Source organism: Cinclus cinclus, chromosome Z (genome assembly GCF_963662255.1).
Source record: "Cinclus cinclus chromosome Z, bCinCin1.1, whole genome shotgun sequence".
NCBI classification, from domain to species: Eukaryota; Metazoa; Chordata; class Aves; order Passeriformes; family Cinclidae; genus Cinclus; species Cinclus cinclus.
Window position 1 is genome coordinate 62,866,448 of NC_085084.1, and position 144,179 is coordinate 63,010,626.

At 39.8% G+C, this 144,179-nt stretch overlaps 2 protein-coding genes across 6 annotated transcripts; both read left to right on the forward strand.

Moving 5' to 3' along the window:
- Positions 1–8,987: 8,987 nt before the first annotated feature.
- On the forward strand, positions 8,988–60,275 carry TENT2 (terminal nucleotidyltransferase 2). 3 transcript variants are annotated; one of them, XM_062513017.1, is made up of 15 exons: positions 8,988–9,116; positions 10,675–10,866; positions 11,482–11,619; positions 12,871–13,126; positions 14,152–14,266; positions 14,388–14,479; positions 14,819–14,885; positions 20,462–20,531; positions 30,393–30,469; positions 33,721–33,849; positions 36,022–36,065; positions 42,090–42,226; positions 49,775–49,866; positions 54,947–55,026; positions 56,907–60,275. In XM_062513017.1, the coding sequence occupies exons 2-15, from the start codon at positions 10,712–10,714 to the stop codon at positions 56,979–56,981; spliced, it is 1,527 nt and encodes a 508-aa protein (XP_062369001.1). In that variant the 5' UTR covers positions 8,988–9,116; positions 10,675–10,711; the 3' UTR covers positions 56,982–60,275. The 3 variants fall into 3 exon arrangements, with proteins under 3 accessions (XP_062369001.1, XP_062369002.1, XP_062369003.1); XM_062513018.1 differs by lacking the exon at positions 33,721–33,849; XM_062513019.1 differs by lacking the exons at positions 49,775–49,866; positions 54,947–55,026; positions 56,907–60,275 and adding an exon at positions 44,750–44,884.
- Positions 60,276–61,767: 1,492 nt separating this feature from the next.
- On the forward strand, positions 61,768–107,388 carry CMYA5 (cardiomyopathy associated 5). Of its 3 annotated transcripts, XM_062513016.1 has the most exons (13): positions 61,768–61,922; positions 69,586–79,732; positions 82,427–82,522; positions 83,177–83,410; positions 85,187–85,209; positions 87,194–87,315; positions 91,160–91,309; positions 92,279–92,425; positions 95,769–95,913; positions 103,531–103,664; positions 104,454–104,553; positions 105,490–105,666; positions 106,527–107,388. In XM_062513016.1, the coding sequence occupies exons 1-13, from the start codon at positions 61,768–61,770 to the stop codon at positions 106,765–106,767; spliced, it is 11,871 nt and encodes a 3,956-aa protein (XP_062369000.1). In that variant the 3' UTR covers positions 106,768–107,388. The 3 variants fall into 3 exon arrangements, 1 of the variants encoding a protein (XP_062369000.1); XR_009934142.1 differs by lacking the exons at positions 85,187–85,209; positions 87,194–87,315; positions 95,769–95,913; ... (2 more) ...; positions 105,490–105,666; positions 106,527–107,388 and having other exon boundaries at positions 92,279–92,406; XR_009934143.1 differs by lacking the exons at positions 85,187–85,209; positions 92,279–92,425; positions 95,769–95,913; ... (2 more) ...; positions 105,490–105,666; positions 106,527–107,388 and having other exon boundaries at positions 91,160–91,296.
- The last annotated feature ends 36,791 nt before the right edge of the window (positions 107,389–144,179 follow it).

Below are 144,179 nucleotides of genomic sequence, written 5' to 3' on the forward strand. Positions count from 1 at the left end.
AAGTAAAATCCAATATGACATATTATTGTGCTGTCCAAATATTTAGGGTGAGGTTAATACAAGCAAGGGAGCAAAAAGAGCTACTAAATGGCAAAAGAATTAACAAGTGTAAACCTTTTATAAATTTTTTTTCTGGTACTCCAAAGGTTGTTGCTCTTCAAGAAGCTCATACCTTCAGGAGTAGCCTTCCTAAACAAGGACTGGGTGCAAATGAAGCAATGACTGAAAAGTAATCACAGATGGCAGCCATCTCTGATTCCATCTGGGAGTAGGTAGAGGTAACTAAAGACATAGACATCCTTGCTACAGCAGCTCACAGCTGCAGATGCTGCAGGAGCTCACTTCCTCCATGGCTCTGGGAGGGGGCACTACGGCTCCTCCCTTACACCAGCTATTTTGCTCTGTTTGTTTGTACTGCTTGTTCAATACCAGGTGAGTTTAAACTCTACAATCCCTAAAGAAATCAAGCATGTATATTCCCACTGAAGGAGGGGGAGTCAGCACCTCACACTTGCCTCAGTTCTCATCCATTACTGCTATTTAGTGTCTCCTTCCTTCTCCTACTCTTTTATATCTTCTTCTTGCCCTCTTTTCTCCTGTCTAATCACAAATTTCCCTCCCCACACACATGATTTTTTCAGTGAGTGGGATCACTTCTCCATCATTTTCCCTTGCAGGATCTGCATTTAATATATAAGTGGAGAAAAGAGAGGATGAGAGTAAATGTCATCCTCTTCCCTGAGCCCAAGGGTTTTTGTCTACATTTTCTTCAGTCTAGAATAAACTTCACTGTTATATCAGGTGGGCCTGGAGGGATTTCGGACCAGTTTTATAACCACTGTTTTTTCTCCTGGAATAGATGAAGAAATGTGTTGCCTTATATTCTAGTAAATGTGGTACTCTCAAACTAAGACAAGATTTGATTTTGAAAGTAACTGTATGACATAATTCCCTGAGATGCCTTATGGTCCAATATTTCTAACTCTGTGCTGTTGCCAGTGAATGCTAATTTTCCAGCACCCACTTCCAACATTTCATTGTCTTGCCACCAGAAATGCATTGCACATCTCCTACACAGCTCTATGGCAGTACACCCCTACTGGAGTTTTTTTAAGATACTGATCCCTGACTAATGCTTTTATTTCTTACTTAGGTTTATCAGTGGCTGTTATTTCTTCCAGTGTGTTTTATGACCATACAGAAAGCACAGCTTATGCCACTAGACTTTTTAGGTCAACTTACCATTTCTGTCTTACTACACCAAGTTCACCTAGAGACATCGCTCAGTTTTATTTTTGCAATTTCAGCTGAAGATTATAAAGATATTGTAAAATAATCACTGTGGTTTTTACATGTAAGTATGAGAGAGTATGTATGAAAAGGAGGGAGGAGTGGGGGGAGAGTGTATTTTAAGTATTGAGGTTCCTAATGTTCAGCATCTGTGCATTCCTTGTGTATCATTTGAGAACAGCCAATTAAAAGAAGACACAACCTCACATAAACCTGCTTCTCTATCTGGCAGATGCAGGAATTTGGAATTGAGCAAGAGAATATTCAGGTTTGTAGCCTAATGCAAACTTTGCAGATGCTTGATACTGCTCACCAAGTTGTTGGGAAGGAAACTGGAGGAGAAGGAAAAAGAGCTATGTTCCTGTGACATACAATGTGAACTGCTGGAGGGAAGAAGACACATTTGCAAATGACAAAGTTTTTTGGTTTATTTTCACACCTTATTGAAGAAATGTACCAACCATTATACCGGTAAAATTGAAGTGTATGGAGTTACTGTTTTCAGTTTCCCTCTTGTAGATACTTGTGTCTAAGATTTTGCTCTTCATTTGATGATACTTTGAAATGTGATGGCCATACTCTGCAGTTCTGACTCAGAACACATGTATTTTAATTCCGTGGCCAAAAGTTACCCATAATGTTAGTTTTTAGATACACATCATACAGTCACTTGAATATAACAGTGCCAGATAGACTAAGCCACAGTTAACATCTGATTTCTGATGTTTGCTGAGTAGCCAGTGCCATTCATATGTATTCTAAATAGCACTCAATATAATTAGAATTCACATAAAAAGGGACACCTTAATAGAGCTGGATTAAGGGAAACTAATTAAAACCATAGCATACTACCTACATAAAGGTTTAGAGTTAAGGCTTCCACAGTAACCTGAACTCTGCATTTCCTGCCTTTAGTGATTTCAAAAGCCCAGCATCACTCTTCCTTTAATACAGTATTTCACACTGAATACTTTTGCCAATAGAAAGGTTATTCTGAAACCTGACAATTCTAAGACTCCTAATACTAACTCAGGTTATGCAGCAACAACTATAAATTATTCAGAAGAAACTGTACTAATACATAGTGCACAACAAAGACTGAACTTGCCTTTAGCTGGTGTAATGTATTATGGATATGTGGTAGCCTCTTCACAGATAAGGTGCAGGCAGCTTCCCTTTGGATCTCTGTTTCATTGCCTCCGTGACACTGGCTGAAGAACTATCTGGCCTGAAAAACACCATATTAAAACTGAAGATGAGAAGGAACATGCCTGCAAATATAACACTGGGGAAATGATTTTCTTTTAATTAAAACTCATGAAAAAAACATTAGAAAGTACAACTGGAAAATTGGTGGTGGTGGTAGTGAATATAAGTAACACTGTGGATTACTTTTTAAATTGTTCCAATTATGAACTTCTAACTTTTGCTTAGATTTCTGTAACTTGTTTCAGGAAGTGTCTATGGGCACAGATATATGTGTCCGTCTCTTGGCTACTTGCATTTTAACATGTGCCAACTTTTATGGCTTACTGGTAACATAAATGCTATTGACTTGAGAGAGAGGCACTTGGTTTTCAGAGCCAAACTACATAGAACCAGCTCTTGATAGGATGCTTTACTTAAATGGTTACCAAAAACTGTATCTTCAATTATTCCTATTGTAGGGCTTCATAGAAAAGTTTTGAAGAAAATTTCTGTATACATATTGCAAAGTTTAAAGTAATCCTTATCCTTGTTAACAAAAATGTTCTGATTTCTTGAGCAAAACTCCTAAACACTAGTACATTTCATTTCAAAGCTCTCATGGTACAGGAAAATGTTATTAATTTGTCTATGTCTTTAAGTATCTGAGTGAAGGATGTTAAGATAACAGATTGATGGATTCAGGCTTTTCTCAGTGGTGCTGAGCAACAGAACAAAAGGCAACGGGCAGACACTGATGGCCAGGAAGTTCCACCTGGACATGAGGAAGAACTTTATTACTGTGCAGGTGACCACACACAGGAACAGACTGCCCAGAGAGGGTGTGGAGTCTCCCTCACTGGGGATACTCCAGCACATTCTGGACACAATACTGTGAAATGTGCTCTGGGACAACCCTGCTGGAGCAGGGAAGTTGGACCACATGAGTCCCTCCCAGCCTGACCCATTCTGTGATTCTGCCGAATGTATTTGAAATTTGTCAAATTTTAGAACAGCTTTTGTGTCAGTAGACATGCAATACTCAGAACATTAATATCATTAACAATCTGCTCCATGGGGGTAAGATTAAAACTAAGGAATTTCTTCATTGATAGGTAAGTATCTTTGACAACAAAGCCATTATATAAGTTTTTTTTCCATAAAATACTGTCATCATTTGCATCCAAATGATGAAATTTAGTTCTTAAAACGTGAACAAGCTCAAGAATCAAATAAAATTGGGCATTCAGATGCATTTTCCACAAACAAGTAAGTGACCAAAACCAGAAAGACATGGTAAAGAAATATAATACAAAAGAATTTATGTTGACCATCAACAGATAGCTCTTTCACCCTACTCATTCTCTGGAAGTACACACAGAAGTTAGGAAAACAGAACACAAGTAGGAAGTTTTATTTTATTTTCTAATCCACAGCAGGACCTTCCCAGTTTGTTCAAGTCCCAGTGTGCTCATTGAGAACTCATGAATTCTAAGTGCATGCTCAAATGTATCAATTTTAAATCAAATATAAAATAGAGACAATAGTGACTTTATTAAATGTTTAATTCAGGAGAGAAAAAAGATTGTCTCTGTCTGTCAGTTTGGGGATGTTACTATACGTGTGAAGATAAGTTAATGGATTTTGTCTCGAACTCCATTTACCTTCAATTAATTTATCTTAACTACTTATAAAAACTGCACAACAGTGGATTAACTACTAGCCCTTTCTAATAACAATAAAATTCCTATTAAAATCTTAACCCTCAGAAAATTACGTATCAGGCATGTCTTTCAAAAATTTAACTGACTTGTTTAGGGCATGAAGAACACACATATCATCCTAAGGGTAAAATGGGCTAATACAAAACTGGAAAAAAACCCCAGTTTTATAGAGTTGTGCAGAACAAATTTGCTTTATCCACTGCTTTCAATCAAAATTCATAACCCTGTGTTTTAAGACATGTACTTCTTCACACAAGACAGAAAAGATTAAAATGCAGGAAAGCTTAGACCTTCTTTAAAACACTTGTATTTAAGAAGTGCAATTGCAAGATGTGCAGAAACTAAGCACTGAAGTAATAAAATTACTAGCAATTACTCATTAATCTAATCAGAGGAGAGCATTAACCATGTATCGCAACACCTTAACTCTCATCAAATGCATATAGTATATTTTAAACAATAATCTAAATGGTGCACTACAAAATACTCATCTGAAAAAGATACAGGGATAATTCATATGCAGGCATGTCACATAAAGATGTCTACATATTTTGATATGTAATATCTGTAAATACATATTTTGATATAAATCATTATTATAGATTTATTAAATCTGTATTTTATCCGGATTTTACAATTTAAAGTTGGAATTCACAGATTTAACTTACATGTTTACAGAGTTATGTCACATTTTCATTTGGTGCCTATAATATTAATTACATTTAATAATTCTGTACTGTATATTATGTGATATTTATATGCATATAAAATTAGCACACTGTATGTAATAAATACTTTAAAAGCACTGAAGAAATCATATAAAGGCATACATGACCATTACAGTATCTGGCTGAAAGTTGAATATCAAAACAAGAATGCTGCACAGTAGGAAAAAAATACTGCATTTGCGTAATTAATTATTCATTTTTCATTCAGTATTTACTCGCTAAACTTTTGAGTCTTGCTTTTAATGCCTTTATGCCCTTTAAGTACTATTTTCTAATGGACATCTAATTTATGCTTTTTGTATTATTATTAAACTCTTTGTTTTCCTGGGGAAAGCTGCTTTTTCCCTGGTAGATAAATTTGCTTTAGACCAAAGTCTCTGGTTTGGCTTCAATTCCAGAATATCTTGATTTCTAAATGAAATTCAAAGCATTTCATATGGGTATCATGACTAAAAAGCTTCAATCTGCACAGTGGATCCTGAATTGTATTAATTCCTGTTATGATACCTGTTACAGCATCATTTATTTCATTCTAGCTACATTTTTTATTTTAATGTATGTGCTATATTTGATCTCAGTACAAAATATGAAAATGGGATACTTAGAATGAAGCTCTGTATTGACACAAGTTTCATTATTTCAGACCTGGTCCTGGAGACTAACAACATCATAAATGATCATATATTACAGGTGGTTTTGAAACAAAAGAAAATGTTTCAAGTAGGTTAATAATTTCGCAGAAGGAACAGGGAATACAAATACATGTTTTTCATCACTCTTAATGACTGCAGTAGTATGGGTGCCCTTTAAACAACTAATAGGTGCTTAAATATAGGTGCCCTTTAAGCAACTTAACCCTTAAGGCTGTTTGCTATGATAAAGCACATTCTAACCATGCACCTGTCCAAGCTCCCACAGGCCTTCTAAGGTACCAAGAGGCAAAGAAAAGCCTGTAGACTTTTCAAAGATTAAACAAAGGTTTCCAAAGAGGAATTGGCTTCTATTCTTCATTTTTTCCTTCTTGAACTACTGACAACTGAGATGCTTTGATCAAACTTTCCATCACTATTTACCTTCAGAGACTAACTAGCTGGAGCACTTCAGCTCCAAAAGCTTCAGGAAATTGCAAAAAGCACCAAATAGGGGCTTTAACGTTGCATAATGGTCTACATTCTAGGAGAGAGATTACAGATGGCTCATCAGAGATCTCTTTGTCAATTACTTCAGAAAACCATTCTCTTTCCTACATATCAGAACTAAGTATAGTTTGCAGTTCATGGAGGCTGACTTTAGACTCTGCTTCTATTATAGATCAGAAATTTCTTTCATTGATCATTCAGTTTCATGGCTGTTGTTCGAACAAATTAATTTTACAAACAGTTCTTTTACAATAAATATACCATTTTTATTCTAATGCAAGCATCTTTTGAGGCAGAGACACAAGACCAGTCCTAATGCCATTCTGTTTGAGGGAGTCTGTTGGAATCACTAGTGCAAGTTCTCCAATTCTTTGTTATATAGTAGTTCAGTTGACTATCTCTTGACCAGCAGTCTGACTCCCGACTAAAATTAGAAGTAAGGTTTTGTATGTCTTTTCTAAGTGAAGAGTATCTGTAAACTGTCTGAGATCACAGTCAGGGTCAGAAAGAAAGACAGCACACATTGAAAAAGTAGAACAGCCTTCAGCACATCAAAGCACAGCGATTTGTCTCAAAAGCCTGTTGGCAATTTGTAAAATGTCAGGTTATTTCAGGTGCCTCACTGAAATGTGCAGCTAGGTTGACAAAAGAATGCAGGTAAGACATGGGGAAAAAAATTCTTAAGAGTGAACAGTCTGTGCCAAAAAAAAAAAAGAAAAGAAAAAAAGTTATTTAATATCTAGACTGATACAAAGACAAAATCAGGGTGGCTTGTGCCAAGAAGCAGAGGAAAGGAAACCAGGAAAATACATAGCAACACAAGTTACTTCAATCAGTAAAGGCAGACCTAATTTTTTTTCCTTTTCTTTCCTTTCTTTGTTTCATTTTTGCTGTATAAAAAGATGTTGATTTCTAATACCCTGCTCCAAACACTGCCTGCTGCCAAGTATATTGATTATATTAGGTTAGATTTATTGTAGGGCCCATGGCAAATGTGAGAAAGCTAGAAGCACTACGTTTTGGTAAATTGATAGATTATGGCAAGAGAAGTAGTCAAACAAACGTGGGGAACTGCAGCTATAAGGAGTTGTATCGCAGACTTCTAACAGTTAAGACACAAAGTTTTGTCTTGAGCAGGAAGTAGAAAGTTAAGGGTTGATTCCAAACAAACAGCATAGAAAGATTGTCATCATTCGCATCTCAACCAACCACCACATAGCCCCTTCCTCACTCTTCCACTAGCAGAATCTGTGACAGAATCAGAAGGGTAAAATTTAGAAAACATGGATTGAGATACAGATTGTTTAACAGGAAAAGGAAAAGCTGGACAAGCAAGCAAAGCAAAATGAGGAATTTATTCGCTGCTTCCCATGGACAGGCAGGTGTTCAGCCATCCCCAAGAGAGCTGGATTCCATCATGAGTCATGGTTGCTCAGGAAGACAAACAGTATAATTCCAAATGCCCCCTCTTCTTCCTTTTCCCTCCCAGTTTATATACTGAGCATGATGTCACATGGTCTGGAATACTCCTTTGGTCAGTTTGGGTCACTGTCCGGCTGTGTCTCATCCCAGTCTCCCAAGCAGCCCCACTCTCCTCACCAGAAGAAAAAGTTTGTAAGGGAAATTTCTTTGTGGCTGAACTTTGCTTTACATGTTCATTCCAAATATGCCACTAGGATTTGTCTCTCATAAATGTAATGCCAACCACAGCCACAAACTGAGCCTTATATGAGGATGCCATGTCATAGCCAAGACAATAAAATCCTTTCACAGCCCAAACTTTCCCTTGCCAGTCCATTTGTAGTTCCACTTCACTAGGCCCCCTGTACTTTGTCACTTTCTTATCTGTTGTCTATCTGTGAGTAGCCAGAGCCTTAAACCATAAAAACTCTGGCTGTGGTCTGCTCTCTCTCAGCTGAGCAAGCCTTCAAGTAGGAATTTTGAATCTGAGCAAGCTTTCAACTTACCCCTTTCCTCTCAAACGTTGGAGCTTCAACAGTGTGTATGCACAAACTCACTGTTCCAGTACCTGCTCACACCAAGAGCTCACTTGTGGTAAGTGTACTTCCCAAGAAGGGATCACATTAAAGAGGACATTGAGGTGCTGGAGTGTGTCAAGTGATAGGCAACAAGGCTGGTGAAAGGACCAGAAAATGTATCATATGAGCAACAGCTGAGGAAGCTGGTTTAGTTCGGCCTCAAGAAGAGGCTCAGGGGGCCACATTATTGCTTTTACAGTTCCCTCAAAGGAAGGTGCCAGGTGGGAGCTGGTCTCTCTCCTATGGTGCCTGCAGGACTACAGGAAATAGTCTTAAATTGAGACAGGGGACATTCAGATTCCATATTCACTTCTTTCTTCTCCATTATTAGGGTGGTCAAGCATTGGAATGAATTGCCTAAGGAGGCCATTGAGTCACCTTGAGATGTCCTTGAAGTGTTTGATCTCATACTGGGTGACAGTTTAGTAGTTTAGGGGTTGGTAGTGCTGGATGGACGGTTGATGGACTGCATGATCTTAAAGATCTCTTCCAACACTGATGAGTCTATGATTCTACGATTTTGCTTCTGTCATCCTTCAGGGAGCAAGCATTCCAATGTTCGTGACCCCAGATTAATCCTAACACGCCTATAATCCATGTTGGCCAAATCCTAATATGCAGCCAAATACAACAGCTTGGACATGCTCCTGAGCAGTAGCCCAATTACAGTCTGCCAGCAATTGTAGAAAGCAAACCATCTGCACGGCCCCGTCCCTCCCGGCCCCCGCCAGGAGCGGGTTCCCCCGGAGCGCGGTGCCTCCCTCCCGCTGCCTCCCGCCCGCCCCTCACGCAGGCCGCGCGAGCGCCCGCGCATGCGTCCCGCCGCGCCGGTAGGGGGCGTGCGGCCGGGGAGGCGGCCGCGAAGTGGCGCAGGAGCGGGCGGAGGGAGCGCTTCCTGCGGCGGCTCTGCTTCCGGGGGACGGGGCAGTGCTCAGCGGCTGCACCTGGTCTCCGCTGCCCCGCACGGTGCTACCCGCAGGCCCGTCCCGCCTGCCTCCGCTCAGGCACTGCGTGAGTATCCTTGGGGGTCCCGCGTGGACGTGACCGGGAGCGGCCCCGGGGGGCCGGGCTGTGGCCGCAGGGGTGGCGGCGGGCCCGAGCGCCTCTCCCGGTGTGGGGGCTGGGGGCTGGCGGGCTTCCGTGCGCCCGGGCTTACCTGCACGGTTAGGTCGAGCGGCTCTGTGGGAAATGCTTGTTTGGAAACAGAGTGCCCACGGGACAAAGTAAAAACTGCACCGCAAGTTATGAAACTTGTTTAGGAGAGCTTGGCAGTTCCTAGCGAGGTAACCAGTGCTGGAAGTCATGGTCGCTGTTGTGAGGTCTTGATGTATTGTTTTGGGATGGGAAAGGTAACGCCTCCATAGCTTGTCTTCTTGGTGATTACAGCTTGAAAAGCTGAGCCGAACGTGTTTCTTCTGCGCCTAACTTTTGAATTCTCATTCATCCTTCTGTTACTAGCTAATTGTATCCATAAACCCTTTATGTATACGGTGTGCTGCGGAGAGTGCCTGATCTGCTCAGGGGGGAATGAGGCATGGTAACAGTTATTCTGCCTTCTAGAAATGGAAAAATTTGGACAGTACGTAAATACTCATTCAGGTTAAATGTCAAGTGACTTACTTGTTAGGCAGCACAATGGCATTTCTTCTGCAGAACTGAAGGTGAACATCCAGGTAGTAACTTCTATTAATGCATAATGCTTCCCCTCACCCACCCCATCAAATGGTGGCGGGGGGGGGGGGGGGGGGGAAGAAAAAAGAGCTCTAGTCGCTTCCTCTTAGAGTACTGCACCAATGTCCATGGATTTACTATTCACTAGTGTGGGTCATTATCACAGGAAATTGAAAGCAAAGCCAAACCCAACCACATAAACTCCTTATTCACTTTCCTATGCTCTGTGCTAATGCTGCCTGCAGTGACAGAGCTATCTGGCTAGTTGTACCAGAATCAATTTTAAGTTTAAAAGATAGTAAACCTATATTTTTCTTTTCAGAGTCTGTTCAGTAAAATAATACTATATATGTAGGATATTCTCAAAGTGTGATTAGTTTAGTTGCAATTGGTGTCATCATTTGGCTGCTTTTTTACATGTCATGTTGCGAAAAAATGCTAACTTCATCACAGAACATGTAGTTCATGATTGGCTGCATCTTCATGCTCTAATTACGTACTCAAAGGCTTCTTTCCATATATTGTGAACCTCATTGCGGAATGTTTCAAATATGAAACAAATTCCACTGTTACATGATACTTTTGCCTGAGATAAAAACTCTTATATCTTGTGATACATAATTTTTTTAAAAACTAAATTTAATATTGAGGGGATCATATAAAAATTCACTTTAAAACATAAATAAAGTATGCAGTAATTATGAAACTTCAGAGCATGCAGTATTTTTATTTAGTGTCTTTTACTGAAAGAAAATCCTGTAATCACCATTCTCTTAAGCAATTCCTGGAATTATATTCTTGCTTACTTGAATTTTTAAACCAAGAGCTTAAAAGGTAACTAGCATTTCTTTTGCCTGTTTTCAATTTTTTTCTTTTTTTTCTTTTTTTTTTTTTTTAGATAAGAGGATACATGTTCACTTCAAGTAGAAAAGAGCATGTTCCCAAATTCTTCCAACATGGGTCGTCCGCCCTTCCCTCCAAAATATCAACAACAGAGTACTTTCTTCACTAAACTTCCTCTAAATATGCCTCCTACTCTTCTTTCTCACCAGCAAATTATTGTTCCTCCGTTTCATTTTCGCAGTGCGGTGTAAGTACAGTAAGGTTTGATAGTAGGGATTGGGTCTGAAAGAAGTATTTCTGTTCATGGAGGAGGTTTTCAGTGTTTTTAACATTGAACTGCATTGCACTTCACAAAACATGATGATGTCATGCATATAAAAAAAGAGCTATATGGTTTCTCTGATGGACCTGCAAATTTTAGTGCTCGCCTGCAATGTGCATAATGCATGAGATGCAATTGGACTGATTAGATTTTTTAATCCACAGTTCACAGTTTTAAAGATCTTCATTTGTATTTGTTTATTGGGGAAAACAGGGAGGAGATGAAGAGGGGAAAAAACATTTATTCATGGGTCTGTATTTGAAGACACTGTAGTGTTCTTTAGGCTTTTGATTTTAACAGTTCCTTAATTTGTTTGCTAACCCCTTCATACACATATGCTGTCAGGAATGAGCATTTTCTGTTTTTAATGAAGTACATATTGTAAACTGAAATATACGTTCATGTTGAAGAGAAAAAAAAGATGTATTCCTTCTAAGAAAAAAAAATGACAGGACTTGTAGAGAATTAATATTCAGTTAACAACTACCAGCCCATAAGATGCATTTTGGTTATCTTATGAATAATAGTTATGGACTGTAGTCTTTCTAGAGCTCTTTTGAGTGGGAACATTGAAGCTACTCCAGCCGTTAGTCCAGTTGTTACACTGCAACCAGTGACTTATGGAAGTGTCAGTCCAGTGTCTACATCAGATGCCCTGACGTCATTTCAAGGAAGAAAGTAAGTTCTTTGTATGTGTGTGACTAACACTGATTGTAGTGTACCCACTGAGAAGCTCATCTGATACCAATTTCTTACGCAGTTTGAGTTATGTTAGAAATTGCAATACTGAATAGTTTTCTCTTTTTGATGGAAACAGGCCATGTATTGGCTCTTTAGAGCATTATACCTTTTTGTGAATCTTAGTACTCAGAAGTGGCTTCCTGTACCTAGTTTTTCTCTGCCAGCAGCTGTAGTCTTGCAGAAGTGATTTAAGAGATTTATTGTAATACTGCAGTGGATTGTAGTCTGTGTGGGCTGGACTTTAAACTGGTTTCTGTAAACTAATGTTCTTTTCCTGGCAATTTGTCTGGTTAAAAAATAAGAGTGCACCCTCGAGGTTTTATGGGAATTGTTGTTTTCCTGATGACACATTGGATGTTTTCCCTAATTTTCTTAACTGTTTGGTGTATTATTTTTCAAATATAAGGTGTTAAATTCAAGCATGTTCTTTTTTTAAGGCAGATTTTATTGTTTTACAAAAGCTACCTGGTTTTTGTAGTTTGTTTTTTTTTTTTTTTAATTAACTTGAATTTACATTATTACCTTTGTTATTTTAGTTACTGCAGAAAGGGAAATGTTGCATAAATATAGGGTTTAATTTTCTTTTAATGGTTTAGAAAAAAAGAACAGTTCTCTTTATTAGTTCAGATATACTAGCTGATATGTGTTTCTAATAATTGTGGAAATCAGCTGATTGGAAGGATGTTCTGTGTAGTCTGTCTTCAGTACTATACTGTATTTCTCTACCAAATCTAGCATGAAGAAATACGCACAACCAAATACATGCTAGTGAGTTATAGCTGAGTGTGCAATTATCCCACTAACTAAGGAAGTTCCTGGTTTCATGGTGCATGCATCTTTTCCTCTTGAGCAGTCTGTTCTATGAAAAACCGCTATGTTTGGAGATTTGCAGTCAGCTTAAACAAATTTTTCATTAGGGTTTCAGCTGGTTAAGTGCAGACACTTGCTTTAAAGAATTGCATCCATCCAGTTCTAGGGTAGCTTCATTTCTGCAATTCTATGTTCGCTTTTCCCATTCCAGGTTTGTTTTACATTGTACCTAGGATGGGCATGCTTGTTCTGTAGCATACTAGGGCTTAGTGAAGGAGTTATGCCATAAAGTGTTAGAATTTAAACTTTTTAGAAACTGTCTTTTAATACTCAGTTGGAGCTTGTGAGCTAGAGGAATTACACAATGTCTCTCTCTAGGAGACAAAGTCAACAGAGTGTTCCAGATGATGCCAAAAGGCAGCGGATTCATTCACGTGATTCTGACACAGCTGTAGTTAACCAAGCAGTGCCTTTCCCGGGGGAAGGAAGACGCTCCTTTCCAGCGCTGATTTCTGTTCAGTCTCCAGTGTTGCATGCTCGTGGCTCACCAGCTTTAATTGGATGTGTCCCTCCTTTGCAAGATACTGTGTTTCCAAACCCTACAGAAACCAGGCTCCCTGTCGCCAAGGACGAGGTAATGGTTTTCTGTGCCTGTGCTTGACTTCTGTCTTTCGAGAATACCGATGTGATGTGGGAGGCCACAAACATTTCTGCCAGGGTTTTTGGCAGTATCATGGGACATCTATTGCTAAGCTGCCATTAGAAGTAGTATCAATAAGTATAGCTGCCACTGTAGCTCTATATCAGTTCCTTGTCTGTGCTTGGGTTTGAAGCATTTTTGTGGTGGCAGGGGAAGTCAGGTTGTTTTCTTGTGTTGCTTTACATCCTAATGTCAGGCAACCTACATGTCTGCTCTGGGAAGTAAAATTTTGAGAAGTTTTACATTTCTCACATTACATGAGGTGGGGAGAATCCTGACTAAAAAAAAGACCCTATTGGGTAATATGAGAGAAGCCCATTCTGAATAAATGCAGTGTTTGACCTGTGAAGATACTCACTACCTCTTTTCAAGAAAGCATAAAAGTTACTGTTCATGTGTGTTCTGGAATATAGAAGAAAATGGAGCGTAGTTTTGAACTGTTTCTGCACCCACATGACAGAAGAGTTTTGGGTTTTTCAGTGTAAATGTGCCTGTTGATTTTAGAATGTAACAGTGTTGTGAAAGGAAAACAGTCAATACCTCCTTCCAGCAAAGATCTGACTTCTTTAATAGTTTATGTGAGATAGTAAAGAAAGCTAATTTAAATCAGATTTTAAAATTATTCTTTTCTCCCTGTAATTGGTAGTCACACTGTTGACATTAAAGTCAGCAGAAGATGTCTCTGGTCATTTACGACATACACTGATGATGCAAAAATTATTTCCTCTGGTTACAGATTTTATAACAAATGGAATACATTTAGATTTAAAAACTTAACAGAAGTTTCTTGAGGGAACTATTCATTGTGAATTTAAGTGCAGTAAAACTCTAGACACTAGAGTAGGTCATGTGAAATGGTGCTGGGTTTTGCATTTAATAACCCAGACTTCTGTGTTTCATGTAATTGCATCTCTGCCATCACTTTGCTGTGTCTTTACTTTTTGTGTGTGTGTGTCCAGTTAAGTCGACAGGTTTTGGAGTTGTTTCAAACATGTCGACAACAGGCCTCCGATTTGGACAGAAAAGAGCTTTGCAGAACAGAACTCCAGAGAGAAATTCAGCTCATTTTTCCACGTATGTTTTAAATTTGATTACTTAATATTAGTTTGCATGGTCTTCAAGTTTGTGATTCTTCCTTCCTCTCAAACTGTAATATGTCACAACATTTTTATTTTTTGTTACTCTTTTATTACAGAGAGCAGACTTTTTTTGGTTGGGTCCTCACTGAATGGATTTGGCACTCGTAATAGTGATGGTGATTTGTGCCTGGTGCTTAAAGAAGAACCAGTAAGTAATTTAAAATATACATAGTTAAGTCTGGTTTTATGTGCATGCTGCTAAAAGACTGGATCCTGAAATGATAAAAAATGCTCAGATCTTTTTGATTTAATAACATAGTTTTGCACTCATAATAGCTACAAGCTATGAGCCCAGTAATATTGCATATTGATTGTTCTGTCTGGCATTTACTGTGATAAGCACGTATGTAGGCCATAGAACATGTTGGTGTACATGTTTATGTATTATTCTGAGAACTAATTTAATTTTAAAGGCAAAGCATGCTTACTTTGCACATTTAAATAAGAGATAACAATGTTTTTCATGTATTTTAATACCACATTTCAGGTGAATCAGAAGACTGAAGCAAGACGTATACTCAGCTTAGTCCAAAAACTCTTCAGTACTAAACTTTGTAAGTTACCGTCTGAAGTGAGGTGGTAAGATTATTGGCAGTTCTGGAAGAAGTGCTGATGCTAAATTGCAACTAATGTATGTAATTGCATCTTGTCTAGGTTGTAATCACAGTAGTCTTTGAAGAAAAGCTTCAAAGAAATATTTAGTAATGTTACCTAATGCTGATTAATGGTAATTAGAAAATAGTAATTAGAAAAACAACAGTTTTTCTTGGAAACTAGCAGACTTCAATCATGAGTAATATCTCAGATGACTTTTGAGTCATGGAACACAGTGAGAAGGGAGTAGATTTCTGTTTGGGAAACCTCTGTTGGTGACCTCTTGCTAATATCTTAGATTGCAGTGTCTTCCTGGGAAAAATACTCTTGAAGAATTTGTAAAATAAGATGTCAGTCACAGTAGACAGTGTAGAACTGATTTTTTTCTTTTGGGATATAATTAACTTAGATGCCTAATAAATAAAATAATAAACATTGACAATATCAGCACATACAGATATAACATGTCAATTCATAGTTTCTATAGCTTATTGTTTAGACTCCCTTCAGATTAAGAATTCACATCTGCAGTTCTTGACTTAATTGGGAAAGTCTTCTACTTCAATGAAGCTTTTGTATCATACTTTGATTTATTAAATACCCTAAAATTTTTTGATGCCAATGATGTGATGACCCTGCTTCCCAGGCTTGTGATAAATTCTTTGATGCAACTCCTTATAGTGATGTTCTGAACAGTCCTGCAGTGCTAAAAGGAACAAACCATAAATTTAATGCAGACTTGAAAATTTCTTCATTGGCAAGCATGCATGCAGAGATTTTAACAGCTCATCTGGAAGAAAGACTTGATACATCTGTTGCTGAATAGGCATCTGATATTTAATGACTGTTTAGTACTGATTATTTACATTTGCACAAATCTGAAAATTAATCTGGGTTTGTCTGTGGTGGAGCTCTCTCCAGTGCTTTCTGATAGCGCAGTGATAAAATAGGTGTGTTTCCAGGGATCAAGGACCTTCTAAATGAGCAATCTTTTTCAAGAGCTCTTGTTCTGTGACAAAGTGTTGGACAAAATCAAGTTTGTTTACCAGTGTCAGAAAGTTACGATGGTCATGTGGAAGTGATCCCCAAAGGTATTTGTACCTTTAACCATTTTTGATGCTTTCAATCCTCTGACACCTTGCAAGTGCATTTGGTCAGCTTGATTTAATAAAAATATTCTATGGAAGGTAAGGCAGGAGAAAGCACTGCTGAGATTGCCACTCCTGTCACGTGCTCTTAGTTGTGGTATGTAGGCCTCTTATGTCATCTCTTCAGAATCTTAACATCACTGTGACATGAATTCCTATCCTTAGCACTCTGAACTGTGTCTGTGTATGGATGTTCTGTGAATAGAACTAACACACAAAAGTTGGTTGAAATGTTCAAAACCAAAAGGCTTTGGGTCGTATGGGTCTTTCCACTTAGATTTTAGCTAATTTACAAGCTGTAGCTCAACTGTGCCAAGGTTTAGTATTTCTGGAACAAGAGGTGTCTTGGCTTCAGGTGAGATAGTTAATTTTCTTCTTAGTACCTGGTACAGTGCTGTGGTTTGGTTTTGATATGAGAATAATGTTGGCACACACTGAAGTTTTAGTTGTTGCTCAGTAGTGCTTACTATAAACCAGGGAAAGCCTGTCTATGTGTGAAGCTGCTTCTGATAACTATTTTCAATTTTAGTGCTATCCTGTTAGCACAATGTATGATTCTATCCTGTAATTTTAAGGTAATACCTCTTTGACAATATTAGTTAAGTATTTCTTCTGTAGAGGAGAGACTGCAGCATATTCTCAAAAAGTATGTGAGCAGTCAAAAAACTTACTGTTGCTTCACATGAGAGAATGGAAGTAAGCATAGTTTGGGCCAAAGATGAAAGCTAGCGAAGTGTGTGCCAAGATGTAAGAGAAACAATAGGAGGGAAGAAACTACAAGATGCTATCTAAAATAATTTCTTGCTCTGGTTTTGTGAAAGAGTTAAGGGACAAAAAGAAATAAGGAGGATACTTGTGGCATAGGTAAAGTTTTAGAGCTTTTTAAACCTTTTTCCAGGTCAATTTAGTTCAGAAACTTGGAAGAAGTTTTTTCTATCTGTCCTTCTCATAACATCTCCCTCTTCGTTATTGCACTCTGCAGTGTGCATTCCAGTATAAGGACAGTAAGAGTGTGATTCTGTGCTTATTTCATCTTAATTCTGTGGTGGATGAGTGAAGAAGCATTCCAAGTGCAAATTAGATCAGTCCCTTTGACAATTGCTTTAGTCTTCAGAACTATAAGTGCTCTCTCTTTTGTCCTTCATATAGAATTGAATGTGATTATTAGATTAGGAGGTTTGAGAAGTGGATTCAAAATTTGTATAAACTGTAGTTTATTTAATTTTCAGATTTATATGAGGTAACAAGTGTGAGCAAGGAATTTTAGTCCATCAGATTCTAAGTCTTACAGCAGGGGGTTTTCTGTGTTTTTATTCTGCATCTAGGATACCAACTGAAAAATGTGTTCTGTTTTTTGAATAGTCTAATCACAGAGAAAAGTAGGAAAAACCTTCTGATATTTTATTCATTGTTTTTGTGGGGTGTGTTAGTCTTAAAGTTATGTATTGTGTTTCTCCTAGAGAAGAGACATGTCAGGATAGCAAATATATAATCCATATCAAAGACTAATTGATCACTTGTAATGTCTTGGCCTATTTGCTCAGATACCTGGAAATGTATTTTTACAAGATTGGCTGATTTTCCCAGAACCATGTGCTGAAGTTCAATATCTTTAGAAATGTGAAGCATTAATTTGGGGTGATAACTGAAGAGGTTATATCTAAGCCACTGAAAGTAAATGTCAGAGTGATTCCTCACTTGAGATTCACCTGTGTAGGATTCATTTGAAAAACACCTTGATAGTATTAGGTTAACAGGTATTTACTGTCTGTATAAATAACAAAGAGCTCATTTTCTCTTGATTTAAAAACAGGTACAGTAGCATCGAGACTAGGGTATCAGAGTGGAATCTGCTTAATGCTAGTCTAGTGGGAAATATGTAACAGCTGGGACAAGCAAAGGAATTTGAGCTCAATTGAATTACTTTGAAGGACTGTGCATATCATTGAGTGAATTCCAAAAAATCAGCAGTTATTTCATCCTGTGTTGTGTTGTGTTGTGTTGTGTTGTGTTGTGGTGCCTTCCTAGATTCTTCATGACTGTGGATTCAGACTTCTGTGTTGTACAATTTCTCCTTCTGTAGTATAACCAAAGCAATGGGAGCAGGCTACATGCCCAGGATGTCAAAGATCTTTTTGGCATATCCCATGTATGGGTTTAATATTCTGTACAATTGATTAATATTCCATTCTGTAAAAGCAGAGAAGGAATTAAGATCTTCAGTCTGAAATTCTGCATCAATAAGTTCTATATGAACCAGTGTTTAGTCTTCTTTGAAGTCATTATATTCTTTCTCGCTAAGCTGAAGTGATGTTCATGACGTTTTCACAGAAATGCCCAAAACTGTGGAGCAACAATATAAATTTCTTTTCACGTATTTTGGTGTAGCCTCTCTGCTCATAACTTTCATTATCACATAGTCAGTTTACTAAGGCACTTATTCAGCCTGTATGTATTTCAGAATTCTACATCCTATATGTATACATAAGGTACAACAGAGATTGGTCTGAGCCAAGAAAGAGGAAACTAGCAGGAAGTTACTGCCTTATAACTTCCTCTTATTTCTTCCTCTTATTTCTTCCATCTTCCTCCTTGCTTTTTACTACCCTGTGTAACAGACTTGGATTATGTTTTGGGCTGTATTATTTTTTTCTTAGCCTACTAATTTGACAAAACATCCATCAAGTGTAGGGAGGCATTTGCAGACAAGGATGTGTTTGGAAGTCCCTTGTCATGAATGAGTTCAGTTAACTTCTGAAGAGCATTGGGAAGGGTCATAGTGAGGAGAGTTGAATTGCTGTGGCATACAAATGGATGTCCACTGCTGCCTACCATGTTTTATGCATTAGGAATCTTTGTCATAAATTTGGTAGTGAAAGGAGAGGAGGCAGAGAGCTCTGAATGCTTTAGACTCTCACTTTAAGAATGTTCTGGGATGCATGTCTGGATGTGTCTGAAGGTGCAACTGGAAGGAGGGGAGGTCTGTGTTAATTTAGCAGACAGTGAACATGAATTGAAGTTGTTCAGTTAAGATTCTCCCATTAACATCAGTAAATTAGTAAGATTATCTTTGATTCTGAGTGCCAGTCTGTGTGTTGCTTAGACTTGTGCAATGTGTTAAAATCCAGGTAAAAGAATGCCTCAGGTCAAACCTGTCTGAACATGCATATCCACAAAACAGTTTCAGAAAGTCTCAAAAGAAAAATAAAATTTGTTTTGAGTATTGCACAGCAGTGTTCCAACAAATCTGAATTTTTCATCCAAAAGCAGTGGAGATGATGCTGTTTAATCAAGGTGGCTATTCAGCTGATAGAAGTGCCCTGTTGCTTTTTCTGGAGGGAAAGAAAAAAAATCAGATTTTATTCAAGGTTCTTTTTAGTCTGCATTACTTGTACTGTGCATCCTTATTTATGCAAATCTGAGGTTAATTTATAGAAACAATGGGAAAATATGTGATGTTGGATATGGACAAATTCAAGTGGTCCTAGATTTGGCAACAGAAGTAATTACTGAAATCATGCCTTTTACCCAAATTCATATAAGGTAACTTACAGGCTTTACTTTTCTTTCTTTCCCATTACTTTCTTGGGCACAGTATTCATTCAGGATTGTGGGAAGCTACTGAATATAGGCTGAGGTGTCGTTAAGTCTGGGGAAATCACAACAATATGCAACAGTTGTGGGGAGCTGAGTGTGGAGGGTGCATTTGGTGGCTCTATGTGAGTGGCTGAGATTAGTATGTGTGAGTTTGGATGGTCTGACATTGAACTTGTATGTCTGTACTACATAGGTAATCATCTGATAATCATCGTCAGTGTGGATTTATTACATGTCCTATCACTATTAAAGCAAAAGGCAGATAAATCTTATCCCATCTTTGATAGAAAGCATTATCCTGTTTTCAGTAGCATTTCCTGGGATGTACTTTATCATTCAGATGAACCCTTTTCAAAGAAAGTTTTAAGCTTATCATTTAGCCCATCCTGGTTGGATATCTTCTTGCTCCTTTATTTTTAATTATAACTTATTTATAACTTAATTATAACTCCTTAATTATAACTATTCAGGATTTGTGTTACAAATACTGTTCCATGAAAGCATTACAGTACTGCATTCCTTATGTTTAAATTTCTGGAATATATTTCCGTCAGAAAAGTCTTCTACTCTATGTTCTACTTTCTTCTTTAATGTTTTGTGTGGGTGTTTTGCCTGCTTTTGTAGGTTATTTTTTTGTTGTGGTTGTTAAAGGTTACTTAGTTTAGCACAACCCTGCTAACTTTAATAAGCTGCAGTTTACTGTAAATCAGTCTGTAAGATTCTATTACATGATCTTTTATTAAGATCTGACTCTTGCATGAAACCTAATTCTGTACATTTCTCCCTTTCAGCAAGCTACATTGAGCGACCTCAGCTAATAAGAGCAAAAGTGCCAATAGTGAAATTCAGGGATAAAGTCAGGCAAGTATTCTGTTCAGCTTAATCTTTTAAACTTTGACATGGGAAAGTATTCTATATGTGTACCACCCTTAGGAGTAGTCCCGCCGTTTTTTGACAGAAAAACTGTGGTAGGAAGACAACTGTTGTGAAATATAATTTTGCTTGCTGTGCAGACACAACTATTGAGCTATACAAACATCACTGAAACAAACGAGTTTGTGGGAATATTTTCTTGTATTCTTTGTATATTCATTATGAGAATAATTTAGAGGGACATACTAGAACAGATAATGATGCATTTGTTACTGTGTGTGATAGAAGTATTTGACAGCGGAAAACGTCATGCAAACAGTGAGATATGTTGATGGTCTGAGTAATGTTTACATCTTCATCTGTTCACTGGTTTACTTGTATAACACTGATATGTATCAGTTTCATCTAGTAACATAGTTTCATCCTTCTTGGTAAATTGGACTTTGAACAACTTCAATGTAGTTGTCTTAACCTGCCTGTATGGTCCCAAAATTTTACAACCCTGTCTCTTTTTTTAAAAACAAATAAGCATACTTTTCTGAAAGCATGTCACAGCATGCTTTTATCGTAATAGAGTTTTATCATGGTTAGGTTCCTGCCCTGATAAAGCTAAATCTGTCATGCTTACAATTTGAACTAATCTATATCATCAGTTTAAGATTTTGTTTAGTCTGAGATTATACACACTTTTTGGGGTATACTTTTTTTTTCATTTAGACCTAATCCCATATTTACTTGAGTATAATTGCCTACTTTAAAAAAAATTTGAATGGTTTTTGATTTCAAATTTTTGAGTTTTTTCCTCTTCTAAGAGTACACACAGAAGGTTGTTTCTTCCATGCTTCCTGAAAGTATGGTAATTGTCTGTCCTAGTTTGAAAGACAGGTGTTTGTCAAGGAAAGCAGAAGCCTTCCTTTGAACTGAAAAATGTGATTGTTTCTTCTTATAGATTATTATGATTTTGAAATTAAGGGAGCTTTCAGGCAAAGATACGGGGATAGGAATAACAGTTCTATACTAGTACATCTAACAAGACAAACAAGAACAACAACAGCTATGAAATTACCCACGAACAGAACAGTAACTCAGTCCCAGTGTTTTTTGGCTGCAGGCACCTTTTCCCTGAGCTGCAGTTCCCGGTGCTGGGGGCGGGCGGGTCCCGCAGAGCCGCAGGAGGGCTGGGGGTGATGGCAGCGCAGTCCCAGGGGGAGAGAGAGATGGAGAGAGAGCCCTCTGCTCTCGGTGTGGGTCCTGGTGCTCAGCAGAGTGCTGGATGGTGGCAGGTTACAGCGAGAAGGGAGCAGGACAGGGTCCCACAGCAGTGAGGATGGCTCCCGGCGCTGGGATGGCAGGAATGGGGCTGAGGCACCGATCATCCTTCTCATCCGAACTCCGCGGGGGAAATGGGCTGAGCCAGAGCCTTCTGTCTGCTCTTCTGGATGTTTGGATATCGAGGGGTTTCCCTCTTCCCTCCCCTCTCCCTTGCCACCAGGGCCCAGTCAGCAGGTATCTTAGCATGACAATGGGGAAAATTCTACAGAGGGAAAAGGGAAAGAACCAGCCCCTAACATTATCTACCCTGAATTTTCCCATACCATCATGCTACATTAAATTAAAATTTTCAAATTATAGACATACATGTAGTTACAGATACAGGCACAGTGTCATAGGTAGTTCACCTTAAAACAAGGTCTCCTTGGGGTATGCATTGGGTTTTTTCATCCCTTTGTATTACCCACCAGGTATAACCCGGTCTTTGAGCAAAAACCACCTCACGAATTGGATTGTCTTTGCTGGAGGCAGAGTTTACTTAAACAGTTTTTCCTAGCATGCTTTTTATGTGTGCCACTGGAAGTTTATTTTTATTTGGTGTTTTCAGGGGCTCAGACTGGGTAGGGCTTGCTTGATTAGTGGAACTTTGGGTGTTCACTAACCATGTGGCCTTAGGTAGATTAATTTCCTAGTTTTTGAAAGTCCCCCCACCCAGTGCCTTCAAGGTGGTTTTAAGCAGTCCATTGCACTGTTTAACTTTTTCAGCTGCTGGTGCATGATAAGGAATGTGGTACACTTACTTCATGCCGTGTTTTTTGGTTTGGGTGTTTATGAGGTTATTTTTGAAATGAGTCCTATTGTCTGACTTAATTCTATCAGGAGTACCATGTTTTTAAAGGACTTGTTTTTCCAGGCCCAGGATGCTGTTGCAGGCAGTGGTGTGAGGCACAGAGTAGGTCTCCAACCATCCAGTGGTGGCTTCCACCATGGTCAGCACGTAGCGCTTGCCTTGGCGTGTCTGAGGCAGTGTGATGTAGTCAATCTGCCAGGCCTCCCCATACTTATATTTGGACCACCGCCCCCCATACCAGAGGGGCTTCACTCGCTTGGCTTGCTTGATGGCAGCACACGTCTCACAGTCATGGATAACCTGGGAAATACTGTCTATGGTTAGATCCACCTTCCGGTCTTGTGCCCATTTATAGGTAGCATTTCTGTCTTGATGACCTGAGGCACTGTGGGCCCATCAAGCCAGGAACAATTTTCCTTTGTATTGTCAGTTTAAGTCCATCTGTGACACTTTTATACTTGCAGCTTGATCTATTTGCTTATTGTGTTGGTGCTTTTTATTAGCTTGACTTTTGGGGACATGGGCATTTACATGATGGACTTTTACGGGTAGCTTCTTTACCTGAGTGTCAATGTTTTTTCACTTATTAGCAGCCCAGACTGGTTTTCTCCTATGTTGCCAGTTAGCTTTTTTTTCATTTTTCTAGCCAACTTCACAGAACATTGGCTACCGTCCATGAATTAGTGTAAAGGTAAAGCTTTGGCCACTTCTGTCTTTCAGCAATGTCCAGGGTCAGCTGAACGGCTTTGAGTTCAGCAAGTTGACTTGATCCACCTTCTCCTTCAGTAGCTTGTCCAACCTGTCGTGTGGGGCTCCATACGGCTGCTTTCCACTTCCGGTTCATCCCCACGATGCGACAGGAACTGTCAGTGAAAAGAGCGTAGCGAGTTTCATCTGCTGGCAGTTGGTTGTATGGTGGAGCTTTAGCAGCCCGGGTCATTTGTTTTTGCTTTTTTTTATTGGTAAGACCAAAATTTTCACCTTCTGGCCAGTTTGTAATTATTACTAAAATTCCAGGGTGATTTGGTTTTTTGATACGGGCTTGCTGTGTGATGAGGGTGATCCACTTGCTCCATGTGGCATCAGTGGCGTGGTGGGTAGAGGGGACCTTCCCTTTAAACATCCACCACAGCCATGGTAGTCGGGGTGCCAGGAGGAGCTGTGCTTCTGTGCCAGTCACCTCTGAGGCAGCTTGAGCTGCTCTATAAGCAGCCAAGATCTCCTTTTTTGTTGGGGTGTAGTTGGCTTTAGACCCTCTGTAACTTTGGCTTTAGAATCCCAGAGGTCGGCCTCGGGTCTCACCAGGTACCTTCTGCCAAAGGCTCCAGGACAAGCCCTTGTTCCCGGCTGCAGAGTAGAGCACATTCTTCACCTCTGGTCCCGTCCTGACTGGGCCGAGGGCTACAGCATGAGCGATCTCCTGCTTAATCTGGGCAAAGGCTTGCTGCTGCTCAGGGCCCTAATGGAAATGATTCTTTTTTCGGGTGACCAGGTAGAGAGGGCTCACGGTCTGGCTGTACTCAGGAATGTGCATTTTCCAAAAGCCTATGCCACTTAGGAAAGCTTGTGTTTCCTTCTTGTTGGTTGGTGGAGACATCGCGGTGATCTTATTGATGACCTCAGTGGGGATTTGGCGCCGCCCGTCTTGCCACTTTACTCCCAGGAACTGGATCTCTCGGGCAGGACCTTTGACTTTGCTCCTCTTGATGGCAAAACTGGCTCCCAGCAGAATTTGGATGGTTTTCTTTCCTTTCTCAAATACTTCCATTGCCGTGTTCCCCCACACAATGATGTCATCGACGTATTGCAGATGTTCTGGAGCTTCACCCTTTTCCAGTGCAGCCTGGATCAGTCTATGGCAGATGGTGGGGCTGTGTTTCCACCCCTGGGGCAGTCGGTTCCAGGTGTACTGCACGCTCCTCCAGGTGAAAGCAAACTGAGGCCTGCACTCTGCTGCCAGAGGAATGGAGAAAAATGCATTGGCAATGTCAATGGTGGCGTACCACTTTGCTGCCTTGGACTCCAGCTCATACTGGAGTTCCAACATGTCCAGCACGGCAACGCTCAGCGGTGGAGTCACTTCATTCAATGCACGATAGTGCACAGTCAATCTCCATTCTCCATCAGACTTGCACACAGGCCAGATGGGGCTGTTGAAGGGTGAGTGGGTTTTGCTGACCACCCCTTGGCCCTCCAGCTCACGGATCATCTTGTGGATGGGGATCACGGCATCTCGATTTGTCCTGTACTGCCGGTGGTGCACTGTGGAGGTGGCAATTGGCACTTGCTGCTCCTTCACCTTCACGAGTCCCACTGCAGATGGGTTTTCTGACAGTCCAAGCAAGGTGTTCAATTGCTTAATGCTTTCTGCCTCTACAGCAGCTATTCCAAAAGCCCACCTGAGTCCCTTTGGGTCTTTGTAATAGCCATTCCTGAGGAAGTCTATGCCTAGAATACACAGTGCCTCTGGGCCAGTCAAAATTGGATGCTTCTGCCACTCCTTCCCAGTCAGGCTCACCTCAGCCTCCAGCAAAGTTAATTCCTTTGTTCTCCCCATCACCCCAGCAATAGAAACAGGCTCCTCCCCCACATGTTCTGATGGTATTAGGGTGCACTGTGAACCAGTATCAACTAATGCCCTATGTTTTTGTGGCTTTGATGTGCCAGGCCATCAGATCCACACTATTCAAAAGATCTGGTTTTCCCATGCCTCTTCTTGGCTAGAGGCAGAGCCTCTCTAGCACTGGTTATTATTTCCTTTCTGGGCATACATACTAGAGGTTCCCTCAAGGGGATCTGACAAATCATCCTCCCTTTTGTAGTACCCTGCACCTTGGTTATGGGAAGTTGAGGCTACCTTCACTTTAGTGGAGCTCCTTTGGTTAGTGTTTCCCTCCCTGAGTTGACGCACCCGCGCTGCCAGGGCAGAAGTGGGTTTCCCATCCCACCTTCTCATGTCTTCTTCATGGTTACACAGAAAGAACCACAGGTCAGCTCGTGGGGTGTATCCTCTCTCCCTAGCTGGGGGTCGTTGGGCTCTAACTCTGGGATCTGTGACTCGCACTGGTGCTGCATTGACCTTACTTATTTTCTCCCTCATCTCTCTCATGTCCTCCTTAAACTCCTCTTTGAGTTCCTTAATCACGGCAGAGACCTGAGCCTGCATTGGGCCATTCATTATACTTTCAAAATTTCTGAGCATATTGGCAACAGAACCCACTGTCTCGTGGTTGGTGTCAGCATTAATGGCTGCAATGAATGTGGTGTATTGAGATGGCCCCAGGCGTGCCAGATTCCACAACATCTGCCCTGTGCACCTGACCTTGTCGGGGTCATTGTCATGTTGTCCACCCCTCCCAAAGAGTATCTCCAGTACTGCCACTTCTCTCAGCTGTTGGATCCCCTCCTCAGCGGTCTTCCAGCACATTCTATGGTGGTGCTCCTGCATTCTCTCTCTATGGACAAACCTCTCTCTTGCACTCATTAAAAGCCACTCCCAGAGGGAAAGGGGGCCTGGTTCCCTTACGAATATGCGATCCACGCCCAAGTCCTGGGTCGGGGGTCCCAAATTCCTTGCCTCAGTACCATCCAGTTGCACACCTGTACCCATAAGGTCCCAGACCCGCAGTAACCACGTTGTAAAAGCCTCACGGCCCCTTCGTACAACATCTTTATGCAGATTATGGAGACTCTCGTATGACAGGGACTCTGTGACGATCTCAACCTCTGGCTCCCCTGCTGGTTGTGAGGACCCTGCTTTCTGATCCTTATTATCCAGGTGCTTTGTTTTCACCTTAGTCTTTCTAGTTTCCACGGGGGCGGCTGCTGCTGGCTGTGAGTGCCCTTGCAGTTCAGCTGGAACCTGGAGAGATATAACATTTGTTGGTTCTACTGCTGCACCATCAGGTTCTCTCTCTTTAAGGCAGAGGGAGAGTTTCTCAAGAGCTGGGGAAAGGTACTCATTCAGCATCCACCCACTCTGGGTGGGTACTCTCTGAGGTGGGCTCTGAGGCAGGGTCGGGCTCTGGGGCAGAATCCCTATTTCTTGGGGGACGTATCAGGGTTGTCATCCAAGTCACTCTCCCCTCACCTCTGAATGTTAAATAGAACAGGTTTACAAGGCTTATTAGCAATGTCAGCCTCTGTGTGATATCATTACTACTTAGAAGAGATTTAAACCCCTCAAAAGCTGGTGGAGCAGACCCAAAAAACTGTGTAAGGGGTTGGGACAAAATTTTCCCTGGTGTCATATCCTCACAGTATGTACCATTATTAAAGTAACCCCAAAAACATACAGTTAGAGTGTGAGAGCCCTGAATCCATGTGCCCACCTTCCAGAGGAAGTTAAAAATCCATGAATTTCTCACGTTATCAACCCACAAAATGAACTGGATAATAGTTACAGCAGCCTGAGTTTTAGGACCCATGTTCAAGTAAGGGATTGCAAATAGGAGAGATAAAGCTGTGGCCACATGGAGCCCAAACCACGGTAAGCTGGACAACATGATGCCACCTAACACAAAGCTGAGGTAACACAAGAACTCTTATTCCTTTTTAACCCTTTACTCTCAATGCCCTTGGGCCCCATGTTGTGGCATCAAAATCTGTCCTAGTTTGAAAGACAGGTGTTTGTCAAGGAAAGCAGAAGCCTTCCTTTGAACTGAAAAATGTGATTGTTTCTTCTCATAGATTATTATGATTTTGAAATTAAGGGAGCTTTCAGGCAAAGATACGGGGATAGGAATAACAGTTCTATACTAGTACATCTAACAAGACAAACAAGAACAACAACAGCTATGAAATTACCCACAAACAGAACAATAACTCAGTCCCAGTCCCTTTCTGGCTGCAGGCACCTTTTCCCTGAGCTGCAGTTCCCGGTGCTGGGGGCGGGCAGGTCCCGCAGAGCCGCAGGAGGGCTGGGGGTGATGGCAGCGCAGTCCCAGGGGGAGAGAGAGATGGAGAGAGAGCCCTCTGCTCTCGGTGTGGGTCCTGGTGCTCAGCAGAGTGCTGGATGGTGGCAGGTTACAGTGAGAAGGCAGCAGGGCAGGGTCTCCCGAACTCCGCGGGGGAAATGGGCTGAGCCACAGCCTTCTGTCTGCTCTTCTGGATGTTTGGATATCGAGGGGTTTCCCTCTTCTCTCCCCCTTCCCCTGCCACCAGGGCCCAGTCTGCAGGTATCTTAGCATGACAGTGGGGAAAATTCTACAGAGGGAAAAGGGAAAGAACCAACCCCCAACATTGTCAAGATAAAATTTGGGTTATTTGGATTAGCTACATATAGAAATGCTTGTCTTTTCTTGTATAAATGAAATTATAAATTCCTGTGCAGATATTGAATGAGTTAGGGGATTAAAGCAAGAATAATTTTTTTTCAATATAACAAGAGAAAATTAACTTAAAAAAAAAATCTTTAATATAGAACTGGATGGAAGTCATTGTGTGAGAAGATTGAAATCTTTTTGTAAGCACTTTTAGTCCACAGTATAGGCACTTTCAAAAAATAAGTCATGATAATCATATACCTTACAGACTGGATTTAAAGAACTCTTTCTTTTGCAGTAAATCCACATATGATCTTCTAAGAGTAGAAACAGCACATTATATTTGTGCAGAGTAAAAGCCAGTAGTGTTCACATGGTTTTCTGTATGGCTTTTGTGGAACAGAGGAGTGGCAGGGAATGTCATAATTTTGGGTCGGGTTTTTTTTTTTTTATTATAGTTCATTTTTGTTTTGTTCTCTGAGATAACCTGTCACCTCCATCCATATTTTGTCTTTTTATTTAAGCTTTTGTCTCTTTCCAGTCCCTTACTGGCCTCTTAACTTCTGTAGGCTCAGATGTACAAAAAATGGATGCTCATGCATTTTTTCATAGAGGTCTTGAAAAATGGATTGGCTATCCTGTACCCTGGGCACTAAGCCCATGTTTGCCAAAATTGGAAATTCAACTTTACCAGCTTCCTGTGACAGCTAGTTTTTTGATTTCCAGCTGCTGGGAGAACGTGGTTGGATTCAATGGGTGTTGTCTCTGTATCTGGAGATGCACATTCTAATGTGTTACCAATAACTGAAATATATATATTTCATATGTAACTGAAAATGGCCGTTTCCCCTTACTTTGATTCAGTGAATGAAAAAGGATTCAGTTTGTTCTCTTTTATAACCTTTAAACTTGGGCATTTGTAGTACTGTAAAAGTAGGAGAAGATCCACTGCACTTAAAGACTTACCATCCTTTTTTTTTGGTAGTCTTTCCCAGGAAATTATTCTAATGCTGGTTCTGCTTCCCAGACAGATTTTGATCAATTATCAAGGTCTTTGTACTAGAGAAGATACAAAACATTCCTCTTCTGCTACAGTTGATGTGCAGTTGACTCTTTTCCTCTCCTTTAGTGCTTTTTAGTAGAACTTGAGTCCAAGCAGTACAAAACCTTTTTGACTTGCCACCACTGCAGCAGCTATTGAACATGCATAGTAAACATGCAATAGAACTTGCTTCGATTGGCATCTGGTAAATAGTGTTCTTGTCAATATGGATTAATTGGAATTACACATGCAATCTGAATTTTGAATTACACATGCAATCTTGATTTTTTAAATGATATTTGCACATGCAGTTAATAGTCTTATGTGTTCATGCTTATATTTACAACTGTGAAGTGGTAGCTGAAGCTCGTTTATTTCCTGTACTGTTATGTACTATAGTCTTAAAACATACAAAAGGTTATGCATGATAGTAACTTAAATTTAAAATTATGCAGTAGTTTTGATGCAAGAAGTGTTTTGATGTAAAAAGTGTATAAAAGATGTAAAAAATGTAAAATGTTCACAATACATAAAAAATTTCTTGTAGGCCTCAAATTATTGTCTTTTTTCAAATGTAATGAATTTCAGATCCCCTTTCATGTTCCCCTTATATAGTCAAGAAAATCCAAAGAAGTATTGGGTGAACAAATACTATGTGTATGAAACTTGTGCATGTAAAATGGAAATAGCTCTATATTACAGATAGCTACTTCTTTGTCTAGTAATAGATTCTTCTTGTTGCAAGTTAATGTTTTTAAGGCTTATTGACCATGAATGCAATATAATTTCTTGAGTTCTTTGAGTAAATAGGCTCTATATGCAGTAAGAAATTCAAACTTGGGGGCAGGTTGTGTTGTAAATAAAGCAATTAGTGCTTGTTTATCTTATTTAATCTTAACAGAATGAAAAGTATCTAAACTGTTTTATTACAAAACATGCAGTGTTCACTCAGAATTGATTTTATTCCAAAGTACTGATTCTCTCTGACTGTCATTACAGATTCAGACCTCTTCCAATTGTCTTTCTCAGTTCATTGGCATAATTTCATAAACTAATACCTCAGAGAATCCTTCCTGGTATCAAAAGTTATCTGTAGTAAATCATGTAATGCAAGTGTAGTTGGGAGAAAGATTTGGTAAAAATTTAAAAAGGTATCTGAAGTTGTCTTAAAGTCTAAATTTGTATCTGCATGTATTCTTCATGTAAAACATCAATTACTGTTTTATAACAAAGGAGTTCAAGTCTGTAAGTGGTTCAGGTGCTCTAAACAAAACTATAGGAATGACGGCATTTAAACCTCTGAAGAAAGATTCCAAGGCTTTATATTAAACTTATATTTTTCCATATCTGTCACAAAGTAAGTAGTAAGCATTCAGAAATTGAGTATCATGATGCTTGATTTTTTTTTTCCTCCCTAATAGCAATGTGGATTTCGACTTGAATGTAAACAATGTGATAGGAATAAGAAATACATTCCTTCTGAGAACCTATGCATTCAGTAAGTTTTTATTTTAATATTTTCTTATTTCTTCAAACTTTGCTTTTAGAGTTTGTGTTTTGGTATTGATATACTATGAAAATTTAATAGATTACTATATATGTGATTACCTATTTAGCTACATCAAGTAGCTTTAAGATAAGTTGTTGTTGCTCATTCTGAATATAAGGAGAAATCAGCTAGTTATGTTTTTAATTGAATATTATAATATTCAGATGATAACAAAGATTCTTCATGTTAAGGTCCACGTATCTACTAAAAAGGCTGCTTCAGGTATTCTGCAGATAATAAGATCATTACAGTAATGGTTATCTAATGGTATACTCTCCAGCTTCTTTTATTTCCTTACAACCAGTGACAATATGGATGGCTGATAGCCAGCTATGTCTGTATGCTGTTGAAGAGTCTTTCCTTGGAAAATGCAAAATACTGCTTCATTATTTATACTAATCCCAAATCAAAATTGGTTTGTTTCTGCTCAGGAGTTTGCATTTTAGGGAGAGATTGTGAAAGAACATTGTGAAAGGAAAGTAGTAACAGCAGCACTCCTAGTGGTAAACTAAGGGTTTCTTTCTTAGCATCGCAATGCCATTTTGCAGATAAATACATAAAGGAGTGTTCCTCAGCTTTTTTCTTCTAGGACATTTGAATTTGTTCCTTTACTACCTTCTTCAGTTGTTGCATAAAGGAATATCTTTCTATTTAGGGTAGGCTGTTACCAATAGAAGTTACCTTCACTATTTAATTTTTACTAATACTTCAATCACATTAGTTTGTCTTCCATATTCATGTTACTAGGAGAGTCTACAACTTGTCCTGGATCAGTTGGTTAACTGTGATTTCTTCATACATTCATGAGGGAGTATGAGTGGAAAAGGATTTGCTTCCAAGTTTAAAAATGTTAGGAAGTAGTAATTGTCATTTTTGACTGCAGATAAGCAGTCACTTCACAAAGTCTAATGTTGATACATTTATTTGTAGCTTCTGTCACAGATTATCTTTACTCTTCTCAGAAAATCACTGTAGGGCAAACAAATCCAGATGTGAAAAGAGCAGTGGAAGCAGCAGCTCTAGTATCCCACCTTTTTTTCTGTTCTGCTGTGGTGCTCACTTTTATGAGGCCAGTAAAATTAACTTCAAGTTTCCTGGTGAAGGCTAAATAATGTTTCCTTGAGGTCAAGGAGTGGGTTAGTAGTGAGGAGAGACTTGTGATTGAAAATATTAACCTTCTCAATGTTCTGGGCCATGATAAATAGTCAAACTGTATCATACAGCTTGTCTGTCTTGTCTTCCTTGGACAAGAAAACTCTTGTTTTGTGATATAAGGCACACAAAACTAAATGGAAGCTTTTATCAGACTGTCTCTCTCCATACTTTTATTAGTCATATGAGCAAGGGTAGGTAGCCTTATATGTATTCTCCTGCTCACTTAAATGTGTAGTTGAAGGGCTTCAACCTGCATGGGGAAAAAACTTATCAAATTACCTCTAATGTGGAAGATGCATTGGTTTATTTTCCATTGGAATAAACCAGATGCTCAGGCAAACAAGGGACTAACTATCTTAGTGAACATGATAAAAAATCTCAAACTCCAAAAATTTCTGTGGTTGCTTTTCTATGTGTTTTGAAGTCAACTCCTCTGTGTTTGTGCATAAGTGCTCTAGAAAACATTGAGAATGATGAAGCCAGGTGACACAAAATGTCCACAATAAATGCAGGTAGATTAGGCAGGGCTAGAAGGCAAAGTCTGTGGTGTTATGTTACCAGCAGTTTGTTGAGGGGAGCATGTCTGTGATTAATCAGCATTTTTTGCTAGCCATTTTTCAGTTAGTGAAAGCTGGACTTACAGCTTTGTGCAAATAACATTACTGAGCATTTTCTTGAGGGGTAGCTTGTATCGAAGTTTCAGACAAAGTCTACAGGCCATATTGCACACTAACTTTGTTACATACTGAGTAAAGGGACCAGCAGGCAGAATTTAATATCTTAAAATTAGGTCAACTAAAATAAAGTCTTTTCTACTGTGACACAAAATAGCTATGCTTGGAACTGGAAACTATTTGCATTTTTCTCATTAAAAAATTCTATTCCAATTAATGCATATTTTTTGTGGTGTCTGTACAGTACAGTGTACACTGATATCTCACAATTAACGTACTAAGTTTTATTTTTCATGTCAACCACTGGTGAACAATGTCAAGAATAAGGCGACCAGTGATAAGGTGTTTGGTTGTTTCCAAAAGGTCTTCCAGATCTAGCAGGACATTCATTCTGAGAAGTGTACCACTTACGTGGACATGTATGCTGAATGACTCTAAATTTGTTGTAAGAAAATCATGCTTCACAGTTTTACAGAATAGCAGAGAGCACCCCAGCTTTGCAGTTGCAGGATGTCTTTTCTCCTTGTGTCCTGATAAGCAGAATACAAAACTTTGCAAAATGATGTCAGGTTAGAAAAGATACTCCAGAATGTTTAAGCTTTTAAGGCCATTGTAAGGCACTTGACTGAATTGATGATGTGCTTCTGCATTCCTGGAAATAACTGAGTATGCTGGAGAGTCCCAGGAGTTTATGGTGAGTGATGTATACCTGCAATAGATTAATACTTTACTTAGAAGGTTATCTATAGTCACCAGAAATTCAGAAGACCATACCTGGAATATGTCTGTATTTATGTCTTTCCTCATGAAATGCTTATGTATTGATTTAGAGATAATGTAGATGCTGTATCTAACATGTCATCTACATAAAAAGCTATAGAGAACAAGGCAAATTTAAAATTTATGTTTGCATGCAGGGGTTACTGCTCTCATGTATCCTGATGTAAACTTAAGAATCAGCTGTGTCTTCCAGCCATGAGAATTGCTTTCCCTGCCTTCAGAGTTTGTATAGCCTAAATAAAAAAATAACCTAGGGTCTGTCTTGGCAGCAAGTTATTTCAGAGAAAATTTGTACAATGAACTGGAGAGACCTTAGAAGTAGAAAATTACGCTTTGCAAATTTCCTGGTATACCTCTTGTAATGTGTCTGTGGATCTTACTACTCAAAAGACTGTTCTCAAATGCAAATATTTTGTTTTGATTTTTATGGGATGGATAGTAATTGTAGAATAACTAAGTAAATTCTATTAAATGTCTGCAGAAAGTAACCTTAGAATACCAAACTACCATGTTGATCAAGCAAGAGCAAATGTTGATTAATTGCTGTCTAGTAAAAAGTACTTTTTTGAGATGTGTTTATTTTACTTGCAGTTGAGAATCGAGTTCGTCCATTAGTACTTGTTGTTAAGAAGTGGGCAAGTTTTCATGAGATAAATGATGCCAGTCGTGGTACTTTAAATAGCTATAGTCTCGTGTTGATGGTTGTGCACTATTTACAGAGTAAGTATTTTTCACATGTTGAAACTGTCCCTCTTAAGTTCATATTTGTATAGTTTTCCTCTTTAATGAAATAAAACAAGCAGTAATAATCTTCTACACAGAAATATTTAAAAGTTAAAGCAAGTTTACTCAATTTCCTTAGTGTTGCATTTGTCTTTTAACAAGTGGATGTGTTCTTTGGAGGCAGAGTTGCCAGCTGTAAAAAAAAAAATGTGCCTGCAGGACACTGCTTAGCTATAAAACAAACTCATATACTAGTTCACAAAAATGCATAAGGATATTTACTGTAGTCATATCTGGCAGCTGTAGACACCTCTGCCACAGCTGTCTAGGAAAGGGGAAAAAAGCATTTAAATATTCCTTTTCATGAAAAACTGTGATCAGTCAGCTGTCTTGGGAATACCAGCAGTCCACAAACCAAAGAGGAGCCTTCTACCTGTGTTTCCTCAGCCTTTTCAGTGGGGGAAAAGATAAGTCATGAAAAGAAAGCACCTGAGGTGTGGCCCTGTACACTGCACATGCATCTAAGCACCAGATTTTCAGGTTCTGATGTTTTATTCATGCAGATATTAAGCTTTTTTTCCCCTGCTATATTCATGTGATGTTCCTGAAAATGGTCTGTGTCCTAGAACTTCTAATAGTGTTTGTGTTGATGATACTGTGGAGGGAAAAAAATAACACCTTTCTTTTGCACTAGTGTCCCTGCCTTCACTAGGCAAATTTTTTTCCCTATACTATTTAAATGATTTCCATATTATTATACTAATGTGGATGTCTTTGGACCAAATTTCGTGTGGCTTGAGCTTGTTTATTAGATACATCAGTATCTTGTACATGAACTTTCTTCCAGATAGTATGTCTAACTAGCTTGAATAGTAAGAAATGGAAACTCATGGGGCAAGTGCTAGTGGTAAGTGGTAATTTTTCCCTTCCCATCCATCATCTTAGTAAAGCTTGCTAAAGCATACACACTTAGATACAATACCTTGATTGTTTATATTGCTCACATTTTCTTGCCTTTTAATTTAGTATGATAGAGAACTGGAAAATATCCAAGATGTTGCAGAAACATGAACAACCACAAACAAAATAAAAATGTTATTGAAGGAGCTGTGACAATCTTCTTAGCAGTCCTGATAGTATATTCTACTTTTTGAAGATACCCCAAGCACATTCTGAAAATTCTTCCGTTTTTATTCTTAGTCCCTATGGAGAAAGAATTCTGTAACGTCTCTTCACCTGTAAGACCTTGTTGAAGGGTGAACTGAGTCCCAAGTCCAAGACCTATGTACTGAATTTATTTATTATTTTCCCTAGTGAATGATGTAGACCAATTTCTTAAACCATGCTGAAGACATGATGCTAAAGCTTTAGTCTGAGGAGTGCTGTGACAGTTCTATAGCTACTTGAGTAGGAATGTGAATACTTCGGGATTTTGGTCCATCTATAGGACCACCTAATCTGGGTGATTTTTTTTTTTTTTTTTTTTTTTTTTTTTTTTTGTCTCTAATTTATATAGTTCAGTAGATGCACTCCCAATCTCTGGTTTTCATAAAAGTGACCAATATTTAGATAATTTTGTGTTTGTTAGTATCGTTAATGACTGCATGATCTTTATAACATGTTTGTCATTTAGCAGACCTGCTAACACTATTAGACTGTGTTTATGTATTTTATAGGGATTTTGCTAGTAGTGCCTACTAAATGTGTTGAGCATTTTTTTATGTAATACTTGGCAGTTGAAAAATGTGTTCTCTTGCAGTAACTGTAGACTTGTTCATAGAATTGTAGTAGATGTATGGAAGAAAAGGTGAGTGAAGGCCTAATTTTTCATTTAGGGAATTTAGTTGATTTTCCCATAGCCATGAATTAATATGAATTTCAGAAACAAAGGTGTACCCAGTTGCTAGAATTTTTCAGTGCCTATTACATATAGTAGTATCTTGGTAAGACCTTTCATTAGCTGATAAAAGTTCCTATAATACTGTATAGTACAAAATACAGTCATAGAAATATTTGCCAAATAACTTATTTTACAAAACACATGAAAGTAAAGTTCTTGATAAATGTTTTTAAGATGGAATTTCAATGCAACTCTTTGTTGTAGTTGTTATGATATTGCTTCCTGTGAATTACATGAATCACAGCAACTTTAAATTTTTTTTTTTATAGCCTTACCTGAACCCATCCTTCCATCCCTCCAAAAAAATTACCCAGTAAGTGTTTCTTATGGATTTACTACATTATGTATGTGTGTGACCCTGCTTATCTAAATATATGAATTCTTAACTATCTCTGAAGGATTAAATTGAATTAACAATCTGTAGGTCAGATCATTGATATACTATACCTAAGTGTGAAAGAAATTACTTGCTGCTTTTAAAAATTTCTTTAATGAAAATTCTGTTATGTATGGGAAGATTTGACATACAGAAGAAAGTGCTAATGAAAACCACTGACCTAATTCTCTTTATGCTGGTCTGGAAATATTCCTCTGTCAGCTGTAAATTTCTGTTTCCTATTTCTTAATATGTTAAGTAGTGCTTTTTCATCCAGCTCTGGTGCTTCAGAATTCCATACTGTCCCACAGCTGTTGACGTGCTATTTCCATGTGCAGAGAGTGATACTGAGGAAACTTGACACATCACAAAATTTTACTTCAGTCCAACAAGAAAACACCTTTTTGGAACTTGCCTATTGTAATCAGATCATACTCTGCTCATTTCTGGAAAACTCAATTAATCAGTATGCTTTGGTCCCTCCAGAATTTGGAGTATTATTAGTGAGAATTAATCTAAGAAAAATTATCTAGGAGTAAGAACTGCCCTCCTAAATATTTGTGCACAAAAGTGCTATTGCTGAATAGTTCTGTGCTGTAATTTATTTGCAAAAATTCTTTGGTTCCTTCCTCCTTACCTCTCTCATATGGGTCACTTAAAATTTTTTTTTATTTATAGTTAAAGTAGTTTGGTGTTCCTGTCTACATTTGGGGCGGTTTTAATTGGTTTCTGGCAATTGTGCCAAGCTAGTATGAGAGAGCCATTCTGTCTTTTGCCTATATTTCCCATAATGCTGAAATGGGAATATTTAATGGTGCTGAACATCAGGGAGAAAATACAGTGGTGTCAGCCATTTTGAGTAATTAAGATAATTGAGATGTAGAAGAAAGCATTGAACAATAATTCACTGCAGTTTTATTTCTGTGTTGTAAATCTGCTTAGGGATACCTGTACTATATTTTTTATGGTCTTTATCTTTTCCTGTGATTTTTTGATGGTACTCTATACCTTCTGGTTTCTTCATTGGGAGTACTGAAAAACCTTTGAAACTCTTTCATTTCTTGTACATTTGTCTTTATCTGACATATTTTTGAATTGCTAAATTTGGTAATTACATTTCACTTAAAGCTTATGTGCTGTAGTGTTCTGAGTTTTGTGTAGCATGTTATTTAGAGAAAAGTGTTAAGAATTGGCAATTTTTGACTCTTACGTATTTATAATACAGACATTTATATTTGTCATGTTCAAGCTGTATAGAGGCCTTCAGAACACTATGCAAATGTTAATACCTTCGGTTATTAAAGCAAACATACAGTACCTTAGGCTGAAAATCCTAATTAATCTAAAAGCAAAGTTTTATCTTGTGTTGTGTGAAAATGGTAAAATGAGGTGAGCACTGCTTTAAGAATTGCATTTTTGCCCTGTTCTGATATAGATTATATTTGGTTTTGTTGTTCTTTGTTTGTTAGTTATATTTGGAGAATGTGCAAAATATTCTAGAATTGCTAACAAAATTAAAACAATATTTTTATATGCTTACTACAAAACCAAATTGCAAGTATGTTTTAGATCTACTGTCTCCACTAGGAATATAATAAAATGTTTAAAAAATATAAAACTTAAAATTTCTGAATACTGATATGTCAAAGGAATTTAGAATGAAAAATGCAGTAGAACAATTTTGGTCTTGTGGCTTGCAGTAATAATTAAAAAGCACAGGCAAATTTCATATCAAAAGAGACCGTATCTTTTTCTTGTGATTGTAGCTGGTCTGAGTTGCGTCTCCGTGCAAAAACTATACAAACATACTGCATCTTCCCTATATACACCTTCCCACAGTTTTTCAAAATAAATCTGAAGCCTGAAAATACTTCTGTGGTCTGGAGGAAGCTGCTTGTCTTAAATAGTTTGTAGCATATAGAAGAGACTTGCTTACATTGAGGAAGAAACAAAAGACAGATTCTGTGTCTCAGTGTATCCCTACTGCAAATGTAAGGGGTAAGAAGTCCTGGAAGCCACCAAATCTGCACACTTTTGCATTCTGTTAGAGTTTCCAGCTGGCACCAAGCTGATGTATGTGTTTTGCAGCCACTAGTTTAGAGGGAGTATCTGACCACTTCAGGTGTGGGCTTATATTCTGGGGCTTCTCTTATCCCCTAGTTGGAAAAGGTAGATGACAATAGCCCACCAAATGTGTTCATTTGTTTTGAAGTCTATGTAGCACGTGCTTCCATGTCAGGACTTCACAGATAAGCTCTAGAGAACCTGTGGTGGCTTAAAACATTATTGCTGGTTAACATTGCTGTCACTGGCACACAGAAGGAACCTTGTGCCTGACTCTCCACTGTTCAGGAAGTTTGGTGTCTTAGCTGAAGTCGAGATGAAACTGGGTTTCCATGAGTGCTCTGGATGATGAATTTCAAGGACTCTAGCATGAGCACGTCTTTGTTTATGCTGTCTCCGCTTCATGTCATGTCTTGCAAAGGGTAGGGCAGAAGGTGGGAGGACCCTTAACATGGGAATCAGCCCTTGGAAAGACACAGTTTACTTCACACTGAGTTTCACTTTTAAAAAATATAAACATGAATTAAATATTCATCTGTTGGACTGGGGAAAAGGATATTTTATGTATGTGAATATACAACAATGTCAAGACATTATGCTCATGTTACTACTAAATTTTTTGAACAAAGACTCTTGTACATTCAGAGTTATACTTGAGTATCTTGATGTATAGTGAGTTTAAATTTTATTTTGATGTAGACTTGTATTCCTTTCCAGCATATAAGGTGGAATGAGCATAATTAAAAGCATTAAGTAGCTTGAACATGAAGCATGTTGCCGAATACTGATGTTTCTTGAGAAATCACCCAGTCAAGGTAAAGATTAGAGATCCAGAAAAAAAAAAGAAAGGAAAATACTTTGGGTCCCTTTTCTGGGATATCTTAAAATAATTGAGAGCGAATTTATATTTGTTGCTCAGTCAGGTCCTGAATCTAATTACTGTCTCTTAAGGCAGTTTGAGGCAAAGACACAGTAAGCAAAACAGGGACTAGTTTTAATAGAAGCTGAATCTTTTGCCTTCTAGAGGAAGTTAAGAGAAGAAAATGTACTTTGAAGGGTGCTTTGTAATTTCATTTTTTAGCAACCTCACCTATGTGTAGAATCTGTAAGCTGCACCTTGTTTTGTTCGCCTAGTTATTCCCTGAGTCCCTCTAGCAGGAAGGAAAATACTGTTATCTCTGTTTTACAGCAGGTGAATGGAGATGAGTTGAAGCTAAGGGATTATCATGGGTTGTCTGTGGCAAAGCAGAAAAAAGTGTCTGGGTATCCCATAGCTGGTTTGACCTCTTGTTCACTGGACACTGAGTGACTGCTTTATTAAGGGATAACCTTAAATCACATTGTTGGTAATTGAATTATTGAATATTGGTATATCTTTACAAAAGTCTTCACTAAATCTTGCCAATCTTAAGTAGCAATTAATTTAGTCTTACATGTAGAACTTTCTAATATGGTAATAGTAACTTCTTACATAACAAATTTTCTGTATTTCAGAAAGAGGAAACACTGGGTTTTGCTCTCTGTGGGGTGATCAGCAAGCAACAATACTTAAAAAATAAATCTTCTAACAGGATCATAAACATAGGATTAATACATTGCTTTAGTTACAATTAATGCCATTAATAAGTCTTATTTTTTTCCAGAAAATTAGTATCAGTCTATGCCTTCTATTTTCCAATGCAAAATGTCTTTTTAAGAGCAATTTTCATAGTGACATAATTTCTACTTGGTTTAGCGGTTACTTATATGTGTCTCTTAAACTAGGTGGTGGGGGTTTTAATGGTTATCTGCTATAGACTGTAACCTGCGTTTTTACTAGAGCACATGTCTAGAGTAATATGCATGTATTTTCTTGAAAGCAAAACCCTTTCTGGGTAAGATACATTTTGATTTGTCTGATATTTTATTGCCTGCCAGTAAAAAAAAAAAAAAAAAAAAGCTTGTTTTTATGAAAAATAATGAAATAAAGTCTAACGTTTTAGCTGCTGAGGATATCAACCTCACTGTGATGGCAGAATTTTCTTGCAATTGAGAAGTTCTCAGTCATTCAGATATTCAAAGTGTAAAAAAATTAATCTTGTTCTCCTTTTCTACTGCCTCCAAACGCTTACTAGTCTTAGTAGACATCTGTTGTAATTTTATTGCACTTCTGATTTGTATTTTTGTAGGTCAGTGGCCCATTTTCTTCTTCCTTTCCCCTCCTCCCTTATAAATTTCTTCATCAGCTGGTATACTAATTCTAAATTCAATTGTTCTGACTCTTCCTTAGCTTTCTGTGGGGGTGGGCAAGGAGTGACTTTCACTGTAGTACCTTTCTAATTAACTTTAGGGTTACAGCTGTATTTACTGTATGGAATTGGAACAACTATTCTCTTTCTAGGTCTTTCTATACTGCATATCTGCTTTTTATGTCTGCATTTCCATTGTTTTGGTGTCTTCTGATGAACTATAAGCTGTTAAATTCTGAGCCTTGCGATCTAAAATAATGTTTTATATATAGCATTACATCATAAGAGATCAACCACTGAAATTTTTTATCTCTAGAAGAATGGCTATTTTTACCCCCAAAAGATGTTATGCAAGGTTCCAGGAAGTTTTGCTGGAGCTGGCATAAAGAGGATGGGAGTCTTGAACTTTACAGTCCTACTGGTTTTATCACTTAATGGTACTTTTCTCAGAGGAAGCAGTGCCAGCTGTGGACATGGAAATAATACTATCTTTGTAGTGCTTCTAGTACTATAAAGTTTGAGCCATGCCTGATACTACTCCTAAAAATAAAAGATGAATTGGTGGGGAGGAGTAAGGAGATAATGAGTCAACAGGTGCCTAAGTTTACATAAATACTTTTCTTTATGTGAATGTAATGTTGGTCCTGTGTATCTTGAGTTCATTTTCAGTAAAATACACATTACTGTAAAATGGTGTTAAAACAAGGTATTAGCAAGTTATAAAAATTGTTCCTGTAGCAGGAGGAGATAGTTTACTGCTATATACTCCAGTGTATCAGAAGAACCTAAAGGATGCAGTGGACACTGAAACAGCAGGGCAGTTCTAAAACCATGTGTATTTAGTCTTGTCTATATTCCTTTTTAACCTGGCAATAGTGCCTTCTTTTCAAAGCAAACCTGATTTTTCTTACCCCATCATACTAACCCTCTTCTCCTACAGAAAAACACAGAATGCTGCACTTCAGCTGAAGTATGCATTCAGGTGTTTTGTATGACTTCACAGCTGGTTGGTTTTTCTTTTTTTTTTTTTTTTTGTTTGTTTGTTTGATTTGTTTGTTTTTGGTTTTGTTTGTTTTGGTGGTTTTTTTTGGGGGGGGTGTTTGTTTGTTTTTTTTTTTTTTTTTTGTTCTTGGCTAGAGGAAGTAATACCTGTAGTCTTGATGCTTATTTTGTGGATGGATACAGGTTCATTTTATAGCCAGTGGGTTTCATATGCAGTTTTTAACTCTGTGCTTGGGAGCAATGTTAGGCCTTCCCTCTGGATTATTTCTGTACTTCAGTTCAGCTGTGGAAAATTGACAATAGGTGCATTAACTTCACCTACATATTTCTCAGCTGAGCTGCAGTCAGCTCAGTGCAGGCTACCTTACTCAGCTTTTCCTTTTGAGGTTTTAGATCCAAGTCTAGTTCAAAAGTTCTCCCATGCTAAAATTCTTAGTAAACAGAAGTCAAGAGATGGTCTTGTATCCTCCTCTGCAAGATGATTGTTCAGGGGGAATAACTAGTATTCAGTGGGGTAGAAGAGAAGTAGTCCTTGGCTTGTAAGTTGTCCTTGAACTTACAATAAGCAGATAGGAAGCTTTCTTATTGTGGAAAATACATGCATCTGGGTTAAGACTCTCTCTCTGTGTATATATAGATATGTACAGTCTGATTTTTATTTTGACAGGAATGTTTTGATCCTACTATGCAGTTGCATCTTGTTCATCAAGCTCCATGTACCATTCCTCCTTACGTCTCAAAAAATGGATCGAGCCTTGGAGATTTGCTAATAGGCTTCTTCAAATATTATGCCACAGAATTTGAGTAAGTAATAAGTTCATTTTAGTGGTTTAGAAGATGTGAAATGTTGACCCTTCTATTCAATACAGCCTTTACAAGCCTTGAAAAAAAGAAAAGCAGCAATGCAGGAGTGGTAACTGAGAGAAAGGAAATGAATGGAAAGGCTAAGGGATAACAGGAATGCTGGTAAACTGTCTGATGTCTTCTTCAGGCATTTTTTTTCCTGTAAAATAGCTGCCAAAAGTAAGAGAGCTTTGTCCTTTAAAGATTGCTGGGTTTTGTTACACAGTTACACTATTCTGTAACTGCCTCTTCATGCGTGAGAAAGATCTGTTCTTAGCTGTCATGTAAGGTATCAGTTGTGATATGAATCATTTGGACCTTAGGGGCTGTGCTTGTCTTTTGTCACACTGAGTCAATGGAGGTAACTGGACAGGTGGCTTCTTACTTCGACTAGAATATACGTCTGTAAAGGCCTCACCTAGTGAAGAAGTCTCCCATGTACAGTTGTTTCACTCACATTATTAGTTTGCTAGAATCTGAGTTTAATTTTGGCATCTGGACTTCCTTATGTAAGAGGACAGGCTAAAGTTGTGAAGGTATCTGGGAAGGCCTTAAGTTACAGCTGTTTTGCCAAATTGTTCCTCCTGTATTTCTGAATTTCATAGAAAAAATGCTTGTTAATATAAAATATCGAATGGTTGTATCTCAGTCAGCTGAGAGATCTTCTAAATAGATTCTGATGCAGTTATTTCATGCACACTGCTGTCTTATGTATGTGCATCATCTCAGTTTCTTGGAAGTAGAAAATATACAATTGGATACTCATAATTTTGGAAGTGTTCATAATTTACTTTAATATAAGAAGTGAAAGACCAGAAAAGCATTAAAGCATCTCTGGGGTGCACATCATCTCTGAAATATGTAAGCTAAATCCCTATGGCCTGTAGTAACACATGAACCAACTACATTTTGTGCATGCTTAAGCCTGACTGAGAGATTTTCATGTAAGAGGTTTTCTTTCAATGATCTCTGCAGATATGAGAATGGTCTTTTGTCTTAAATGTTTCTCCTGAATACCTGTCTTTTCAACTGACAAGGTGATGTTTGCTGAAGAGGCAAATGAGAAGACACTGCTGGAGGATAACCTTAGGTTCTTAATTTATTTGGGAAACTACAAGAATTTATTAGTACTTGACTGTACAAATTGTTAATCTTCTCATATATGAAAATAATTATCTTTTCCACTAAGGAATTTTCTGGTTTGCCTGTGCAAAGTAGCAGAGATGATCTTGTCTTATTACAGGAAAAATACCTAGTTTGACTTTTCTGGGTTTGGGTGCTTGTGAACATAGTCAAGATTAGATTTCTGCCTAAGTTGGTGGCTGGTCCAGAATGACCTCATTTTTGTCTGCTGTTAGAAAGGATATGCTAGGACATACGTCAAACACTGATATTACAGACCACAAATTCTGCAATATCAGTGTTTGAGCTGATGGCAATCCCTAAATACTATTTTTGTGATGATTATAAATCAGGAAAAAATTACTACACAAATTTATGCACAGGCACACAGAGGAGCTTCTGGGTAAAACAAAGCTTGAAAAAGTAGGTAGTGAAGATGGGATAGTTGCTGATGTCAAGGGAAGAAAATCTTTCAAAAAGCTGCTGAATAAAAAGAATACCTAGTGTGTTCTATATTCAGTACCTGCTAAGTATTTAAATATTTCACTTGTGATATTCTGTTTAAAAAAAAAAAAAACAAAACGAAAAAAATACCAGCAAAAGCAGCCATTAGAATTCCTGTGTTGAAATTGCTACTGTATAGCTGAGAAGTGATTTGAGGAAATGATGCACTTAATGCAGCAACCTATATTATTTTTAACTCTTTCTGCTATGGAAATAAAATTTAGTCAAGTGTACTATTTATCTGTTTATCCCTGACAATTATAAATCCTGTTTTAAAAAGTGAAAGTGGTTTCTGCTAGCCACAGGATCTGTTATCTTTGCTTTGAAGTTGCTGATGGAAACAACAGTACAAATGAGAATGAGGGTAAGAATTAAATACATAGAATCATAAAGAAGATGCTTGGTTGGAAGGTACCCATCAGGATAATTGAAGTCCAGCTCCTGGCCCTGCACAGGATAATCCCTGAGATTCACACCATGTGCCTGAGAGTATTGTCCAAACACTTCTTGAACTTTCTGTTTGGTGCTGTGACCACTTCACTGGGGAACCTGTTCCAGTGTCCAACCACCCTCTGACTGAGAAATATTTTCCTGATATCAAAACTAAACCTCCCCTGACTTAAGCTGCTACCTTAAGTCCTGTTGTGAGAGTGAAGGAATCAGTTTTTGACCCTCCTCTTCCCCTCTTGAGGAAGTTGCACTCTGCAGTGAGGTCTCTGTCCTCTTCCTTTTTTCTGGGCTGAACAGACCAAGTAACCTCAGCTGCTCCTCATTCAGCTTCCCCTCAAGGCCCTTCATGATCCTTGTGGCCTTGCTTTGGGCACTCTCCAATAACTTTATATCTTTTTTGTACTGCAGCACCCAGAAGTGCTCCAGCATTGGAGGTGAGGCTGCCCCAGTGCAGAGCACAGCAGGACAATCCCCTCCCTTGCCTGGCTGGTGATGCTGTCCCTGGTGCCCCCAGGACAAGGGTGACCTTCTTGGTTGCCAGGGCACTGCTGGCTCATGTTCAGCTTGCAAATATGCACAACATAGGACTCTCTTAGTTCTGCCTTTCATGGAAGAACTAGTGTTAAGAGTGTGTTGAATATTTTCTTTGCTGTAATACGTAGTTTTTTCACTGTTTGTTTTCCCTGTGAAACATTTGCTAGTGTCTTTATGCACCAAAATTTTGAGATTCTATTTCAGACACTGTTACTGTTGAATGAGGCTATATTTATATGATTTGTACTGGGCCACTGAACTTTCCCTATTGGACTGTCACATGTTTGATTAAAAGATTGCTACAGAGAGTGTGACTTCAATTTTCTTAAAAGTAATTTTGCTGAATGAACAGCATGCAATCAAGAAGGATCAGATCGTTTGCGAAGATCATAATTTTGAACAGAATAAATCACTGAAGCCACTTGTCTAGAATGTTTAACTACTGATCTATTTTACATGTAATGGTCTGGAAGTTAAGAGAAGATGGAGATAAATTTTTAAACTTCTCCTTCACTCTAGCAAAGGCCATTGGTATTTCAGTTAATATCTGTGATTTATTTTACTTGATGTGATTTACTTGATACAGGATGGGCTTAAAGAGGGCAGCAAAGGAAGAAATAGGGGCAGTGCATCCTGTGCAGTCATGCTTAAGTCCTTGTGCTGAGTTTATTTTCCCTTCTGATTTTAAACTTTTGTATATTTAGACTATAAGATGTTTTAAAAAATCATTTAATGCTGTGTACTTACACAGTACCTTTTCCACAGTCCTACTCCAGGGTTTTCAGTGTGTCCATGAGTAGTAATTTTAGTACCACTTTGTCAGGGTTCCCAAAAAAATGGGGTTTGGAAATTGCAGCATGCATTGGAATAGCACACCATATATGGTAAAGCTTGTTTTGCATTTATGGCTGTATAATTATCTTGCCATGAGAGTTCAAGTTGGTGTAATGCTTCTTATGATACAGCTGGCTATGGTTATGACTTCATTTTAACTTCAAGCATTTAAAATTGTCTGCTGATTTAAGTAGCGAATGTGATCAAGAAAAAATTGTAGGTGTTCTCCAAAGCAAGTATTTGGAAACGTGTTTACCAGCCTCTCTGAAGGAGGTGTCTGATTACAATTCTGCAACTGTGAGTGAAGGCAGCAGGTTTTCACTTGGCTGTCTCCTTACAAAGTGAGACCCCTGTATTTATTGCTTTGTGATTACTTTCCTTAAATTGCAGGTTAAGTAGCAGTTGTTTTAAGATCATGCACTGATTGTATATGGTGGACATTGTTAAAGCTTGATTACATTTTAATGGCAAGATATAAAATTACAGCGAGAAATTGTTTGCAGCTCTTTTCACTATAGAATTGGTCAAGTAACAAAGGGATCTTTTTCAATGCAATGTTGAATTAAATATGTTTGCAACTTGTACACATCTTACTGTGTTCATACAAGTGGCTTTGATTTGTAAGAATGCTCCGGAAAAGATAAACTTTTTATTCTGTTTGTACTGTAGTGATACATGCTCCTGAAAATACCTAGTTGTCTTCTTTCAAATACTTGCCTTTGCCATGATGATCACATACCTAATGGAGTCAGTGACAGCAGAAATAGCTGATAATTGAAATAGCTGTTTAAATGGTGTTGTTAACTTACGGATTGAAAATATGTGCAGGGAGAATATCTGCTTTATATTGGCAACAATGAAATTATTATATGCAAGCCAAAGTGGCTAAAATAGGCTTACAAATAATTTGCTATTCATAATTAGTTTCTAATTCAGTATGATCTTGGTACCAAGACAGCTCTGTAAGGCTATCAGATAAAGAGTTTTTTTCAAAAAGCCTTTTAAGTATCAAATTTGAATAAAAGGCTTTTTAAACAGCAAGAAATGCCACTTCTTTGTTGTTTTTTGCTTAACCAGTGTATTATAAATGCATTTATTTTGTGCTGAGGGATCAAGTATAGCCCGGGAAAAAATAATTCAAGAGTAGAATTGCTGTTTCAAGTCTAACAGTAGTGCCTGGTTAAACCAAATGCAGATCACACACTTCTTTGCATGCCTTTTTTTCTTTTGTTCTTTTTTTTTCTCCCCACTGGACTGGATCTCTAATTTTTAAATATACTTTCAAGAAAAGCAAACTGTAAACTTCTGCTCACAGCCAGTGGTCTTGAGCTGCAGTTTAAGCTTGTATGAAACTCTAAGCACAGGGGCTATGTCTTTTGTCGTTTGTGTGTGTGTGTTTGGGTTTTTTTGAGCAATTCATCTGAATTAAACCTGTGCTGATAGTTGATTATTAAATAAACACATGACAGGAAAGTATTTGATGCTATTTTCTCTATTTAGCACAAAAGTAGTCTACTATGGGAATTAAGGAAAGATGATTAGGGTAGAATGTTTAGTTTACATTGAATGCTAGAAAGAATCATCGTCATTACTAATTTTCTAAATAATATATCAAGAGAAACCTAAATACACACACACTGAAGTATCCTAGATCTCCAAGTGCGCTGTATCCTGTATTTTTTAAAAATAAACCCTATTTGTAATGTTAAATGAATATGTTCTGTGGAAATACAGTTATTCAAACAACTGAGTTCCACAGGAGGCTTTAATTATGAGTTGTGTTCAAGATAATTTGTAGAATTACAGTCACAGGTTTTTAGCTGTCTTGTCATTGTTGACTTAATGGAATTATGACAGGAGGTCTGTGGTCTAGGGAGGACATAATTCTTTCAAATTTAACTGATGAATTATAGATAGTATTCAAATTTATAGTTGATAGGTACAGATTTACTGTGGTTGATGTACCCAGCCCAGCTCCTCTGTAAGGTGTACATAAGACCAGTACAGCTGGCAGCACGTTGGCCAACTATTTCTACCCATTTAGTCAGGACATATGGTGATGTATTGGTGATGTAGCTGTTTCACTAATGTGGTAGCTCCTTGGTTTACAGAATTATCTAGATGTGACCTTTAAGATCATCTATTGCAGCTGCTAATGCAGCAACACTGTAACCACCCCTATGAGGTATTCCCAGGTACCACATCCAGACATCTCTTGGACATTTCCAGAAATGATGATTCCATCACTTCCCTAGGCAACTTTATCCAATGCCTATTTACTCTTTCAGTGAAAAATCGTTTTCTAATATCAACCTCTCCTAGTGCAATTTAAGGTCATTTCTTCTTTTGCTTGACGCATGTCAGAAGAGATTGAACCTCCACCTGGCTACAACCTTCTTGTAATTGTAGAGAGGAATGAGGTCCTCCTTGAGCTTCCATTTCTCAAGAATAAAAAGCCCTATTTCCATCAGCTGCTCCTCATAGGACATATTTTCTAGACTCTTCCCCAGCTCTGTTGGCCTTCTTTGGACAAGCCTCAGGGGCTCAATGTGTTTCTTGTAGTAAGGGGCCGAAAACTGAACACATGATTCAAAGTGTGGCCTCAGCAGTGCCCAGCACAGGGGGACAATCCCTGCCCTGCTCCTGCTGCCCACACTATTGCTGATCCAGCCCAGGATGCCATTGGCCTTCTTGGCCACCTGGGCACAGCCTGGCTCCTCTTCAGCTGCTGTCACCAGCACCCCCAGGTCCTTTCCAGCCACTCTGTCCCAGCCTGTGGCACTGCCTGGGGTTGTTGAGACCCAAGGGCAGGACCCGGCACTGGGCCTTGTTGAACCTCACACCACTGGTCTCAGCCATGATCCAGCCTGTCCAGATCCCTCTGCAGAGCCTTCCTGCCCTCCAGCACATCAATAACCCACACAGCTTGGTGTCACCTGTGAACTGACTGAGGCTGCACTCCATGAGACCATCGGTGAAGACACTAAACAGAACTGGCCCAAGTTCTGAGCCCTGGGGAGCAGCACCTGTGGCCACCAGCTGGATGTAACTCCATTCACCACCACTCTCTGGGCCCAGCCATCCTGGCAGTTTATCCAGTGAACACTGCATCTGCCCAAGCCATCAGCAGCCAGTTTCTCCAGCATAATGCTGTGGGAGGTTATGTCAAAGGCTTTACTGAAGTCCGTGCAGACTATGTCCACAGCGCATATCCACAATTGTCACAGAAGGAGATCAGGCTGGTCAGTCAGGATCTGCCTTTCAGAAACCCCTGCTGGCTGGGCTCAGTCCCCTGACTGTTTTCAATGTGGCACATGGTGGCATGCAGGATGAGCTGCTCTCTAGTTAAGAGCCGCTGAAAGGTGGCTGGGTAAATAAAAACATAAAACTGGAAGTGCTTTTTTTTGGGCTTTCATTACGTTTGGCATATTGTTGTGCCAAGCATCATAAAGATGGTCTTTATGATGGCACATCATAAAGACTGCCCTATAATCTGCATGCTGTTCCTTTTTAAATGTGGTAATTTCCTTGTTTTGTTGTAAAGCTGCAGAAAATGGTAGGGAGTTGTACTTGCAGATCTAAAATTCAGCATATATATGGTGTTCAAACTTTCTAGTAACAGGTTCCTTGCCCTAGGAAGGCCTATGAGCAAGTTATTTCTACATATCTTTATACTACTGAGTATAGTTTATGGAATGTAGTAGGTGACTTGTCTGCACTTATTCCTTACATTCCTTTGCTTCCTACAGAAAATTCTGAAATATTTGATTCTGTAATTTATTTTGAACTTTGAAATAAATGTAGATGACAATGCAAATTTAGTTTGCCATTGTTACTCATGCATACCTGGGATGCTCTATTTTGAAGGCGCTTTTTGTCCTTCTGTTAGTAGAAAAATGTTCTTTTTTCCTACTGATGATGTTAAACTGAATTACTCATTATTATAAAATACTGTGTTATCCAGGCTTATGGCATTTCAGTCTGACAAATTTTTAAATGTAAACTGCTCCTTTGAATTTAGAACTAAGAGTTAAAATATTTTGCAAATTGTTTCCTTTTTTTTAGTTGGAGCCGTCAGATGATTTCAGTTCGTGAGGCCAAGGCTATTGCAAGACCTGATGATACTGAATGGAGAAACAAATTTATTTGCGTAGAAGGTAAAATGTGAAGCTGCATTATAATTTTTAACTGTTAAGGCATTAAATACATAAATCTATAAATTAGACTTTATTGGTTGGTTGTGTTCTGAGAAATATTTTGTATGTGCATATTATGTAGAGAAGGAAGTTTAACCAATGTAAATAGTTTGTAAACAGTCTCATCAGAAACATTTGAGAAGGAAGCTTTAGGTTCTAAAGTGTTTAAAAATAGTACTCCTGACCTTTTCTTCAAGAGCATTCATTGCCCTATTACTTTTGGAACAGGGCTCAGGACTTTGATAAGGAATGGCCTTTATGCCAATAGTGTGTGTTTTTCTGCTCCACAAAAATAGTTGTCAGTTTTGCCAAGTTTGAACTTCAGAGAAAACATAGCAGGTACAGATTATTCTTGAAGAATAATCTTTGTTCTAGAAATATTCTGGCATTGCAGTGGCCAGGTTATGAGTATCTTGATCCCCTTGTAGGTACTATTTTTGGCTGGCTAGTGAGCATAGACTTTGTGCAGAGACTACATGATGCCTTCTAGAACTGGAGGGTAAACCCAGGCTACCTGTTGGAGTTGCAGGTCTCAGCTGTTTCAGTGCAGAACTGAGTAGGAGCACTATGCAGGCAATCTGATTCATGTGCTAGTGACACCTTTCAGCAGCCTTGAGGAATGTACACAGAGAAGACGAGCAGGTAGGCATACGCAGGAGATGAAGCTTGCACTAAGGAAAGAGAAGATGATAAACCAAGAAAAGGATCAAGATGTTAGGAGAATGTGAAGTAAGGAAGGGACTGTGTTGCTGTTTAACTGGAAACAGTTGTCACAAAGGCAGAGGTGGCCTGGGCCCTGGCTGCAAATTAATGGAGGCTATTTTAGGATAAGGATATCAAGGGTTGAAGTTTCAGGATGAAATAGGAGCATAACTTGAACAGGAGACAAACCAGTATGGGAAAAGTTGTTAGACACTGAGAAGATTTTGCTGGGGGAGGAGGAGAATAAGGCAGAAGTCCTGTGGCTGAGCAGACATTCTACAAGATTGATGAGGTGCACTTTCCTGCATTTGCGGTGCTCTGTGCAGAGAATCACCTTCAGTCAACTTCACCTGCTGGTGAACTTGGTTATTCTGTGGTCCAGAGCTCACCAACTTGGCCATAGTCATATGAATGTCAGTGTAAAGCCACATGATGGGATTCATATTCTTCATCTGACCCTTTGGGAATAAATCAACAGTTATAGGAGAAGAACAACACAGTAAAATATGGTTGCACTGGACTCTGTAGTCTTAGAGCTGAGAAATGTGAGAATTAGAGTATCTGCACAGCTGAAATGATTCAGAATAGTGTAGTGAGGCTTTGCCAAGGCACTGGTCTGAATGTGGGAGGTGGGAATGCTGGGCAGCTATGTTAGCTGCTGTCACATGATGCTGATCCACTGTGTTGCAGGGAGCTGTGTGTTTCAAGCTCTCAAATATTTTATGACATTACAAAGTGGTTGAATAATTAGGTTATCTTTCTGCCAGGCTGGAAAATAGAATAAACATCAGCATACAAAATAGACACTCTAGATACTGCATTTAATGGTCTTGATTGCATACAACTTTTCCAATTGTTTGAATTATTAAAAAAGGCAAAATTATCTATTGGTGACATATCTGATTCCTTCCTTGGTTCAAGACTTAGTGGGTTTAACCTCACATACCAAGTTTTTACTTCTAATTTGGGAGGGAAGAATAAAATCTACTTTTACCCAAAGCAGATTTCGTGTTTATAACAGCTGTTAAGCTGAACTAGGTTAACAAAGTATGTAAATAAATTTCTATCTATTTGAGAAGAAGATTTCAGAAGTTAGCTAAATATGCCAGTGTATTCTGTTTTCCTAGTTTTTGTCTAATTTTCCTGTTTGTAGAATAAAATTTCAGTAATTGGTACTATCGCATATTTTAAAAAATATCTAAAATATATTTTATGTTTTTATACTTTATATTTATACTTACATTTTAATATTTATATTTTACATTTATACTATTTATAATATTAATTTTAATATTAAATTTTTTCTAATTTTTACTGTTTATTTAGTTTAAATATATCTATTAAATAAACATATATATCTTTATTTATAGATTATACATGTCTGTGCCTGCTAGTTTCCACAATTCTGCATGTAGTACTGTATTTAGATTAGCTCAAGAAAAAATGTGCTCTGTTTTAAATGTTATGGGACTTAAGACTGACTCTTGCATGTATTTCTGCTGTTAGAGAAACAAATATAGTAAAAATGCTCTTTCCAAACACTTTATAATATTATGGGCTTTTGATGGGGATACAGAGATGCAGAGAGCCCTGTTTTTACATAATATTTTAAACAATTGTTGTCAGAAGCTCTAAATGGTAGCAAGTCTTGTAGTTTCTGTTTAAATCTTGTCTGTATAACTAATATCAAATACTCTCCTATTGAAAAAGGAAAAGCTAGAAATGTGGCACTTTTATGAGATAATAACATTGATAATCATTTAGAGACTTCAAATCAGAAGCCATCTAAGCTGCACTTGATTCATATTTGTAGTTTCAAGTCTTTCAAATCCACATGCTAAAAATAATTTAAAAAACAGTTTCTCAGGGCTTGGTCAGCAGCAATTCCGAAGTTGTGTGATATCTTGTATTTTTATTTGGAAAAATTATTCCCTTTAGCCTTTCCCTCAAGTATCAGTGTTCACACTGTGTTACTTTTTTCTTTTAATATTCTCATCTCTTTATGAGAACAAAATAACTTAAAATAAACTCTTACTGTCTTAACGGTTAGAAAATGTAGTGGTGTAAAGAGTAGCTGATTGCAATATTATGCAATTTTGCTGTTATTCAGAGAACCAGTTTGTCTTTTGACAATCTGTAAATATGCAGGAAGATTAAAGGGAAGATGTGAGTTGGCTTTTGTGACCGGAGTGCCTTGTTTCCACTGATGGTTTCAGAAGATTGTATAGTTCAACCCTTGTTGCTTTAAAATATAGATATAACTTGGTTCAACATAAAGGTCCTAGCATTAAGAAAGCAGTTACCATCACATTTATGATACACAAATTAAATACTGTATTTGTTCTCATAGTAAGGGAAATGAAGTTCTTAATTATACTGGATTACTCTCTCAAATATTGGAACTGACATTACAGGACTGTGTATGTTTTATTTGGTTGCCAGTTTTTGTTCTAAACTAAACATTTCATGCATTCTGTAATTAAAAAAAAATCTGCCTGTAACTGTCCACTGAAAATTAGGTAGTTTGAAGAGAATCCCTTTAGAAAACTGCTAAATACAACACTGAAAACATGAAAACATTTCTTACTGAATTTAAATAGCTAGCAGAAATAAAAACCTAAAGCTATAAAGCACGTACCAAATTTGAAATTCCAGTCTCCATAAAGGCACAAGCCTTTCTGGTGTCTGTGTAATGCTTCATTTTGCTATAATCACTACCTAAATAAAAGTAATCCATAATCAGCTACACCAAAAAAAATCTACCTAACAAATACTTCTGTGGTTCTGTGGTCCATGAGGACTTGTATGCATTCTATCAGTGTGAAATATATAATGTAACTTAAGCAGTTCTCTAGTAAGAAAGAAAATACTATAAAATCTGTTTTGTAGCACACTGTAATGCATAGTTTCTGCATCTTAATTTTTTAGTATCAATTGCTTTAATGTTGGCAGCCTTATCAGTAGCAAGAAGTACTTTTTTAATCTTGCAGTTTAAAAAGTTTCAAACTACTAATTAAGTTAGGATAAAAAAGGGAGGGAACATAACAATAATTTGTAGCTAGTTAGAAGGTAGAACCCCCAAAATTTTAACTTATGAACAAATATTGCAGAATAGGTATGAAATAAACTGAGTCAGTTATGAATTATAGATCAATAGAGCATTCATTGAATCACAGAATGGTTTAGGTTGGAAGGGACTTGAAGTATCATCTCTTTCCAACTCTCCTGCCACAGACAGGGACGCTTTCAATAGACCAGTTTTCTCAGAGCCCCATCCAGCCAGGCCATTAGCACTTCCAGGGATTGGGCATCTACAACTTCTCTAACCAACATCTTCCAGTGCCTCACCACCTTCACAGTAAAGAATTTCTTCCTAATACCTAGTCTTAAGCTTGCCCTTTTTGGTTTAAAGCCTTCCACCTGTGCTGTCACTATATGCTCTTGTGAAAAGTCCCTCTCCAACTCTTGTAAGTCCCTTTTCCATGTTGGAAGGTGGTATGAGGTCTCTACTGGAGCCTTCTCTCCAGATTGAACAACTCCACCTCTCTCAGTCTGACTTCTTAGGAGAGGAGCTTCAATCCTCCAGTCATCTTGGTGCCCTCCTCTGGACTCCCTCCAGCAGGTCCATGTCCTTGCTGTGCTGGGACCCCAGAGCTGGGTGCAGCCCTGGAGGTGGGGTCTCAGCAGAGCAGAGCAGAGGGGCAGAATCCCCTCCCTGCCCTGCTGCCCACACTGCTCTGGATGCAGCCCAGCACACCTTTGGCTCTCTGGGCTGGGAGTGCCCATGGCTGGGTCATGTCCAGCCTCTCACCCACCAGCACCCCAAAGTCCTTCTGGGCAGGGCTCAGTAACTTCTCCCAGTCTGTAATCATGTCTGGGATTGCCCCAGTCCAGGTGCAGCACCTTGCACCTGTTGAATTTCCTGAAGTTCTCATGGGCCAACTGCACAGGTTGTCTTATGTGCCTCTGAATGGCATCCTGTCCAGCAGTGTCAACTACACTGCTCAGCTTCGTGTCATCTGCAAACTCCCTGACGATGTTCTCCATCCAGAGAATTCAGGGCATGGGGCTTTTTTGTTTTTTAAATTGGTTTGTTTGTTTGGTCTTGGGTTTTTTGGTTTTATGGGACTTTGTTTTGTCTTATTGGTTGGTTGATTTAGTTTTGCTTTGGGCTTTTTTGATAAATGTTATGTAGAAAGAAAGCTTGAGAACCAAAGAGGAATTGACTATTTTAAACACTTTTGGGAAGCAATTACATGCTTGACCCTACTTTGTTAGTAGAAACAACCTAACTCTAGATTTTTTTTAACAATTTTCATGCTTGTTTTTGATCTTGCAGAGCCCTTTGATGGGACAAATACTGCTAGAGCTGTACATGAGAAGCAGAAGTTTGATATGATCAGAGGCGAATTTGCACAGGTAAAAAGTACATCTCATGTGATTTTTCTGGTCATTTTGTTTTTCAGGAGAGTTATAGTATCTTAAAAATACTAGTCCTTAAACCTACCTGTTTCTGATGTTTTATACTTTGTATTATAAGTAATAAAAATGTGTGTTTTTAAAAATATCTGGAAAAATAATTTCTTAAGGGTATTTGTTAATGTCTGCCGTTAAACTTCAGGTTTACACTGAAATGGGTACTCAAAATAGTAAAAGCCCTTCCTCTTAGATTTTCTTGTGTGTGTAAAATTCTAGCAGTGGTTAATAGCTTTAAAACGACAACTTTGTTTTCATTCATTATTTATTCCTACATGAATATGACTGGTAATAGACAATACTTTATACTTCTTACTATCCATTTTTAAAATAAATATCAGCACCAAAATAATGGGGATTTTCTGATTTTTGATAACTTACTTAGATGGGTACTTTTCTTTAGGGAGACCACACTCATAGTTTTAGAACATAAGTAGTTCAAACACGAACTTTTAGTTTCCCATTCACGGGAGGAAAGGACACTTTGACATAAGAAAAGATCTAGACCTTGGTTAAACATTTTTTTTTTCTGAAAATTTTTGCTACTAACTCTCTTTTATGCTTGTCTCCTATCATAGACATTGCATAGGAATTGCATCTCAAATTCTAGTTTTCTGAGATTTCTGACTATTTTTTATGTAGTTGTGGTTGAGGATTAGTGCATAGAACTGGCTTCCAGCTTTAACCAATTAAGACTCCCCTATTAAGCTGTCCTTGGAGCTTCATGTTTACTCCAGTTATTAAAGTCTTTTAAGTACCTTGAAGGCTTCTCCAGCAAAAAGTAATTCAATTCCAGACACTTGTAATAGAGAAAATGCTATAAGAGACACCTTAGTCAGAAAAGGATAACATTTTCTTTGTAATTCTGTTCATAAGTGTTCATTGTTGTTTTTTTTCTTTTATTTAACCATGTTAGAGTACAGAATACTTAATCATTCACATACTTGTACATCAAATAGTTGATTTTGTGAATCTGCTAAAGTCATGTTTATGAAGTGGTTTGGGCTCTTATGGTACTGTGAAATCAGAGTGAAGTCTCCTTTTCAGAGTTTTCATTTAACAGAATTTGTTTCAAACCTCTAGGTTTTTGAAAAATGTAAAAGCAGATGTTTGATCCTACCTGTCTGGAAGCAATACACCAGAGTGATACAGCCCTGAAAAAATGTCCTTGTTACCAGATACTGCAAGAATGACAGTTGCTCTAAAAGTGCAAATACTTTTTAATACCCTGCACTATTTTTTAAGAACCTTAAGCAATGTGTTTTGTCATTGAGAGAATTTTTTTGTGGTTTTCATTGCACATTGGAGTGTAAATAACTTCTGTATAAGCACAGGAGGGTCACTGCGGTTCTGTGCAGGCTCATGGCATAACAGATGTCCTGAAATTCACACTAGAACATAGAAGAAAGTTGAAATAACTATTTTAGAGACACAACTGAGTTCTGGAAATGACAGTGCATACCATTTATTGGGAACTTTGACATGTGCATTTGAGACAATTATTTTGCAGTTAGAATAGCAGGGTAATGCTTAAATATTGTTAATATCTATGTCTCCAGAAATCCAATTCAAAGGTTTACCTTCCTCATTAGTTCATTGTATTTTGTGTACTTTTTGGACTTTGCTTCCCTTAAAAAATTAAAAAAAACCCCAACAACAACAACAACAAAACCACCTCAACCCACAAACTTTCTTTTCAAAAGGGGGGAAAAATCAACCTTAATTTTGTGGAAGTGTGATGATTATTGCTTATAATGGTATTTAAGTTTTAATGGCAAATATTAGATAGTATTTTTTAAAAACCTTGTGGTTTTTTCCCTCAGGCTTGGCGGTTATTACGAGACAAGAAAGACCTGAACTGTATATTACCTTTAAAAGCATCCAGACAGAAAAGATGACTAGCTTCTTTCATCTTCCCTTTTTGGATCCTGCTGAAATAAAGAACAGTGTCAAAATCAGGAGTCACTTACCCCATGGTTTTTATGACCTGTTTTTTCTCTGTAAACTTTTGTTAAGGAAATGTTTATAAGGAATTTTCATATTTTATTATCAGTGTTTGTTAATACAGTTGTTCATTCAAAGATGCTTTTTTGAAAATGCTTGCATTGTTGACTTCTAGGAGAAACTCAGCAAACAACAAGAATACATCTATTTTAAGGAAAGTATGGGGATATTTACTTGTTTCTTGTGTGATCTGTGTAACCATTAATTCAGACAGATTTAATCATGAAAGATAGATACTAAAACCATGTGCAAATCTGACTACATCCTTAAGGAGCTGTGCACTACCAATGTCTTGATGAACAGAGTCTGTGCTTTACATCTGCTTAATTGCAGTAAGCACTTCTGCTCAACTTAGCACTTTCCAGTTTTATTTCACTTTTACTTGGAATAACAAGCAACTGCTTATGAAAATGAAGCTAGATTATGGTTGGTAGTACTTTGAATATCAAGAACTATAATCCAGACTGGAATTTTCAAGCAACAGTTGTACTATGAAGAAGTTGAAGTATAAAAAGCTCAATTCAATGCATGTAAATGCTTAACATTCACACAGAGTAGGCAGGAAAATTTAAGTGCTTCCTTTTACATATTTTAAGTAGTAGTGATGTCTCTTTTGGAGAAAAAGACCAAAATCAAAACACCTCACACCAATGCTAAAATAAGCTGGGCTTCTCATTGGATTTTGTGTAAATGTTTGTGAATTGGTCAGCCACTGTAAATTGAATCTAAGTAATACTGAAAATTATAGCTCTTCCAAAAAAATTGCAGACCTTCTCTTAGACCTCCTACAGCACAATTTGTTCTCTCATATATTTGTTATTTAATACCAATTAATCATTAAGACTGTATTTGCCACTGATGTTAAATTCATACTTCCATTTTTAAAAGTTTCATATTTTATATGGGGTCCAGTGAAATAAAGTTTATATATGGAAGATATGGGTTATTTTTCCAATTTATGTTATTTTGTACTGCATATTTGAAATATTTCCTCTAATTAAGTAGAATAGGAAATTCCCCATGAGGTAGGACTCATATTGCAATTCATCAAAATCTGTCATGGCTATTCTGCAGTACATCTGTGAATAGGCAAAAGTTTGATTTATTACATTCTCTAACAAGATTGTGAAAACCCTTATAACTGTAAAATAACAAGCATTATGTCTTCTTGTGCAAACTTTTAAGTTCTGGTTTATTTAGACGTTCTAAGTACTGTAAACTATATGCCTGATGTGAGATTACTTCCTACACACTTTGTCATGGTCTAGTCTATGTTGAATTTTGCGTTGTTTCTGCAATCGACTTCTCTTCTGCAATTTAAACTTTCAGTTTTAATATGACTGTACCAGTCCACTAAAACATTCTTCCTCCTTGCTGGAGGAGAATTGTTCACCCTCACTGTGCTTTCTCTATAGGATTGTAGACTTGGGTGTCAGTGAAACATTCACTTTGATTCCCTTTATGTAAAATTGAAGCCCAAGATTTTAGGATAGGATGTCTGGATTCAAAGATGCTCTACAAGCTCTATGTAGATTCTGGGGAAAGGGGGTGTTGGCTATATCTTCTTAAAAAAGATATATCCTGACCTAGGATAAATAAGAAGGGACATAAATGTTTAAAGTCAGTAAAAATGTATTTTGAGGTGAATGTGAGAAACAAAACTTTATAGAAGGCATAAAACTTTCTTAGGAGTTTGTATTGCATCACCTCATGTGTCAGCATTTCTTACACCATAAATTAATGCTTCCTGTTTGAAGCCACTTCTTCCTAACTGTTTTTAAAAGGTTAGTTTAAAAATTGTGGTATCTCTGAGCTACTCTATGAAAATTGCCCTACCAATTCAGTGGTATTTTTAATACAAGATATGGTTTGTAACCACAATGGTCTGTCTTTCAAAAGAATCCTTTTGTATTATTTTCCCAAGTTTATGTCCTTCTGATAAACCGTTTCTATAACCAGAAATTCTAGATGGTAATTTTCCCCAACTTTTTTGGAACAAAACCTGTTGAGAGCATATTTGTTAAATAGTAGGCTGCAACTTTTGTCACAAAAATTCAGATATAATACCACAAAATAAATGGCCTGTGGAGAGTGGGTGGGAGCTGGACTTTAACTTTAGATTCAGTTCTGTATAGTCTGAGTTGTTAGAGGTTTAATGACCTGGGTTTTCATCTACTCTGGGCAAGTATCCAGAGTGAAAAAATCACTAGTGGCTATTATACTTGGTAGGGTAAAGTTTTCACCTTTCCTCAGCTTTAAAATAAAAACTTTCACCCTTGGCATACATCCTAGCAGGACTAGTTTTTTCTGAGAGCTCTTTGATAAAAGGTATTTTTTACAACTGACCAAGGTTACATTGTGTGTACAAGATACTGTCTTCTCTAGGATTTGTTATTGCCTTGAAATAAAAGTGCTTTAGTTCAGCGCATTTATTTATTTTTAAAAATTACTATTCTTGACTACCCTTTTTTGGCATTGGGCTCTCTTGTCTTTTCTCACCTCATGTGTCAGAATCCACTAGCATCTTCTCTAGGATTTTAAGAACTCTGTTTAGTCCTTCAGGCTCAGAGGTGCACAGTAGGACCAAACACTGGCAAGAGCTTCACATATGGTGACAGTAATGCAGAACTGGTATAGGCTATACACTGTGAAACTTAAAGTTTCTGTTCTAGCTCTTGCTCTCACTTGTCCTGACATATGAATGAGTAAATGAACTCTTAGAACCTTCAGGTGTGTTGACAGTATAAGGTGTTATTTTTTAAAAATCCCTCCCAAAAAAATCAATATAAATCAATTTTAAGACTCACATTGCCAGATGACATGTTTTTTTGGGGAAAATGGCCAGTGATGAGAAAAGGATGTAAGATGATTTGTATAAAACCTGAAGTTAGCATTTGTGAATACATTATGTTTGTGAATCCCAAACAATTATTTGGAACTAGTGGTTTACTTGAACTTGTGTTACTGGGCTTGATTCACAGTATATTTGATGTTAAATTTATGTCCATCAGAAACTGTCACTCTTGATTTACTGTACTGTACTTGCTACGGGTTGTCCTATATTTTGTGGGGCTTTTTTTGTTTGCTTGTTTGTTTGTTTGTTTGTTTTTGGTTTGGTTTTTAAATTTTTTTTTGCCTTGTTCTCTGTAATCTTTGCATGTTCAGATATAAATATTTCCGTGATTTTACTGTGTATGATGCTTGTCTGAAGAGCATGAAAGACTGTGTGATTGTGGTCCATTTACAGGTCAAATTCACTTGTGAGAAGTACAGGTGGAAATAAGTTGAAGGGTTTCTGGTAAAAGAGTACTTGCCTTTTTCTTGCTGTGCTGAAGACGGATTCAAAACTTTTGCAATATATGTATGTTTCATATATAAGCATTTCTAGAAGACTTGTAATGCTCTTGCCTTCCACATGAAATTTAAGGAAGAGTACTTCATATTCTTTACATTTTGCTGTGTACACTGTCTATGCTCATGCTGAAATGTAAAGTTTGATTTAGTTTAATATCTGTTTCAAATATACTTTTAAAAAAAATTACATTGTCAGCTTGTAAATTGTGTATATCACTGAATGGGTCAAGAGAGCAGAAAGGTTTTTCCTGCACATACTGTTTTGAAATGTCAGGAGAATTTTAATTTAGTGTGCAGAAGTAGATATTAGTCAGAAGTACAGGGTAGAGTGTTTCTATACTTGCTGCACTCTTAGGTGAGAGTTTGCTGATTGATTTATAATCAGCTATTTATTTGAAGAACAATGGAAAAAAGGGGGCATTAGAATTATACTGTGCATACTGTTTATACTTGAGATATCTTGGAAGCTCTTTACTTAGAATAGGGGATTTAGCACTTTTCCTCTTCTAAAAATATATTTATTTAAATAAAGTCATTATTTTGACTAGTCCAGAGTAGAAATATTTCTGTTTTCTCAGTGAAAAGCACTGCATTTTATGTAAAATGCAGAATTGTAAAGGGTAGATGTGGCTTAACCTAAACTGCATGGTAGTATAGCTTGTCTGCTTCAAATGCTAATTGGTTAAAGTCTGCTCAAATAGGAGGTTTTAGAGATCCTGTGATTTAACACATATATAAATTGAGGGTTTAAATATGTTCTTTCTGCATGGTTAAATACCACAGTGCATCTTATATCTCTTACAGTACAATATTAATAATTAAATGTGTTTGTTGAAGGCTCATCCACTATTTATTGTGTTTGACCTTTCCAGCTCGAGCTTGAGGAACTCTGGGTGTGCTGAAGGGCAGTGCTTGTGAAATCTACTTTCTTCTGGGGCCGCAGATAAACTCTCCTGCTTCATCTGTACCATCCACCCCAAATTTGCTGGAGGTGAGTGGGGGAAGGTCTGCTTGGCCGCCTTCCTCCCTGGTGCTGCCTGACTGCCCTGTGTGCTGTAGAAGCGGCTCTGTGGCCGGGAGGCAGGCGAAGGGGGAGAGCAGCTGGAGAGATGGCCACGGAGCCACGTGTCCTGGCACCGCGCTGGTGCTAGGAGCCAGGGTAGGAACAGCAGCGACTCTGCGCCGTAACTTTGCTGCCTTCTATTTAAAGACTGCCCTGAGTCAGGAGAAGTGAGTGCTACTGGGGATGACAGTTGCTTCAGGCAGCCCTGGGGAGGACAGGGTTGGGGGTAAACATCACCGGCGAGGGCCTGAGCAGGGAAGGGAATGGATGGCTCCCGGGGCGCCGAGTGCGACAGAGCATCCGAGACCTCGTCCTTCATAGGAGATGAAGAAGAAGAAGAAGAGGAGGAGGAGGAGGAAGATGAAGAGGAGGATGAGGAGGCTGTGGACCCAGAGGAAGCAGAGGAGCTGACTAATAGGTATGTCTCCCCAGGGACTCATAGCCCCCAAGGGAGGAGCTGCCAGCTCTGTCCCAAAGCATCATCCCCCAGGAGATGCCAAGATTGGAGTCCTATGCTGGTTTAGTGGCTTTTCCCCTTCCCTTGCTCAATTGCTGCAGATGAAAAAAGGGGGAATAGAGGGCTGTAATATTTTTTTCAGATGAGTATGGCTGTAATTAAGTTTTGTGTGGTAAGTGCCTACCCCGAGTTCCCTGAGAGCTTTTCTATTTAAAGATCCTCTGATGTGCCAGCTCAAGTGGCATCTCCTTCCACTCCTCCCTCTCTGGCTGACTCTTTGTCACATATGGATCTTAAATGCTCTGCAGATTTGCTTGTCAGGGAGAAAATGCTCAAAGATTATAATGGTGCATTAAAATTGGTTCCTTTTTACAGCCCTTTATTCCTTCCCAGTGGTCCCTCCCTCTTCGGTTTCTTTCCTTAAAAAGGAAAAACTTGTTATATATGCCTGCTATTGCTGGTCATGATTTGTATGGCTGAATTTTGTGGTGGAATGGGAAATACTCTATCCCCTATCCCTTTGATATTTAATTTTTACTTTTTTATTTTAGTTTTTTTTTCTTAATAACCCTTCCATAGAAACAGTGGATTGTCCTACTATTGCTCTCTTACCATTAGGAATGTAACAAGCAAGGTTGTGGCCCAGTGCCCTGCCCGATGGTCCTGTGCAGGATGTGAAGGCATCTGCAACCTGATCCATGCGGACAGACTCTGGCTGTGCCAGTGCTGTTGGTTTCATAAAGAAGCCACAAGGCCTGAGAGTCCCCCAGCACATACCAAGTGTCAAGATTTCTTTCTTGTCTTGAGTATACCCTATCAGTTGTAAGTGGACACTGTAGGAAGAACCTAAGATATTAATGTTGTTAACTTAAGGTTTTTCCAGAAACCTACCTTTTAAGAAATGCGTCATACAGTTACTAATACCTCCATGCTTTGAAGCCATCTGCATTCACCATCATTCTGTGTATCACAGTTCAAAGTGCTTTCTGACATTGCTGCTGGTCACTGGAGAAAAGAGATGATAGGTGGGGGCTCTCTGCAGCTGAAGTCACCCAAAGTGCTGCAAGAACAAAAGCCAAATGGGGAAATCTATCCTAGAACTGTAGGAAAACCTTCCTGCATAGGAAATAAAGAGCTAGTTTTCCACAGTGCGGGAACACCCTGATGTGTAATGCTCCTTTATTCCCAAGGAGATGTTGGCTTTCCAGTGCTGTACTTACTAGCACAGAGAGAGATTGCATGCCAAAAAAACACTGCTTGCACATGGCTGTATCCCTGCAAGAAAACCAGCTGAAGTCCACGGAGTGGAGCTGCTCACTGCAGAGAGCTGAAAGATGATTTAGATAATAACTTTTAATAGAATCTGCAATTAAATGGCTATTAATAAAACTGGAATTGTAAAACACAAGTAGGAATTACTAAAAAGGGAGAGAAATCTATCTAGCCTCACAGTTATTTACTACTTGTGCTGAGAGGACGACTTTTCCATGGGTGCCTGTTAGCAGCTCAACATAGCTGCGTCTTGCTTCTGGCTGGCAACCTCTGCAATGCAAACTGGGGCATTGCATCTCAGCACTTACTTAAATCACAGCACATATTCCCTTTAGCTCCCTGTTATATTAAAAACAGCAGAGTTTTTCTCTGTCCTTAACTGTCTTACTAATAAACAGGTGAGAGTCTACCAGAGAGGTTTTTAACAGCTGTGCTAAGTGGTAACTGAGTATAAATAAATTTGTTAGATTAATTAGGCTAAAGGAGATGTAAAATTTTGAGTTCGGCACAAATGTGGCGACTGCACCCAGCGCTCAGCAATAACTTAGGAAAGTTAAATGCAACTGACTCTTGAATTGCTTGGATGTCACAAATGTCAGCAGGGTTGTTGAGCTTCAGGCCTCCTCCCATAGCCAATGCCTGTGCAGAGCTCCTGACAGGTTGAGAACAGACAGGTTGAGCCCCTGGGACATACTTACTCGAGCTGTGAGTTAATTACTCATTGACAAACAGGTTTTCAAGCCCCCATTGCAGAGCAAATTTCTTTGAGAGTATGGGCTTTTAAAACATAGCTTAGAGGAGATGTAACTAGTATGCAAACTTGGCTGAAGGCAGCTTGTCCTGGACCCTGCTGCCGTCAATTTATTTTTAATAACCTCAGGTTCTCTGTTGCTTCTGTTTTCCTCCTTTGAATGCAGTTGAACAGCACCTGGTTGTGCAAGTCAGCAGGAAAATCCCCACTGGCTCCTATTTCTCCCTTTCAAGCAGGTTAAATAACCTCATACCTCTTTTATATGAGAGTCATGCAGCAAGATGACTGACTGCCCCAAGGTCAGTAAGTGCCTCTGTGAAACAAGCAGAAGGGCCCTGGTGGTCCTCTGAGACACCAGCCCCTGAGCTCTGACCAAACCACTCTGCTTCCATACTGTGCAGCAGCTGCAGCAAATTTAATCCTAAAAGCTGCAGCAGAAATTATGACTTGTCCCAAAATTACAAGGTATGCATGTGAAAGGCAGAAGAGTTTGGGTTTCATGTCTTTACTACCCTTATTAATATAAAGTTTAAATCATTTGGTTTTGTAGCACAGTTTTTTATATGAGACTAACATGCAACATCAGAACCTATTAGAAATGTGGGATAAGGGTTTCATAACCTTGTCAGCACAAAAACCCCACTGATCTGTATAGGACCTGTACAATATTTTCTTGCCTTCGGACATTTTACTATCTATAGCTCCATCTATAGCTCTGTGTATCCAATTAATCAACTAAACAGGGACAGTATTTTAAATACTGTATTTGTTAAGGCAAGCGTGAGTATGAGGTTAACAGGTTTTAATTTTGGTAATAGTGGTAATGGTGAAAATTAAGTCTAACTAAAGTAAAATTGTTTACCATTTAACTGGTTTACATACCCACTGGAATATCTGTGTCTCTAACAAATGTGTGATGGGTGAGCTGTTCTGACACAGTTCTGTCTTTCAGACCATTCTCTGCTGATTTCCTTTTACAGTGGGAAGGGCTCAGAATGTGTCTGTGTGCAGGGTTTACATAAAAATGTCTCTGCAGCCATTTTAAGTGTTTCCAGTCAGCTTGCTTGCCTAGAATAGGTAAGGGTTCATTTTATCTGCTCATTTAGTGTTTGCCTGTAATCAGTAGACGGGAAAGTCCTTGAGTTCCGAAGTCATTGAGTTTGTTTGCTTTATGAAGCAGTTCTACAAGATCAGAGGTGTATAAGCTTTAGAGACAAGTCTCTTATAATGATTGATGAAAATGGGTATAAAGGGAAGCACAGTGGAGAAGCCGTCTCTTGGCATGTGGGGGATGCTACAGCATCTAGGAGAGCAAAAGACTGGAGTGATAGCAAATGGGTGGTGAGAAGGCAGGGGTGGAGAGTACTGTTGATTTGTCTTCCAAAAAGGAGTTACCGTACCCTACCCAAGCAGAGGAAGACCTGGGGAAAGCAAGTGTTATCTCAGATGCCTCTAGATGATGCAATGTCTGACTTGGGCCAGGGTGGAAGAGGTTGACAGGGCTGTTTTTCTGCCACCTGCAACATGAGCAGGGAAGGTAAGAGAGATAGGAAGCAGAGCTGTGCAGGCTAATTCAAGCATGTCAGGGCAGAGGCTTGAGCAAAATGTACCTGAGAGCAGCTGAATGGGGCAGAATGCTGAGGTGGGGGCATCGCAGAGGGGTGGGGTGCAGCCAGCTCCACTTGCTTCTGCAGCTGGGCACTCCATGTTTTCTTTCTCTTGAGTCTTTTGGGTTAAACTGACTAACTAACTAACTGACTGACTGACTAACTAAGTCCTTAATAAAGGCCTGTGTTGCAGCAGGGCTCTCAGACTTCAAGAAGTTCCATTGGGTCTCAAGAGAGTGATTATATAATTGTGTAAAGGAAGTGTCCCACCCAGACTGAAGTGTTTGGTACCTATGCTCCCTCTACAACACACTGGAGAAACCAGAATGCAGGAGCATGGCAGACCTCTGGGAATGGAGGTGCTGTGGTTTCTCAAGCAGCATCTGATCCTGCAAATGGCAATGCCACTAGGATATGCTATGACTTGGTGTCTGGAAAACAGGCTAGTACTAAAGCAGGCTGTGACCCTTCAGAAGAGGTGGAACGAAATGTGTGAGACAAACCCAGGTCCTGGCTCCCAGCTACTCATCATAAAATCCAGCTTAGGGTTTAGCTGGGCAAGCAGCTGCCTGTTTTTAGATAATAGTCCCTTTGAATTTCAACAGATGCACAAGCCACTTGGTTACCAGAGGAGGTATCATTAACTGAAAGAAGTCAACAGTATCTTATCAGGGGAAGGTTGGGTTTGAAATGGTGTCTTTCTGTAGCTCCAAATTCTTTTAGCCTGAAGAAGATGGGTGAGCTGTAGCCCTGGGAAAAGCAGAACAATAGCCAGAGACCTTGCTGAGCATACTGATTACTGTAGGGGGAAAGGGGTACCATGGTAAAGGCAGAAACTACAGATATGTACAGAATAAAAACACAGGCACAGAAAAGTGTTTCCAATACCAATTTCCACCTCTCCTTCACTGTGCCTGAAGTAGGAGCTTTCAGAAAATGAGATCTTGTCAGTGCAGACTTCAGATGTATGTTGACATCTTGGTCATTTTATCTGTATTGTTTTCAGCTTGTGAGGAATTATGCAGCAAACAGCTACACACTTTTATGATACCAGCAGTGGCAAGGTCTGATGTGAAGGGGATAAAGAGAGTCTGGGGAGAATTTTAGAAAGCGGTTGGGCTGACTACCTGTATCTCTCATAGTAGTGGTGTGCAAAGGTGGGTTCACTGTGTGAACACAACCACTCCTGCAGCCGGAGAGGTGAAAACTCTTCCCTCATATGATAGGTAAAGGAACGTCTGCCCAGCCTTCCAGGCTGGACTAGAAACCTGAAAGCCTAGTGGACACAGAAGCCACAGTGAGAAGCAGGAGGAGGCAGGAAGAAAAATCTGGGTTTGAACTATTACGGCAGGAGGCACAGAACTGTTTGTTAATGTCTCTAAGAGTAATAAAAGGTTTAAGTCAGTGTCCTAGCAGTGTAATAACATGCTGCTAATATAAGTGCTGATAGGAATGGGTGTGAAATATCTATATAGAAAAAAGACAGCACTGACTTTTGCCCTGGAGGTCAGTGGCTTTGTATCTACATTTATGAGCCAAAACATTGCAAACATCTTTTTCCAGTGACACACACTTCTCTGACTAGAGAGGGGTCTTTCAGCTACTGCTTGCACCTTGTAAACAGTTCACAAAAGGGAAGCGTTTGGAAGTGCATTGGAAGTAAATGTTTGAGATCCATGTCTCCCATTCTGGTCTTAAAAGTATAAAGCACTCTCTCCTCACACTGTAGAGGAATATGAACTGTGACAAGTTTGTGACCATGAAAATGAGATAATGATGCATATAATTCAAGCTTTTTGCATAGGCGGGGCTAAGGCAACCCGTTCTTATTCATTAATATCAGCTCAAGTGGGAGTGCTGCTCTGTTCTGTATGAAGGTTTATTTAATAGCACCAATTAGGGCAGAAAAATAGGTTTTAAAATATAAGAATTATTTAGAAGAAAAAAAAAAGTTCATCTGTTATTGTGGACTCAAGTAACTGATAGCTTCCTTAGTACTATTGCTATTGATTTTTCTTTTTTTAAAATTTAATTTTATTTTGCTGTGTCCATGTCAATGCCAAGCCATGGAACTGGCAAAGGAAAAACTAAGAGAAAAAATATGTTCTGCTGTACCTCTTTCTCCAAGGTGTAAGTTTTCACCTATGGAGCTAGCCTTTCTAGAGAGTACTACACCAATGCAGCTGTACATGCTGGGGCTTAAATCTGTTTGAGGGCTGGGTTTGGGGGCCAGGAGGAGATTGGCTAACATGCAATTATTTAGTATTATACTCTCAGACATGCTTTGAATTGTGGGCCTTCAAGTTCTCCTGCTGGTCATCATCTCCAGCCAGTCCTATCACCAAAACTGGGTTTAAGCCCTGTCACTGGAGTTCGATATACTGTGTTGTCCCGCCATAGACTGTCAGACTATTGTCCCACAGGGTGACTTCAGCACTGAGGATATCATGATCTGTGCCTCAGTCTGCACAGACCTGAGCATGGACCAGCCCAGCACAGCCCTTCTTGTTCTGGGCCCTGGAAAAATAAATTCATGGAAAGGTAAGGGTAGCACTGCCAGTAGCAAGATTGCATTTCTGTTTCCATTAGGTACTGAACATTTTCACTGAGTGTCCTTTACAAAAAGCAGTCCACAGAGCTTGCTTGATGATGCAGTTATGACTTCTCCTCCTTCAAAGACCTCTGCCTTCTGACTGGTGCTCAGCACTGTCTGGCATGGTGCCACCTGCTTTTCAGGAGTATCCCCCTGCCTCTGCAGCCTGCAGGTATCTCTGGCACCTGTGTGGTGTGAGGCCACAGCCTCTGGCAGTTGGTCAGATGGGCTCTCCTTTTCTGATCCCACATCAGCAGCTAGGTTTCTTCACTTTAGCTAGAGCACTTTATCCTAATCAGTGGGAAAGTGATCCTTCCCTCTGTTCAGTGGAATTGGGATGTTGTGTGGCCATAGATGTGCATTCTTACATGGGAGTGACAGAGACTTCATTGCTCCTACTCTTCTACTCTCTTGAATGCTACATCTTGTCCAGCAGATACACCCTATCCTTTCTTTCCACCAGCTACAAATGTCATTTCCATAAATGAACTACTGTCTACTCAGGAAATACTGGGCTTGAGCTTTGATTACCTTCTCTGTGGTTTTTTTTTTGGTTTTTTGGTTTTTTTTAGCAAATATTACAACCCTAAAAATATTGAACCCTCCACACATTGTGTCTTTTCATTGCTTTGGCTTATCTCTACATTCTTGATTTGAAGAATTTGAAGAACTTGAAGATTTCTTTTCCAAAAGTTCTCAGAAAAGCTTTTCTCCAGCCTTTTTAATATTATAACTGAGAGATTTGGTTGCAGCATATGATAGGGTATTGATTACGCATCATAAGGTTTAAAGCTAGCCTTATGAAACATTGCCATTTCATTTGGGGAAGTGTCAGTACATTTTAATTGTTGAATGTATTCTAAATTACTTTGTTAAGTATCTAGAATGTTTAGAGGATAAAATATATGAGACGACAGTAACAAACCAGCGGATAGGCTCTCTACTGCTTTGAGCATTGTATAATCATTCACACTTGCGCAAAGCAAGTGTGGGTGCTATTAAAACACTGACAGTATCTGTGAAGTGTTTAATGAAAGGTTTAATTTATACTGTGAGATAAACACATGCTGGAGAATAGCCCCAGAATCAGCTCAATCTCACACTGGCAAAACAAGGTCAGATCAAAGACTGTTCTTCCTGCATTGTCAAGATCATTTAAACACCTCCCCTTCATTGAACTAACCTTGCAATATGCAGTTTTACAAATTCATCTAAAATATAGTTGTGAGATGAAATATGACTTTTCTTACACTTGTACTTCAAAATTTGTGCTTATGCAGTATTTTTACAACTTTGTAAGCCATTTCTGTTTTAATGAAGAAATTCAGCTTTTACCTGCAATGATTTAATTTGTTGCATGTTTTTACAGCTTTCTTTTGTTATTTCTTCTTTTGTTTGTAGTTTTAAAGATCTTATCCAAAGTGAAGACGTGAAACCCAAGCTGCAGTACATCATGACTAACCCTTCCTTTTCTATGGTAACATGCCAAAGTGAAGACAGTGGGATAACCTGGGAAACCAACTCGAGCAGATCTTCTACTCCCTGGACCTCAGAAACTAGTACAGCTTCTGATCTTTATAGTATGGAAAGCTCACCAGTAGGCTCTCCTCCAGGAAAAGTTATCTTTATTATGGATGAAGGCAAGATCGTTCGGAAAAGGACACGCAAATCTTCAAATAGGGTGCCAGTGGCTACAAGATTGAAGGGAGGCCAGTGCAATAAAAAACGTGACTCTTCTGGAATGCAGAGGCAAGAACCAAGAACTGTTCTAGGAGACGTACAAGCCTCCATGTTGAATGTAGAGCGGGTGGAAGCACAAGACACAGATGAGGAAATGCTGGACAACAAAGAAGCCCTAGAGAATATCGCAGAAGAACCTGTAAAACGTGCTCCGATAAGATCAATATTTAGGGAGAGCAGGCTGAGAAAAGTCGGTCCAATTCTTGGAGGACCAGTACAAGCTAGAATCCAGCTGTTCAACTCAATTTTTGGAGGGACTGGGCCAGCTCCTGAAACACTGGAGAAAAACAGAATCCGGAGAAGTAGTTCAGCTTCAGGAGATTCTGAAAAGTTCCTTGAAACATCAGTAAAAGAAAGATTGCAGAAGTTTGGTTCACTCTCAGAAGCAACACATCCGAAACATTTTCTGGGAGCAAGAAGTAAAATTCTTGAAACACCTTCAGAGAGAAGAAGGAAGCAAAGACAACAACTCACAGAACAAGTAAATCAAAGCTTTTCTTCACCAATACCACCTCTTGAAAGACAGCTTACTAAGAAAAATTATGTTTCCTCTGAAAATATTGAACCTTATAAAACAAAAGAATCAACCCTTGAACATGAAGAAAGAAAAGAGAGACAGCCTCTTTTGGAGACTCCAAATCAGGTTTCAGGACATTCACTGAAGAATGAAGAGGAAACCAGGAAGCAGCAAAGTCGTTCAGCAACAGCCAGAACATCAATAACAGAGTCAACAACCTCCACATCACTCAAGTCTGACGAGAAATTAGTGCTGCTTCCCTCAGCCGAAAATGCAAACAAGAAGCCAGACCAATCCCTGCTGACAGCATCAGACAATCTGGATGAAATGAAGAAGCAAGAAGTTCAGCCCAATTCTGCACCACAGTCTGTTTCAGCAGATTTTGTTAGTGAATTAGACAGACCAAGTTCCCAGCATATTTTGCCTATGGAATCTATGTCAAAACATCCTGAGAGGGACACAGAGAAATCTTACTTTCCTGATGTTCCCTCAGCTAAATCCAAATATTCCACTTCAACTGAAATAATTCAGGAAGATATTATTTCTCAGTCATCAGAAACTGCACAGTCTGAGTCTGAACACATGCTTTTACCATATTCTGGAAATGAAACAGAGGAGCAAGAAACTGAGTATCCATCATCAACAGCTGCACTGTCAGAGTCAGCGACTTCAGATCTAATGTATTCAGCTGAAAGAGAAGAGGGTCAAAAGAACCCATCCTCAGAAACTCAAAATATTCATTTGGAGAACCAAATGAAGTCTGAACAAGGCTTTTCACTTCAGGAAACAGAGAAGCAAGGAATTAAGTTAAAACCACCAATTCCTGAAAATATAGATTCCAAGTATTTTGGCATTTCATATCCTGTTCAGACAGGAACAGAAGAAACACAGAAAACTTCAGCTATAAATAAAGCAGTAGATTTTGATCATTCTGATTTTTCCATTGAAGAAAACAAACAAGCAGAAGGTGGGCAAATGGAGATGAAACATCCAGATCTCTCATATTTCACCGAAGAAACTGGAGAGTCAGAGACAACGCAGATGGAGACAGAGCATCTAGACTCATCTACTTCCAAGGAAGAAATAGAGGAATTGAAGGGTGTACAGATGGAGATGGAACATCCAGACTTCTCATTTTCCAGGGAAGAAATAGAGGAACCAGGAAGTGCACAGCTAGAGACAGAACTTCCAGATTTCTCATATTCCAAGGAAGAAATGGAGGGATCAAAAAGTGAAATACCAGATACAGACTATCCAGAGCTGCTTTTTTCCACAAAAGAAACTGAGAAATCAGGGAGATCACAGGTGGAGACAGAACAACCAGAATTTTCTTCCAAGGAAGAAACAAAAGAACCAGAGAGTGCACAGCTGGAAATGGAGCATCCAGACTTCTCTTTTTCCAGGAAAGAAATGGAAGAATCAGACAGTGCACAGCTGGAGGCAGAGCACTCAAATCTATCATATTCCAGAGGAGAAATGGTGGAACCAGAGAGTGCACAGCTGGAGATCAGTCATCCAAACTCTTCTTTAACCAAGGAAGTAGTTAAGGAAATGCAAAGTGCACAGGTGGAAAAGGAGCATCAGGTTTTGTTTTCCAGGGAAGAAACAGAAAACCAAGCATTCAGTCTTTTTGAACTGGAACAGTCTTATTCCTCTGAAAAAGAAAAACAAGAAGAAGAGCTTGCACTGGTACATTCAGAGAAAGAAAATACTACAGAACTCCAGTTGATACATCCAGATATATTTGATTCCACTGGAAGGGCTGAGATACAACAAACTGGGTATCTGGAAACAGCATTTTCAGATTTACCATATCCTATAAATAAAACAAAGGATGAAGAACTGTCACAAAGTGACAAAGGAGAACAGCAGAATTCACAATCTGGAGGTAAGATGGATTCCTCTGCCATGGCAATGCAAGGAGAAATTACTCAACTGGAGTCAGAGCATCCAGTTTGGCCACATTCTACCAGAAAAGAACAAGAACATAAAACTTCACAGCTGAAAGCAAAACAGCCAGAGACAACAGTTTCCCCTTGCAAAACAGAACATGAAAAATTGCAACCAAAGCTGGAACAAACTGATTCACTGTATTCCCAGGGAAAAACAGTACAAGAAACTATACAGAGAAACTTAGAAGGTCCAGAGCCATCATGTTTCATTAGTGAAGCAGAGCAACATGAAAATGTACAAGTGGTTTCAGAAAAGAGGGATTTCTCATTTGTCACTGGAGAAGTGTTGCAAAAAGGGATGGAGTCAGGAACTTCGGGGTCACAACTGACTGACAGAGCAAAGCCATGGGAAATTACACAAAGGGAGCAGGAGCAATCTTTTCCTTCCTGTTCCACTGCTGCTAGTCAGCAACAGGAAACATCACCACTGAAAGTGCCCCAGCCAGATGTTTCATGGTCCTTCGGTGGAATGGAACAAAATACAATACAAAGAGAGGTGAAACAGCAGGAAACAGACCAACAAGAAGCTGTGCAAATGGAAACAGAGTATTCAGTTACTTCAGAAAGCCTGGGTGAAGAGGAAGGCACAAACCAAATTAATTTGGTGCAGCAAGAAATAGCTCAAGCAGCGTTAGTGGATCCATCTTTGCCATATTCGTTCAGTCGACAAATGCAAGATGAAATGCAAACAGAGCCAGCATATCCAGAAAAAACATTTTATGTAAGTACAGAACCAGAGAAGGAAATTATACAGCACAAATCACAGCAACAAGAAATAGTACATCCAGAGCTGGAACAAATATTTGTATCTTCTTCCAGTGAAAAAGAAGCTCCACTGGAAATGGAAATAACTTCAGAATATCCAGATTTGTCATATTCCTCTCAGGAGCAAGAAAAAATATTGAAAAACCCAACCTTACCATTCCATTTGATGCAACAAGAAACTGAACCAGTAATGGTGGAACATGCAGATATCTCATGTGACAGTGGTGAATCAAAACAAGGTGACATTGTGGAGCAGGAATCAGGACATCCAGAGTGCTTGTACTCCATGGGAGAAACTCAGCAGAAATCAGAACACTTGGATTCACAAGGAAGCCTGGGTGAAGCAGCACAAGATGAAAATATGGAAGTAGAATCTCAATACCGAAATCAGTCATGCTCACAACCGGATTCAAAATTATCAGATTCGTCATTCTCCTTTGGTAAAGGCAAAGAACAATCAACTCAAAAGTTTGAGTCTAAACATCAAGAATTGCCTCAAGTAGCTAGAAAAAGAGCTTCTCCAACAACTGCACAAATAAAGTCAAAACATCCAGACATTGCACTGTGGGAAATGAAGCATCCTGATTTGTCACATTCCGCTGGTGAGACAAGCCAGGAAGATGTAACACTGTTGGATCAAAAACACAGAAAGCTTTCTCTTGGCAGAGAAAAGCAGCAGAAAGCCACAAAGCAGGAGTTAGAGCGAGAAAAGTTAACACATTCTCCTGATAAAAGGGACACTTTAGAACATGCCCAGGAGGGCTTGGAACAACCAAATATATCATTTTCCATTGATAGGCCAGATGATGAAATGACACCACCAGAGGCAGAATATACTGATGTGGTATCTCCTCTGGACAGCACAGAGGTACAACAGAGAGTACAAGAAACAGAGCAAACTTATCCCTTTGGACAAATGGATCAGAAAACAGTTCAGCCAGAAGTGGAAATTTCACATATGTCATGTTCTGTGGATGCACCAGAGAAAACAGAAATGGCAGAACCAGACCAGGGGCATTCTGATTTGCCTTACTCTGTTTTCAAAGTAGGAGGGCTGCAAACATCACGGCTGAAACCTGAACACCCTGGTCTAGCACATTCCCTCAACAAAGTGCAGGAAACCATCCAGATGGGATTGGAAGACCCAGGTGCATTGTTTGGTCATGACAAAATAGAGAAACTCCCACCTGCACAGCTGGAGCCAGGCCATGCACTCTTGGCACCCCTGGCCAGGGAAGTGGGGCAACGAGGGATGGAGCACACAGCTGTGGAATGCTCTGAAGAGGAACAGTCTATCAGCAGAGCAGAGCATCCACAAGCTTTAAAGGAGAAACACAGTGCTCCAGATGAACCATCCCAGAGTGGAAAAATGGAGCAAAGAGAAATGTTAAAAGCAGAGCCAAAGCATCCTGATTTACTGTATTCCATTGATAAAGCAAAGCCACAAGGAACTACACAACCAGTGTTAGAAAAACCAGATCTGTCTTCTTGGCCCGGGACAACACAGCAAGGACAAACAGCTAGAGAGGAGAAGCCAGCCTTCTTGCATTCTTTTAAAAAAGAGGCACAAGGCAAGAAAACACAGACAGAATCAGGACATTTAGAATTATGTCATTCTCTCAGTGAGGCAGAACAAGAAACCTTAAATGCAAAATCACACCATTCAGATTTATCTGCTGGCAGATTAGAGCACTATGAAATCATACAGCCAGAGGCAGAAATAATGGATTTATCATGTTCAGTTGGTGAAATACAGCAAACTCAAATTGCTGATGAGGATTTGGAATGCCTGGATTTATTTCATTCCACTGGCACAGCACAGCAAGAAAAGATTCAACCAGAGCAAGAAAAGATAGATGAATTTCCATCATCTCTCAGCAAAGCAGAGGAGTGGAAAGATGCAGGAATGCAGGCAGAACACCCTGAGCTGCAGTGCTCTATGGAGAAAGCAGAAGGACTGCAAAATTCCCAAGCAAACTCAGAATATGCAGATTTGTCATTCTCTGTTGGCACAGAAGAACCTCATAAAACAGCACAGTCAGAGTTTAAAGAACCGAGTTTTTTGCATTCATTTGTCAAAACAAAGCCATCATGGGCTGCTCTATCAGAGCCTGAACATGCAAATGTCATGGACAAAGTACTGCACACAGATTTGTCCTCTTCTGCTAGTGAAGAAAAACGAAGTACACAGCTGGAGGTGAAACAGGGGAGGGGAAGCTATACATTACACCCAGAAGAAGTAGTACAACTAAAATTGGAACAACCAATATTTTCAAGTCCTTATGGCATGGAAGAGCAGCCAATTACATCCCCAGTGGAAGGGGGATTCCCAGACTTCTATTCCTCTGGCAAAACAAAACAACAGGACACTGCACAAACAGGGTTCACACCTTCTGGTGTTTTGAATTCCAAAGAAAAATCAGAGCAGTTGGAACCAGAACAACTGCATTCAAAACATCCAGATTTGCCGTACTCTTTTGGCAAAGCAAAGATTCATGTAATAAAGCCACTTGATTCATCATATTCCTATGGCAAGGCAGAGCAACCACAGACTGACCAGCTGGAGAATCCAGAGATACCATATTTTACTGGTGAAACAAACTGGAGGGATGGGGTCCAACCAGAACAGCCACATGTTAGTTTGCAGTCCTCTGATGTTGAAACAGAGCAGCCAGAAACACCTTCTATAGCACATACCTTCGTCAGGACCGAGGAGCAGGGGACTGCACAACCAGACTTCAAACAATCAGATTTATTAAGTCCTACTGACAAAGGAGAAAAGCATGAAATGGCCCCACTGAGAGTAGGACATTCACAGAAGCAACACACTGGTGCTCCTTCATCTCAAAGTGCTCAGCTGGAAACTGAACAACAAAATTTATCATTTTCCACTGAGGAAGCAGACAGCCACAAAATTCAACCGTATTCATCTCTTGCTAAACAGACAGTGGCTGTACCTTTGGGTGATCCACACACTGTCTCTGAAACAAGCCCTGAAAGAAGTCCAAAGTCTTCAGCTGTAACTGCAGGCTCAGGCCCCCAACATGTAGATACATCTTACTCCCGCTATAAAACAGAACACTCAGAAACTGCCCTGCCTGAGCCAGGGTCCTTTTTTGCAAGAAAAGAAGCAGAGAATAGAGAAATTTTTCTACGTTTGCCAGTAGCTGCAAAGTCAGAGGCTGAATGTGAAATTTTACCTGAAGCTAAGATAGAACAGACTCCACATTACTTTCACACAGCTACACAGTTAGAATCTGAACAACTAAATATACCATATTCTACAGATAAAATAGAAACTCTAGAAAGTCGGGATTACTTGAGTGTACCTTCAAACCTGCAGTCTGAACCTTCAGTTCCATTTTATTCAGCTGATGAAACATGTCAGCAAGAAGTTCCACCTTATTCAAAACCAGTCTCTGAATATTTGGTTCCCACATGGTCCCTTGCCAAACAAGAAGATGAAAGTATGCAGCCACTTATTACCCAGCCCAAACAATCAGAGTGTGAACATGTAATTCCGCCACACAATGAAAAAGAGTTGCAAAAAATTCAACTCAGTTCACTTGAAACAGCAAGCATAAAGACAGTGCACTTGGACAGTATGTCTCGAGTACAAGACCAAGACAAGCCGAAATCTTATGTGTTGGACACAACGTATTTGTCTCCAGACCAGCTAAGAAGTCACCCCAAATTCATTACTGAACAATATGAGCAAGAAATACAACCTGATGTACAGACAGTGCCAAGGTCAGTGACCACAGGGTCAAAGGTGACTGGTGTAGCAGACCAGCAAGCAGTGTCATCAGAATCATTTATACCTTTTCATAAATTACCTGGAAATTCAGAACTTGAAAAGTCAGTATCAGTGGCTCTCACTGATGATGAAGAGAAGCAAAATATTCCATCATCTTTATCTGATGTAGCAGACATGCTTGGAAAGCAATCTAACAAAGTTTCAGGCATTTATACTGAAGGAGAGCATAGATTTGAAATGCAGCAATATTTTGAAGACCAAAAGCATAAAACCTTGGAGCATCTGGAAGTTGTTTCATCAGACCTTGTTCATGAAACTGTGACACACAAAACTCAGCATTATTCTGGTGAATGGGGCAGCCTTTCTTCAGCAGAGATTAGCTCAAGTTATGAAGAAAAGCAAAACCTAGATATTCCATCTTTTGGGCTGGCTAGCTGGCTGGTAGAAGAGGTGAAAGCTCGCTCAGTTAGTCCACTGGGGGCTGCAGATGTAGACGCACAAGGCATTCAGCTTAGTCCAAATGAAGCTTCTGATTTTGGATCAAAACAATTCCCAGCTGCAAGTTGCACAGAATTTACAGTTCATGGGACTACAGGGACTAAATCAGTGTCAAATAAATCCCCTCCAGGACTTCCTGAGGACAGGAAGTCCTCAGACACTAGTCCCAGAACACAAAGGTATGATTTACCATCTCTGGTAGGAGATAACCAAGGCCCAGATAAATTTCTGGAGCAAGAAACTAGTACTTTAAACCCTACAAAAATTGAATCAGTGCAACATCTGGAGGCAGGCAAAATGCCTGAAGTGCCTGAACATTACCTGAGAGGAGAAGAGGAAGAAATGGAACATGGAAGTGTTGTAGAAGACAGTCAGGGTGCTCTGGAGACTACTGAACAAAAAGATCTATTTAATATAATTTCCGAAGGTTATGAAATACTCAATATTCATGCACCTACACATATTTCTTCTGTTGATCAAGAAGAAAGTAAACACATGCCTGATAAATTAGAATACTTAGAAACAAATCCTTCATTTAGAAGAAAATTAGTTGAGGATGGCCAGAGATCCCTAACTTCTCGAAGAACCACAGAAATTTCAGACACCTCAGTACTGGAAGCTGCAAACCGTGAACTAATAGAATTGGTCAAAAAGGAAGATGCTGAGGAAACTGAAGAAACTCAACAAGAAAACCTCCTGTTGCCAGAAAATAATAATTATGTAAAGTTGGATCCTAATAATGGTACTGCTGATATGGATTATTTTGAAAAATACACATTGATTGATGACAAATCCTCAATTAAACCACAATTTGAAAGACGAATTTCATTGTCTCCTGTGACAGAAGACCCCAATGAATCTGTGGAAGAGGCCAAAGCTTTTAAAGAAAGTACTGAGGTAGATACTTTGGAAGAGTTTTCCTTACTTGAGGACCTGGATGAAGTCTTTTATGGTACCATAAAAGGAGAAATCAAAATGCAGTCCTATGCAGATGCTTCAAAACCTTTGCCACTGCAGAAATCAATTGATTCTAGCAGTAAAAGCATTACAAATGTAGAAGATGAGTGGAAGTCACCGGGGACCCCACTCTTTGACTCAGAAGAAGGAGTGCTAGAACGATCTCTCTTGTTCCCTACCACTGTTGCTGCAGTTAACCCGGAGCTTTTAGAGGAGCCACCTGCTCTGTCATTTTTATACAAGGACCTCTATGCAGAAGCAGTAGGAGAAAAGACAAAGGATGAAACTCCTTCTGATGAAGAAAGTGGTAATTCTAATGCTTCTTTCCCTAGTAGAAATTCAGATACAGATGATGGAACTGGAATGTATTTTGAAAAATACATTCTTAAAGATGAAATTCCAAGTAAGCCCACAGGGCCTCAAAAAGACCAGATACCAGAAGATGAGTCCTTTAGTGGAGGAATTTTGGTTTGCAGTTCAGAGAATGATCAGAAGCAGGAATCTGGTGATGTTCAACATGTCAAAACTGAGGTTCTGTCAGAAAGAGGTGTTAGGGAGAGAGACAAATTCCAGGTTGACAGCAACATTCAAGCAACAGTTTGCAAGCCAATGCATGCCATTCCTTTTGGAAGCAAAACAGTTCTTTCAGGTGCACCAACTGATATCACTGAACAAAGAGAAGAAGAAAACATACCAGTGGAAAGAGCCGAAGAGTTGCCAGAGCAGTCAAGTCAACAAGCATACAGTCACCAAATAGATTATCAGGGAGCTGCATATCAAGAAGCTAGTACTAAGCAGGAAGAACAAAATATAACAGCAGTTCCTCAAATGGAAAAGTATGTTCCATATGTCAGGGCTCCCACTGAAGACAGTGAAGATGATCAGTTTACTCAGGAACATCTGTCCTGTGTTCCTATCATTCAGGAAACAGACAATCCAGACTTGCAAAGAGAGGAGCAGCACCATGATGTTTATGAAGATTTTGCTGAGTCAATGGACTATGATGTGATTACACAAGAAGAGCTTCTGCAAGATGAAATATCATCTCAATTTACACATGAGGAACTATTATTTGAAGACAGGGACTCCTTTGATCATGCTGCTGATAGTTATGAATTTGTTAATGAGCCAGAACAAAGAACTCCTGTTGAGCTTGAAGATTCAGGCTTTGTGGTGATGTATCCTGAAAAATCAGCAACAACCATTCCTCAAGTTGAGAGCCCACAAAAAGAACTGAAGAAAGCGCAAGTAGACACTTATTGTTTCCACTGCAAACGCCCAATATCTGCTATTGACAAGCTTTTTGGAGAGCATAAAGACCATGAAGTCACAACACTAGATGATGCTGCAACCAAGATGAAGGTAAGCATTAATTTGGGTAAAAAAGCAGCTACTAAGGCTGATTTCTTCAGTCCTCTTGCATTTGTTAAGAGGAGAGGCTTCAAAGAGCAGTCCAGAAGCTAAGTTGCAGTATCTATTGAATAAAAACTATTTCTACACACATGTTGGAGATCTTGGAGGGAGACTATCTTACTAAGGTATTCTCTGGAGTCCTAGTCTTGCTAAGCTGGTATTTTAATTTATTCAGAAGTTTGAATGGCCTTGTTTATATGTAGTTGTTACTAGACTTTCCATCTTTCAGTCTTATCTTCGTAAGTTTTTTCTGGGTTTGATATGTAGGGGGAGAAATGGGTAGAATGTTGTTTCTATGAAAATAAAACTTAAGTTACAGCAGCTCACTTCAGTTGACAAGGTCCAGAAACCTCCCTTTGTGGAGACCACATAATAAATAAATAAAGTGTTCCCTGTCCCACTTAGATGCATTGGTTGCTTGGAGATTTAGATAAATTACCCTGCACAGTTTTGAAGTGCCAACCTATTTTCTGTTCCATTCACTTTCATATGCAAAATGGCCTTAAACTGAAGAGGGATGTTTCACAAGGCCATGTAGTGACAGGACAAGGGGCAATGTGTTTAAACAGAAAGGGGGCAGGTTTATATTAGACATTAGGAAAAAAATTCTTCACAGTAAGGGTGATGTGGCAGTGGAACAGGCTGTCCAGGGAAGTTGTGGATGCCCCACCCCTGTGTGGGCAAGGCCAGGCTGGCTGTGGCTCTGAGCAACCTGGTCTAATGGAAGGTGTCCCTGCCCATGGCAAAGAAATAGGAACTAAATGGGGTCTTTACGGCTCCTTCCAACCTAAACCATTTTGTGATTTGTGCTAATTATGGCATCAGCACAGGTAAGAGTTTATGGAGTTCTACTTCTTGCCACCTTATCCGAGCTGTTTTCCCCTAAAAGACAGATGAAATCCCCTCCATTTCAGTAAGCTAGTCCATTGCTATAAATACTTGTGAAAATGCTTTTCCTGTGGAAGCTATTGTTCATTAAAGTGCAGTTCTGCTTGTTTGTGAAAAAAATATGTATGTGATACTTCTGCTATATCACATCTGATCATGTACAAGTGAACATATCATGCACATTTTCCTTTACTGGTTACCAGCTATTTACTCTCACCCTAGTAAATGAAAGGTTAGGTCTCTTTTTTGGCACATGTTAGTTTGACAGGAATACAGATTTCATGTTACTTTACTGAAATCCAGAAGGGCTTGTATTGGTGTTATTATATATTATGTTATCTTTATATTACCTCATATGTAGAAGAGAGAAACCAAAAGTTCAAAGTTTAAAATATCAGTACTTGCAAACTATCACCATAGTGCTCAGATGTAGAGTTGTTTCTTGTATATGGCCATTCATGCTTGACTTAGCAGTGATAACAAGGCACAAGTAAGTCAGCAATAAAGTCACAGATCCCAGCCACCCCTCAAATGTACCCACATTACAGCAAGTCAAGTTAAGCTGCAAATAAACATCCCATGACATCACTCCCTGGCTGTGGAACACGGATGTGAAGCCAGTATTAAATTTGGCTGCAACACAGGCCTGGCTTCACATGATTTCTAACACTCAGGGCTCAGGTTACTTTGAGACTGCATTTGTATGTCTCTTGTTACTTCTGTATAATTACTGAGAAAACATTAAGATAACAAAATCTTTGTTGCGTGATTTTTAGATTTTTAAAAATCAATTTCTTTATTATTGTTGAATGAAAACTGTGAGAAGATAGCTTCACAGTAAATTACATGAGCTATGGATGGCATCTGTCAGATTTTACAGTTCATCCTGACAAACAAAAATTTGTTTCTAAATCTTAATGATTTGCGCTAAATATTTTTAAAGGGGGCTTACAATGTCCAGTGTGACATTTGAAATTAATGTAAAGTCATGTCGGTTTTTTCTACAGATTCAGCTGTTAAATGTTGCCATATTAAAAAGCTGTTACTAAGAAAGATAACCTTCCTTTTAGATTTTTGCCATTGAATTAAAACTAAGCATTTTTATAAATTATTAATTGTGCCTTAGTAGTTGAACAACTTACTTTCATGAAAGGTCAAGAAGTGCTAAGAAAAAGTTCTGAGTTGTCTCTGATGTCTGTTGTGCCTTGGACTGCTTTTGTTTCCACATGACTCAACCAGTGAGTTCAATGACTTCTTGTTTATAGGAATTACATATACATACACATTCATAAAGGTATATCTATTTATCTATGTATTGATCTCTATAGAGACAGAGACCTGTCTTTAAAATTCTAATTTAAAAAGCCATGACACAGTATAACCATTACCCTCACAACTACCTTTATTACCTTTGTTTTTATGGGCTTGTTCCTGTCATCTCTCAAGGACACTCGTGAGGCTCTGAGTACCCTCCATCTCTGGCAAAGATGCATTGAAATTCATAGTGTTCAACAGCTTGTTTGGACATAGCACCTTATCAAACAGAGCTCACTTGTTTTGGTTTGGAAACAGTTCTGTGGCTGTTCCAGTTGCTATTTCTGTGCTTCTCTTTGCAGCCAGGGTGATACTTGAACTTACTTAGCAATTATTCCAATGGTGGGTCATAGCAAAAGGAAAATATTCACCTAAAATAAATTCTGCATAAAAAGTTTATAAAATAACCTGCCCAAGTGACTGAAACATTTTAAATTTTAGGATCAGTTAAGCAAATTGCTGACAGCACTGGAAGAAAAGTCAATGAAGATTGAAGAGTTTGTGAGTGATATTGAATTGCGATTTAACTCAGTTGAGGTAAGTCCAGTGTTTTATCACACTAGTTTTCTTTCCCTCTACAAGATTACTTCTAAGATATGCTTGCCTTGTTGTGCAGCATCATCGCTTTCAGTAAAATGGGCTGCTTATCCAGTCCTCAAATCGACTTCTCTGAAGTTCAGTGTAAGGTGTTAACTTTGGAGGAAGAAAAATATTGTGTTTTTTGCACATTACTGCCAAGTGGAATACGTAACTGTCAACACTGAAGGAAGAAGTTTCCTTAATTTTGTTTATACCTATAAAAAGCTCAGACTGTGTCTTTGTGTAGACAGCAGCATGGAAAGCATCTAAATGAGTTGGGCAGTTTCTTAAGTTCTGATTGCCCAAGTTCTTAAGCGTTGAGAACTGTATTAACTCCAGTTGTAAGTATGCATTTTTAGCTGTTTTTTTGGTTCTTATCTCAGTGATCAAATATTAAAATTTAATTTTAAGCCCTAACAGAAAAAAAAAAAAGAAAAAAAGCTGTTGCTGCTTTTAATGTATTTCTCTAGAGATATTTCTGTCTGAGGAGTTTGACTGCAGAGATAAAATTGTCTTATTGTCAATGTGCCAGAATTAATCTCATGGATAGCTCATGTATGGGTAATTGAGAATTTCTGTGTATTCATTAAATGCTGTCATTTTATTCTGCAGGAAAACTGTAAGAAAAATGCAGACTTACTGGAAAAGCAGAATGAAAAGATGCTTAAGAAAGTGGTAGAACAATATGATGAGAAATCAGAGAACTTTGAGGAAGTGAAGAAGATGAAAATGGAGTACCTGTATGAGCAAATGGTAAATTTCCAGCAAACTGTTGATTCAGCAAAGGAAACTTTGGAGACAACAGTAAAAGAAACAGATGAAGTGGATGGATTTGTTTTCCTAAATGTAAGTAAAATTGGCTTTCATGCTGTAGCTTTTATGGTATTAGTTAGGAAAGGACTTCTGTATCTAGAGTCTCAATTATTTTTTAATTTTTTTTTTTTTTTTTGAGATAGCTAAATCCTGCTAGCTCAGCTATTCCACTCTGAAACTTCTGGATCATTTAGTTTTGATGTGAGAATTCTCAGAGAGAGCTATAGAGAGGATGCACAGGACAAAAATGTGAATTATGCTACTGAAATGGCTCTATTTATTTTTTAAGAAGGTGAAAAGACAGTTTGATAATATATCTAAAATTAATAACTGAGAAGTAAAAGATGTTAGAATATTTATGTATTTTACCATATAAAAAAAATATTATGTATCATAATGAACAACAAGAAAGTGATCTTTGAAACAGGAAAATGTCATTGAAAAGTAAAATTGTTTCTGGGCTGTAGGGTTTTTTGTAGACTATTGTTGTTTTGGGGTTTTGTTGTTGTTTTGGAGTGGTTTTTAATGAGTAGATGGACAGTATTTATGCACTGAAGGTACAGAGGCTGTGATAATTAATTATTGTTGAAAAACAGTGAGGTTCTGTGTTGGTTGATGACTGGGGTGAAACCACAACAGTGAGATAGGCTGAGGGCTGTGCATGTGACGTGCGTGTCTCTAATGATCCTTCCTGGGTGCTAAAAACGTCTCCAATGAAGCTGCAGGACTGGACCTCCTAACTCGTACAGTCACTAGTCTTAAAGTTTGTTCAGAGGGTTTGCTGGTCCTGGGTCCTTCAATACTGTTCTTGTGCTGCAACACTTGCCCTTAAGTGAGCCGTAGTACTTTCTTCTCTCCACAAGTGTATCACCAGTCTCAAAGAGGATGGAGTTTCTGGGATAATAATCTTCCCCCGTTATAGAATTAGCATGTGGCCTGGGAGTTGCAGATAAACTATCTTAGAATGCCAGAAATAGAAAGGTCAAATTACTGTCTAAAGACTGCTCATTCATGCAAAATAAGCCAGCTTTCAAAATACAAGTGTCCAGCCCATATATGCCCCAGCAGCTACAGAAATGATGGACCAATATTTGGTTTTCTTCCCTGCTCTGTGCCACACAATGTTGTAGTATCCTGTAACCAAGTAAATGTGGTAGATCAGCTATTTTGGGATGGATGAAAAAATCCAAATTATTTTCCTGATTTTGTGAGGATTAGTGCTGTGGCAAAAAGGTAATTTTGTAATCCATAATTGTTTTGTGAGGGCATGAAAATTATTGGATTTCCCTGCTCCCTTCTGTTAGTGATAAAAGACAGGAACTTTTTTGTTCACAGGCTGGGAAACATTAGCTGAAGATTCCTGGGGCATGGAACAAATTCTCATTCCTTAAGTACAAATCTCACATGGCTTCTAGTAATGAGAAGTCATGAAGGACATTTTAGCCAGAATTTGGATTTAAGTATTTTTAATGTGCAAGTGATTTCTTTCTCTAAAAGTCCTGGTTTGAGAAAAATTATACTTGATTATGCTCCATCTTTACACCTAGCTATTGAATACTGACCCCTCAGGCACATAAAATGATATTTATACTCTAGTACCTTGCTGAGCCAGAGATTTGAAATTAAATATTCCTAAGGAAATAAATTCTCAGCTGGTGTGAATGAGCAGCATTCCACACAACCTCAAGTCAATAAAGGTGTGTGTTTTATTTCTGTGGAGAGTAGAAAGACTGTTAGATGATCATGATTGGCTTTTCAACACTTTGGTGTTTTTGAAAACTGTTAACACATTTCTTTTCCCTTCTCTAGTCATCTAAAGAATTGAATAAAAGGTACATGAAGTATGGGTTAAGTATACTGTAGTGAGTACCAGGCCTAGCATGCTGGATGCTTCATTAATATTTGCAAGCTTTAAACATAAATAACAGTAATCAGAGCTACCTTTATAAACCTTGCAAATAATGAAATTTAGAAAAGTGGCTTTATAGTTGTTGCTGTAACTGACTGGTTTTGAAGTGTTTTGCACATGTTCTGTAATACATTAATTAAACAAACAGCACATTAAAACATCAGCTCAATTTTAAATCTCTACACAAACATTTTAAAAGAGATGTTCCTTGTAGTTATTTCTAAGTATCTATACATGCATATACATATATATATATATACATATATATATACACATTTATGTACATATATAAACAACAACCATTTGACTGTGCTTCACCTTTTAGACTGATCAAGCATATCACTGGTATGTTTCTTTTTCCACTGGTCTGGTTCTGTATGACTTAGTCTCTGAAAGTTGTAACACAAAGCCACACAGGTAGTTTGTTTCTGGACACATGCCAGAAAAATTAGATTGAGTAGACTTCAAAACCTGACTAGGAGCCTGCGAGCTGAGGTTTTCCTATGGCTTTCCATTGGCACTGCCTGGTTCAGCATGTCAGAGGGCTGGTTGCCTCATCATAACTGCATCATGGTCTGCCTGTACACACCAGTAAATGCATGCAGTCACCAACTTCTCTGCCATGCAGGATTTTCTCAAGGGAGTCATTTCAGTCAGTCCCCTCCTTTATGAGAGAAGTGTTCAAATTTAAGCCCATATTCCCCAAAAGTTTTTTCTAGGATAAAGGGAAAACATTCAAAGCAGTTGGCTGCAGGTTACTCCTGTGCAAGCCCCCAAAACTGCACTGCCCAGCCCACCACCCTGACTTTCCCCAGAGGGCTCGGGCATGTGCAGTGCATATCAAACATACCTTTGTCAGTGCTGCCTCAGCCATCACAGGGATATGTGTGCTGACATGGACTGGGGTATAACAGTGACACCAGGGTTTCAGTTTGCAGTCAGATTACAACCCCAGGAGAGCGATCTGAAGAGAATGTGCCAAACACCCCTTCAAGGTTTCTATCAATCTCCAGAATTAGAACTATAAATCTGGACTCACCTGTTGCAAGTCAAACTGTCTGGATATGTATCTGCATTTAGTTTATTGCGTAAGGTTAGAGCAGGTAAAATGGGATGAAACAATTTTCCAAGACTTTCTGTCCACTTGATCTTTATTTTTTTACTTACGCAATTAAGTTTATTCTGTTTGGTGCATGAGCTTGGTTATTACTTTGGTTTGATAATACCTATCTACCTAAAATAGGTTTAGAACAAGTTTGTTTAACAATGCATGTTTTCCTAAAGAAAGTGTATTTTACATTTGTTGTGCTTTGTTAAAATTATGTAAACTTAACTACTTCAGTGACTGAAAAAAAAATGAAGGGGATAAATATAAAATTCAGATGCCTTGAAAAAAACTTTTCTTCCATTTTCTTGAGGCTGCTTCTGTCCCAAGGTTAAAAATGTTTTGGTTTTTTTCATATCATGAAGCCAGCAAATACAGACTAATTAAGTGGGAGCTATCTTCCCTCTCTTTTTTTTGGCTTGCCCAAGCTGCTGCTTTACATTACATCTTTGGAGACAGCTGCTCTAGTTAGCTCTAAGGTTTGTAACCTTTAAAGGTGCTGCATTAGCAAGCCCAAACCCCTGTGTTCTTGAGAGTCTTGCTGAGAGCTTCCACACATTCACATTCTCATGGGTTAAGTATAAACAGACCATGTGCACTTTCACTGTGCTCTTGATTCAAAACTGCAGTATGGTCTAAATGTTCAAAATCAGGGAGACAGCTTCTCCTTGCATGCTGTCCTCAAGTTCCCAGGAAATATTCAGAGAAGCGTATGTCATGTGGTCTTTGCTTCTGGCCTTTGGAAAACTATGCAGTACTCCAAAAGCTTTGCATGGACAGATATGTTTTTTCTTCCAATTAGGTTACTTTCTGCAATGGATACCACTCTGTCTTTAGAGAAGGTGCCCAGTGCTTTTTCACTGTTTGAGCACTATGCAGACAGTCCAGGACAAAGCAATCAACACTGCTTACAACATGTGGCTGGTAAGAAACTCTGGATATTATCTTCACAAAAGCTAACATTTTGGCAATACTTTGGAAATTTCAGGAAGCTAAAAATAGAATCTACTTGAGAAGTGTAGATTTGCAAACCATGTAATTAGCAATCAGAGTTGAATGTAAAATGAAGTTTAATTGTGCGCAAGTGTTTGGCTTATAGTAGGTACAGTAAGATGAGCAAGAGGGAGAAGTGCTAAATTGGGGGATTCTTGCATCCTTTCAGACATCTGTACCTCAGACAAGCTGAAGGTCTTGATGTGTAAATGTCCCAGGGATAAAGAAGTTGCTTTTCCTTGCATGCAGAGATAGAAGAAGCAATCAAAGGGTCTCCTGAGCTCCCTTCCTCTGAGGGTGGCAGCCCCAGACTGCTTGCTATGGGAATGAGAGCATGGGGCTGGTTGATGGCTGAGGTTCCTGGACTTGTCACAGGTGAATGGAAGTGCCTGAAACTCCCAAGGAATGTGAAAGGAAAGTGGTTAACTATAGCTAGAAACAACCTCTGCCTGGGAAGGTAGTAGTGAAAATTTAGCGTGAGAAAGGGGTTTACTTATCTCTGTCTGATATTTCATGTCCTTTAAAAAGCCTGACTGGGCTCTGCCTGTATATATAGGTATATTATCTAGGTCTGGACAGCTGTCAATGAAGATCTTGTCAGCACCATTTTGTGGATTTGTTTTCTTCATAATGGGACCTCACTTTAGCAATTTCACACCTCACTATCATGCTTTGTGGCCTCCCTTTCATCATTACATGCACCACAGCCATCATAGTCGCTCCCTGGGTTTTGAAGGGAGGCCCCTTTCCCACGTGTTTTGTCCCTGAGCACTGAAACTAGAGCATTAGATTCCCTAAGGTGCTTCATTCACTGGCTGTATTTTCAAGACTAATGGGACACTGGAGAAGTGCCCACCTTGTGCAGACTCTCTGGTGTCTAATAAGGGCTGAGTGCATTTAGCCGAGTCAATATGGGAAAATTGTCTCCTCCACACCACTGCTTTTATTAGACTTGGAGGAACTCAAATATATTTGAGATGATAATGTTCTTGTCAGATGTGTATGAATTTGCCTGTGGCATTTGAAGGTTCTTAGATGAAGCTGGACGGGCATTTGTGCATGCATCATTATTGCAGTGTCATTTTTTTGGAAGTCAAATGAAAGGACCATTTTTGTAACTCATTCTGCCAGTTAACTTGCTGGTGTAAATGTGCTGTGTGTCTTGGCTTAGTTCCAAAACTACCTCTTGCTGTCCCATGGGTGCAACTGTTCATTCCTCCTAGGCTGCTGCCTACTGGCAAGGTCGTACAGGAGGACAGAGCCACATTTTTTTCTTTTCCCACAAGCCGCTCCAACATTTATTTCCCTAAACTGCTGGAGTCTGCTTTTTGGAATAGTTTGCATTAGCTACTCTGTTTGCTGGCTCCAGACCAGTTTGCTTTGACAAACTGCAAATAAATAGTTGTCCACTAGTATGAGATCTTCAAAGCTCCTTTATGCTTACTTAATCTCTAACATACCTAGTTTTCTTCACTTTTACTGCGAAGTATTTCAACTGCTGTCATGATTTCAGTTTGGCAAGCAGTAGACAAAAAAACTGGTGTGTTTTTTCTTATTTATTTGATAGTTTGTTTTTTCAAGGTTACAACCTTCCTGAAGGAAAATTGTTACATGTATATATGAAACTTGATTTGGAACTGAATGGCTTGAATACATAATTTATCACATACGGGGGGACCATTTTCAGACACTTGGAATTTTATTTGACTGAAGACATATGATGAAATGCATAAAAATGTGCCAGGTTTCTTCAATCCATGTATTTTCCTTCAGAAAGAATCATGTTTTACTGAACGATTTCATAGAACATTTTTTTCCCCACTTCAAAAACATCTTTCCTTCAAAATGCCCTCCATTTCCAAATTTTCCATATCCACTAATGAAAAGCCCTTTTCCCTCAAATTCTTCCTCCTTTCATGTAATCCATTTCCATTCATAAGTGCATTAGCATAAAAAACCTTTACAGCAGGCCGTTGAGCATAATGGAGCCCAAGTTCTGCCTGGGAATAGAAGAGGGAATAATTAAAAAGCTTAAGAATAATTATTTCCAAAGCCCACTGCAAGTCCTGGCCTTTTATGCTTGCTGATTGTAAAAACGTTTCCAATAGGGTCACAGAGGAATGTGTCTGTTCTCCTTCTTCAAGTACACAATGCTGAGGATATATTGTTTCTCATTACATCAGAAAACACATGGATTACTGTGGAGATTACATAGCATGGCAGAAAACTTCCATACACCACAGGACTCCAATGAAAACTGATGAGAACATATGCCACTTTTCCATTGAAAAATATAGTTTAGTCAAACTCATATTGCAAATACCTCAATTTTTAATTAAAATTCACTTGAAAAAGGAACACTTAAAAGAGGACAATGTATAAATGTTCTGTTTCTAAAGAAAATAGTTTTGAAATTGTTTCCTTTCAAATTGTTTCATATTATGCAAAAGGAAATTAGAAATCAAATGTTTCTCAGTGTTGTTGAACTGAATTTTGATCTGTGATTTTTTTTTTCCTGAAGTTTCATTCAGTAAACTAGCTTCTGTTCAGATTTGGCATAATAATAAATCTTGCAACTGTGGGGTTTCTGCGATCAAAAATAGTGGTTTCTAGGCAACTTCATGAGAAAAAAAATGGTTTCCCCACCATGTCTACTGAAAGGAAGTATTTTCCTAAAAATGATAAATTTCTTATGTGCCAACTCTAGATGCAGTCAAAAGACAAGATGAGGATAGTTTTTAGCAATAAGAAGGATAATTTTTTTTCAATGGGAAGCAGATGTAATGCTACTGTACTGGTAGCTCTCTGTATAAATCATAAGGAAACAGTCAGCATCTGCATTTGCCTTGTTCATGCCACAGGGGATCATCATGATTACTGTGGAGATAACTGAAAAGAAAGCTAAAGCTTTCTGCTAAGATTCTAAGAGAATTCATGAAATATGGAAATTTACTGGGTGAAGGAACAGAACCATGTATTTTCATTCCCCGTAATCACTATAAGAATTATCATCTTTTGGGGCTTTTTGCTTCTTTCTTTCCCCTCCTTCTCTTCTATGACATAATCACAGAGGCGAACAATATCTCATCTGGGGCTGGATCTATGTCAGTCAGGAGACAAAAGTTTGTGTGAAAGCTGGGGAGCCTTGAAATCTTTCAAGCACTTTGTGAGGAATGATTCTGATAGCCCCATGGGGTTCAGGTGCTTTGGCAGAGTTCAGGTTCACCTGCAAACCAAGAATTCTCAGTCCCCTGGGTCTGTGGGGAAATGACCATGGCAGGAAGGAATGCCAAGATGTGTGTGTGCAGTAGGAGTCCACCCCAGAGCAGTTGAGCCTTCTCTGCCTGAAGCACATCCCTGCTGTCAGCATCAGCAGCACTGACACACTGCATGAATCCCTTCCTGGTTTGGCAGGTCCTTTCCCTTGCCCATATTTCTGGGATCAGTACACACGTGTCTCTGGAGGAGGGTGTAGGCACAAGCTTTGTGCCGGGTTTGGGTGATCCCAGTACTAGAATTGCATCTTATCTTGTCCAGACTTGTGAGGGAAATGGGGCCTTCCAACACTGAGCAGATACTTTTTTCTGCTCCTAGTTTACGAGGATCTGTTGCTCTGAAACTGCACCAGTATTCTGTTTTTCCTGCTGTACTTGCTCCGTTATTCAGGAAATAAGCAACCTGACTGAAAATAAGCATTTGGGCTGGCTGATGAATTTGTAAGTAATTTGGCTGAAAATACAGGAGGATGTATAACAAAGGGAGACTTTCCTCTCAGTCCCACAGACACCGACTGTCATACCTCAGGAGCCAAACTCAGCCACCAGCACCTCCATTGCTGTCTACTGGGCTGTGAATGTCGGGGATACCATCGACTGCTTCCAGGTCTACTGTATGGAGGAGCTGCAAGCCAGCAAAGATGCAGGGGGTGTGTAAGATCTTGCCCTTTCTGCCCTGGCCTGGGGTAAGCAGATGGCATGATGAGCTGCAGGGGAATGCTCAGGACATGGGAAGAAAAAGAATGGCTGTGAAGACATCACATATAGAACTAAAGACATGCAATTGTTGGGGAGATCATGAGCAAGATGCTGTTTCTTCTCCTCCCCTTTGTCCCTGCAAATGCAAGATAATATTATGGTCTGCAAGGGCAGTTTTTTTCACTTGTTGAAGTGCCTTTCCATGAAGAGGCCTGACCATAAGAGAGCAGAGAGGATGTGTCCATGCTGCCCCAGTGTTTCTCATGGGGACTGCAGAGCTCCCAAGGGACAGGTTTCATTAAGTTTTTAGGACCCTGCATGTGCTTCAGAAATATGTCCTCGTTGAAAAAGCATTGAGAAAAAGTAGTCAGTATTTCCACATATAGACAAAGATTTTTTTTCAAAATATTTCAAATGTTAAAAATTGAAATTAAATAAAAGGGGATTGAAATGTTCATTCATTAAAAAGCTCAAAGTAGAACATAAAGTCACTTTTAGTGACCAGGCTCTGCACAAATCCATGTTTTCATATATGTGCTGGCTAAAAGATGTTAAAGGCTTTTTGTAATATGTAATTTACAGCTAAGTTAGTTCATTATAGATATATGGTTCATTATGAGGAATTGTTGTTATAGAGTGGCAACACCAGGGTTGGTAACTGCTGGTTGCATGTCCCAAACTTGCAGTCCAATAGGACTGAGTGCAATAACCTCCACTTGTGTGGAGGCATTTGTGTACTCTCAACTCAAGGGCACATCTAAAGCTTTCTGTCATAGAGAAATATGGAGATCTTAGCTAATAATAATTTCTGGATTTTTTTTTTAAATTGACTTTTTAATATGTTATTTGAGAGGCTTAGTTGTAAGCCCTGCCAGTGGAACCATGAGTGTGAGGTCCTGTGCATGTGTATGTTCTCCTAGCCTTAGTGGAAGAGTACAGAGTGACAGTGAAAGAGAGCCACTGCATTCTGGAGGACCTGGAGCCAGATCGCTGCTACAGTGTGTGGGTCATGGCTGTGAATGGCACAGGCTGCAGTTTACCCAGTGAAAAAGCCATTTTTAAAACAGGTATGTACATTTTTTGTAATTTGATTATTACTAGTTTCAGGTCCTTAGACCAATTTAGTGCACAGTGTTACTGACAAAGAAAAAACTGATTCATTTAGCCCATCTGGCAGATAGCAGGCAGTTCACAGTCATTCCCCTGTGCTAAGAGATAGTGGCATGATTTCTCCTGAGAGGAAACTTGAAGGCATTCAAATTTGAACATGTTTCCAGTGTTGGGCCACATGGCTGTGGCATCAGGGCAGCACGTTATATATTTATCTTCTGAATGTGTTGCAGTGCTACATGGAAGCTCTGAAATGGCCACCTGGCTGCTCCCTCTTGCTGCTCCCTCTCCTGCCCACAGTATGCATGTTTTTCCTCTCTCCCATACACCTGAATACATCTATGTTGCATTGATTTAAGGTATTAATTTTTCAAGAGAAGGACTGCTTTATTGAGGTTACTTGCTGTGTCTTGCTCAGTGGGACACAAATCTCAGGTGTGCCTGAGAGGCTCTGCTGTTGTTTAAGTAGTATAAATTGAGATGAGTAACTTAGACGAGTATTGCTTATGAGCTTCATTTGACTGATTCATTTTTATGAGCATTAATTTCTTTAATAATTTGTATTGACAAAATTATTGCTCCTTGAATTACAAGCAAAGAGAAGTATCCTTGTGTTTGAGGCCCTCCTGTCAGACAACTTTTTCAGTGCTGCAGAATTAAAGCAATTATTCCATTCCTGCAGTCACAAATACAGGCAAGGATATCTAACAATTTCATAGTAAAAAATTCTGTACCACACTGAGTTTCTTGTTGAAATTACTTGGCAGTACACAGCAGCCACAGCTTCTAGTCTATTGCTTAATCTACTAGACTTCAAATCTGTTAATAACTCTCCCTGATACTTAATTTCGGATTTATATTTTAACAAAGGTTATTTTCCAGAGAACTCAAAAGAGAAATTAAAATTTTTGGCCTGAGCAATGCAACTTGAACACGGTGCACACGTTCTGCCAAATGCACAAATGATTATGAGTTATTGCTAGCTAATAAATCATAATTTTAGAAGGGGGTTCCACCTTTCTGAAACCATTATTTTTAAGAAATCTCTTTTTCTTTTGGTGTCAGGCTCAAAATACCTTTTCCTAAAAATTGAATCCTTCTAAGAAATGTTAATTTATATGAGTCTTTAATGGCTTCCTTTAGCCTTTTTCTTTAAGAAAACAAAAAAACTGGGTAAAATGTGGGCTTATTAAACACCTTCCCTCAAAGCTCAGTTGAATTACGTCTGGAGTGCATGAGCTCCAGATGGACTTGTGGAGGCACTACTGAGGACTGGATGATGCAAAATTGCTGCATCTCTTCAGCACCAAAGGCAGAAAGGTGAGCACCAGTAATGGAATCCAGTTCTTCACTGGGAGTCCAGCTGCTTTGATATAAAGATAAAATATTTCAATTCTTCTAGTAGCCCAGTGAACTCAGAAGCAAGAATGTAGAGTTTGTTTTTAGAAATTCAGATTAAAAGATTGCACATACAAGAAAGTAATTTGCTAGTATATGCAGTTATAGGAATAGACACCTTAATAGCTGAACAAAGCTGAGACTCTTCCAGTTGTTGGGAATGTCCACAGAATTTCTCTGTGGACTGAACCCATGGAGGTGTCAGTGTAGCCTAGAGAGTTGTGGGGAGTGCAGGTAGATGCTGCTGTAGCATCCCTCCTGAACCCCCTGACTCGTGCTCCTCCACCTCCCAGACTCACAGCTCATCCTTCCCTCTGCTGAGGAACATTCTGTTTACAAACAGTATTTTCTATAAGGGAATGATGCTGAAGGCAGATTCCTCTTTCCCCTTGACCCCCTTCCCCACAACAGATCTGGTGACGTCTCCTTGCAGTCCTAAAGACACAGAAGTGAACCCACCTTCTGATATTCCTCAAAACCTGTGTGATTCTCACCCTGTTGTGTCTTTGCCTCTTATACACTCATTTACATTACATGAGTTCCAGAATATTACAATTAAATTAGATTATGCATTCTACCTGCAGTTAATTTCTTAAAAAAAAAAATCTCAAAAGCACAGTAACAGCTTTTTCTGGTATGCTCACTTCAGCTACTCTTTAAACAGGTATTTTCAAGTTACAGTAAAAAAGCTTAATGTCTTGTGACACACTGTTTGCACATACATAGATGTAGGTATGTGTGTAAGCTGCTGAATGCAGGTATTAGGGGATTCAGCTATTAATTTTTCATTATTTAGCAAGGATGCATTTAGAACCAGATAATAATAAAATTAACCAGAAGAGAACTAAGGAAGTATTGCTAAGGAAGCTACAGAGAGGAGAGGTATTACCAGATGATGCTCTATCCCATATATTCATTGTTCTGCTGAATATGTACATTAGCTGTTCCTGTATTAAAATATAAAGTAAAACTTAGCCTGAACTGCTAACCTCTTGATTTTCATTAAACCAGGAAACTCTTAAATACTTGTGGGTACTTTTCTGTTCTTTCCTAATAAAAACAAATCATTTTTTCTTAAACAGAATTCATCTGGAATGTTTTCTGTGGTTCTATTACCTGTTGTCATAAAATCATCTCATCCCTGCTTTTGTCTTAGGTTTCCTATTTGGAACCCCAAAAGTAGTGGCATTAGGACTATTTATGTGAGTTTCACAACAGATTGTAAGGTGTTTTCTGTTTCTATATCTCAGAATGGGAAAAAGAAAGAGAATACAACTGAACCATTTTCAGCCTACAGTGTTGAATCTGCAGTTTTACACAATAGCTTTTGATTACTTGCAGCTAGTGCATTATTTTACATTCCGTTTTCTATGTTGCAGTTGGGCCTGTAGATCTTCAACAGAATCTCTCAAAAGGAGAAATTACGGGACTGTATTTTAGCATTGCAAAAATAACCAAGACATAATTAAACAGAAAGTCAGCATCTTCCTGTGATTTTTGCAGCAGCACATGTTTCTGATGCAGTTCATGCAGGGACTGCTGAGGACAGGATTGAGGTGATGCAGGGAGAGCTGTAGGCAGCGCTGCCTCGGCTCTCTGCTCCTTGCAGATTGGCAGAAATGGGGAAACATTGCTTGAGGAAAGGCATAAAAATTTATCATTCTAAGGATGTGACAAATGCACAGCTATTCACAATTACTTTCCCGGCATGTTTTTATTGTTTGTTTTCCCTGCAACGTATCCCTCTGTCATTCAAATGCAAACAAGCAAAAAGATCACTACGGGATGGGCAAAAATCTACCTCGTGGGTTTTCAAGGAGGGGGCCGTTCCTTGCCCTCCAAAGACGCCCCTCCAAAGGGCACCCTCCTGGCAGTAGAGCTGACGTGTCCTTGTGTCCCCAGCACCCGCTGTGCCCACCATCAAGGCCGAGGACTGCACCGTGTGTTGGGACACAGCCACTGTCCGCTGGCGCGCCGCACCCGCGTCCGCCGAGTCCTTCATCGTGGAGTTCTGCCGGCAGCACTCTCCCGAAGGGGAAGGTCTCAGGTCAGTACCGCGCCCACCAAAGCCCCTCCGCCGGATTAGGCAGCCGCTAATGACCGTCCCCCTGACCGCGGCTCATCGCGCAGGAGATTATTCTGCCTGCGGCCATGCTAGGAAGAAATCTGTTTCTGTGTGCTGAGCAATTTAAGGGGCAGGCACTAATCTGTGAGATTAGGCTGAGACATAAAAAGACTTCCTTTTTATTCTGCTTAACCGGACAATCCCTTTCACGTGGGGGCAAAGCCGTGGAGATGTAGCGCTGTCTGCAATCAGCCCCAAGTTGCGGGGCTGTGCTGGGCGGGGAAGCAGTCAGGGCAAGGCAGAGCGCGGCAGCTCCACGGGAAGGCGAGTGATGGACCAGTTTGCTTTTCGCTTGTGGAGACCAAGACAGAACTCATCTCCGGGCATAGCAAGGGTGATACGGGTGACTCAGTAGCATTGCTGACCCATCTGTGCTGTCTGGACGTGCGTGCAGAAGCCTCACAATGCACAGCTGAGCTCGGTGCTGCCTGGCTGTGCAGGCGTGCCACAGGACTCCAAGAGTGGCTTTGAAATTCGGGGCAGTGGCTTTTTATGCCAGACCCTCTCTGGTTTCCTTTATGCTAAGCCTGTGCTGCGTAGAGTAGGGGCACTGTGCTGTGCTGAAATGCAGTGAAACTTCTTGTAGAGTCATAAAATCTTAGAATAACCTCGATTGGAAGAGACCTTGAAGATCATCTAGTTCCAGCCCCTCAGCTGTAGGCAGGGAATTACAGGGTGGCCTGTATATCCTTATGGCTTGGGGGTCTTTGTTTGCCTTTTAAAAACAGTGACAATATTCCAGCACAGTATAATTGCAAAGGCCTGAGAAGTTTTGTGGAGAGGGGTGATTTGCCATGCAGGACCCTGTAGAAGAGTCTCAGCCCAGCTGAGGTTGTCTTTTCCACCTCCTGGGAAGCCTGATTAAGGTTTTCACCTATGGGCTAGTTCATGTGGGCATCATGGAGATGGGGTAGAGAGAGAAGAGCTCCGTGAAGAGGAGGGAAGGGCTTTGTGCCCTGCAGTCAAAATTAGTGAGTGGACTGAGGTGTTCATAGCTTTGTAAGGGGGAAGTACCACTGTGAAATTGTGAATGCCTTGCTTCTTACAAAAGTAGGCTGGAAACTGAAATTAAAAATTTCTATGTGGGTGGGAGACCTTTTTATCATGCAGTACCAGTGTGCTGCATTACTGCAATCAAGGAGAGTTCTCGCCCAGTTCTCCTGCCTCTCAGAGGGGCTTGCTCAGTTTCGTACATATTTCATGAGGCCATCAGGTCCCTGTCAACCTGCCAAAGTCGCTGTTGGTCAAAGATAATGGAGCTGCTCCCAAAACATATGCTGGTTGTTTGCCCTCAAGTTTCTGTGCTGTTATCTGAAATTGCCTTTTTTTTTTCTCAGAACTAAACCAGAAACTGTGCTGACTTCTGTAATCCATGAGCAAGGTGTTGGCAACACCAAGTGTTTGCTTGTGTGGTGATAAATGTGGCAAAAAAGCTTCCAGAACAGACCCCTTTGCTTTCTCAAGTGACCTTGTATAAAATCTAATGTGTTTATAATTATACTGGGTCATATTTGATTTTTTGGCCTCTCTGTCAGCAGAAGCTGGCCTTTAACTGTGACAAGTATGAAAACTTTCCACAGGACAAAATAATGAATTTTCTCAGAATTGCTATAGTTTGAAATTCTCTACTTATAGAAGGGCTTTGACCTCTTTTTGTTTGTCAATGTTTTGCCATTTACTTTCCCTTAAAACAATTTCCCTCTTTCTTTTTCTTAAATCATCCCCCTTAGAATAACCTGGAAATCTTCTGTAGTGTCGTGAGTTGTTATAGTGATAGAGAAAATTTTTTTAAGATTTCTGTTTAAGATTTTACGTAAGGTTGAGGGGAAAAAAGCCCACTGCAGATGTAGATGCAGAGCACTGCCTGTATCACTTGTATCCAAAACCCCCAAAGGTGCAATTTAGAATTAGAAATCAGCTTGAATAGAAGTCAATCAAATTGACTAGAAGCCAATTACCTGTACAAGGTAGAATAAAACTCTAACTCTCTGCACACCCAGAATTTTGGTCTCAAATTTTGTAGATTCTTCTGATTTTATTTTCCTTGAAACCTTGGAATTTGTCCTTTGCACATTTCCTGAGCAACATGCATCTTGGGGATCAGCCAAATGTGGTGCCCTCTTATAGACAGCCTGTGCCTTTTGTGCTTGCAGCAGCCCTGGAGCTAAGCAATTTCCCAGTCCCTGGGTGGGAGTTCAAACACATTTCTCAGCAGCCCTAGAAGGTTGATTCAGTTGCTGCTGTGGGCATAGTGTGAAAGCAAAGGTCAAGTAAGAATATTCAAGAAAAGTTCTTCAAGAAAAGAAGGCAGCATGCTCCCATCCCTAAAGGCTGCTTTCATAGATGTCATTCTGAAAGCTCACCCAAGGTAAAGGACACTGCCAAGGGAGTAAACAGGGAGAAAGGCCCTCATTGAACAGCTATAGACATGTGGTCTAAGTCAGCCCCATGCAATCTTCAGCATGCCACAGAATCACGGAAGGGACCTTTGGAGATCATCTAGAGCAACACCACTGATCAAGCAGCGCCCCTTAGAGTATGTTGCCCAGGATGCTTTTGAATAACTCCAAGAACTTCACTGGAGCAATCCCAGTTCCCCAGGGAGACAAAATGAAACACACTTGGAAATGAAACCTCACTAAAGTTTCCTTTCAAATACTGTCAAAAAACAAAACAAACCAACCAACCACAAAAAAAAAAAAACCACCCAAACAAAAAACAGTAAATCCCAACCAGTCAAAACATACAAAAAGCCAACCAACCAATCAACCAGCTTGCCACCTGAGGGACATGATTTCATATAAAATCATCTTAAATCTTAAGCAAAAATTAGTCCCTGGCCTGCTGCAGTAGTTTTAAAGCTCCTTCCCAGGTTGAATCTTTTTCCATAATCTTTATGAGTGATGCTTTGAAATGTTTCTTTCAGTTTCAAGAGCTCTGCTATTTTCTCACTGTTCAGCCTCTTTGTGTTGAGAAGTCAATGGAGTTGTGGGTGGAAGATGTAAAGCTGTGAGAGATGTAGTCCAGGGATTAGGTATGTAGGCTGTTCAGATGGAAAGCCTGTGTCACATCATGAGAAATCCATAAGACTCAGGGAGGCAGAAATAGGTGCATTATGTGGTGAGCTTGTGAAAGTGGAAGTTACTGAATGTCATCCTCTCTGACAGTGCAAGACCAGCACTTCCAGGGAGTGAAATTTTCAGTTTCCTTATGGAGCAAGTCTAATGCTGGAACAAGAGGAGCAAGCCTCCCTCCTCTTTCATTATTCACATGATAGTCCTGGTAGCTCAGGAAACAGGGTATTGGAACACACAGAACCTTCCTTCCCTCTAATTCTACCAGTTGCAGATAGTAGCAAGCAGGGGGTGTTTTGGTGACCTAATCCCAAAACAGCTGGGGAGAGGAGAGGAGAGGAGAGGAGAGGAGAGGAGAGGAGAGGAGAGGAGAGGAGAGGAGAGGAGAGGAGAGGAGAGGAGAGGAGAGGAGAGGAGAGGAGAGGAGAGGAGAGGAGAGGAGAGGAGAGGAGAGGAGAGGAGAGGAGAGGAGAGGAGAGGAGAGGAGAGGAGAGGAGAGGAGAGGAGAGGAGAGGAGAGGAGAGGAGAGGAGAGGAGAGGAGAGGATGCAGCACAGCTGGGAGCAAACTCAGAGCTATTTCCTTTCTTTTTTAGCTCCAGGTACTTTTTTTCCACTCATGGTGCACCCTTTCTATATGCTTCCACATGTATCGTGAGAAGCTTGCATACTTTCACCCTAGCTCCATATCAGTGATAGCAGCACAGCTCTGGAGGTACTCTTTCAGTAGGATCTTGGAGGTGGAAATGACAATTATAGCACAGAGGGTGTTGTGAATCACTGCAAGGCATATCGTTTGCTTGGTTCAGGCAATATTAAAAAATATCCCCTAGATGTTGTTTCTTTTAAATAAATGAGGATGCTGATGAGAGAAATGGGCATGAAAACACAGTGTCAGATTTCCTTAAAACCAGAGAAATCACAAATTGAGCAGAAAACTGCGCTACTATAATATTCCTTGGCAAGTTAAAGGTGAAGAAACATGCAAGTCCTTTTTGTTCTGCTTTAAATAGCATGTACCTGGTATTTGGAGAGTGGATTTTCAGTCTTACAGATTCCTCTTACAATGAGAGGGATTGAAAGGAGATACTTAAAGTATTTACTTCAAATGCTTCTTGATTTTCTATACACTAATTTTTGTATCAACGATACCAAGAAATTGCAAGGACAGTGCAAATAAGATACCATTTAATCTAAAGACCAGGATGCACTTTGAGAACAACATTATTACATTTCAAATAATCTCTAAAGTGGGCAGGTGTATATAAAGTAGAAACTATCTGACATTAGAATAGTTGTAGGTGGATTTCTTTTTCTTTCAAAATTACAGTTCACTACTTAAGGTGAGTTTGAGGAAGATCCATCTGCAGTGCTTGTTACAAGAAATCAGAAATGAAACAGCCTTCCACCAACACAGTCAGGATGCATTTTCCCTCGCCTTCTCCTACACATAACCTGTATGCTGTAAGCTAAGCACTGATCATACCTCTCCTCATCCTTGCTTTTGCAGAGTAAATCTAAAGCATAATAAATTACTGTGCTTGCTGGAGACCCCTCAGTATTCACTCTCCCCCTTCACCCTGCCCTCTAGACAGGAGAGGCAACAGTTAGCAAGACCTATTTCTTCTTTGCATGCAGCTTCTTTTGTCCTTGGATCTGGCTCAGAATGTATCAAATGGAATTCCTTCTTGTCAGCATATTCTGTTTCATTAGCTGGCAGCAGCAAAACTGTTTTTAACCCTTAATCCTAGCTAAAATTGATGGGCTCTCATTCTTAGGCAGCTTAAAGCTAGCTGAAATAGATTACCAAGCAGAGAATGGTATTCAAAAATCTGATCACTGTTTTACAGCCCTCATCTGCTTGAAGTCAAGATTTTTCTGTCTCACTGTTATGACTGAAAAGCAGCATGCTATTGCCCTCTGACTTAAACATGCATCCAGATTCTGATTTGGAGAATTTCATATTTGTAAGAGACCTAAGTCTGAACTTTGACTGCTGACCCTGTTCTCCAAATGGCTGGAACCAACACGTTCTCTAAATACCTATGAGATATCTCTGGGATGCACACTCCAGAGTATGAATACTCCATGTCTACTCATTATACCATAATGTAACTGTCTAATTGAATTTAGAAATTATTTTGTGTTTTATTATTTAATCATCTGATAAATAGTACCTAGTGGAAAAGAAGATCTAATTTCTTTGGAAGGATATTGACTTACATGACATTTTTCAGAAGACAGAAGAAAGAGCCATGTACAGGGCATCACTGTGCTTAAGGCATGCTGATCTACATAGTGCCGCAGACAGCTTACAAGGAACAGCTTAGCATATCCTCTTTTCATCTCACTTACAACTCTTTGCTCAAAACTCCTCTCTGGTGGTCTGTGCTTCAGATTCACATCAGAGATATCAGTGTGCTGCTTTTAAGGAGCAGATTGGTAAGTCTTGCCTAGGAAGCATGGGCAAATTTCTTCAAAGCTTAGGTCCCTACTTCTTTTCCCCTACCTCTGCTTCTATCTTGTTTTTCCTTTCCCTTACTTCTTTCATATTTGTCTCCTTTCTTAGTTCCCATCTTGTCACTTTCTTCAATCCATCCTTTTTTTTTCTCTTGTCCCCTATACTCAAATCTAAGATTACACCTCTTCCCTAAAACTTTCAGCCTGCTCTGCTGTCAGTGCCTTGCTAAAGTGGTCTTCTGGTCAGGGCCTTGGTGAGTCATGAGGGTGAAACAAACCATGAAATTTCTGCCATTCGTCTCTACTGCAGGAGTTGCAGCATTAATATAACACAGTCCCTGAAAGTAGCATAGTCTTCTGCTGGTCATGCTGGAGCCCAGACTCCCTGAAATTCTTTTAAATTGAAGGAACATATCACAGAAGTACCCATTTTCTCGATGCTCTCAATCGCTCTTAATGGTAACTGTCAGTGCAGAATACCTGTCACAGACTAATAAGGATGACACACCAGTCTTTTCTGAAGATGCCACCCTCCTAGAAAGAAATCTGTAGAGTGTAAGCAGGAATCTGGTGTATTAAGAGCTGTGAGATTTTACCTCGATGTGATAAATGCAGCAGGAGCGGGCATGTGAAAAATCCCGATGGATGAGCACTGATTATTCTTCAGTTTGTACTGCTCTCTGGTGGGATATATGTGTAAAAACAGTCACCCCTAATGAATAGAAACGATCTGATCTGACTGCTGACTCCCCTTGCCTCCTCTGGGGTAGCAGCAATTTGTGCTGGAAAAAGTATTTCGTTTAGTCTAGCTTCTCACAGAAGCATTGCTTGCCATCGTGGAGAGAGATCATGGTGGGCTCCATTCTCAAACCTGAGGTGAAAGGGAAAAGTGTCTTGCTGACTCTACAAAAGCAGGCCACCCACTCTGGAATTTAAGTACTTGCCTTGTAGCAAGTAAAAGCATTTCTGGGAGGAAATTACCTACTTCATACAGATAAACAGTCTTTACCTGCAGGCATACAATGCAGAGTGTATGTATTTTCTGGCTTTGCTGTTATCATAGAGGCAAAAAATGAGGAAAATCAAGATCCAATGCAAGAGAATTTGTTAAGCCAATCTTTCATCCTGCTGTCAATGTAGAAAATAAAATGACATCTTTCTATCCACCCAAAATGCTTTCACTGGTACTTAAAAGCACCTGTGAAGCAATTCGAGTGGGTGCTGACTTCTGCTTTCTAGCAGTGTGTCAAGGCACCAGGGGTAGAGGATGTGAGGGCTGGAGTTTTTGAGGCACCACACTGGGTGGCATAATCAAAGCAGGGAACTGTGTGAAGGCAGCTCCTCTGCTCTGCCTCCCGCAAAACTGCCCTGTTAGAGTGCATGATACCACAACAGAGACAGAATCCAGCCCTAGCTGTTGAAGGATTTGTCAGTGAGGAGTTCCTAATGGGAAATTAATCACGGTTCTGTGATGAAAAACATGATTCTGTGCTGCCACAGATAACAGTATCAATTCTTTTGGACTTGTAGCATGTGCCCAGATAGTAAAGCACAAGTGCATTCAGTGTCATGTGACTAATTGATTAAAAGGTGGGTATTTTCCTTCAGAAACTTGCTCGTTTTGTAAAAAAAAAAGCAGATTTCCACAGGAGGCAGATGAGGATTTGACTCTGTGCTGCTTAAATTTTATGTGATGAATTATGCTGAAAAATGAACATAAAGTGATCATTACACCAAATGACTGCACTGGGTGATAAGGTAGTGCAGGAGCAAAGGCCTCAAACTTCATCAGACAAAGTGGAGACAATCCCTCAAATGAAATGTTGAAGTTTCTACATAACCCAGTTGTTTGTGAAAACAATGTTTGCCTTTCTCATTTGGTGTTTCTGTACGGTGTTTGCTTTTTCAGTAGTTAACAATATGGCTAGGGAGCTGGTAGCTGTTGGCATAGAAGTCTTCCCAGTTTGGATACCTACATACCTTTTAATGTATCCTCAATGTCTGCAGATCTTTTGCTGGTATAAAGAAACCTGAATTGAAAGTATCCCTGGAGCCGAATGTGAACTATTTCTTCTACTTGAGGGCTGTCAACCCATTTGGGACAAGTGAACAAAGTGAAGCAGCTCTCATCTCAACTAAAGGTAGATCATCATCGTTTTCTGATGTTAAAACAATGGGGTGTAAGGGCAAAGTAGCCAAACATTTTTTCTTTGGAAATTATACCTGAAGTTCCCAATATGGTTGTGACCAAGTTATTGAAGTTTTTATCTTGTTAACTCAAATTTATATTGGGTTTTTTTCTGCTTAAAATTAGCATGATTAGGACTACTTCACTTGAAGTTTGTATATTTATGTCCTGTGTAAAACTGGTGTGATTTCAGAACCAAAAATGTTGAATTCTGTCAGAGAGATGAAGTGATTAAGTATTCTTCAGGGATCTCAATTTGCTTGAATCTGACAGAACATAATCAGATAAAAATTGTCATGACCTTAAAGAGATCATCTCACAATTAAAACCTAATGGAGTTTGAGTGATGAGGAAGCTTGCAAAGCAGTTTTAGAATATAATGGATGAGTCAAACTCTAAGATTTTCAGATAAATAGTGTTATGTATGGTTCTTCCAAATCAGCCTCAAAATTCAAATTTGCTGTTTTGATAAAAGCAATTGATTGAAAATTGTTCAAGCTTCTCACATACTCTTGAAGACCTCTTTATCACCTGTCTGCATTTCTGAATATTAGACTACTGTCTCAGCTTGGAAGACTCCTTGCATTTGCATCCAGTTTTCTGCCGCTCCTACCTGCCAGCAGACACAGCCCTGTCCAGCTAATATGGGTGTAGTTGTTGCTCAACATTTTATGGTTCAACTCATAATGTTAATGTGTCCAGCCTCTCAGATCCGGTGTTTCTTTGTCATGAATTGTACCAGGAACTCGATTTCGCCTGCTGAGTGACACAGCACATCCTGCATTGCAAATCTCTTCTAATGCAACAGTGATCCACCTTCCTGAAAAAACCAAACTCACTGGGTGAGTAGCAGTATGATGAGCAAAACCATCCTATGGGGTTCAGGATGGATCCATCACTTTAATTTTTTGCCAGTTAGCATCTTTCACATGACACTAATTTTGTAGAGAAACTGAATCATTTTCATGGTGCAGCCTCTGGACTTGATGCCCCCTTTCAAACACTGTAACATCTCAGTAAGGTCATTGGTGGGATTGATACAGTTACTGGGAAGAGTTCAGTGTCACACTAAGAAATGGCCAGAAGTCAAAGGCAATGGTACCTACTTGGGCTGCTTGATTTGTTTCAGCCATGGTCACTGCTTAATCCATCAGAATTTCAAAGCAATTTTTTGCTGCCCTAAGAAGGTCAGCTTTGTGCGCTTGGTTTTTAATACATTGTGGATAGAAGTAATCCATCTTCCATAGTTTGTTTCCTCTCCTGAGGGCATTATTGGTAATGTTTTCCAAAGTATTTGTGGCTTTGGAGAACTAGGAAGTGCTCCTGGGATATGTTAACATGATTGTACCAGGCTAGCTCTATCCTTTGAAAATATTGCAGGGGGGTTGATGTATTAATATTGGTCCTAGGACAGGCACAGGTCCACTTGTATAACTTGTGCCATACTGGTAGGGCTTTGTAAAAGGTGATAAGGATTTACTGGTTTAAACACTTTTTGTTGCTCTTACCACTGAATGTGCACAAGAAGTTTGTGACTATGTCTACATAAAACCGCCAGATTTTCTAGTTTGAACAAGCCTTCTAAATTTGAGATTTTTTAGGTAAGTCCATCTCAGTGCAAAGATGAAAAGACTCTCAGTTAAATCTTTGATAAAATCCTGCAGTTAGAACAACAGAGTAATTTTACATAATGCTTCATGATTTGACTGAAAGAAATATCACAATATAGTTTGTCCACCACCACATTTTCTTTACTGTATTTCATCTTCAACAAACAGATTTCCTTCAGTCCTGGGTGAACTGCTGCCTGCTCAAGGATGTCATTATTGGGAAATTGTTGTCTCTGCCTGCAGAAGCTACAGGATTGGGATTTGCTATGAGGCAGTAACACAGAGCAATGTCCTGGGGTTGAGTGATACCTCGTGGTGCATGAGGTGCTGTCCTACAAAAAACAGGTAAAGAGGATTCAGTCTGCTGTCTTGGGAAGTTACTTGTCCTTCATGAAAATAAAGCTGGCCAGACACAAGAATCATGAAAACAGAAAGGATTCTTCTGCTTCCTTTATGTAAAATTGAATTATAAGAAAAGGCTGTCTACATAAGATCTTTAGACCTCTTCTTAGTTTAAAAGATCTTATAAAGCACATTAAAAAGTAAAGTTATACTCAAACAGATGATTTTAGCACCCTTTATCCATACAGTGAATAAAACTTAAAGAACTAGTTTCTTGCTGCTCATATCCTGATTTGCTTCACTAAATCCCAGCAAGGGTATTTATTTTCATAAATGCAGCCTTTTTGGAACCTACTTCCATTTGCAGGAGATGTCAAGACTTGATAGGGAATGTTTTCTCCTGCCTTGTCCTTCACAGTGATAGACACTCACCTGCCACTGTGGCAGGACTGCAGGGTGCTGGGATAGTCTGTGGTAGCAGGCCAGGCTGCTTGGAGGTTTGTAAGGCACCACCCTGCTACTTTGTAATGGTGCTCTTGATCTAAACAAGTGTGCTTTTTTCAGTGTGAAATCATATAGATATATAAACATTACTAGCTAAACGAAACATCCAAGAGGCATTTTTTTCCCTATGAGTCCAAAGATGGCAAGTGAAAAGGCTTGTCAGGATGCCAGGCAAGGCTTGAAGTGATGCCACATTTGCTTTGCCTACATACTGAGCAAAATGCTGCAGCCACGTGATAGGCTGCTGTATACAGCCACCTGTTAATAGATTGGAATTAAGCTGCAGGTTATTTCTGGTAAATTGCTGTGGGGAGGCTCATTGTATTCTGGTTTCTATTTTCCCACAGCTTTCTTTACAGATTTCTTCACACTGGTGTGATGAGTGATGTCCATGTGACGGAGCCCCTGGCCAGGATTGGCATCCTGTTGGATTACAGTAGTGGCAGGCTATTGTTCTTCAATGCAGAGAGAGGACTGGTGCTGTTTGCCATCAGGCACAAATTCACTGATGCTGCTTACCCAGCCTTTGCCCTGGAGAAGGCAGGAGTGCTTACCCTGTGCACAGGAATGGAGGTGCCGGAGTTCGTGAAGCAGAGCTAATCTGCTTCACAGTTTCCAGAAAACTGGCAAATGCAGCATCAGGGGATAGAGAGAGGAAGAGGTATGCCAGGAAGGAATAGCTAGTCTTCACTGATGAATGCTATGTGCACATCTCTCCTTCACATCATCAGCAATTGTAGTTACTGCTCAGATACATAATCACCCTGAGCCTGGAAGAAAATCAACTCCTTCAGATGGAGCATGCACCTAGTAATACACAGAGCAGTACTTCTAAGGGGATAAAGAAGTTTTCTTAGATATGATAGTGCTAGCTGTCTTTTTAAGTTAATGATTAACCCATGTATGAAATAAATGCATTTCTCACTGCAGTACATGAAAGTCATTGTTTTATCATTTGTCAAGACAGTCAGAGCCTGAATCCAAGATGATGTTCTTGGAAAATGTATAACAATTTCAGCAACAAAAACTTGCTGCAAATTGGTATATATCCTGTGTCATTGTTTGCCAATGGACAAATTAAGAAAAGTTGGTCATGTAGAGATCCTCATGTTTGCAAAATGAGGGAGTCCCAAGCTCATTCTTCATATCAACCATGTAGAGTCTGAGTATGCCACACCTACCTACCCTGCTCACAACAGACTAACAGCTACCTGACTGTGTCAGTAAATACGTGTGCTTGTGAGTAGCTACTCACAAAACACAGGTACAAGGAAACTTGAGAGTAGTGGTAAAACCCTTCCCTTGTGTTTTGCATCCTCAGTGTGTCAAGTCAGCGGTTTTGATAGTGAAAGGACCTTGTGGATCACCACTTTTCTGTCAGTGCTTTTTACCTTTGCTCTTAGAGATTTCATGCTCCTAATTTCAGGTTTATGTACATTTTCCTGTGTCTGCCCTGCTCTTTACTGTTATCCACACTAGTACTAGCAACATGACAGTGAGCTGCAGTGTTTCAGGGCCACCAGAGCAGGTGGGCTAAAATTGGTTTATGTCAGCACAGGAGTAGGATGCCGATTTTTCTCCTTTGTTTTTTCAAACCATTCTCCAAGCACTTTACACATTGGTGGTATGGCCTTGTCTCGGGCTGAAGGCACAAATACCAGTGGTGCTGAACTCCAGTGAGTGCCAGGGGAAATTAATCTTAAAGCACTGTTTTCATGCTGTGCCTGCTCTGGAGATCTCTGCCTCAGGGGGCTCTGTTGCCAGACTCATTTTTGAGCTCAGCTGAAGAGCTGTACTCTCCGAATTAAGACAGGTTTCAGGAGTGTAATAGAGTTTGCAGCTGAAAAGAGGAGTTAAATGAGTTAAAATGAAGCTTCTCCTTTTTATGCTCAGAGAATGTGCCTGCTGCTGTTGGTTTATTTATGATTTAACACCACCAAGGCATGTGTTCTCTGCTCCAGCCTGCTATATGCTTGTCCCAGGAGAGCCACAATCCAGACTGTCATAGCAAGATCAGGCAAGCCTGAGCTTGGTTAAGGCAACACAAAGAGGATACCTATGACCACTTACTTTAAGATGGAGCTCTTCCTGGCATTTCAATAAAATGGTGCCAGTTATGAGTCCCTGTCAGGGAGAGAGTGGAATAAAATATCAGGATTGTGTCCTGTTGGCTCAAGTGAGAGTTTTGTAGAGGTGTGGAGGATGGTGAGAAAAGGTCCAGGATTAATTGGGAAAGAAAGACAGAAAGGGTATCGGGGGTAGCATTACTCTGACGGCTGAAGAGGAGGAGGCGACAGAAGGTAGGCTGGAAACTCACACAAAGCAGATGGTGATAAACTAAGATGCAGGTCAGTGGTGTCAGCAGGGTGTGTTCCTCAGACTCCTGCAGCCAGTGAGCTCACCAAGGGTTTGACTACCTCCAGAGCTTAATGTGGTTCTTAGAAATAAGCCTGAAATATCCAAGTACTTGGCTGGTCTTACCTATGCCCTCTTCACCCTGATCACTGCCATTCCAAAAGTGGATTGCTTCATGGACACCACTATGATGTGTTGACAAGGGGAGAGACAGTGATAAAAGGAGAACAAAATGACAGGAAATTATCTGGATTTTTTTTTCCAATGAAGACAAGAAGCAATTGCCTTGTCAAAGGCAACTATGTATTTGTAGTAATTAATGATTTTAAAATGAAGAGTGAAAGCTTTGTCTATTGCCAGGCATTTTCACTCAAGTACTACCACAGCACATGAGGTTGGCAAAACGTTTTTATTGGAGGCACCTCATTCTTAGAAATACTTGGGTAATTTCAAAAAATGACCTGACTGTTTTCTTGATGAATTTTGTATAAGGTCCACCTTTTAGATAGAAAAAAGTATCAAAAAATGTATTTACTCTTTATGTGAAAGCTTGGTAAGTTATTTTAAAAAGAAAGTGTCACTCAAAGAGTTTAAACAGTACTATTTGAATGTCTAAATCTGGTCTGCTTTAAGCTACGTCAGATGAAGTCCTATTCAGAAAAATGGAACAAAATGCATACTAAACAGGAAACTATACAAGTAAAGAGTCAGTATAAGGAAAAAAATTGTATTGGTGAAGTCATTCTGAAAGTCACAGCTAAGCTCCTATTACTTACAGTATACAGTGAAAACTTTCCTGCCCTACTCTTGGAAAGCTTAGAGGTATGTACTTCTGCTGTGATATTTTACTTGTCTGATGGACATTAAGTTCAGAAACTTGCTTTCCAGAAGGTGACTGTCCTTAAACACTTCAATATATAGTGCACAGTATAACTTCAATATAATCTGGCATTCAGATGAACTGAGACTTTGACATTTATAGCTCTTAATTTTTCCTGACCATTGTAGCTTGTATACTAGAAGAAAAAGACAAAAATCTCCCAGTCACTGTATTTTTGTTGTGCTTGATGAATTTAGCATTTAGAAATACCTCAAACCCAGCAAATAATGTCACTTAACTTGTCTGATAATCACTAAGACTTCATGAAAGTATTGAGAGGGTTGTGTCATGTTTGTACAAAGTGTAGTCATAATTTCATTCTTAGAACAACATTTTCAAAGTCACACAAACATCTCTAAAAGAGTTCACTGGTAATCTGGGGTGTATTTTCATTCTGAAGTACAAAAGCTGATGCCTAGAAATGTAAGCACTGTGAATAAATAATTGGACTGACCTGAAAGACATTGCATTAAAAGGAACAATTTCCTCTTGCTGAAGCAGATTTTAGACTAGGCTTGTAAACGCCTGTGCACTGAGATGAGAGTATAGGCTTGACTGTAAAGGCAGAAACATTTTTTTCTACTGTCAAAACAGGGCTGGACTGAAATACTGCTAGTATCAGTCATATTGATCTGTAAACCTTGCTTAGGTCAGTCTGCCCCAGAGAGAATTTCATGCTTCTGTGCAACGCCAGGCAGACGTTGGCAATGTGTCTGCAAACCGCAGCACTTGCACTGCTTCTGTGCTTGCAGGAGCACCTCTGCTCTTGACCTAGCTGTTCTTTCAGTAGGATTGGTACTGAAAATGGTCAAGTAATGCCTTGTTTTACAAACAGGTACATTAACCCCCTGACCACTGTTGTTGAAAAATATGTGCATATTATCGCTAAATGTGTTGTAAGACAGATACCCATTAAGTTGTTGCTAAATCCACAGTCCTGTGATGTACATGTGAAATATTATTTCTATTAGCACTGCAGGGATTTTTAATAGGTATGTAAAGATGGATTTAAGAGTAATGTGAAATTAGGATCTTTCAAACCATTCTCACTTGAGACTAACAAGTAGGATCCGTAGCATATTGAAGTTTAAGTTTGACTTAAAAAGTCACATTCTGTGGTGTAATCACAATTGCATTACTATCATTTTGCTGATGGATTTACTAGCTATAGAGAATCCCAGTATGCTCAGATGGTCACAGAACCACCAAGGAAGAGAGAAGAACTTCCAGCCTTGTGCTGTGGAAGAGATACTGAGATAGTAAAGTATCTACATTTTTCATGGTAAGTTTGTCCAGTTTTATGGCACAATAAAAGGTAGTATTTGTTGACCAGAGATTACTCTGCAGGACAGTTCCTGCCGACACAGGTTGGAAGGAAATGGAACAGATTTCTGCCCTGGACATTGAAGATTGTCTAGTTCCAACCACCCTGGCATGGGCAGGGACACCTTGCACTAGACCACATTACTCAGAGTTCCATTCAACCTGATCTAGAACACTTGCAGGGATGGGGCATTGACTACTTCTCTGGGCAACCTGTTCAAGTGCTTTGCCCTCACATAAAGAATTTCTTCCTAATATCTAACCTAAAACTGCCTTTCTTCAGTTTAAAGCCACTCCGCCTTGTCCTGTCACTGCATGTCCCGTTCAAAAGTCCCTCTACCAGCTCTCTTGTAGGCTCTCTTCAGGTACTGGAAGGTGCTATGAGGTCTCCTCAGAGCCGCCTCTTCTCCAGGCTAAACACTCCCAGCTCTCCCAGCCTGTCCTCACAGCAGAGGTGCTCCATTCCTCGGCTTTTCTCTGGCCCTGCTCTGAATTTGCTCCAGCTGTTCCTTAGTCTGGACCCTGGAGACGGGCATATTACTCCGGGTAGAGTGCTCGCCTTCTCATGAGAGCAGTGGAGCAGAATCACCTCCCTGGTGGACTACAGGCTGTGCTGCTTTTTGATGCAGCTCAGGATATAGCTGGTTTTCTGGGCTGCAGTGCATGCTGTCAGGCCATGCTGAGCTTCTTGACCATAAACATCCCCAGGTCCTTCTTGTCAAGGCTGCTCTGTATCCATCCTCTCAGCCTCTGCTTGCATTTGGGATTGCCCTGCCCCAGGTGCAGGGCCTTGCACTTGGCTTTGTTGAACTTAGTGAGCTCGACAGGCCTAGCTGTCAAACCTGTCCAGGTTCCTCTGGATGGCATCCCCTCCCTCCCTCCCAGGGCTGGAGCAGATTTCATAGCTCAATGTTGGCAGCAAACCTGTCATCAGCAAATTTTCAAGTGAGTTTCCACTCTGGAATCCCCTCTGCAGAAACAATGCCGTCGTTTTCAGGAACTTGTTTTACAAGCACATTCTATTTCTAGTACGTGGTCTTCTGAGCCCAGAGGAAGCAGTGGTGCAAGCAGAGGAGTCACGTACAGCTCTGTCAGTGCAATGGTCAGCTGGCCTTCCTCCTGCCAGGCTGTGGCCACTCCGCTGAGGACAGGGATGGAGAGCTGGCCTGGCACAGCAGGCTCGGGGGAGAACTGGCCTCTGATGAACAGGCAAGAAGCCACAGTAGCTTTGGGTACAGAGACTGGCAAAAGGAGATTTTTGTCTGAGCATGACTTCACACAGCCCGCTCTTCTGAGCTTGTAAAGTCTGCCTCACGTCCTTTCATGAGCCCTGCTCAGAAGCTACAGTGCGTATGTAGACCCACAATTATTATTTTCATTTTCACTGTGAAGAGGAGAACTGCATTTTGAAGTAAAATCAACAGAGATTATTTTACCTAGTTCTGTACCATGTTTTAGATATGTATATCTATGCTATCTTAAAAAAAAAAAAAGTAAAAATGAAACCAGCCTTTGGGAAAAAAAAAGCCAACCAAAAAAAAAAAACAAATAAACAAACAAAACAAAAAGCTAGAAGAAATTATCTTATTATTTAGAAAGGAGTTTTGCATCTATACCAACAGCATCCACTGGTGCTGGTGCCCACACTGGCTACCAGTATGATTTGTTTCCCAAGAACAGTTTCATTTTGAAACAAATCTTAATAAAAATATTTTGAACCAGATGTGCAATTAACAGTGTAAATAACTAATAAATGACTGCTAATGCTTAGGAAATATTCTGTGTTTCTACTTCATGTGTGGAATGAGGGCTTCTTTTCAAAGCAAAGAACCTGTGTTGAGATAAGTAAAGAGCTTTCTGTTCTTTGACCACAGCACAGCTACACAGAAAGACAAACTTATAACCTACCCAGTTACAGAAAGAGCATTACTATCTAGATTATAAAAGCAGATTTTGAAAATTAAACTGGGGCATTTCTTGAGTGTTAAAAATTAAATAAATAAGTAAAGAGTGTCACTAAGCCCCAAGTGAAAAATTTGCATTTTTAACTCAGGGCCATATACATCTATAATATGCTTCTCTAGCATAGATTGGTGCTGTTTTCTGTGATTTCAATGTATTCAGCCTTGCTGTCTGGCACTGCAGTTGTTTTTGCACACATTCAATAACTTCAGTAGAACCTGAATAGTCTGGCCATGCTGAACACATGTGGCACATTTGGGCAAGTAAAGAGCAATAAATCAAACAATTCCTCAAAATGAGAGATTTCTAGGACACCTTCATGGTGTAAAAATGCCAGCTTTACTTCCATTTTTTCCTCCTCAGCTGGCAGACCCTGGAAAACCCTACAGCAGTTAGTACCCATCATCCATCACCCAAGACATCCAGGTTAGAAAAGTTTACTTTGCAGTTTATATCATGCCCAAAGTTAACACTTCAGTTAAAAGGACAAAGGTGGGTAAGTCACACTGAATTTACCAGGGGAAAAACCCAAACCACTAAAAAAGGTCCTCTTCCCCAGCTACTCTACAAAGTACTTCAGGGTTGTGGCCTACTGTAAGGAAGCATTTTATGTTCTGCTACTGAATGCTGTATTTGCAACCACTTTGTAGTGTATTTTTTGTTTTTTAAAAAGCAGGATCTCTGCTAACAGCAAAATGAGTTACAAGAAATCCCAAGAATTTGTACAGAGCTCTGTCTTTGGCATAATTTTTACACTGTTATTTTTCAAACAAGACTAGAAATAATTCAAGATCTTCACATTAGTGAAACTCTTCCTTTAACTAATATAATTTCAATTTTGAATTAGGCAGGCTAGCTTTAGCTTTCAAAGCTTAAAATAGTTATCTGCCTTTTACAGTTCAGTTTCTGTGTTTTAAGGCAGTACACATGCTCTGTTCATATAGTAACTGCAAGGCAGCTCTATTATCTCTAGTGCAGTGGTTATGGAGGATATTCAAGATTATGAAGTAATGGGTTAAAGGCTGCAACAATCAAGAGGAAGCAAAAAAAAAAATCCATGACTGGCACCACCGATGTGTAAACATTTAAATATTCCATAGGGAAGCAAAAGCTTGGAGATCTTACTGAGCATGACTGATGTTACCCAAGGAAGATATGAATGCTGACTTTTACTGCACAAAGAAAGGAGTGAATAGGAAAGGGAGATATGCTTGATGTTTAGACCAGGTCTTATTTTTGTCAACTTGTAACAGACACATAACAATGTAATAATGACTGGATGTGGCGCTCAGTGCCACGGTCTAGTTGACAAGGTGGTGGCCAGTAAAAGTTGGAGTCGATAGTATTAGAGGTCTTTTCCAACCTAAATGATTCTGTGAACTCTTCTTTTTAATGTACAGTTAATTAGATACCAGGAGATCATATATGTGTGCATTCGAAAAGCAAACATTTTGTCAGACTCATGGCACTGAAATTAATTCAGAGCAACAGTTCCCACACAAGAGCTTTACATAGTCTGGTTCCTTGGTTACTTCACTCCAGCTGAGAACATAGAACAGCCATCCATGATTCACTGCCTCCTTCAGCTGAGATTTCCAGTCTGTTTTGTGGACCAACTGCAGAAATGAACCTAACACCAAGAAGAAAGACAAACACTGCCAGTAGGGCCAGATTCCTTGGGACTGCCACCAAAGGAACCCCTGAAAAGGACAGTGATGCTGAAGTGCACTTCCACCTCTTTAGCCTTGCAGAGGTGCAGCTGGGTAAGTTGTTTGATCACTCCTCTCAGCCCTTGTATCCTGTACTTAGGGCAAAACAATAGAATGGCAAGTTCCAAATCAGGGAGCAGAAAGACTACAGAATGTCCTGGCATGTGGAGCAGCTAGTCCCCACCAAGCAACAGTTCTTAAACACAGATGAAAATAGTAACTACGTGATGTGTACTTGATTTACAGTGATTTCACAGCAACATGTCTCTTGCTGTAATTCTGTATGAGTGCAATTATTGTTCTTCATGTCTTACTGAAATTTGCACATTCCAGCTGTGACAAGTAGGCTTCTTTTTAATTACAAAAAAAAGGTTTTTAAGGAAATTCTTGACTTTTGGTATGCAACTAGCACTTCTGTAATCTCTTCTATGAGCTTCCCTGTTCTCCTCCATGTGGGGAAGGTGCTCGTACCATGAATCCCAGCCAGCTCTGGTATGGTACCAGAGTATATGCTACATCATCCCCACTAAATTGTACCTGCTTGTAACTATCAATGACTGGTTGATTGGCTTGCTGGTGTGGTAAATCAACCAATAACTAGTTTAGTCCCACCTACCTTTCATGGATTAATCCATACATGCCTGCCTTTTGCTTTTAAATGTTCATCCTCTGCTTGCAATGTCCTTGCTCCCACCAATATTAATATCTTGGAAGACTCCAAGGCAAACTGCATGGACAGATGTGCTCTGGAGGCAAGGATTGGGCCAAAGGAGCAAGAGAATCTTTCTTAAGATGGCAAGACCTCAAAAACAGAGCAAAGAGAGGTATGCCAGCCCCCTCTGCCCCAAACAGTGGAGGAAGCAGTGGAGCCCTAACTCACAGGTGACTCTGACTCAGAGTGGGTGTCAGTAAGAGTGACAGTGACCCCTACACATACAAAAGCCACCCCCAGAGAGTGTAAGCAACCAGAGCATGGTGCAGCAGCTCACAGGGAAGGATGCACAGGGTGGATGCTGAGGACTGCCAGCCCAAACACTTAGCTCAGCTGGTGGTGATCATTCTCACTGAAGAAACTTGGCTTCCACTCAGCCAAAAGACACATTCTCTTTGTGCACCAATAAGGATGAAGTGACCCAGATGGAGCTCCCACAGAAACATGGAGCTGGCCAGGTTTCATGCTGCAGGAAGTGCCAGAGCCTGACACTGCTCTTAGAGGGCAGCAGGGAAAGCAGTTTTGTGAGATGTGATCATGTGGGGAATCTCTGCAGCCTGGTGGCAGAGCTGGAAGAAGGAGATGTGCTGAGAAATACTGGGGACTCTGAGAAGGAGATCGACTGGTAGAACAGTACTCTACCACCTCTTGGACAAACACATCTGCCATCCACATCACAAGAAGCAATGGATCCTCTATCCTCCCTCCACCAGGCAGAAGGAGTGGACATTAGAGATGAGGGGAATTAAAATGAGGTCCTTCTTGGGATGGTAGGAAGTCATAGAACCATAGAAAGGTCTGGTTTGAAAGGAACCTTAAAGATCATCTCTCTCCAACAACCCTGGAATGGATTGCCATTCATTAGATCAATCCCCCATCAAACCTGGCTTTGAACACTTCCCGGGGTGGGGCATCCACAGGTTCTTTAGGCAACTGAGAAATGCATCAGCAACAAAAAGAGAGCCAAGGAGAATCTCCATCCTTACATGTTTTTGGGGGAAACAGTGAGAAATGATAAGGAAAAGGATGAGGTACTTAAATTCTTCTTTGTCTCAGTCTTTAAGAGCAGGACCAGTTGTCCTCAAGGAACCCAGATTCCTGAATCTGGAAGACAGAGACAGGGATCTGAATTAATCCCTGTAATCTGAGAGGGAGCTGTTAGTGACCTGTTATGCCACTAAGACTTGCGTAAGTCCATGGAGCCAGATGGGATCCACCTGAGGGAGTTAGTGAAAGAGCTTAACCAAAGTACTTTCTATGATTTACCATAAATTCTAGTTAGCCATGGAGGTCTCAGGTGACCAGAAACCAGAAAACATGACACCCATCTACAAGGAGGTTTGGAAGGAGCATCAGGCCAGAGGCAGACCTCACTACCAGGGAAAGTCACAGAGCAGCTCATCCTGAGTGCCATAACATGGTGTGTGCAGGACAGCCAGGGCTCAGCCCCAGCCAGTGGGGCTTTGTGAAAGGCAGGTCCTTACTGACCAACCTGATCTCCTTCTGTGAGAGGGTGACCTGCTTTGTAGATTTAGGGAAAGCCTGTGGTCTGCATGGACTTTACTTAAGCCTTTGACACTGTCTCCCACAGCATTATCCTGGAGAAACTGGCAGCTGATGGCTTGGGTAGGTTTACTGTTCATGATTTAAAAAACACCTGGATGGCTGGGCCCAGAGTGGCAATGAGTGGAGTTACATCCAGCTGGTGATCAGTCACTAGTGCTGTTCCCCAGGGCTCAGCATTGAGGCCAGTCCTGTTTAATATCTTTATTAGTGATCTGGATGAGGGGATCAAATGCACCCTCAGTCAGTTCACAGGTGACACCAAGTTGGGCGGGTTTCTGACCTGCTGGAGGGCAGTAAGGCTCTGCAGAGGGATCTGGCTGAGGCCAGTGGTGTGAATCTGATGAGGAACAGTTGAGGGAGCAGGGGATCTTTAGCCTGGAAAAAAGGAGGCTCAGGGGAAAACTCATTGCTCTCTATGACTCTGCAAAAGGAGGCTATAGGTAGGTGGATGTTGGTCTCTTCTCCCAGGTAATCAGTGATAGGACAAGAGAAAATGGCCTTAAGCTGTACCAGGAGAGGTTTAGATAAGGTATTAGGGAAAAGAGAAACCCTGGAAAGCATGATAAAGCACTAGAATAGGCTGCTGAGGAAAACTGTGGAGTCATCATCCCTGGAAGTGTTTAAAAAATGTGCGGATGTGGCACTTGGGGAAATGATGGATTAGTGGTGAACCTGGTAGTGGTTCTGGGTTGATGTTTGGACTTGATGATCTTAGAGGTCCTTTCCAACCTAAATGATTCTAATATTTCTGTGACTCTATCTACAGCCAGTAGATACAAAATCTACATGTAAAGGAACTAGTAGCCATAGCCAGTCTTAGATTTTTCTCTCATATTTCTCCTTCAGCCTCTAATGACAGCACTGATTTCTGTTTTTGCAAGTGTCTAATTCAGTGACTGCAGCAATGTGAGAAGTACTCTCACTTTCTCCTTTTTTAATCTACAGTCAAAGCATGCATGTGTGGGAGTATATCATGCAAGTATGGCTTCACAAGGACTGACAAATTCTTAAAACACTTTCCTCTGATTGCATTCCTGGAATGACCCTGGTGCAAATGATGAATATTTGGACAATTTTATGCCAGCTCATTAGTTCTTGTAACTGAGATTGAGGAAAGGGGAAGAGCTATTAATTTAAAAGAAAAAAAGAAAAGGCTGTGTGGAACTTCCAGGGAGACGTGGAGAAGACAAGTTAGTGTTACTAAGTCATACAATTATGAGTTATTCAGTAACTCGAACAAGTTGGGTCTATATCTTTCATTATATATTCTACTTTGGAATAGAGGGCCATATCCTATTGTATCCCTAAGCTCTATCAGTATAAAAGGTCCATCACCTGCATCATAGAATCACAGAATGGTTATTAAGGTTGTAAGGAACCTCTGTAGGACATCCTGTCCAGCCTCCCTGACAATCAGAGTCACTGCTACTGGCTGCCCAGGATGATGTCCAGGTGGTTTTTGAAGATCTCCAAGGATGGTGACTCCACCAGCTCTCTGAACAACATGTACCTTTATTCTGTCACCCTCAAAGTAACAAAAATTTTCCTGAAGTTTTCTGCCTCCTAGCCCTGTGGAGCCCTCAACCAATATTTGGAGCTGCAATAGCTGGGCTGCTGTTTTAGAAAAGTCTCTGGGAAAGGCTTGGAGGGCTGTGACTGGAGGATGACAAGAGCTCTTTGGTTGCAAAGGCACCAGCAAGAGGGTCCAGCAAGGACAGGGCTGTCAGCAGGGACTCTCTCCAGGGGACCCTGCACTATGAGTCTTCATGACAGGTGGCACAGCAGATGCTTGAGATACTTAGACAGCTCCGCCCTGGTGGATGGGAAAGAGAGGGGAGGAGGCTGGAAAGCATTTCCTGCACTAGCTTGTGCTTTGGTTTTGAAACAAATGCTATCCAAAAGCTTCTGCATCTTTATTCAAATCCCTCTTCACTGCAGGGCACAGAAATTGTCAGGTTCAGCTGCTGGGCTGGCTGCACTCTATCCTGTGGTCTGCTGGACAGAGACACTGGGATACCATGGAGCTGCTTGGCACCTCCCCGAGTGCCCCTTCTCCCAGTGGTGGGCTCACTGCAGGGGCCAGGTCCTTTGGCACAGGGTGTAGTGCTGCTGCAGGGTTCTGCTCCCTGGCCGCAGCATTTTTCCAGCAGGAGGCCAGGCTGACCACGGCCTCCGTGTAGCTGCTGACTACTCTTCGTGTCCAGGACACGGCTGAAAGGCTGCCTGAAGAGCAGTCACAGCCCTTACGGCAGATCACTGCAGCACGCAGTGGAAGCAGAAGGTGTGGAAGCATCTGCCGACAACGGCTGCACTTCTGATGTTGCTCAGACACCTGGAGCTCAGGTCCAGTGAGCCCTGCCCACTGCAGCCGCCTGGTGGTGGCTGCTGCAGCTGAGGTGCTCAGCCCCTGGTTGTCCTCAGCACACAAAACCATGTCCTGCCAAGAGGGATGTTTAGAGATTTCTTGGCACTACAAATGGAAAAGCAAAGAAAGACCCAGAAAAATATGGGAGAGGAGAGTCAAAAGCCTCACAAATTGTGTCCTTGAAGGATGAAAAGTGACAGCAGAAGCAGCCTTGTGGGACAGCCAGCCCCAAGGACTGCCCTCCCCCCTCCCTATTTTCCTCAGCTCCTTCACAGTTCAAGACTCCCTGCCCAATCTGTTCCACCCCCAAAAGCACCACAAGTAGAGCAAGCAAAGGGTGCTGAAGGAGGCAGTCAGGGAAGGCAGAGGAAGGCTGGAAGTTTTCAGTGGCACCCACAATCATGGCATAGCTGCTGCGTGGGACTGCAGCATGCTGGCAGCCAAGGCTTGGCACAGAGGAATTGCTCCAGGTGGAGGTCCACAGTCCTAATAGACCAGCAGGATCCACAGGTCCCTTACTGTGCAGCTGCTTTTCATTCAGTCAGTTCCCTACGTATACTGGTGCTTGTTCCTTTCCAAGGGCAGGCTTTGCAATTCCCCTCCCTGAACTTGATGTTTCTTTCACCCCAGTTCTACAGATTGTCCAGCACAGTCACTTCTAACATACCAACCACTCTTCCCAGTTGTGTGTAATTGGCAAACTTGGGCAAGTACACTCTAACTCATCATCCTGTTCTATAATAAAGACGTTGAACAATGTTGGACCCAGTATTGAGTTCCTGCAGTACATCAAGTGTTACTGGCTTCAAATTAGACCTTATGCCATTGATCTCCATGCTGAATTCACCTGCCCAACCTTGTAACAAAAACATTCTTTGTAACCCCTTCAAAAATTATTTTAAGCTGCTGCAGTAAAATTAGCACTCTATAATGGAAACTTTGCATGTAATCACATCTCAGTGGGATGTTTGAGCTTCACCATGACATTCTGGTGAGGCAGATCCCCAAGATTTTGTAGAGGTCTGATGCCCACATAGATACTGCTTAGCAACCAAGAGCTTCTTTAGGAGAAAGCAAATCCTTTGCAGCCTGGGAGCTGGTTGCTCTGACTTCCATCCAGGAAGGAGGAGGAGAGCTGAAACTGTAAAGTGAGTGGCTCACAGCTCATTCATCTTCAAGAAGATACCAATGGCTTGGTACCTCACCCCATTATCTGTGTTGCTATCTGAACCAAGCATGGCTCAGAGCCAAACACTGCCTTTCAGACTTCCCTGGTGCTCTGAGGACATAAGGAGCATTCAATTTCTTTTCTTCAGACAACTTTTGGTTAAAGATCTGCAATCAGCATCCTGCTGTCAGAACCGAGGCTGTTCTGAAAGTCTGTCCAAAATTTATTAATTTCCTCAGCTCAGGTAGCATTAGCCTAGCCTTGGGGAACACTGGCCATGAACCCAGTGGGGAGCTGGGGCCAGCTGAGGCTCAGTACTTGCTTGTCATCACAAGAATCTGTCCCTTCACCTATAAAATTACCACAGGAGACCTGCTCCATTAGGTGCAGTGTCTGCTGATTTTGCAGCACTCTGGAAGTGGCTTTGCAAAAGGACAGATGAAGGAAAGGAGAAATTGCTGAGCCACTCCAGGAGTAGCATTTATTTTCTAGTGAGTGATGGGCACATCCAGAGATGTCTGTCACAGTCCTGTCTGACACAGTCCATTCAGATTATGCTGCAGCTGCAGACCACTGGCAAAGAGATACTTGTTTATAAGGGTTAATAACACTGCTTGAAGTTAGACACCCATTGGTACCCTAAACCTTTTCTGTAGGATAAAGAATATATCCTCTTTCCCTCTCCCTGTTATTGTAGCTTTCCCAGCCATGGGAAAAATATGCTGAATACAAAGAGGAGACTCAATGGAAAAAGTATGCTGTGTTTCCAATATTCTCTGTGATTCAAAATCTTTGATGGCGCCTTCATGAACTTATCTCATGCTTCTCATTTTTCCTGTAATTTTCATTGTCCTTTAATAGGTCCATTCTGATGTGGATTTACATTGCACTGCACCTTCTTACGGTCATTTCTGCAAATATTTAGAGATTGCCTTGGAATTTCCTCCATAAATATTAAGGCAGTCTTAACCAGCATCTTACATGATCTGTGGCAACATTTTGGAGCTATTTTTAGGGCCACAGTATTTAAGGATGGTGTGCAGACTTCACAATATTTTGCTCAGGGAAGTTCTCTTGTCCAATAATATTTTAAATTCTATAAGCTCTCTGAAAAGCAATCTGGTACTTGATGTTCCTTGTGGCTCCAGATTTTTCCTTGTGCCAAATGTAAATGTTCCTTGCTAAGCTACAAGCAAGTGACATGCAGAAAGGTCTATTTCTTTCCATTTTGCAGATACTTATTTACATCGTTGTGCCTCTGTACAATATCATCTTTGCATAAAACTGATTTGCAATTTATTTTCTCACAAGTTATCTTTCCACACCTCTGAACAGCAACTTTTTATTTTCTCTATGCTCCCCAGCTGCTATACTCTTTTTGTAGTTTGGCTTTTTCCTGACATCTACTGACTAATACAAGAAATAGAGAACAACTAGTATTGAGTCAAGAAGAGTGTTTTCCCAGAATTCTTACTTACGTTCACATACTCCTATAAAATGCATGCCTTTTCTGTAATAGTACAACTTATGATACAGTGAAATGTACAGACCCATTCCTGAACTACTGCTGCCATCCATTACTGATCCCATCCAATGCATGTGTAACTATATATTCTTACCTAAGGGGTTCTTCTCTTTTTTTTCAGGTAGGGTAGGGTAGGGTTATTCTGGGCTCTACTTCTGTCTTCCAACATTCTTATGGTACTGTGACTGTCCCCAGGCTCTGTCATAAGCTACTGGAACAGCATACAAATCACTGAAGTTGTTCTGAAATAGCAGTGGAGTCACAATTCCTTCTTTTATCTGGGTATTTTGGAAGTGAGAAACATGTACTTTCCAATTTGAAAAACTAAATAATAGATTTTTTTTTTCAATAATAAATTTAGCTTCTTGTCACCTGTTTTCTCTAGCAGGGCAATAGGTGGCAAGAAAAATTGAACTGCAGAGAAAGTTTTTGTCAGGACCCAAGACTAGGTGCATTTTTGCCACCCAGTTGTCTCTGCTTTTCTTCATCAGGGAATGAATTTGAAGAATATCCACCTATGGTGTTATTGATTATCCTCACAGTTCTTGAGAAGTTCATTTTCTTTTTACACACTTACGGCCTTCAGATGGGACTGCTGTGCTGTATTTGTCTTTAGAGAAAAAGTTAATTGCAAGGGAAAATGGCAACTTTTGTTCCCCTTTTTTTGATATGTTGTATGAAGAACAGCATATTAGTACAAATACATGGTTTAGCTGAAACTATACGATTTTGGAAATATTGTTTTGCCAGAAATGGATGAGATTACAAGAGGAATATCCTGTCAGTGGTATTGAAAGGGAAAACTATGTCAGTTCACTGGCAGCTTATCCACCTTTATGCTTTCATAACAGTGCTCCATACAGAAGGGTGAGGGGGAAAGATAATTTTTGAGCTCATACATGACTTAGCTATTCCTAAGCCAGACTGATCCTCCACATAAAATAAAAAAAGCCTTATGGATGGAAGTCACTGATGCCCAACAACTGGAATTAGCAAAAAAAATTATGTTCCAGATATATTCTATTCCCTTCATCTCTGCCATAGTCTTGGACTGGTACTGCCAAACAGGTCACTCTTCTGTATGTGGCATCCAGGGTGTCTGCTTGTGCTAGTTATGGGTGAATATTTTTGGTGGAGCAAAAGTGGTAGTGAGGTCCTCTGTGTGTCACCGTGAAGGGCACTTGCACTAGCAGTTTACATCATTCTTTGACAGATGACAACAGTGATGATTACTTGCCCTGAGAAACGTTTAGGATAGGATATGCAAGAAGAGACATTGTGTGATAGCTCCAGAAGGAAAAATATATACAGGACACCCTGGTATTCTCATCCTGTCTTCTGTTAGTCATGGACTGGAAGATCTGAGGGGTAAATCTAATCAGATCCAGTGAGCTGAGGACAGTAATTATGAACTGGGGGCCAGGACTTGCATCTGTTAAGTGAGTCTCTAATAGGTTTTGGTTGGTTCCAGCTGCTGTTATCTGAAAGACATTCTGAGTAAATTGTACTATTTAAGTATTTTGGTGTATGGTAATGTTTTTGAATGTGTTCCAGGAACAGTGGCAAAAAATATCTTCACTCTGCTAATGAGTAAAGTTGTTAGCTGCTACAGAGGCCAGCTTCCTGATATCATTGAAATGCCAGGCAGTCTGAGTCAGTCTTTATCATCAATTCGGGAAAAAAAAATCACTCCTTTTCTGAAAAATAGCATGAGAGAGGCATGACCTCCCAATTACTCTGCCATTCCTTGGAACTGGGGAACTTGGTGTGAAGCACAGCACAACTTCCTGAGGCTTGGGATGACAGGCAACATTTTATGCCCCAATACTTCAGGTACAGAAAAAGATATTTTAGCCTCCATAGAGGTAAATGTCCTTTTCCTGTGCACATCTAAAGCCTGTTTTTGTTTCCTGCTCATCTTCCTTCCCAGGCATGGTAATCACCACTGGTGGAGCTCTGATTTACTTCTCCATCTGACTTTTCTCTTATGCCCCTTTTCCTTAAATGTTTCAGAAAATCCAGGCCAACTTCTGTGCTGACAGAAGCTGAGCCCTTATGAAGAGATGGTGAATTCATATTTGTGCAGCCTAGTCTTTAGCCCCAGTAACATGTCATGCAAAGTAGTTGCTTCTTCTGAATTGGCTTGTCCAATGGCCACAAACACATCCCTGCCTCCCACCAGGGTCTGGGATGCTGGGCCTTGGGAGATCTCCATGTGAGATTTGACAAAGCCTCCCATCACACTGCCCTGCTGTGGCTGCAGAGAGCCAAAGCCAAATCAACACCAAAGGATTCGGGTCCAAAGGTGTATCCTTAACAGCTAAGTATATCCAGTCTCCCTAACTGGTCACATAACTCCTTACTTCAACATACTCTCTGTCTTAATACCAAATATATCTCTAAAATTAGAGCTAACAAGAATACTAAAGAAACAGAAGAGGGAGATAAAGTGATTTAAAATTCTAAAACTGAGAACATTTTTGTCTTATGAATTTGATATGAAGAACAGATGGTCCTCTTAAAAAAACAAAACAAATCAAAACAAACAAAAAACCAAAAAAAAGAAAAAAGCAAACAAACAACAAAAAAAGGCAAACAAAAAAACAACAGATCAGACAGAAGAAAGGAGAGACTAGAATGAGTCTCCCACTGCACTGGGACCATGACCAGCTGAAAGGCTAATGCAATTGATTGTTCCGTAGAATGGAAATGGCCATCCTGGCTACAGAGAAAACAGGTCTCTCAGGGGTTTTTTAATTCATAATTGCTTCTTTTAATTTTGTTTCTTGGTAACCAGGGTACAACAGCATGACATTATGTGATGCTGAAATATGCTGTCAGTTGGAAGCTGGTCTTTTTAGGATGTATTTTCATTACTAACCTATACGTGCAAGAGCTAGATAATCTCACAATTGTCTTGTGAAGATAAAGAAGCAAATAGTAAGACCTCTTATTTTGTTGATCCTAAAATACACTCTTTTTCCAGCCATCAAGACATTTGTTTATTAGTTCAGTGCATCTATAAGAAGCTGAATTTTTCTTCTCCAGAGATTACTGTGAAAAGCTCAGTTGTTATTGACTAAAAACCCAAAATGTAAAGCCCTAATGAAACAGTTTTGGCCAGTAAGAAATTATTTTTCTGCTTCAAAAAAACTGGTATTTTTCTTTTCTGATATCTAATGATGAACAACTGGTCTAGCTAAACTTCTCTTAAGTCAGTGCATTATTTGCCTTGGTGGCCACCACAAATCTATCACAAATGCAGACCATCTTGTCTTCTTTTCATTCTGTATTCACAGCTCTCTTAAGCTGCTTTTTATTCATATGGAAATAATTTTGAAAGTGCAAACCAAGCAAGTGGTTCTCCCGTGGTACATTTTTATTTAAAATAATTGGGTTATTAGCCATTTATGCTGGCTTGGTCTCCCACCATTCTTCTGTGGCAGACCTGTGATGCTGTGTTTACAAAGAGGTTTGCTTATAAAAATAACATGAAAGGTCCATTTCAAATTGAACTAGTTAAAACTTATTGTTTGGCAGCTGCCAAAGGGAGAGTATTTTGAGGTAAACAGCATTTGGACCCTTCACCTTGCAAATCAAAGGATGCTTCCTCAAATCAGATGCTTTCTATTTCAGCTTTGTTATAATGTTTTGTATCCTTCCTTCTACTTGTTTAATTTGGCAGGACTGTAATTACAGGCCAGACATGGACAAGTGTTCATCTGAGGCAAAAAACAGTGAGTGAAGCAGAAGAGTCTTGTTGAATTTTGAAGAAGCATTTTTCAAGGATGAACATCCTGTTCTTTAAGCCTAAATACTCAGAGAAATTACAAGGCTCTGCTTTTTCTAATTGCTTCTGTTCTCCTTTAAAATTACTGCAATCAGGAATTTTAAAGGGGAACAAAACAGAACAAGTTAATTCCAATCTCATTACAAAAAAAAGGTAAGACCTCACTAGAGGGGCATCAGACAAATTCAGACTGCAGCTGTTACAGAAGTAAACACTGAGAATCTTCTCCTCTTTTCTGCTCTGCAGAACCAGTGCTCTTGTATCACCTTCTACACCATTGTAAGACTGACTTCACTGGACTAATTTCTGGTTTATTCCCCTTGTCAACAGTGGAGGGTATATTCCCTCATGTTCATGCATTCAGTGTTGTAGGAGCAGCAGGCCATATAATAAACTTAATCAATGGAAAAAAATTAAGAAGCATTCGACTAACAAGAGTGTTTCCCCAGAGGCAGAGGAAACTGACTTTACTGAAGAACAGCTGCATATTCTGAATTTTTCATCATTTGGCTGCTCCAAGTACATGTCTGAAAAGGGTCTTTGTGTTTGAAATGAACTACTCAAATGATGTACTATTACAAAAAGTTTCTGTATGCAATGTAAGTTCCCACCCTATATAGGTACTTGTTGCTCTTACTGCTTTCTGATACTTCCACATGAGGAAGGACCATTTTTGTAACTGGAGTTGAATAAAAATAACACTTGAATGTGAAAGATATTTGCTAGGTTTCAGAACATTTTGATTTCTGGAAACAGACCACCTGCTGCGTAGGACCCATAAGTCTCCTAGCTAATAATCTTCTCTCCACTTGGACTAATTTTAGGTATTGCCACTTGAAACTTTTAATGGCTTCAGCCACCTACTGCCTTAACGTAACTTTTACAGCCCCTCTCTAGAGCTCTGCCTGTTCATATATCTGAAGATTATAAATAGTTTTATTTGGAAAATGGTCATTGGAGATGGAGGTGGAGAGACAGGAATCATCTGAGAGTAAATAGATTGTTAATTCCCTTCTGAGCACTGAGCTGCTGATTCATTCCCAATCAATTCCCACACAGCCTGGGCTGAGTCAGCTCAGAGGGTGTTGAATAGTCAAAGGCAAAGACAATTCAGAGGATAATGGTTCTGAAAAGTCCAAAACAGAAAAGTGATTCAGATGGGGTAACTTAAAGAAGAAAAATATTTAGTGGAGACAGGAAAAAAAAACAAAAAAAGAAAAAGAAAAAGAAACAGGTAAAGGAATGGATGGAAGAGGTGAAAAGTCATTAAAAACCAAAAATAGTATTCAAATGAAATCAGAAAGAGCCAAAAAAAGAAGATGGGTGTAGGCAGAAAATGGACTTGAAGTAGGAAACCACTTCCAGGTATGTCTCAGCCTAGGCACTGATTTCCCATCCAGGTAAGTGTGCATATAAAAGCTCGCATATATAAATGTCATAACATACACATCTGTGGGGAGGAAATAGAAGAAGAAGGACCCTACAGTCAAGGACTTTCTATTCTTTATAGATCAAAGACCATGAGATGGAAAAATAATAAGATTCATATGAGAAATGGACACTTCAGAGGTAAATGGACATATTAGGAAGCACATCGATCCAGATTTAAGTCAGGCTTCTCCCTTGGAGTCTGCTGTCAATTAAGTGAAGAGGGTGAAGCTGAACTGGATGCTCTGAATCAACCTGTGAGACATTTCCACAGCCTTTGATTGCTCTAACACTTCAAAAAGTTCTCTAAGCCTCCTCAGTCCTCATACTGCAGCTCTCTTAAATCTGAAGTTCAGTGCTGCAGCCTACTTAGGCTCAGGACAGGGACTTGGCACACTGGAGAGTGTCTTGTGTCATGCCTTGTGCAGGAGCCTTCTCTCCTTGCACTCTGCTCACACAAAAGGCAAGCTGCTGCCATGGTGCTGTGCCTCCCACAGTAATAAGCTCCCTGCTTGCATTCAGCACTGCTGAATATATGTTATGCCTCAGTAATATAGGCTCTGATTTCCTTCTTCTTACAGCTTCTTATTTTAAAATAGTGCGTATATATTTAACCTGAGCTAGTTTAAGAAGGTCGTAGGGAAGGCTTATCAACAAGAAGACAGGGAATTATTAACAAGAGACTATATTCCCTTGCATCTGGCAGATTAAAGCACAGTAATGGTTAAGATTTAGGCACTGGTGTTAATCCCAAAACTTGAGGACAAACACTTAAAGGCATGTCCCTGGGTACATCAGCACTGATCTGTACAGAACTATAGGGATGATGCAAGGCACACTGGAGTGAGATGCCTAAGTTAGCAGTGTGTTTGCCCAGTGAAAGGTGTGGTGTGAGTGGAGAGAGATGACACCTGAGATGATGATTCAGCCAACTCAGCCTCTACAGGTTCAAAGAGCACTGGTATGGCCACGTCTATCAGCTCAGACAGATGATCAAAATAGAAAGCTCAAGTCTACACCCCTGATTCAGACTTTAAGTTAGATGTTCATGTGAGGCTGTGCAAGTTCCTCCAAGAGCATATTGATTATTCATATGCAGAAACAAGCCCCAAGCAACTATGATGGGAATGTTCGCATGGCAATTAATCCCATCTCATTCCTCTAGGGAGCTGAGTTAGACTTAACATTGCATCTAAGCTTGCTGTGTACTGTTCTGACACCCAAACACTTACCAGAACAGATGAAAAATAAAATTAACAGTCCTGGTATATTATTTATAATGCCACACTTTTCTGACAAAGAGAGAGAATTGTATGATCATGGTTTATGATCTGGTAAGTTCTTGAAGTTGTTGAGAGAAAGTTGTTTAGCTTTAGTTTTGTTGTGTATTCACACAGAAAACTCCAGAAAACTCTCTTCACACTGAGCAAATACCACTGAATTTTAAGATGATCCCTGGTTCCTGGCATGGCTGAAGAGCAACTTCCACAGTCTCAGACCAGCTCCAGAAAAAGTCATATCTCCATGAAATGGAAGTAGCTGTTATATCTCTGAGGCACTGATAGGCCTCCAAAGAGAGTATTCTGACTGCTGAGTGGGAAAAGTTACCATGTGATGGCTACAGCAGGCTGTGCTAATGTGAGAGAGCAGAATGGCTGTGAACAGTCATGCTGCCTGTATCAGGACTAACCAGGCTGCAGACCCTGCTGAGGACTGCAGTGAGCTCCACAGGAGAGCACCTGGCTCAGCCTGGCATTGACCTGAGTCATGACCTTGCCATAGGCACTTCCCAGCCATGCTTGTCTTTCTCAAGGACTGGAGGCCAGACACCTCAGTGAAAAACATCTGCTTACCTTCAATTCAGACAGAGCTCTTTGTCAAGTGCTGTCTTTATGCATTACTGTGCTACAGGCTCAAGACATTCCTTGCTCAGTTCACTCAGACACGTGGATGGCTCAGAACCACACAGTGGTGCAAAGAGCCCCAACAGCTCTGAATCCTGGGCACTTCTGCTCTCCCCCATTGCATGGGGTACTTTCTCTGCTTCCTAACACCCTGATCTAGGACCTGCCATAGTTTTCTTTGCTGCTCTCCCCACAAGGTTGTTCTGGACTAATCTACTATTACCTAACAACATAGATGGGGGGACAGGAAAAGAAATTGAAGTGTCTTTGCCTTCGGAAAGCTCTAACAGTAGGAGACATGTCAGCTTGAATTGTTTCTTGCTTCAGAGAGTCTTTGGTATTATAGCTCTTATACTGTAAACATGACATGCATTTTATAATTTACATGCTTGAACACATTACTAACTTCAGAGGACTGTTCCCATAATTAAAGTCTGTATTTAAGTGTGTTGCTTAATCAGTGACCAAAGGCTAATGCAGAAATATTGATTCATTATATAAGAATAAGAATATAATAAGAATTAATAACACCTTAACACACTAATAAATTCCTAATTGGTTTCTGCCTATTTGCACTGATAGGATTTAAGAAAAAAACAGTATACTTGCAAAGCAATTTAGGATCCTTCTTAAGCAGAACTGAATGGACTTGCCTTACCTCATTATGTTTGACTGGAAAAATTATGTTTGTTTTTACTGATGATGTAATCAATTGTGTCCAGCTTAGGTGAAAAGCTTTTTATATCCCCTCAATGTACCAAGAAAATTTTGATAGCAAGTTTTTTCAACAGCTCACTGTTCAGTGGCATGATTCTTTGTGCATATTCTTGACAGATGTGAATCTAGAATCTTAAGTTTTTTGGGGGTTTTTTTGTTTGTTTGTTTGTTTATTTAAAAAAAAAGAATAAAATGAAAGAGAAGAAAAAGAAGAAGGAAAAGAAGAAGAAGAAGAAGAAGAAGAAGAAGGAGAAGAAGAAGAAGAAGAAGAAGAAAGCTGGAATAATTATCTTTGAAATCTTTTATATTCTGTCTAGAAAGCAAAAAATATTTGTTTTATGAAAGCGTTAATTTTTTAATTCAAAATTTGCATTTAATTCATTTTGATGTTGGAGATTGGAGATTTGGGAGAGTACATCTAACAGAGAAAGAAGCACATCAAGATAAAAGCAAGTGGAGACCTCAAAAAGACTGTGTGGGGGAAAAAACACTCTTCAAGAAAAATAAAAGTAAAAAATACATAGGAAACTAAATTAACAAAGTAATGTGTTGAGATAATCCCTTGTCTATTAGCAGCCTCCATCTGTAAGAGACCAAGTCCAAACCTTTTGTCCTCAAATGTCTGGCTTGGGTTATGTTTTATCTCTGTTCAGTAGGATTAAGTACCTTTTGCAGGGAGTGTCTCTTATGACCTAAAGTAATATTTCATATTCTCTAGAAAAAAAAGGGCTGGCTTATAGGAATTTGAATCCACTGTGTACAGGATATTTGATCACCTGGAAACTGAACTGGAGAAAAGAGAGAGCTCACACAATTGTAGCATATGCTGAGTTGGAAATGACTCAATAGGATCATGAAGTCCAACTCCTGGCCTTATGCAGGACACTCCAAGAATCACACCCTGTGTGTGAGGATGCTGTCAAATATTTTTTGAACTCAGACACACCCACTACAGACTTTGTCAGTATGCTGGATAGGTTAGGCTGGGTACTAGGTACTTTAGCTATCCAATACCACACTGGAGTTCAGAAGTCAGCTAGAGTTGAATTGAAAGTACTTGAAGGAAAAATATTTTCCTTCACTTTATTCACTCAGTTCAAGTCTAAGGATATCACACAGTTCAGAAGAGCAGAATAAACAAAAACAGAGAACTGAGCTAAGCTTTCATGTGGTAGCAGTGGGTGCTCTGGGGATCAGATCCAGGCCTGAGCATCATGGCATTTGAAAAATCTCAGTACATCTTCCTTGCCGTGGATACCTCCTGACAACCTTAGACAGTGATTGCATCTGGAGCTGGAATGCATTATCTTTAGAGCAACCTTACTTTTCCAAATGCTGAGTTTCTCTAAACTGTTGTATTTAATGAATCACCTCATATCTATTACTGGCAATTCCAACAGCACACTGTCTGAAGTGGTGGAACAGTAAAGGACCAAACTGGTCCTCCCTTTGAACTCATGCAATATACAGCAGGCCCTTTATCAATAAGTCCCTTTCACAATATTTGTGTAGGGGAGAAACAGTCTGTGGGCTTCTTTTGTTGGTTGGTTGGGGTTTTGTTGGGGTTGTTTATGGGGTTTTTACATTTTTGCAGGGTTTTTTGTTGTTGTTGTTTGTTTGTTTGTTTCAGAGGGTTTTTTTTGTTTGTGTTTTTGTTTCTTTGTTTTTGTGGGGGTTTTTTTTGGTTTTTTTGGGGGGGGAGAGGCTGTTTGTTTCTTTCAAAAAATAGTTAACTCTCTGGTGTACTATTTCTTTACTTGTTTTTCTCCATCTTAAGTTACACCCACATCACATCTTTTTTATTTCAGTGTTGCACAGACTGGGCACTTTCTAACAGCTTGTTTTCCTCACTGAATTAGGAAAACTGAAATTTCTACCTGAAATACTTCAGAAAGGCAGATGCTTGAAATTGGTGCTATCTCTAGCAGAGGATATTGCTTAATGAGACAGTGCTTAATAGGACAGTGCTTAATGGGAGCACCAGCAGCTAATGGTGTTGGCTTACCCAGCATTCCTGATGGTGCTGCAGGTTCCTGGAGGCTCCCTTAGATGCCAGCTTTCCAGCTTTCCTCCAGCCCGAGAGAGGCAGAAAAGCTCCTCTCTTGTCCATTAAGCACTGGCTATGAGTGCAGAGGCACTAAAACCTGGACATTTCATACCTGTTACATTTGATTAAGGGGGAAAGTCCTCATCCCGTGTCTTCCAGGGCACATTCACAGTTTCATTTTTTATGCCAGTTAGTGGTGCCAGAAGCTGCTCCTCTGTGAAGATCCTGCTCTAGTCACATTGGTTATGAATACCACTGTCTTTCTGTGCTGTTTACTTTTCTAGAGGGAAGGAGGATGTTTGGAGCAGAAAGTACTGTGAGGAATCTGCATGGGTTTAAAACAGTTTCTGTTTGCAGAGATTTAACACTGAATTCCAGCTCCCCTGCCAAGATAAGCCAGCTACCCCATAGCAGCCTGGCTCAGAGACTAATCCTACCACATCATCAGTTTAAACCAGGAGCAAACAGACTTTATTGAATTGGCTAAGCTTTCAATTAAAATAATTGGAATGCTAGAACATAACAAATGCTTAAGCAGTGAAGTGAGGACTAGATAAAAATGGTTTTAGAAAGCACCACTGAGAGAGAGAAAAAAGAGGTCTTAAAGGAACCCAAGAGCATAATGCGTCATATCTACCAGGGAGAAAATAAGCACTAAGAAAGAAAAACATATTATTATGATGATAAAAGGAACAATGTTGGAGTGATTGTCTGCAGACTCCAACATCAAAATTAGAAGAATTTCTTTTCCCAGAACTGCAAAAGCGCTGATTCTCCACATGAATAATGTGTTTACCATGTATTTTCTTGTGCTCTTCATTACTGAGACATTGCAGAAAAGAACTCTTAATTTTTTTCTTGGAAGCCAGTAATTGCAACAGGAACAGCTGAGGCTCCTATGACCCATCAGTCTAGAGGTCTGTATATTAGTGGAGAAACCTGTTGTTCATAGTCTGGTCATAATCCAGTGCTTGCAAAAAACTATGAAGTGTTTTTTCTTCCTACATATTGCTAAATGAACTTTATAATATGTAGTACAGATCACTGTGAGCTAGGAATTCATGCTGGGAAGTGAAGGTGGATCCTTTGTAGCAGCATGGGGATGTATCAGCCTCAAATATCTGCCTCATTATAGTTGCAGGGTTTGTATTCATATGAAAAGCATGCATATGAAAACATTTGAATAAACGGTTTGAGAGACCATGGAATATTCCATTTCCAGCAGAGCAGTCTTCAAAGTCTATAAGAGATGGTTAAACTCTACTGGGCGATCTAACTAAACTATGTGACTGGATAATTGTTTGCATGTGCATGTCAGCACAGTGTGTGGCTAGCTGTTGGTTTCAGAAACCAATGTGCATGTATCAATGTTTCTGCATCACCTGCCAAGCAGTGAATAGCTGGGCAAGGATGGAGAAACAGAGTGCAGCCATCAGAGAAGGCTGCAGGGAACAAAGAAGGAGAAACTTCCTAATGAAGGATTAGTGAGGAAGTGGGAGTGTCACAGAAAACATGCTTAGCCCAAAGTGGTTAGGTTAGTCTGATCAGTGAGTACACTGATTTATCTAACTCCTCATATTGCTGTTTTATGGGATTAGACTTTCCACTACCCCTGCTAAAACCTGTAGCTGCTCATCTTCTCACCCCCATCATCTGACAAAGCATGAGCCACAGGGTCTCTCTCCTATGACTATGAACCCCACCTTGCACTTAGGAAGTGGAGGGTGCTTCCTCACCTGTTTTTTCCTACTTACACAAAAGCACATTCCCTTTGTGATTTTTTATTTCTTTCTTGGTCAAGAAAGATAATCTCCTGCTGCAAACCCCCTTCTACTGTTGAATGCCCTTACTCTGTCACATCTACCCAAACCAGGGAAAAGCAGGAAGAGAGAAATGGGATCATGAAGACTTTCTCTGCCAAGTCAGTTTCTGGCTATTATACATTCATCTTGTGATTTTAAACTCTGTTTCACCATTCATGATAAGAAGATACTCTGGCCATAATTTGTAATGAATAAGAAAGGAGAATTTTAGTTTCCCTTTCCAAAACCACAAATAAACCTCAACCTAGCATTGTCTTTGTTGCTGACACCAGACTAATGGAGACAAATAGGTAAAATTATGACCACCTCCTCACCTGATTGCCTCTTATATCTCTGTGTTTCTTGAGTATAGTTGGGGAAAACTTGAGCCCAAAAAGCAGAAGTTCCTCCTAACCTCTGTACCACAGAAAGGGCACCAGGCAAAATTGACATTATCTAGCTGTGAAAAGTCCAGGTCTAGTATTTGTATCAGAGTTGAGCATATTCTAGTAGCAGTATTCCATAATTTTGTACTTGTTTTGCATTTAGGATGGAGATAGATATATTTGGTGCCTAGATTTCCATCATTTTTAGTCTTGGCCAAGGCTCACAAAATGCAGACTAAAATTTTGACCAAGCCTTTCACTTTAGGAATGCTACAACAGACTCAAACCCTGTGCCATCTGTTAGGTTGGTCCTTGTAGAAGTATTCCTTTCCCTGAACCATCAACCAGTTGCTGATTTTATTTCCTGCCCTTGCCCCTCTATTATTACCATATCAGGTCCCATCTGGATGCGCACCTTAAAAATGTAATGTGCTGGTGTGCTAGCTGTCTTTATACCACACAGGAGGTGTAAGCATGGGCAAAATCAATGACCTTTATAAGCCATCAGAAAGAGAAAGTGAGAAAGAAAAATGTAGATTTGGGTTAACAAAGTAGAATGGCATTATTTTAGGCCTTAAAGATAAATAAATTTTGTCAATAGTAAATTTTTCTTTGAGATTATTTTAATATTTTGTTAAGGATAAATGTAAGGACAGAGAAACAGGATATTGCTGACAATTGATATTTGTTAAACTTGCAAAGGTTCATTCCAGATGGATGAGGGGAGAACAGTGGATAGTGTCTACCTCAACTTGAACAAGGTTTTTGATACTGTTTCACAACATCCTCATAGGCAAACTGAGGGATGTGGGCTGGATGAGTGGACAGTGAGTAGAGAACTGGCTGAACAGCAGATCCCAGAGGGTCAAAATCAGTGGCACAGTGTCTAGGGGGAGGCCTGTCCCTAGTGCTGTCCCTCCAGGTTCAAGATGTTGTGGAGTCTCCCTCACTGCAAGGGAGAATTGTCTGGACAGAATCCTATGAAATATGTTCTAGGATGTTCTGGAGCACAGAGGTTGGACCACAGGATTCACTGTAGTCCCTTCCAACATTACCCATTCTGTGATATGATCAGAAAAATAAGCAAGAAGGAATTTTTTTGCATTTATTGCATTTATATAAACAGGTTTTGTGCTGGACATGAATAATAATCAGAATGGTAAAGAGATTCTATAATAAAAAGTTTCAGAAATTCATCAGGAGATCAGGTTCTGCCGTCATCACATTTGTATAGCAGAAAGTTCACTTTGGCAATATTACAGTAAGTAAATCATGTACCACAAAAGGCTCTGCCAGAAGGATCACCAGTGAGAATTCCAGATACTACAAGATGCTAGAAAAACATGTATCACCTTTCAGGCTTAAAGCAATAGAAATTGCAATTTCATATCTGGATATCCTTTCAGATCCCTAGGTTTTTTTCATTGGCAACTAATGGAACAACTGAGAGGTTACCAAGACTGTGCTTTGGAATTTCCTGAGGCATTTAGCCATAGTATGTCCTACTTTTTGACAATGATTGCAGATGTCTGATATCCACAATAGGATTTTATTGCAAACTGTAGATGCAGTTAATTCTGCTTTGTTTTTTTCCAGTTGTCATGAGTCTTCACTTTGGGGATGTTAGAATATCTGTTACCTTTAAAAACCACCATTACACATTCAGTTCTTGTCATAGCACATAAAAATTTTTAGCTTTAAACGATTTTAACCTGAATGCTGTTGTATGTCACAAAGATGGGAAATGATTCATAACAACCCAAACAAAAAAAAATATTATCTTGGACATGTATTGGTACCCTATCTCTTAAGCAAGATAGCTCTTGGAAAGGTTGTCTGAACACCATTGGGTGAGTTGCCTTGAGTCAACATTCTTCTCTCAACACACATCTCATTCAGGAGAACCTGAACTGGAACAGAGACTGTAGAAATTGGCATAGCCTGTGGCCTTGTAACCATGACAGGAAAAACCCTATGGGTTCTGCTGCAGAGAAAGGGTCTTGGTCAGATGAGGTACTGGTATCTGTGGGTTGCAGAACACTGTTGCAAGGGTGAGGGTACAGAGACTGCAGACTGGCATCTATATCCACCTGTACAACATCTGCCCCAAACAGAGCCCTGTTCCATGTCTAGGGAGGGCCCTCTGCCATAACAATAAAGCCACTTTCTTCATTTGGTGAGACTTGTGAAGACAGTGTACAGTCTTTATTAGGATCTGTTAGTTATGGTGTCCACAAGTCACCAGCTTCACCCGTCATTGAGATTTAATTATGTGACAGAAGGATTTTCAGCTTTTTTTTTCTTTTATCTATGAAATTCTGAAGGTGTCTCATTATAGTTTCTAAAAGCCTTCTCAGAATCTTCCCTGCACTAAGGTCATAATGCTGTTGATGTGTTATGTTCAGTTGTATTTAGAACAAGGTGAAGATTCATTCTGTTCCTGTTAGGCCCTGTACTTCTTGAAAGACACCAGAGGTTTTAATCCTATGGAATTTTCTACAGATTTCAGTGACAATGCTTTTCCAAACACAGGTGAGACTAAGATCTTCTGGCGTGAAAAATTGATTGTCTTATCCAGCCACAAATTACTGAGTCCAGCCGTATCTCTAAAATTCCAGTCCCTGGGACTCTGATACTTTATTACTGACAGAAATTCAAACACCATTAAGAAAAGGTAATTGGTAGGTTCTAAGAAGAGTACTGTTAGTGTTCTCAGAGCTCTCAGTAGGGCAAGGTGATGGACCAGATGTACTTGAGATCTTCCTTCCTGTTAGTACTTACTACTCAATGATGCTGCTGTTGCTAAGAGTAAGCAGCTGAATTATCATCTTGAAATTTTTATGTAAAAACTGAGACCATAAGGCTCTTAGCTGCTCTGAGTTCTTTACACAGGAATTTCAAGATGATAATTGAAGAGGGCAGGTTTTAAAGAAAACATTTTTTTCAGAAAATTCCTCCTCATCTCTCACATTGCATTCTTAGTCTTTCACCTAGGCATGTTCCCTAGAGACTGCTCTTAATCACTGCTTCCTGTACTTTATGTTTTTCATAAGAGTCAGTTTTTCATCAGAACTTGTTTAAGTCTGGGCCAATCATACTCTGCTGTCTGATAGTTAGAAGTTACCTTGACTAAATCTTTGTAGTTTTGGTGTCTTTCAGCCCCATGTGCTTTAGAGTTACAATGCCAGGCTGAGACTTACCCCTAAAGCTGTGTAGTGGACCAGCCTGATACTTTCAACACATAGGTACTGACCTGGCCTTTTAATGCTGTTATGGTATAGAGGAATTGTTCTGGTAAGCAAGATGGGATTTTTGAATTGTTTATTTTTTTCTTTTAATATTGGCATGCACTGCTCTCTGTCAGCTCATTTGCTTATAGATTAGAAGAAAACACTATGACAGAAGCATAGTTCCTGTCTGTTCAGGCTTGTGACCTGTTGAGTCAATTAAGATGATAATTGTTTGCTAAATATTATTTTTCTAAGCTTTGGTGTCTGATAACCAACTAAGCAATTCGCTGCAGGTTTCCAGTCATGTCTGCATAATTTGTATTGCCTCCACCGACACCAAAACTGCTGATGTCTGCAGCAGTGTCAGTGGGCTTGGAAATTACATCAAATACAGATTACAGTACCTGATCAGGTGTTTCTAGGTTTTCCTTCAAGGAAGTGTCTGAGATGAAGTTAAACATGATATTCCTCTGTAAGTGTATTGCATGGGGGAATGCACCTTCAGCTATGATATTTCAGATTTAACCCTTTTTGGATGTGCCCTCTTCTTCATATATCAGTCATAGGAATAGTAGCTGACTTCTCTGGATGATGTGCATTTTTTCACATAATTTTAGTACAGCCTAGCTGAATGTTAAACTGTACTAGAATTATCACAGATGTGATAATCCCTTACTTAAATGTCATATGTACAGCACTCCAGTGCCTTCTTGGTGTTGGAGAATCACATGCCTTTATAGACTTTCTGAAGCCCCTGTGACATTTTGCTATTGTACACAAGTAAGATTCATGCCAAAGGGGCAATACCTTTGTTCTGTTTCACTGGTTAAATTTGTACAGACTTCATACAAACCTAGCATATGTCTTGGCTTTGCAGCTTGTCAAAAGTTTTGAATTATCTTGGGTGAAATATATGCCCCTCCAGATACTGAGGAAAGTGACTTGGAGCCGTTCCAGTCATGGGCTGATACTCATCTTTGGAAAAGTTTCCAATATAATCCAGTGGACAGAAGCTTTGTTTTTCACATAAAAAGGTATTGCAGATACCAAGCTGTACATGCCAACTATCCTGACAAGTTCTTCAATGCAGTAATGATCTCAGAAATAACTGACTGGTCACCTTTGCTTGGGACCTATTTCCTCTGCTTTGATCTATTCTGTCTTCCAGTGAAGCTACTCCTGTTTTTTTGATGATCTGATAGACTTCATCTTTTGTGGACTCACATCACAGCCGTGTCTCTTCTGCTCCCACATTCACAGTACTTGGCCTGCATTTATTTCAGAGCTGGGAGAGTCACATCCCAGGGGAAGCTCCCCACCACCCTTACTGGTATTGCTTACTTCAGACTACTTGCCTCATGTAAGTAAAGACATTTCTGTTTATTTTTCTGAAGTATGGGCACTGTTCCCATTTCTTTATAAGTGTTTCCTCTGTGTTTTTGTACCATCTAGCTCAGAATAAGGCATATAAAGCAGAAATTTTGATTTCTGGCATTTTATTCATTCTCATTTCATTCAGAAGCCATTTCCATTAACCACAGGCACAGAACTCTGTAGTGTTGACTATTTTCTTTGCTATTGCAGCAACTTATCCCATCCTGTTCTCTCTCCCATCCCTCCATGCTAAGGTGTTGACTTTTCCCCCTAGCTATTTGTGTTGGAACCTTTGGCAATAGCATTTCAGCCCCAGCATTCTTTCCAGGTCAGGAACAGCAGGGAGTTTTCCTTCTGACTGCTTCTGATAATTTCCTACAAGGTGAATAAAGAAGGAGTGTGTGCTCTGAGCTCCCAAATGGGCATTGGTTTACATGTTTGGAGTTACAGGTCTAGACAGCTGTTTGACTAATGACATTTTGAAAGTGCAAATGTGCTTTTTTAAAACCCACCTTCTGTCATCCTTCTCTAGAAATAGACAATCAAATTGTCTTGGAGGTGAAACTAGCTCTCATGGCCTCTGGGTATTATTAGTTGTCCTTTCTTTTTGAGATCTAATGTTGTCAAAGGCAAATACCTCTCAATAAAGCTTCAGGAGTGGGCTCCTTTAGGTGAAGTTCCCAGTTGTAAATTAAAGTGTTATTTACTGTCTGTGTAGGAAATTAGTGTAGGAAGACTAAGCAAAAGACCATGTGAAAGGAGAGTGGGATTTTATTTTGCAAATCTCTGTGTAAGTTGTTTCTACCCACTGACATTCTCGCAAGCACATACTCCAAAGCAGGAAGACATACAGACAAATTTCCCTACTGTTTTCTTTCCCAGTTTTGGGCATTTGTGCCACTATGATCTGTTGTCCTATTGGGAGAGCTGGAAGAAGCACAGCCACATGGACCAGGCTGCACTTCTGTTACCACCCTCCTTGCATCACAGCGTGGCTTCATCAGAGCACAGGTTGTCTGACCTTTTTGTAAACATTAGATTCCTCTACATTGATCAGTTTCTTTGCTTCCACTCAAGTCCTATGAGCACAGGCCATTCTTCTAAACCTTGCTCTTTTTTCCTTCCTCCTCTGCTTTCACATGTATATTTCCACTTTGTATTAGAGTTGTCATATTTTTGTTATGCAGAAAATCTCTGCACCTGCCAGCAGGTATTAGGATAGTTTGGGGTGGAGATTTTCAAAGGATACCATATGGCAGGTTTTCTCACAAAATGTAGTCCCATGTCACACACTAACACCAATACAGGCCCACTCTGTTAATCTCACCCGTTCTGGTTTTCACAAAATACCAAGTAGCATTTATATTCTTTAAGAAGCTGTACATTCCTGATGCTTGTGGAGGTATTAGGCCTGAAGGAGGATGGTCTCTACAAAGAAAAACAACCTAAAATTAATTTGGAGGAGTATACTAGTAGGAAGCCACACTTCAGGTCGAATTATTTGTTGTGTGCACACAAAACTGGCTTCTCTGCTGAAGCTTCAGCCAGACTATGAAGCCTTTGACTGTCTTTGAAGTGAGACCTGCCTGGGATGAGAGCATCAAAACACATTCCACATACGTGCCCAGCAGTCCCTTGAGGGAAGGCACACTGTGCCATCTGCTGTCTCCAGCAGAACAGAGACATCCCGGTCATTTTCAGCAAGCAGAAATGTTGGCATAGAGCAGGGAGTGGTAATATTTTCAGTCTGTTAGTAGAGCTTTCTTCATCCTTTAAGAAAATCCATCCTTCTGGTTTCTTGCCTTAATCTTTTGGAAATCATAACTGGGCCTGCCTTTATTTAAAAACTTTCTGCTGAAGAAGAGTATTTCTTAAACACTGAGCTCAAAGGATCTCATTGATAAGCTGCTGAGCTTCCAAAATGTGTCACGCTGAAGTCCTTGTGAGATATGCATTCCAAAGGCCTTACATGAAAGATACCCACTTTCTTTTATTATGAATAAAGGTTACAGAAAACGGCTCTAATACTGAGTGCAAACAAATAAACTACATGCAAAAACTTTCTAGCACAGTAGTTATTCTGTAGTTTTGTATAAAAAAATGTATCTTTATAAACTGTAAAAGCAAAAGTAGAATCATCTGCAGGATGTTTTAGTAATTCATTTAATTTCCTGTTTTCTGAGTTATTTGACTTCTAGAGCATGACTGTTAAGACAGGGGCTGAAAACATCAACTGCTTTTCTTTGAAGATGATACAGGAAACTCAGGAAACTTAAGTTTCAAAAGATTAGCCAGTTCATAAGAGGAATATATTTTACCAAGTCCATGTATATTCCAAATAGCAAACTGACTCTCAGCTGAGGTGTGGTGACCAGCAGCCTTCACCTGTTTTTTAAAAAGGAGAAAATGTTTTTCCCATATGTTGAGGACCTGGATAAAAAGGTGTATGCAAGATGATTGTGTAAGAGTGACAGATAATATGTACCTGCCTACTTTAATGCATAAAAATAATTTATTTTCTCTCCTCACTGCCTCCCAGTCCCATCTCTAGCCCAACGTGAAGATCAGATTCTCACTGATAATCTCTTCCCCATTAAATGTTTTCTCTCCCACATCTTAAATCCAGATCCAGAAACCTCCCTTTCACGGAAACCCACGTTTGTTGCTGGGAACTAGTGAAGCCATCATTCCAGGTTTGCCCAAAGAACCACAGGTTAGGGCTCTGTCTCTCAGTATACAGATCTTTGGCAGTTCTGCCATGTCCCTGTGGGATCCCTGGGCCTGTACAGACTGTGATCTTACTCCCATTAGTGAACCCTAGTTAATATGCCTTACTCTGGCCTCCAGAGATCCTCAAAAAACACACAATGAAAAGGCAGCAGCATGAACTGGTGGCATGAAAAAAATTAATCCTGATGAAAGATGTGGAAACATTCATATGGATTCCGCTCAAAGGCTAGATGCAGAAGAGATGAATGGTAGTGCACATAATGCACATGCCTTTATTCTCATGCCACCTGCTTCCAGGGCCCCATGACCACCCTGTGATCTCCCCAAGTGCCTGGGCTAGCATCAAGGGCATGAGTGCCATTTTACAGAAGCGATTCAAGCTCCCCTCCGGACACAGAACAGGTTCAGCAGCCAATGTCTCTAAGCAAAATTTTTCAGAGACTACATTCTGAAATTATCACTTTTTACCACCACTAGATGTCAAGGGATTGCTCTGGCTGTCCTGTTCAACAAATGCCAAACTCCTGCACAGTCTGCTGCTTTGCTCCTGGGGAAGAAAAGCAGCCAAGTAAGGGAAGAGAAAGGCTCCTCAGAGAAAAGCTTTTATCTAACTTCAAAGGCAAGATCTTCAGAGAGCTATGGATTAATGAGCTTATTAGCAAACAAGTTCCATGTTTCTACAGATAATAGCCATATCTGATTTCTGGCACTAAAACATTTTGATTCTTCCCATACTTTCAGTCCAGATCCCTTGAGCTATCTACTTCTAAGGCCAAGCCCCAGCTGTATGGCTGAAACATAGGCCTGGGGCATGCAGATGAAGTGCAGTTCCATGCAAAAGGGCCAGGGAGGAAGCAAGTGTCTCAGGGCTCAAAACCCAGAAGAGATGCTGCGACCAACCAGTCCAGGCTTTTTTAAAACTTAGGCCAGAAATGCATCCTAAATTCTTTTCAGCTTATGTGGGAGCAGTTGGAAAAGTAGCCCTCTCCATTTTAAAGTCTCCATGGAGGTGGAATTCCTGCAGCTCTTTACTAGAATGCATTTTCTGATCTGTTAATCATTCTTACTTCTGCTCTGCCTCTAATTCACAAGCACCCTTTTAGAACTGTGGGCATCAGAAACCGTCTGAGCACTTTGGAATTTGCACTGATATCAGAGACAGACATGGCAATTTCTTTGCAACTGGATGCAGGCCCATTTTCATGACATTTTTTTAGCTGTTGTGGCCCCCATGTCGGGCTTACTATTTGCTAAGTATGTGCTGTGAACCCTTGTCCTCCTTCAGACTGCTGGGACTAGTTCCGTTATTCTGCAAACATCCACGATGCTTCATCTTCAATGGATGATTTGCCATTTAGCTGTATTCAAATGCACTCTGTTTGCTTACCCCACACAGTCAGCCTGTCTAGGTCCCACATGGTTATATCTTTATTTTGCACTCCTTCGCATTCAGGGGTACTTTTTACCATCTGTGCTGCTAACAGGCAGTGTGATAGAAAATAAAAAGAATATTAGTTATTCAGTCCAGGAACAGCAGGGAGAGTGACTACTCTTCAGCACCTTTCTTCCCTTCTCTCTCTCTTGTGGCTGCTGCCATTTTGGCTGAGCATAAGGGCTGTTACAAAAGAGGACAGTGAATAGTAACGCAGATGGAGAAGGGTTGCTTTGGTTTACAGTGAATGTGGAATCTGCTGGAGATCCTCTCCTCAGTGCTCACCCCCACGCAGTCCATGGGAGACAGGGCATGGATGCAGAGATGACCACCTCACACACTTGATGCGTTCGAGCTTCCTGGCAGGCACAGGAGCAAGATCTAAGCTGGCTACCTAGTTATCCCAGCAGCCAGCCATGGGGGCTTACCACAGCCAGCTGACCCAGCCTCCTCCATGAGCTCCAATGGTCATGACTGCTGTGCCAATGGCATCCAAGCCCACCTCTGCAACTGGCACAGCCTCTGCTGTGTGCTATGTACTCAAAGGCCACTCTGGATTCAGTAATGCTTAACTTTTTAAGAACACCTTCCAGAATTTTTAAAGTACACCTCAGTGTCTTTTCTCATTTGCCTTTTGACTACCAAAGGGAATTAATTAGTATCAGCATGAATGTAAGATCAGCAGGAAGCAGAACAAGCTGTATGAACTTTCTTGAGTCTATTCAGCTCCCAGAGAGCTCTCATCAGACTTCATCCAAATGTCATCCTTGGTCTGCTTCTTTCAGAAACTGACTGTTCCCGTGTGTTTAAAATGATCCTGTGGAAGTACTGTTCATCTGAGCTAATTAAAGCCTGTAAACTAACAGGCACATTTTGCTCCTTTTTCTATCTACAGCTGGAGATGTTGTATGTGCAAAGAGGAATGGTATATTTTGGGGTTAAACTATGACAGCTTAATGTGCAATAAAAAGGATGTTTCTGAGCCAAAACTGTTTATTGAAGAACTGATTTTTAAGTGTTCTCTTTTATTATGATGCTTCAGTAATAACCTAATAATTTTAATTCCAGGAAGGAAGAATATATAACATTCTCATATTTTAAAATAGTTTCACTTTTATATGAAAGTTAATATTAAATAGGTTAATGGTATAATTTTGTTTATTAACTCTCTCAAGTATTTTTGGCCAGCTCCTGATAAAACTTTACAAATTAAAATCTTTTGTCATAATATTTGAAGAATGGTGGTTAAGAATTTATTATATTGGTTCATCTGTGATCTTTTATTGTTGTCTACAATTTTCCCTGTTAGCTTCAGCCCCTTTTGAAATCAAAAGTGCTATTCTCTGCTTGAATCAGCAAAGGCTGTTCCCATAGCATGCATTAAGACCCTGTTGGAATGAAATGTCTGTGTGGCAAACTAGATTTATAGACAGATGGATAAGACAGGCAAATAGATGAACTACACAGAAATCCAGTCACAGATGAAATTTATTGAATCAATATTAAAATAGCTCTGTTAAACCACAAGGCTTTTACATTGGGCATGCTGACAGCAGTTAATGAGTGGAGAACAAGAACAAGCTTCTTCCAAACCAAGATAATGGGAC

What these genes read in the sequence shown, in the direction of transcription:
- CMYA5 (XM_062513016.1), top strand. Translation starts at nt 61,768, where the DNA reads ATGGATGGCTCCCGGGGCGCCGAGTGCGACAGAGCATCCGAGACCTCG. An exon ending in TGCGATTTAACTCAGTTGAG is followed by an intron (nt 82,523 to 83,176) that starts GTAAGTCCAGTG and finishes TTTATTCTGCAG; the next exon opens with GAAAACTGTAAGAAAAATGC. An exon ending in ATGGATTTGTTTTCCTAAAT is followed by an intron (nt 83,411 to 85,186) that starts GTAAGTAAAATT and finishes TCCCTTCTCTAG; the next exon opens with TCATCTAAAGAATTGAATAA.
- TENT2 (XM_062513017.1), top strand. Translation starts at nt 10,712, where the DNA reads ATGTTCCCAAATTCTTCCAACATGGGTCGTCCGCCCTTCCCTCCAAAA. An exon ending in TGGTGCTTAAAGAAGAACCA is followed by an intron (nt 14,480 to 14,818) that starts GTAAGTAATTTA and finishes ACCACATTTCAG; the next exon opens with GTGAATCAGAAGACTGAAGC. An exon ending in TATTATGCCACAGAATTTGA is followed by an intron (nt 42,227 to 49,774) that starts GTAAGTAATAAG and finishes CCTTTTTTTTAG; the next exon opens with TTGGAGCCGTCAGATGATTT.